The sequence below is a fragment of the Hemicordylus capensis genome, chromosome 3 (genome assembly GCF_027244095.1).
Source record: "Hemicordylus capensis ecotype Gifberg chromosome 3, rHemCap1.1.pri, whole genome shotgun sequence".
NCBI classification, from domain to species: domain Eukaryota; kingdom Metazoa; phylum Chordata; class Lepidosauria; order Squamata; family Cordylidae; genus Hemicordylus; species Hemicordylus capensis.
The window spans coordinates 4,514,117-4,657,255 of record NC_069659.1 but is presented as its reverse complement, the minus strand read 5'-3'; the positions used below and the strand labels follow the sequence as shown (position 1 = coordinate 4,657,255).

General features: G+C 47.4%; 2 protein-coding genes across 2 annotated transcripts; one reads left to right on the top strand and one right to left on the bottom strand.

Annotated features, from left to right (window-relative positions):
• Positions 1–7,884: 7,884 nt before the first annotated feature.
• On the bottom strand, positions 7,885–33,041 carry LOC128350428 (ubiquitin thioesterase otulin-like). The gene is made up of 9 exons (XM_053308743.1): positions 32,904–33,041; positions 31,890–32,100; positions 29,572–29,898; positions 20,055–20,131; positions 18,954–19,048; positions 14,634–14,777; positions 14,099–14,224; positions 11,504–11,773; positions 7,885–8,125 (listed from the first exon to the last, which is right to left on the bottom strand). The coding sequence occupies exons 2-9, from the start codon at positions 32,096–32,098 to the stop codon at positions 7,931–7,933; spliced, it is 1,443 nt and encodes a 480-aa protein (XP_053164718.1). The 5' UTR covers positions 32,099–32,100; positions 32,904–33,041; the 3' UTR covers positions 7,885–7,930.
• A 17,490-nt stretch (positions 33,042–50,531) lies between these two features.
• Positions 50,532–111,479, top strand: PGM2L1 (phosphoglucomutase 2 like 1). Its single transcript, XM_053307632.1, has 14 exons — positions 50,532–51,525; positions 75,699–75,866; positions 82,861–82,967; positions 84,630–84,714; positions 89,641–89,724; positions 94,769–94,962; positions 95,557–95,746; positions 95,904–96,001; positions 97,138–97,318; positions 99,593–99,686; positions 102,314–102,443; positions 104,001–104,190; positions 104,766–104,899; positions 105,960–111,479. Exons 1-14 carry the CDS (start codon positions 51,415–51,417, stop codon positions 106,060–106,062), a joined length of 1,869 nt encoding a protein of 622 aa, XP_053163607.1. The 5' UTR covers positions 50,532–51,414; the 3' UTR covers positions 106,063–111,479.
• Positions 111,480–143,139: the final 31,660 nt, after the last annotated feature.

Genomic DNA, 143,139 nt, shown 5'->3' with positions numbered 1-143,139 from the left:
TCCTTTCTGTTCAACTGGAAGCTGTTTGTTAGTTAATAAGTGTTGCATCACTTCATCTGCTATTATTCCAGTTAATTATTTGAACATGGTTGGCAGACAGGTTATCGGTCTATAATTTCTTGGAACTGCACCTTTTGCTGGGTCTTTCATGATGAGATGAGTTTCCCCAGTTGTTAGCCATTGTTCAATATCACCTCCTTGCAAAATGTGATTGAACTGTTTTGATAGTTGTTTATGAAGGCTTGTTAAGTGTTTAAGCCAAAAGCCATGCAGTTCATCATCGCCTGGAGCAGTCCAATTTTTAATTTTCTTTGCTCTTTCACTTATTAATTCTGGTGTTATTATTAGATCTTGCATTTGTTGGTTACATTTTTTGACTTCTTTCATCCAGCCTGCTTTTTTATTATAATCTATTGGATTGTCCCATAATTTCCCCCAGAACTGCACTGTTTCTTCTTTATTTGGTGTTCCTATGTTTCTTGCAGTTTCTCCTTCTATGCTTTGGTAGAAACGTCTCTGATTCGACTGGAATTGGAGATTCTGCCTGTGTTGTGTAGTTCTGGCTTCATATCTGCTAATCTTCTTTTGACACTGCTGTTATTTGCTGCTTTATTATTTCCAGGACTTCTCTCATTTTCCTTGAATCTAAGTGGTATTTTTGGATCAGATACTGTTTAGTGTTTTCATTCTTCAGCTTCTTGTCTTTCATATCTTTCAATTTACTAGCATCTGATCTAAGCCTGGCGATTTTATTTTCTAATCTAATCTTCCATTTAGGTGATATACTACTTTCTTTTTTTACAGGTCCATTGATCTTATATCCGAGCTCTTGTGTTGTTATTATTGCTGCACTGTACATTAGTTGGTTTGTTTCTTGCAAATTATTGGTTGTTATTTCTGCAAGTGCAGCATTGACATCTTTTAATACCTGAGCAAGTTGTTTTTTGGCAACTGTTTTTAGAGCTGGAAGTTGAACCTTGGTGGTTGTTTCGTTCATGTGCTCAGTTATTTTTTGCTTTAGTTCTTGTTGCTTTTCTGTTAAATGGCATTTGGGTTTTTGAAGTGAAGGCAAAGGGGAGGTTGCCTGGTTTTGATTTTGAAACAGTTCAGCAACAGTGGCATCCTCTATTTCCAACACCTCCTCCACCTGCACCTGAGCAACTTTTTCAGTTGGTGGTAATTCTTCTTCCATATCTTGAGCCTGTGTTGCTCTTTGCAGTTCTTCCAGCTCAACTTCTGTGAAGACTTTATTTCTTATTATGAATCTTCTCTGGTCGGCTAGCCTTTGTTCTGTTATTTCTGTGTCTGGATGCTTCTCTTTCCAAATGTGGTACATTCTTTTTAAATAACCTCTCCTAGTTGGACTAGACTTGTAATAGCAGATCATTATTTCCTTGTTGGCATTTTTCGTATATTTTTTTCGGTTAAGCGATGTTTCTTCCAGTAGCTTTGCTGTCTCCAGCCCTGGTTGCTCAACTGAAGATCCTGAGTCCTGTTGCCCACTTGCCACCAGATGTCCAGGTACTCCAGCACCTGGCGCGGTCCTTGTTGACCCAGGCGACGACTGATCCGGTATAGATTTATTAAAGTTAGGTCTCACCATATTGTTGATGGGAGAGGCACTCTTTGTCTGGCTCCTCTGGTGAGACCTGTCCAGTATGGTTGGACCTCTGGCATAGCTCTCACCTTCCTCAGAGCATGCAAGCCCAACAACCACGCCAAGGTAGTGCCTCACTGGGGGTTGTTGTTGTTATTATTATTATTATTTCTTGTTTACACAGTCAGACAGGTGTTATTGACTGGTTTGTTTTATCCAGACATCGAGTCCTTCCCAAGGACCTGGGATGGCTGAATTTTATTGTCAATTGTTATAGATATCGTTGCAAAATATAGGCTGTTCCCAGTAAAGCTGCTTTCTGTAATTGGCTGATGGTGATTTCTGTGGCCCCTATGGTGTTGAGGTGCTCTTCAAGGGCTTTGGGAACTGCACCCAGGGCGCCAATTACCACTGGGATTATTTGGGTCTTTTTCTGCCACAGCCTTTCAATTTCAATTTGTAGATCTTTGTATTTGGTGATTTTTTCTTTTTCTTTTTCTTCTATTCTGCTATCCCCTGGTATTGCTATGTTGATTATTTTGACTTGTTTTTCTTTCTTCTCGACTACAGTTATATCCGGTGTATTGTGTGGCAGATGTTTGTCTGTAGTCGCAAGTCCCATAATATTTTTACATCTTCATTTTCTTCAACTTTTTCAATTTTATGGTCCCACCAATGTTTGGCTACAGGTAGCTTGTATTTTTTGCAGATGTTCCAGTGTATCATCCTTGCTACCTTGTCATGCCTTTGTTTGTAGTCAGTCTGTGCGATCTTTTTACAACAGCTGATTAGGTGGTCCACGGTTTCATCTGCTTCTTTACAAAGGCGGCACTTGCTGTTTCTGGTGGATTTTTCAACTTTTGCTCTTATTGCATTTGTTCTTAGTGCCTGTTCTTGTGCAGCCAGTATTAAACCCTCTGTTTCTTTCTTCAAGTTGCCATTCTTAAGCCATTGCCAGGTCTTGGTGATGTCTGATTTTCCACTTATATTGTGCAAATATTGACCATGCAGGGGCTTATTTTTCCATTTTTCTGCTCTCACCTTCCTCAGAGCACGCAAGCCCCACAACCACGCCAAGGTAGTGCCTCACTGGGGGTTGTTGTTGTTATTATTAATTATTATTAATCATTATTATTATTATTATTATTACCATCTGATAAATGAAGTTGCAATGCTGTAGTAGCTTTTCGTGGTCGGTTCCAGCAAGTTTATTTATTTATATTTTAGAACTGGAAAAGGTGCAGAAGAGGGCAACCCAGATGATCAGGGGCCTAGAGCAGCTTTCTTATGAAGCTAGGCTACAACACCTGGGGCTTTTTAGTTTAGAAAAAAGACGACTTCGGGGAGACATGATGGAGGTCTATAAAATCAGGCATGGTGTGGAGAAAGTGGATAGAGAGAAATTCTTCTCCCTCTCACACAACACTAGAACCAGGGGTCACTCCATGAAATTGATTGCCAGGAAATCTAGGACCATCAAACGGAGGTACTTTTTCACACAACACATAATCCACTTGTGGAATTCTCGGCCATAAGATGTGGTGACAGCCAACAAGCTGGATGGCTTTAAGAGGGGTCTGGATAAGTTTATGGAGGAGAGGTCTATCAACGGCTACTAGCCGGAGGGCTATAGGCCACCTCCAACCTCAAAGGTGTGATGCCTCTGAGTACCAGTTGCAGGGGAGTAACAGCAGGAGAGAGGGCATGCCCCTTTCAACGCCTGCCTGTGGCTTCCAGTGGCATCTGGTGGGCCACTGTGTGGAACAGGATGCTGGACCTAATGGGTCTTGAGTCTGATCCAGCAGGGCTGTTCTTATGTTCTTATATATCTGGAGCATCATCCTTCTTGCCCCGGAGCAGGTGGCTTTCACTTGCTTGATTTCTGTCTAGGGTTGGAATTCATTTATGGAGGAAGGGGAGGAATGAATGAGAAATAAAACAAGATGGGAGGGGAACCCCAACAAAGGGGGTTGTAGTTGCCTTCCCAACTCTATTGGCCAAGGCTGTTGCTGCGTCTCCTGAGACTCATGGGGCGGAGCCTGGGAGCTAAAGGGAGGGGCTTCACAGGGGAGGAGGTGGGGCCTGGATGGTAGAAGATGGGGACATATTTTTGGGTGGCACAGAGCCCTTCTGGGGGAATGGGAGGTCCTCAGAATTACACCCCTACTATCACTAATGCTGCATTTATTGAACTCCTCTGCAACATTGGTGCTTCTCACATAGCACCCGTGTTTGATTAGTTAGCATGTTAGCCATGGGGTAGGGGTTCATTTCATCCTTTCACCACCCCCACCCCCCACTTTTTGGCACCATGTAATATTTACTCCTGAAGCTTGATGAAAAAATTCCACAAGACTCAAATGTAAAACAAATTTTACTTAACACCATTCACTTGTGCACAAATTATATTACAATGGATCCCAAAATGGTCACTGTCCTAGGTTCTAGTTCTGCTGGTGTTCCCTTGAATTGCATCCATAGAACATTTTGCTTCCTGCTTTCATCACAAGGAGGCCATGGAGGAGGTGGCAGTGCTCTTGAGGAGATTCCACACACTGTCCAGGGCCAGGAAGTGTCTGCTATTTCCCGGAGGTACCATCGAGCTGTGAGGAGGGCCAGAATTTTGAAACTTTGGCTGCCTCCACCCTCAGCAAGCACAGAGTGGCCTTCGGTCACTGTGGCTCCATTTCATATTGACATGTAATTATGTATCTGGGGGACTTCATACCACATCTCTGTTTGCTTGGTGACCGAAAGGCGACAGCTAAGTACTGGCAGCAGACTTGCAATTAACCAGCTTCTAATCAAATGAGGGTGGAAGGATGGTCCATGTGGGGGCTTCAGTTCCAGTGGTTTTTGTAATTTTCTGCCATAAAAAAAGCCACTTATAGGACTTCTTTATTTTAAAATAATTCAGCAATGTATTAAAGAACATCACCTTGACCAATCCACTTCAAATTAGACATACAGAGCCCTCCCACCCTTCCCTGCATCTGTGCCCGATATGAAGGCCCTGTGACAAGCCATTCCATAAATATACAAAGCGAAGAGGGATAACCACAACAAGGAAATGACATCCCTTCCACTACCAAGAGAGTCAGAGGAGGAGGCAGGCACTGCTCAGTAGACAGGGCAGTCAGCAAGGCAGGGTGTGCACAGTGCTGGCCCCTCTGCCTCCAGACTGGATGCCTGTATCTCCTCTGGCATTGCGTGGCTTGGGTGCATTGCTTGAAAAGGTCCATGGCCCAATGCCACGTGCGTGTGCAGTTCGGAGAACTTCTTGCCCTCCCTGCCCCAGTAGTCCCCCATTCAAACACAAACCCGGGCGAGACCAGCTCTCCTTCACAGATGGGACTTGGTAACCCCCGGCTCCCTTGCTGGGGGAGCAAGCCTCAGTTTCCCTCCCTGTTTCACTTGGTCTCCCCCATTTTCTTCTTCATCCAACAGAGGGAAAGCCTGAGGAGCAATTTGTCACTTTAATTTGGTGCGGGGAGAGGAAGAAGACTTTGGGGCATGCAAGGGGAGGAAAGATATGGGTTGAGAATTGGAGACATGGGTTAGCTTTGGCAAAAGGGAGCTCAGTATCATGGGAGGGGGGCCTCTCAAATGCTGAGGAGGGAATGGGCAACTGTGTCCGAGTGCAAACTCCAGGCAGGCAGCACTACATGCATAGTATCAAAGCAAGCCGCAGGCTGCATTTCTGTTTACAGCTATTTGGGAGTAAGTCCCATTGAATTCAGCTGGACTTACAAAGAATATTTATGTACCATTTTTTTTTAAAAAAAAAACTGGAAGCGGTTGTAAGAGTGCATCGGAACCAGCTGTCAGATGATTCCAGGCAATAGCTGCTTGGGGAGGCCACCAATAAGAACCGAGCTCCATTCCTATTCTTGGGTGCTTTGCTGCCTTTTAAACATCCTCTTTTGCTTATTGGAGTAAAACAGTCTTTAGGGGCTTCTGCATCACTTTTTGTGAATGATGCAAACACGACTCAGTTTGAAGAGGATTAATAGTAAGTCAGCCAGTTAAGCTTCCAGAGATGATATTCTTAGATCTTTTTGGAGTAATCATCAGCCACCCAAAATAAAGTGGTGCATGGATTCATGGATTCATTCATTGATTGATTCATTCATTCGATTTCTATACTGCCTTTCTAAAAATGGCTCAGGCAGGAGAAATAACAAACACGGAGGAATAACAAACAAATAAGGTGGAACCCTGTCCCCGAAGGGCTCACAATCTAAAATTAAAAGGTACTGTAAACATTTCAGCCATCTTCTAAGTTGCACATAGTGGCCTCAGTGCCAAAGACAGGCTCATGCAGTAATGCATACATAGCCTCAGACAGTGGTTGTGATGTGCATTACTAGGGATATGCATGGAACCGGTTCAAACGACCGGTGGTTCCATCAGTTTGCGGGCCGGGGGAAAGTGGAGGGAGGGGAAAGTGCACCCTCCCCCACCCTTAAAGTCAACCCTCCCTGCCTTCAAACTTCCCCCGCCAGATCTGTGCACATCCCTATCTATTCCTATTTGCATTGCAGTGCAGATGGCAAGACACCTCCTCACCCCACCTGTAGTGCCAATTGGGAGGCCGCCTTGGACACAGGGACTGGCATGATGCACAGTGGTACGGAGTTGTTGTGCAACACATTGGGGCTGCTATAGAGAATGGACAGTTGCACAAGCACTGCTACCAGAGTTTCTCCCACTCATCATCCCCACCCTCCATCTTCTCCAGCATCGGGGCTGCCTGACAAGTCTGCAGCAGCCCTGAGGCAATGCAGAGCAGCTGTCTGCCAGAGTGTATCTGGATTACAGCAAAGCATTCGACAAGTGCCTGAGTCTCAAGATATCCTTGCCGGCAAGATGATACTAGAGTCAGGCAGATTCCCTGCTGGTTGAACCACCTTGGCCTGCGAATGCTCATGAATTGCTTCATGTCATCTTGAATGGAGGTATCAAGTGGAGAGCTGCTGAGCATTGCCCGTAGGTCTTGTGCTGTTCAACATTTTTATACAGGCCTTGGATGAAGGAGTCTAGAATGTGCTTTTCAGATTTGTAGATTTGTGGCAGGGGGAGAGAGAGGTAGCCCAACACCTTAGAGTGACCGTGACAGGCTTGAACATGAGGCCAAAGCCAACAAGGTAAGGTTCAGGGTTAAATGCAGGTAAGAAAAAAACGAATAGACAAGTATAGGATAGGATGGGCAGCAGTACATGTGAAGAGGATCTGGGTGTCTTCTTGGACCCCAAGTTGTACATGAGCCCACAGCTGCTAAAAAGGCCAATGCAGTCGTGGGTCACATGAACAGAGGCAGAGAGTCCACGTCAGGAGGAATAATAGTTCCACTCCATTCTGCACTGGTCCGACCGCACTTGGAATATTGTGTCCAGGCACATTTTGAGGAGGAAACAAACTCGAAGAGGTTCCGAGGACGGCAAACAAACTAACATGAGAAGTTGGAAAACTAAGATCTAGGAGGAACAGCTAAAGCAGTCAAGTGTGTCTAGCCTGGGGAAGAGAAGATGAAGGGAAGACATGATAGTCGTTTTCAAATATCTGAAGTACTGTCACATGGAAGAAGGGGCAGACCTGTTCTCTATTGCTCTTGAAAACAGGCTTAGAACCTGTGGGTTGAAGTTACAGAGGAAATTCAGGTTAGACAGTAGGAGTCGTTTCCTAACTGTACAAGCTGTTTACCAGTGAAACAGTCTGTGTCATGTAGTGGTGGGTCACACACAGGAACTAGTTGGACATTTGACAGGGATACTATAGCAGATTCCTGTACTTAGCAAGGTGTTGGACTAGACGACCTTCAAAGTCCCTTCCAGACCTAAAATTCGGTGATCTCTCATCAACAGCTGTGTCTCACAATGCTCTGTGTCTCCAGATCTGGCAAAACCATTGCTGCGTCTGCCCATGGCTCTTCCCTGCTTGATCCAGAAGACCTGCTGCAGGTTCGGAGAGCCTGGCCTTGGGATTTTAAGGGCTAAGTAGGTTTCCTTTTCAGGAATTGGTTCCGTGTTCGTTTAGAAGCAGGCATCTGCCTCTTGGAAGGTAAACAGGCAACCATTTGGTTTTCATAAAACCTTCTTTCAAAAATGTGTCTCTCAAGGAGAACACTGATAGGACAAACTATGCATTATCCTTGACTGTTTATTAAACTGGCCGTATTGGAAAACAATGTTTGGTTTTTTATTCTAGCTGTTTGCAACTTGAATTCCAAAATGTTATGAATGTGTGTAATTTCCATAATAGCAAATAATATAGGAAACTTGGGAAACTGCTGCTAAATGATTTATTCAATTTATAATCTTTTAAAAAAGGGTTTTACACACTGGTTTCTTCACACATTCTAAAGGGAATATTATAATGCCTGTCGTCTTCCGTTATAAGGGTCACCACCGGCCAGGCCTCTTCTGGGTCATTCGGATAAAGGGTGATGAATTCATCTGTGCTGTACTTGTAGAGTCGATAGACTTGGATGGTGTGCTGCAAAGCATAGGCCAAGAGAAACATCTCCACCTAGGCAGGGGAGGAAAGGACTGATTAGAATGGATGCATCACAGGCAAAACTCATATGTAAGAACGCTATCCATGGTTCTGTGTATTTGCAGGTTTCTAATTGACACCCAATTTCATTATCCGTGGATACGAAAGGGTGAAAACCCATATATCCACAGTTCCTAGAGGGGCTGGAGCGACTGCAGAGGTCCCTTCCAGCTGCCATTTTCTTAGGAGTCGTCATTGTGTGGCTCATTTCTTAAACAAAACATTTTCTCCATGATTTTCCCGTGGTTTCGGGGGGCATTCCTGGGCACATGTAGAACCTGTGGAGCATGGTACAGTAAACGCTTTCAATTATTTTTGCCTTTTTTAGCTGGGTTTCCCCCCCACCTTTTTTGTCCATTCTGGAACCTGTCCCCCATAGGCATAATGCCTCATTACTTGCAGTAGTAGGCGAGGAACGGAACCCCCACGAGTAACTCGGTTTGCTTGTAGTTTAAAAAGACATATTTAAAGGCCCTGATTCAGCTAGAGGTTTATGCGTAAGGAAGTCTCCTTTCACATATGCATCCTCATCTAGATAATGAACAATACAACTTCTGCCCCAGGGCTTCTCAACTTCAGCCCTCCTGCAGATGTTGCCCTACAGCTCCCATAATTCCTGGCTAATAGCCACTATGGTTGGGGATTATGGGAGTTGTAGTCCAAAAACAGCTGGAGGGCTGAAGATGAGCAGCCCTGTCTTACCCTGATTCAGGTGCTGCATATGTGTAGCTGATTTTTAAAAAAAAAAATTTTTTTTTAAGAATTCTGCCAATTGGCTGTGCAGGACAGAAAACTCTGTGTGTGTGTGTGTGTGTGTGTGTGTGTGTGTGTGTGTGTGTGTTTAGTTCTTAAGTTTGCCGATTAAGACCAAGTCACAATTAGAGGCTCTCTTGCAGTGACGTTTTCACTAGCAAATCCTCCTGCCAGTGCTGGGGCCAAATGAACTTCTGGGTTTAGAGCAGCTATAGGTACTTGTAACTCATGCTGAGATCTCCAGGGGTTTTACCAAAATCGGTCACTGCCTCACAAAGCCCTCAATGGGATTAAACAAAGAAATCGTTCTTAAACAAACACTAAATTCTAAGAGCAGACTCCAACAACCACTTTACTAAATACTTGTGATGCTCTTGTTTCGCTTCATCCAGGTCATGCTTTTCAGAGCAATAGCACTACTTTGCTTCAAGTTCTCAGTGTGGAAAAACTGAAATTTTAGTCTTCAAATCCACAGACAATTGCATTGTCTACCCGCTACAACCGTAGTAAAATGCTTCAGCTTGGCAGGATCGAATTAAAAACAACTAGACGCTACTAGGGGTGTGCACGGAACCGGCTGCTTCGTTTCAGTTCAAGTCCGAACCGGACCAGGCCAGTTCAGTCTGGCACCCCCTAAAACCTCCCTGGTCTGGTTCGGGGTGGGGTTCGTGGACCAAAAGGTCACACCCCCAACTTACCCCCTCGGGGGGGGCCTTCTCCCAGGTGCTGTGTGTGTGTGTGTGGGCAGGGGGGGTCCTGCAGAAGTCCCCCTCCTCCTGCTGGCCTCTGTTATTGCAGGCATCGCCCAGTTCAGTTGGTCTTTGGCCCTTTCTGGGCCTTCCCCCTGGCACAGTGGCCATTTGGAGGCTGCCGTGCATGCACAAATGGCCCCTGCTTGGCCTGGGACGACCCAAGACCAGTGTTGGGGATCCACTGCTGACCCGCTGAGCACAGCGAAACTGCAACAACCTCGCCCTACCTGATTGGGAGTCACCGGCCCCCAGGCTCGGTGGACAACGATGCCTCCCTTACCGGGGTCGAGGGAAACTGCGTGTGGACTCCCAGTAGCAGTGAGACTTCGCCTTCTAGGGATAGCGAATTCTCATAAGATCAACGACAGCTCTCGTGAGACTTTGGGCCGGGATTCTTGCGAGAGTTGGCGATCTTGCAAGAGCTGTCCCACGTGTCAGGGCTATATAAGGCTGGTCGGGCTAGTGATGAGGGGCCAGTCTAGGAAGAGGGCTGCCTGAGCACGGACCCCAGTGCCTCTCAAAAGACCCCCTGGGGCAGCTAACAGGAGGCCCGTCAGTGAGGTTAACAGAAGGGTCAAGTCCGGTGAAGCTGTTGCCCAGAGCCTGGATCTCTGAGGCCTCAAAAAGGGGCCCACTGCCGCTGCAGCCCCCACATCACCGCTCCACAACCAGCAATTTACCAGTCATTCTAAAACAGAACGAACAACTGCCCTAATCCTAACCAGAAAGACTGAATATCTCCGAGCATCCTTTCTTACATTTCAGAGTTTTCAGGAAAGCTGTGGCCTGATCTTATAAGCAGTTGTGCTGACAAAAGCAATTAGAATCAAGCAGACCAGCTACTCTGCCAGTGCACTGTCATGGCCTGAGGCATTGCACTTCTGTTGTGCCAGACTGGTGTAGCACCATGGCTCAGCGCTGTTCCGGGGACCACAGCCAGTTTTGGCCGGGGATACAATTTGGTGGAGGGAGATTATAGCAGATTGTTCCGCCTGAGTGGGACAAATCCCATAAGTAGCCAAGAGGCCACATTGCCAATAGAGCCTGTGGCATCAACACTCCCCTGGGTATGTCCTCAGCAGGAACGTTTTAGAGCGAAACTTCAGTTGAGTGGAGGCCCGACTTGGGCCAGGCAAGGAGCCCACATGGGACAGCCGGATCTGGTGGGGACTGACCTTCAGCTGTTAAATCATGGCTTCACCAGTTTAAGTCTGTGGGGCAGGTACGTTCTGTGTGACCCCGTGTTTCCCAATGGACTGGAATGAAGTGAGCATCTGCTTTCCAAAAAAGGACCGAGCAGCGGTTTAGGCACTGCACTTACTTTTCTGATAAGAGAAGATTTGACCTTCCGTTCTCTCCAACTCAAGGCTCAGCTTTGTTGCCCTATGTGAAGATTGCTGGTTGTGGAGCGGCCAGTCTGTGGCTGAGGGGCTGATCTAGGAGGAGAGGTGCCTCCCAAAAGACTCCCTGGGACAGCTAGCAGAAAAGCTGGTGGAGACTGAAGCCTTACTGCGTTGCATATAAATCACGAGTCAGAGCAACAAAAGTATTAAGGTAGACAGATGAAGTACAAGAACAATATAAATACAAAACATCTGAACATACTAAACAGATACAAGGAATAGGTATAAGCCAAACTGCAACCATTATTAGAACATGGTTGAAAACTGACATCTGCAGTTTGGCCAGTTTGGGAGAATTCTTTGGTCAACCCTACTCTTGCCTTTCTTGCTTCTGGGTGGCACACTTGTTACCACCTTAGATATCTGTCATCTGTACAGATTCTAGCGCACTGTAGACACTAAATATTTTGGTTTCACAAATATATTTGGAAAGTTAGGCTTACTTGTTCAAGGCCGCCGGTGTGACCAAGCTGATTCAAGTGGTTTTCCATTAGCTGGGAAGGATTGCTGGATGTATCCCGAGCAAACAGAAGCCAGGAGAAGACAGGGACCTCCTCTCCCCTCTCGTTGTCTTCATATAATCTGATCGCAGTGTTTAGCATGAGAAATTTCACAGCTTCATACAGACTGTATTCATCCTCGTCGCCTTTAAAAAGCTCATCACAAGCTGCTTGTCTCTCTGCAAAGGTCTTTATTTCACTCACAAGTTGCCACTGTAAACGCAAACACACAATGCTTAGATAAATGGGGTACAAAAAAACTATTAGGGCATGTGTTTAGTCTGATTAACTGATTAGTCTGTTGTTTTTTTTAAAAATGATAATCAAATTCTTTAATCAACTGACAGCCCTAACTACATTTGCCTATGGTACAAGTAAGCTTATTGTTGAATTGGTGGCTAAGTCATGAATGGGGGAGAGGGGAGATGCCTATGGAAATATAATGTGGGCTGATTTCCTACCAAAAGGCTATATAATCCAGTCCAGACCTTTTCTGTGAGCCATCTAGGTACCAGTCTGGACTTCAGCTCAAACCAGATGACTCGCAGATCCAGGAAGATGGCCACAGAACAAATATGTTGCTCAAGCAAACAAGCCCAGCCATACTTGACAGAAAAAGGCCAAAATACAAAGTCCTTAGCCAATCCAGTGTGCAGGAAAATTCCTTCCCAATCTCAAACATCACATGTCCTGGGCAAGAGTAAAAGTATCCTCAGATTCATCCCAAGAGAGATTTTATCTGAGCACGATGTATCATTTAGATTGCTTCTTCCCAATTTAGCATCCTCCCATGGCAAAGTATATTGAGTGCATGTGCCACAGGTCCCAGAAACCAGAGTCTGCTTACACAGCAGTAGGGTTTGCATGCTGTTATCTGTGCGGAACTTCCTTTCCAAAGAGATTATTAGTGCTGTCAGCTTTGGTCCCCCTGACTGGAGAAGGGGAAAGAGCATCCATGGAATCAGTTCCCCCATCCACAGTCAAACATGTGATCCGTCCAATCAGAGCTGACAGGCTGGGCATTTCTTTATCAACTGCCATAGGATCAACAGCCAACCTAACAGCCACAGGTTGGAAACCTGGCCACTCCAAAATAGGCAAGTAGCTGTACCTACTATTACTACTACTACTACTGCGATGGATATTTATATACCGCTACCACCTCTCTCTCTAGTCCTTGTATCAGTTGATACTTTGCTATTGGTTGGTGACAATGCAGTGAAACTAGTGCAAAATGCGGCAGCTAGGGTTTTATCCGGAGCTGCCCGATGGGAGCTCATCACACCCATTTTGAAAGAGCTGCACTGGCTGCCAGTTTGTTTCCGGGTCCAATTCAAGGTGCCTGCTTTGACCTTTAAAGCCCTAAACAGTTTGGGCCCGGGGTATCTGAGGGACCGCCTGCTCCCAAGGGTTGCTGCCCGCTTGACAAGGTCATCTGAGGGGGCCCTGCTCCGGGTGCCGACAATGAGGGAGGCTCGGTTGTCATGCACGCGGGACAGGGCCTTCTCTGTTGCTGCCCCCAGACTCTGGAATGCTCTCCCGGTGGCCATTCGTTCCTCGGACTCCATCACAGCTTTTAGAAAAAGTGTAAAATCTTGGCTTTTTGCCCAGGCATTCATTTGATTCTCTGCTGCTGCTCTTTATTGTCTGTATTGCTTTTATTTTAAATTTTTAATCGGATTTGTTTAATTTTTTCCCCCCACTTAATATTTTAATTGTGTCTTTTTTACCATCTTGTGTTTAAATTTTTTGCTGTAAACCACCTTGGGATTGCTTTAATGAACGACGGTATATAAATTTAACAATAAATAAATAAATAAAGACACCAGAAAAACCAGACAGATAAAGGGTTCAATGTGTGGGTAGCCAAAAAATGGCCCAAGGTAGTAAAAAGTACAGAAAAACCAGTTGAAACATAGTCTAAATAACAGCCTGAGGTCAAAAGCCAAGAAAAAACACTAAAAAGTATAAACCAATCTCTCCACAGGAATGAGGAGCGAGAGTGAACCTTCCTGAGGCACCTAACACGGGGGTCACAAAGGAACTGAGGAAACCAGGTGCTCTACCGCCTAAAATAATGGCACACCCAGGCACAAGATGGCGGGACCTGGAACACCTCAGAGGAGCTTGCAACTCTTCCGTGAGTGTTTCTGTGCATGTGCACGACCCAGTTGTGAGGGACCATGGATCCCCTAAAAGATACAACTTTACAGACTGGAGAAAACCATGGGCTGGTGAGTGCCCTTCCACTGGTTTTCAACGCAGGGTTGGATCTGCCTACTCTTCGCCCTGCCTATGGTTATCCCTAGCCCCTCCCTCTTCTCCCCAGCCCCAACAGGTACTAGCCACTACTGCCTAGGAGTAGGATCTGAAGCTTTAACAATGGACTGGCCTTGCTGAATTAGTGTGGTTAAGAGTGTCATCCAGTGAATAGCCGTCTTTGCTTGCTAGTTCTATATATTTTAAAAAAATTATATTGGGTTGTCAATGCAGCAAACCGACAACTATTTAATAAAATAAATACATAATCTCTCAAACCTTTCTCCTCAGCAGCACCAGACATTCTTTTATTTCATCTATCAAGTTTTCCACTTTTCTGGTCCACCTTTGTCTGAGTTGCCACTGTGTAATCCAGTCATATTTGACGATCAGCTTCTCTGGCAGCTAAAATGTTCCAAAGATAAAAGTTAACATTTACTAGTATCAAAAATCCAAGAAGATAATAAAGCATTGAATGAGATAGTTTTTAAAGAGTCAAATTATGCAGTTCCTGCTTTTTAACAGCATATGTTCTTTCATATATTTCATTTCAATTGTTTGCATACTGCATTTCAGTCCAAGGCCTCTCATAACTAAGACTTGAAGACTATCAAGTCTTCTGACTGCTGAAGGTTCATAAAGAGCTCCGATGGAAACGACAGTATCCTTTAAGATGGGGAAAACCCATCCAAATACTTCTGCCATTTTCCAAGTGCATAGGTACTTGAAATAGCCATAGGCTCTCATCTCTGCTAAGCTAAAGATACCATCATTTGGTTCTATCAAGACATGTGCTGAGAATCTTGAGGCTTACCGACATGATGTCCTCATCCCGGAGGCAGTCAGGAAGCTGATTAGCTTGACTAAGTGCTTGAAACAATGTTGCCCTGACAGCACAATAATTATCTCCTCGCACTCTTCTTATTGAAATAAATTTGTGTGAAACTGCTTCATAGCCCTATATTAAGATAAAAGATATTACTGTTGGACAGATATCAAGTATGCACTTTTAAGGCAACTTTCAGATTTTAATTGCAGGACATTGATTTTAAACATCATTCCATAAAAACATAAGAACATCTCTGCTAGATCAGACACAAGGCCCATCTAGTCCAGCATCCTGTCTCACGCAGTGGCCCACCAGATGCCTCTGGGGAGCCCACAGGCAAGAGGTATTTGCATGCCTTCCCTCCTGCAAGATCTCTCTCCTGGTCAGTCACTGACAGCTCCCATCAGCGTGTTTGAAGTTGGTGTTTTTTGCCCCAATGTGCATTACTTTACACTTGCTTACATTGAACTGCATTTGCTATTTTGTCGCCCAGTCCCCCAGTTTGGAGAGATCTTTTTGGAGTTCCTTGCAATCTGTTGTGGATTTCACTACCCGAAAGGGTTTGGTATCATCTGCAAATCTGGCCACTTCGCTGGTCACCCCAACTTCTACATGGTTTATGAACAAGTGAAAGAGCACTGGTCCCAGGACTGATCCCTGGGGTTCTCCTTCAACAAGGCCTGTTCTTTTATATGCTTAAGAATTTTGTCCTCAAGTATGCTAAAGGTAAGTATGCTTTTCCATCAATTTACCCGGCACTGAAGTTAAGCTGACCAGCCTGTAATTTCCTGGATCCACCCCGGATCCCTTCTTGAAAATTGGAGTCACACTGGCTGCTTTCCAGTCCTCTGGTACAGCGTATGTGCAATATGATCCACATACCTATAACCCAGTAACTTATAACTTCCTGCTGGATATAGGAACTGCTGATAATGAGATGAGCTTTCCATTTATTAGGAAAGTTCCATCTGTACTGTTTGACCCAAGACAGCTTATGCACACAAGCAAGTTATCTGATGTTACAGGAGCCATCTAGTGTTGAACACACACGTGTGAACATGCCTTATGTCATTTAATTGTCTTTCACATCTTTACCCTACATTCATGTATATCTCTTGCAATCATAAAGAAATTAAGATCCTTAAGATTTTTAAAGATAAAATTAAGAACCCTTGACGTTGTTAGCGACTCTATTGTTTTAAGTATTTTAATTGGTTTTGAATGATTCTGAACTTTTAAAATTGTTTTTATATTGTTTTAAGCAGTATATTTTAAATGGTGTTTTTTGGTTTTGTTTTTTAAACTTGTTGTGCACCACCCAGAGCCTTTGGATGGGGCAGTCTAGAAATGTAATAAATAAATAAATAAAATATTGGAGAAAGCTATTTGAGGTCATTCAACAATGCCACAGCAGACCGTTTCAAGCCAGAGCACGACCCCTTTGAATTCCCAGCAACTTTGCCTAGAGACATGAGATTCTAGCAGTCATTTCTGGCAACATAAGCAATTAGTTCAGCTTTCAATTCTGTTAGATGAATATCTGCCTTCCCTGGGAATTCAATACAGTTCAATTTAAGCAAGTGTAACGTGATGCATATTGGGGCAAAAAAACTCAACTTCACATATATGCTGATGGGCTCTGAGCTGTTGGTGACTGACCGGGAGAGAGATCTTGAGGTCGTGGTGGACAACCCATTGGAAGTGTCAACTCAGTGTGCAGCAGCTGTGAAAAAGGCCAATTCCATTGCTAGGACCACATCTGGAGTACAGCTTTGGTCACTGTATCTTAAGAAGGGTACTGTAGAACTGGAAAAGGTGCAGAAGAAGAGGGCAACCAAGATGACCAGGGGCCTGGAACACCCTCCTTATGAGGCTAGGCTACAGCATCTGGGACTTTTTAGTTTGAAAAAGAGGCAACTACGGGGCAACATGATCAAAGTGTATAAAATTATGCATGGAGTGGAGAGAGAAAATTTTTTCTCCCTCTCTCAGAACACTTGAATTAGGGCTCATTCCATGAAACCGAAGGTCAGGAAACTTAGAACCAACAAGAGAAAGTACTTTTTCATACAGCACATAATGAATCTGGAATTCTTTGCCATGGGATATGGTGATGGCCACTAGCTTGGATGGCTTTAAAAAGGGGCTTAGACAAATTCATAGAGGACAGGTATATCAATGGCTACTAGTCTGGTGGCTGTGGGCCACCTCCAGCCTCAGAGGCACAATGCCTCTCAATCCCAGTTGCAGGGGAGCAACAGCGGGAGAGAGGGCATGCACATACCTCTTGCCTGTGGGCTTCCCAGAGACATCTGGTGGGCCACTGTGGGAAACAGGATGCTGGACTAGATAGGCCTTGGGCCTGATCCAGCTGGGCTGTTCTTATGGGAGTTGTCTCAACTCCTGCAGATACTGACGTTGTTTACTGCTGCTAATGACTCCCAGTTGAGGTCTGTCCTTGGTAGACCCCTTGCTTAGCGCCCTGCATCTCACAGCCTGGCCAGAGCAGGACAACAGACAATACCGCATTTGTGCTAAGTGTGTCAATATCAATATGAGCACCTGTAATGCAGATCTAGTCTATGTTGCCTCCATGTGGCAAACCATGTTGGCGAGGTCTTGTTAATGATGAGGATCAATTCCCAGGGCTCTAGCTTATGTGCATTTTTGCTAGGATGGGGATCCAATTTAGGTCTTAGAGGATTAACTGCATATATTTGCATGACAGTTCTGGAGAAAGGAATGTTTTTCATAGTTTACACATGCACAGCCCACACCAGTTTATTTCTCTTTTGCATAAAAGATACCCAAGCTGGCTTTACAGGAAAGAGCTTACCTAATACTAATTCTCAAACGGTGTCTTTAATTTTTGACATCCTGCAATTAGAGGGTTTTTTTAAAAAAAATCCTGACCTGTGTGCTGGGGCCTACTGGTGTGCTATGGTGTGCTATGATCAATAATTAAAGGCTCCTGTGAGTGTCAAGTATTAGCCCAAAGAGGAGGCTGCCTGCTGCATCTCTGCATGGTTTATTGCTCTGAACTAGTTTTCTCCAGCCTCCAGGGGGTTATGTAATTTTGCACAGTATTTACACAGCGTAGGACTGAATAATCCAATCACTTCCTCAGCAGACTCAGGACTGCACCTGCTGCATCTTTACACGAGCAGTAAAGTCACTGCTCTGAGCTCGTTTCCCTCCAGTCAGGAGGCACCTTCAGGACATTGCCTGTCCTACTGGAAAGGGGACGCTGGACTAGACATACCCTTGCTCAGTAAGGTGGGCAACGTTTCACTGCCGGAATAAGGGACTCCGGTTTGGGAGGGGGAGAGGGGACAGGATAGCCGCACCCAGTCACAGGACCACACATCCCAAAATGCAGTGCACCAGATTTTAGTACTTGCTTGCATTCCAAGATAGGCTACACCTATGTTAAAGCGGCCGGGCGGGGGGGGGGGGGGGGAGATAGTTTTTAAATGCAAGCAGTAGGGAGGAAGGGAATTTAGCTTTCAGCTTGATTCGGGGCTCCATAGGAGGCACAGGAAGATCCTGTCTGCTGTCTTTGGCCAGCAGAGAGTCCAAAATAAGAAGGGGAGATGGGGAGAGGGTGGGGGGAAGCAGGGAGAAGCCAAAAGAGCAGTGGGGGAGGAGAGTTCCGAAAGGCATTCGGACTAATTTGGCACGGATAGGATAGTATTTAGAGAGACTTGGAGCCAACTCTAACGGGTCTTCCCCGCCTCTGCCTCCGTCCCCCGTTCAGGCTGCAGCACGAAGAGCTCTGCCCTATGATGGGCCCAGAGGAGCGCTGCTCTTAGGAGCCAAGAGGAGCCACACTCCGGCTTCAGTGCAAGCCCCACCCAACAGCTGGTTGTCGGGTGGGCAGGGACTGGAGCAGCTCAGCAGCTGCTGCCGCCACCTGCAAACGAGGCCAAGCAGGGAAAGAGCCACGGTGGAGAGGTGCTTGCAGTGGCTGCTGCCATCCAAATCCGGGGGAAGGAGCGTCCCAGAGGGACAAGCACTTTCCCCTGCAATTACGGGACGTCCCAGCCAATCTGGGGCTGTTGGCAACCCTACTCATACAGAATCACTGGTCAGGGAGCTCCTCTCCGACACACTCTAAGAAACTTTGGGTGAAAGAGTAAATCTTAATTTGGGGGGGAAAAGTGTGCCTCAGTTTCCAGAAGTATAGGGAACACCATACTGATACACCATATGGATGCTACTGCAAGCATCAATGCCTAGGTACTGCACTTAACTTCCAATAGCATTTATGACTCTGACATTTCAGCAAAGAAAGGGAGATCAGACCTTTCTGATACATTTGGCGTGGGAAGTGTTTCCTCTCCATTCCTTTTGGCAGTAATCCATGATGTATACTTCTGGTGCAACGCTTAACTTATTTTCTGGAAAAAACAAATTGCAATTAAGACAAGAAAATTACATTTAGGGAAAAGGTCAAAAAGCAAGGCTCCTCTGCATCACAAAGAAGTCAGCTGGCACGCACACACACAGGCACACACACAAATTCCAAGCCTTTTTCTTCTGCCGGGAACTAGCCTACAGGTGCCAGCCCTCGACCCGCTGGGCCTGGGAGACCGAAGGGAAGCCAGTACTGCCATTGGCTTCCCTTCAGCCTCAGGCTTTTAAGGGAGATAGTTGGATTCAGAAAATGTATACCCAAGATGTCTTCTCTGAAGCCAATTCCTCTTCCCCCCTTAGGATCCTTTAAGCTGCCTGAAGAATTCACCCCACCCCAAAGCCTAAAGAAGAAGAGGTAATTGACGGAGGGTCAGCACACAGGAAGTGTGGGGAATTGTCTTAGCATTCCACACATTGTAGGTCTTCTGCTTCTAACTGTAATTGTCATATAAAAAACACAGGGGGTCAAGAAGTGTTGGGTCTGTTCACCAGCCAAACAAAATCGTTACTCGTCAAAGCATGTCGGTCCATTAATCATCAGCATTTCCCCCCCACTCATCAGGCACCATTTTTCACTCCTCACAGACAAGCAAGCTAATGGATTTCCTGAGCCCTGAAATAACACAGTGCATTAACTCTCTCTAGGCAGTGTTCAGATGTGAGGTGTTTCTTCTTGTGCCCATATACACATGCCCACCATCTTCCAGACGACACATGAAACATACGAAGCTGCCTTACACTGAGTCAGACCTTTGGTCCATCTAGCTCAGTATTGTCTACACTGACTGGCAGCGGCTCATTAGTGCTTCAGAAAGGGGTCTGAAGTGGCAGTCTGTGTGCCCCCAAGAAAGCCCGCTGCTAGACGTTTACAGTTGCAAGACTGCACCCCACAAAGGACCAGATTCACTCTAAGGCTGGCCGCTGCTGACCTCTACGTTACATATCATTCTGCTAATGCATCTCTCATTCACAAGGAGGACTGAAATGTACCTGAGAAGCCTGTCCCACACTCAAGTAATACTTTCTCTCTCTCTATTTCTTCTGCATCACGGTACATGTCCTCTTCACTGCAACAACATCAATATACACTTCACATAACAGCCCAGGCATTCGTTTTGAATAAAAGGTTCCTGTTAAGACACTGAACAATTTACAAAGATCATAGATAAACACAGTGTGTTCCTTTAAGAAGCAGTCGAGAAGAAGAGGGGGAAGATACTTCGGCTGCAATTGTGCACATTGACTTCAGAGTAAGTCTCACTGAAGACAATGGGGCTTCTGAGTAAACAAGCATAGCACTAGGCTGCAAACGATGTTGCAGATATTGCAAATACTAAGTCACCACTTGGACATACCTTTTCCCCCCTCAAGACTGTAACGGCTAACAGTAGCAGATTGTTGCCTCTCAGCTTAGGATGCATTCTGTTGGTGATGGCAAGACCTCTGGAATCGTAGGGAAAGGGAAATAAAAGGTTATGCTACATTCAAGAAGCTTGTGCTAAAAAAGAAAAAAGAAGTAGCAAGACTGAAATCCTGTGTTCACTTACTTGAGGTAAACTATCCACCTTTACACCCCAGATTTGCACCCCACCCTTTGGCCTGAACAAGAGCCTTCCAGGTGGATTACACTCATTCAAGTAACACATCAAGAAATAAAACATTGGCTTCCGTCAACAGTAACGACAGACTTGCAGCTAGACCAAAAACCAGCACAACTCCTAGAAGGGGGAAAGCACGACCCCCAATTAAACCCCTAGAGAAACAAAAGTTTCCATCTGGTGGTGAAAAATGAGCGGCGAGAGGGCCAAGCAGGCCTCCTGGGGCAGGTGTTTCGTGACATGGTGGTCAGAACTGAAAAGGCTCCGCCATGCATCGCTGCCAAGTGGGCCACCAATGGCCACGAGACACAGAACAGGGGCTGTAGGAGGGAACTTCTGAGGAACTGTGCCTAGAATTGTACTGTAAACATGTTAATGCAAAATATACATGCTTTGTCTATAAAAGCAAGTTTCTAGGCCTTATGGCTGCAGAGAGACACTTGGAAATGGGCAAGCAGTGCCTGATGAAACCTCACAAGTCCAGGAAGGCTGAACTACACTTCCAGTGGATGGGGAATGGGAATTCAGGGCCCTGCACAGCTGCTGGCTCCTCTCGCTGACTAGCAGAAACAGAGCAAGGTCTATAGAGCAAGCATGTATCTGCAAGTTTACACAATGGTTACAAAATCCAGCTTTTCTTAACACAGAATCTGGGTTACTTTGACCCAGCCATGTATATCCATGCAGAGGGTGGGTGGGAGGTGACAGGTTTTGACTCCAGTTGTCTGCCTTGCATTTTGAAGGCAATTAGTATAAGACTGCATGAGGAACACACCATGGCCAACACCCAGAGAGACCCCCAAGGATGCCCAAAGAGCTTCCATGTGCATGTTTATTTTATTTAGCATATTTTAATATCACCCAAAAAATACATCTTGTGGAGGTTTACACACTTAAAACCAATTTAAAACAACCAGCATTAGAATCAAAACAATTTAAAATCTCAATATAAGCTTTAAAGACGAGAGATGTGATCTGCAAAATGCTCATTAAAGATGTCACAGAGGGTTGCAAGTGGGGATTTTACTGAGGTTAGCTCCCAGTTGTAGCCCCTTGCACAGTATTGGGTGCTGCCCCAGAGGACCCCTTTCCCCTCATGAATGGCTTTCGGAGGGCTGATGTGGAAGAGAGGACTCCCAAAGGTCCCAGTGCTCACAAAAGCAACCATGCACTGTGTTGGATGCCAACAAGTCAATTTGGCCAACTCAGGGATTGGTCTTTTCAGACAGGGCTGCTCAACTTCGGCCCTCCAGCTGTTTTTAATTCTCTCCAGGAATGATCTGTCTTCCGCTTGGCCTTTCAGGTCTCTCAGTGGTGCATTCATGGCTGTCATCATCAAGTCCACCTACCTTGCTGCTCGCCGTCCTCTTCTTTTCTTTCCTTCCACTTTCCCCAGCATTATGGACTTCTCAAGTTTTCGCATAATGTGTCCGAAGTATGAAAGTTTAGCCTGGTCATTTGTGCCTCGAGTGAAAGTGCTGGATTGATTTGTTCTATGCTCCATTTGTTTATTTTTCTGGCTGTCCATGGTCTCCTCAAAAGTCTTCTCCAACGCCAAAATTCAAAAGCGTCAATACTTTTTCTATCTTGCTTCTTCAAAGTCCAGCTTTCACATCCATAGAGTGTCACAGGGAAAACCATTGTCCAAACAATTCTATTCTTTGTAGGTGTAGACACGGCACAGCATCGAAATATCCTTTCCGAGGCCTTCATTGCAATGCTATCAAGTGCTGGTCTGCGGCGTATTTCTTGACTGCTGGATCCTTTACTGTTGATGGTCGATCCTAAAAGGCAGAAACTATCCACCACTTCAGTGTCTTCACTGTCAATTCTGAGGCTGGTTGCTGTACCTGTTGTCATTAGTTTAGTCTTCTTTACATTTAGTTGTAATCCCATTTTTTCCACTGTGCTCCTTGACTTTCATTACTAGAGTTTGCAGATCATCTGCATTCTCAGCTATCAGAGTGGTGTCATCAGCGTAGTGCAGGTTATTGATGTTTCTTCCTCCAGCTTTAAAACCACGTTCATCTTCTTCCAATCCAGCTTCTCTCAGTATATGTTCAGCATATACATTGAATAAAGAAGGAGAAAGTAGACAGCCTTGTCTTACTCCTTTGCCGATCTGGAAACAGTCTGTTTCGCCATGTTCCGTCTGGACTGTGGCCTCCTGTCCTGTGTAGAGGTTTCTCATGAGAACCATGAGATGTTCTGGGACACCCATTTTCCTAAGGATATTCCACAACTTGACATGGTCAATGCAACTGAAGGCTTTTCTGTAGTCAATAAAGCACACATTGACTTCTTTCTGGTATTCTTTGGCTTTCTCAGTTATCCAGAATGCATCAACAATGGTGTTTCTTGTTCCTCGGCCTTTTCTGAAACCAGCCTGAACATCCAGCATTTCCCTTTCCACGTAGGGCTCTAATCTGCGTTGGATGATACTGAGCATTATTTTGCTAGCATGTGAAATTAAGGATATTGTGCGATGGTTTGCACAATCTGTTATATCTCCTTTCTTTGGTATGGGTATGTAGACTGACCTTGTCCAATCCGTTAGCCACTGTGGTGTTCTCCAAATTTGCTGGCATAGTTTGGTTAGAGCCTTGACTGATTCTTCTTCTGTTGCCTGCCATATTTCTGTAGCTATTCCATCAATTCCTGAAGCCTTTTGACTTGGTATTGACTGGAGTGCTGATCTAACTTCATCTTCCCATTCTTGAGGTTCTTGCAAGTAGGGAATATCTTCTAGAGCAGGGATTCTCAACGTTGGGTCCCCAGATGTTACTGGACTTCAACTCCCATAATCCCCAGCTCCAGAGGCCTCTGGAGCTGGGGATTATGGGAGTTGAAGTCCAATAACACTTGGGGACCCAACGTTGAGAATCCCTGCTCTAGAGTATCTTGGATGTTGCTGTCCCTGCTGTACAGATTCTCAGTATACTCCTCCCATCTCTGTTTCATCTTCTCCGAATCAGTTACTATCTGTCCTTTGGCATCCCTTAACATACCAATTCAAGGTTGGAACCTCCCTCTGAGTTCAGAGATCTTTTGGAAAACTTTCCTTGTTGTTCCATTTCTATCTCCATTCTCAAGGTCTTTACAGATGTCATTGTAGTACTGCTCCTTGTCTCTTCTAACAGCTTTCTGAAATTCCCTATTAAGTTCCTTCATGAGGTCTTTATTGACTTTGGCTTCTCTCCTCTTCTGGGCAATTTCCACTGTCTGTTCTGACATCCATTTTGCATTCTTCTGTTTCTTGGTCTTTGGCAGTCTCTTTTCACATTTGTCCTTAACTTCTTTGATTTCATTCCACAGTTCCTCTAGTTCCCTATCAATGAGGTTCAGAACTTCAAAACGGTTCCTGATGTCCTCCTTGAAAATGGTGGGAACATTCTCAAGATCATGTCTTGGAAGCTGGATAGCTTTGTTTTCCCACTAACTTGACGTGGAACTTGCATAAGAGCAGTTCATGATCTGTTCCACAATCGGCCCCTGGCCACATCTTTGCTGTTATAACTGAGCTCTTTCACCTCCTTGCACCAATAATGCAATCAATTTGATTTCTATGTACTCCATCTGGTGATGTCCATGTGTATAGGCGCCACTTTGGTTGTTTGAAGAATTATTATTATTATTATTAAAACTTTTATACCAACCTTCCAAAAGGCTCAGGGTGGTTTACATTAAAACACCACTTTACAATAAAACGCTGCGTGTGACGTATGCGGCGTGCGCTCACACGGCGGCGACGGGCGCGCGCCACAACGGGTGCATGCGTGCTGCTATTTACACTATTTCCTGGCAACGATGGGGGCAGGGGCGGCAGGGAGGAATGCTGCCACCCCCAAAACTTCACTTCTAAATACAGTGCCGGAGGGGAAAGAGCGGCGGGAGGGGTAAGTACTACCCCCCGCCCTTAAAGTTCGACCCCCCTCAGTGCCGGACCGCACCTCCGTGGTTCCGTGCACAGCACTATTTGTTACTGTTTCCTAGGCCATATAGACCGACTGTGTTTTCCTCCTGACCTTTTCCAACTTTTGCATTATAATCTCCAACCACCAGCATCACATCTTGCTTGCATGTTCTGTCAATTTCAGACTGAACTTGAGCATAAAACCCATCAACTTCCTCTTCTGCATCAGTTGTTGGGGCATAGACTTGAAGAACTGTCATGTTAAAGGGTTGTCCATGCAATCTAACTGATATTAGTCAGTCACTGACCGCATTGTACCCAAGTACTGTCATTGCTATATCCTTCCTGACTATGAACGCAACACCGTTCCTTCTTTGGTTTTCGTGTCCTGAGTAGCAAACAGTATGGTTTTCTGACTGAAAGTGTCCTCTTCCAGTCCATTTTAATTCACTGAATCCCAAGATGTCAATCTGCAGTCGATTCATTTCATCTTCCACTGTGTTGCGCTTTCCCATATTCATGCTACAACTCCCATAATCCCCAGCCACAGCAGTCAATAGCCAGGGATTATGGGAATTGTAGGCCAACACCTGCAGGAGGGTCAAAGTTGAGCAGCTCTGCTTCAGGGCAAACATTCCAACAGAAAATATAGTGTCAAATCAAGCTGCTATCAACTAACATTAAACACAGAAATACTTACTGTAGCCCGGTGAGCAAACCGCAAGTTGGCTGTAGGGGCTGGCACATCACCACCATCAAAATGCATGCTAAGGCATCCGATTGGGCAGCAATCCATGATAGACAGGGACTTGAAAAACAAAAGTCGCTTTTAGGTACTGATACATGGCTTCCTCATTTAACAGTCCGAGCCTCTTAACTCTTCCTCCAAAACAAGGCCAGATTCACCCAATGAAGGCTTTTGCTGCTAAGGTACTTGGAGGACTGATCTGTCTGCCTGCTTTTGACTCAGCCTTCCATCCTTCCGAGGTCGGTAAAATGAGTACCCAGAATGTTGGGGGCAATATGCTAAATCATTGTAAACCGCTTAGAGAGCTCCGGCTATAAAAAGCGGTATATAAATGTAAGTGCTATTGCTATTGCTATTTTGCCAGTAGTTTACTACTCCTGGTAAAATACAAAGACTAGCTGTGTTGCTGCTAAGTATGGCTCACAATATTAGCCCAGAACACCAGAGGAGGTAAGCAGTGGCTACAGAGAGGAGCCAGTTCTTGAAATGGTTCTGCCAGGCTGGCAAAATGTTAGACCTGGGTTGCATTTTTATATCCTGCATAAGCAAACTTTTTAAGGAGCAAGGAGGCAATTTGCCGTAGGAAATGTAAGCCCCTCTCCATCTTGGGCTTCCAAACCCACTTGCTATACAGAATGATGGTAAACTGTTAGCCATTATGTTCAGGAAGCCAATGTATTTGTAGATACAGGCTTTGTTCACATTTCCATCTCAGGACTGTATCTAGGAAGAGACTAGATGCTCACTCCTTGCCCCTTCTCCACTTGCCTCACTGTAAAGAGAAGGGGTCAACCAGATTAAGATATTCCCTATTTATCTGAATTAGAGATCTCTTTGACTGCAGAAGACAGAGCCTTCTTTCTGAATCAGAACTGCTTCTGATCCATCCCTAGGCATAATCCCTAAGGGGAAGTATTATTTGAACATCATCATCATCATCATTATTATTATTACATTTATATCCCGCTCTTCCTCCAAGGAGCCCAGAGTGGTGTACTACATACTTGAGTTTCTCTTTCACAACAACCCTGTGAAGTAGGAATCTAGATCCATCAGGCAAATATACTTAGAACTTATTTTTACCAGGCTGCCCACCTCACTTCCATGAGTAATTTGTTACCAAAGAAGAAAACAACTTTGGCAAACCTTCCCTGCCTGAAGGAGATCCCTTCTTTCCACAAGCAACCAGGCAAGTGGCTATTTGCAAACCAGACCCAGATAACCTTTGGTTATCTATTATGTAACCTGGAAGGCATTTTGAGTTGAGTAGAAAATAGGGTTTTTTAGGTAAAATAGCAGCCGTTTATTACATACCAGACAGAATAAAGCCTGGAAGAGAGAGCCTCCCCGTACAGCCTTACTTCTGACCATGTTAATTCGGCTTTCAAAGATAACGTTTTGATACTTGCATTTGCTAAAGGAGACTCCTGCTAAAAGAAGGAATGTTTTGAGTTCTCCCCTTCCCCTTCCTAAAGGAGACTTAAGATGAGAACTGGTTTAGTACAGGTTGATAAGCCTACAAGTACTGGTGGGAGCAACAGGGCTCTAGAAATACTTTTCTGACAGCAGCATTTACAGTTGCTACAAGAAAAAAGCTCCCTAGTCATATTGTGGGCCAGTTCAGACAAATGCTGACAAGATGCAAGCAGCACAGGGTCCTGCCAATTTCGACTCCTGGTGCCCACAGAGCCCTGTGGTTTTCTTTGGCAGAATATAGGAGGGGTTGATCGTTGCCTCCTCCTGTGCAGTACGAGATGATGCCTTTCAGCATCTGCCTCTATCGCTGCTGCCCGATCGAGGTGTTTCCCAGAGTCTGGGGAACAGACCAGCGGGGATTTGAACCAGCAACCTTCTGCTTGTCAGTCAAGCATTTCCCCGCTGCGCCCCTTAAGGCGGCGACTTCCTCATCTGAGAGCTATTCCTTTCTACCAGTGATTAGGACACTTACCTCTGTCATCAGGTGAGCAAGTGTCAGACCCCTGAACAGGCAGGCTGATGAAGAAGACATGCTCTGCTGTGCTGCCAGTTTGCCTCCCCCTCCCCTCAAAGAAAGCAGCTCCGCATAAGGGCAAAAGGGCAGAGAGGAATAAATCTAAACCAGGGTTTGAGGCAACTCTGTCAGCCTTCACCACAATTCGTGTCAGTGGAGATGGAAGATTAAAACATGGTTCAGCGGACTACAAGTACACAAACCTGTTCGGAGGCCCTTTTACGGGTCTCCGAATAGGTTTGAACACGGGGCTGGTTCGAAGTTCAAAGGCGGGGTGGGTGCCTCTTTAAGGGCGGGGGAGGGTGCATTTACCCTTCCTGCTGCTTTCCCCCACCACCAGCACCTGTTACTGTTAAAAGCCTTCAGAGCGGCAGCGTACCTCCCTGCCGCCCCGTTGCCCTCCTCGGCCGGAAGTGGCCGGAAGTACCAGGCACGCAGACGGGTGCACGCACACATGCGACAGTTGCATGTGTGCCCGGTACTTCAAGGCAAGGAGGGCAATGGGGCAGCAGGGAGGTATGCTGCCACCCCAAAGGCTTTTAACAGCAACAAGCGCCAGTGGGGGGGGGGGAGCGCCAGTGGGGGGGGAAGCGCCGGTGGGGGGGGAAGCGCCGGTGGGGGGGGAAGCGCCGGTGGGGGGGAAGCGCCGGTGGGGGGGGAAGCGCATCCTCCCCTGCCTTTAAAGAAGCACCCACCACCACCTTCGAACCGCCCAGCTGCAGTTCCGTGCACATCCCTAACTACGAGGCTGTTCGCATGCGCAGCAAGGATCAGACTTGGCTGCCTTAGCCGGATCTTTGCTGCACGTGTCAACCGTCGGTGGCATGGTGGCAAACCTGCCTCCAAAGGGTAAGGGAGTGCGTGCTCTCTTAGATCCATTTTGTTGATTCTCTACCAGTCCTGGCTGCTTGCAGCCAGGGCTGGGAGGCTATGGGGCTGCAGGCCTCCCGGCCGGCAGTTCCTGGTGTGGTGCATTATGGGATTTCTGGCGGGGGAGGGGAACGGGACTGCTGAGAGCTGGAGTCCATGTGGGCATACGATGTGCGCACCCAGCATGGACGTGGAAATCTTTTGCAAGGGAGGTAAGGTTTTACAGCCTTCCTCCCCACGTACCCAAACACCCTTTCTCACACATCATGAGAAAGGACTCAGTGAGAAAAATGGGGAATTGTACTGGAGGAACCTGCTCCCTAAGCTATTTATTTGCCAACCATGGTTTGCAGGCAGTCAGCATTACACTTGCACTAGTGATGTGCACGGACCGGTCCGGAGGCCATTCTACAGGCCTCCGGACCAGTCTGACATGGGGCAGTTTGGCGGTTCAACGCCACCACCAGCGGGGGTGTTCCTTTAAGGACAGGGGGAGGGTATACTTACCCCTCCCACCGCTTTCCCCCCGCCGGCGTGCCTATTTTAGGAATTATTTGGGGCGGCAGGGTACCTCCCTGCTGCCCCTTCCCCCTCTCAGCAGCAAAAGGCTTCAGAAAGCCTTTTGCACGTGTGCACGTTGCGTGCACGCATCACATCTCCGCAAACCGCGACATGTGCATGTGACACAGAGGCGCGACGTGCGCAAGCGCAAAAGGCTTTCTGAAGCCTTTTGCAGCCGTGAAGGGGAAGGGGCGGCAGGGAGGTACCCTGCCGCCCCAAATGCTTCCTAAAATACAAGCACCGGTGGGGGGAAAAGTGGCAAGAGGGGTAAGTACACCCTCCCCTCCTGTCCTTAAAGGAACCCCCACCCCAGTGCCGGACCGCAGCTCCGTGGTTCCGTGCACATCCCTAACCTGCACCAGGGTGCTTTCCAGATCGGACCCTGCAATGGCGTCACGGCGTATCTCTGAAGTGTGCTTCCACACTTCCTGTGTTGTGACACCGCAGTCCATGCACTGACAGCAGGATGCCGTTCGCATTTCCGATACCTTGTTTCGGATTTAAAACGTCGTACGTCCAGCATAAAAAGGCTGCTGTTTTTTTCAGGTTGTGAGTTTTCGCGAGACTGCTCCCCCTGCTGGGCACTTTGCTATTTATGTTCTGAATGCGATTTGCCTGAACGGGAAGCATTTTGCTGCTGTTGAGCGGTTAATCTGGAAAACTCCCAGGCCATAATATTGTACTTTGCTTTTGCCTGAAAATTGATTCTGTGGCACATGGAAGCCTACTCATTCTTCCAGTAAATTGCATCATGGTGTCTAATGATATAATTAATCAAGCCATAGCGTTTGAAATTATTTCACCAAGGAAATGCGATACAGACTCACTAGTCTACAGAGGACTCCATAGAGACAATGACGACGGGCGCAGGTTGCTTTTCTTCACCCTTGTCCCCGTGATCTTGCTGGGGCTGACATTCTTTTGAGGCTGTCTGAGCCCTCTTTGCACAAGATGAGGAGCCTTCCTTGACCGTGAGGGCAGGTTTCCCTTTGTGGCCACTGCTTGCACTCGCCGGAGGTGTTTTGTCATTGGTAGAGTATTTTTCCTTTTTGCTTTTAGAAAACGTCAAAAGAAAAGTACTTTTTTTCCGTTTCTCTTCTGTGGCAGCAGAAGAACCAGTTGCTTTCCTTGCCTTTTGCTGCGACATCCCAGGACTATGAGAAAAATAAAGACAAAAATCAAATGAAGTTTTAAAGCCATTTAGCTTGCAAAAGTGAAATGAACCAATAAGGATATGAGGCAACTGGGGATGAGGTGTGTACATGGAGGCAGGAAGCCCATTTAAGCGATTGTTGGGCTCTGGGAAAAGTTTACGAGTGCGCTTCTTTGGCCAGGCTGGATAACTTGTATTGGTTAATAAGCCAGGCCTGAGTCCGTGTTCTTTCTAACAGGGAGTCCCAGATATTGTTGACTACAACTCCCATAATCCCCAGCCAAAGGCCATTGCAGCTGGGGATGCTGGGAATTGTGGACAACATCTGGGAATCTACGTTACTGGCCTGAGTAATCCACCAAGCTGAACGCAACCTGTCATTCTAGCGTTACTGTATAGCCTGCCAGATGTTGGCCTTCCCTGTGCCTTTTTGCAGATCCAGGAAGGGAGCAAAATCAGGAAGTTGACTGAACCCAAGTGACCTGCCTGGCGTGATTCGTTAACTGTGCTCAGTTGACAGACCACAAGTTGAGCAGGCCTGCCTCAAGCCCTTAGTATGTCTCACGGCACACGAAGAGCCCATCCTCACGATGGGAAAATGGGCTCAGACCGGGGGAGGGGAGGAAGCCGCAAAAAGCTGACCTCCCCTGCAGAGGATCCCGTCCCTGTTGCTGGGTGGCCGGACTGGCCACCCAGGCCATTGTCTGCTTCTGCGGGTAGCAGGGAGGGAGCAGCAAGACTCCCCAGAGCTTCCAGAATGAGGGCGGGGTGCATTATGAGGAGCTTCCCGATACTGGCCGGAAGGCGACTTGTGTGGAGATGCTGCGCTAAGCCGTGCGGCATCCACACACAAGCATTTAGCCCATTCTTGGGGTGCACTCACACCCCAAACCCGGGCTAAGCAGCGGGCTTATCGCTGGGAACCGTGCAGCTCCTGCTGCTACACATGCATGCTGGGCTTCCTTAACCCGGTTTTCGGTGCACGTGTGAATAGTTTCTAAGTGCGCCAGGGATGGGTAACCCATTGAGAAAGCAGCCAGATGGGAACTCTCTTGTGGCTAATCTGTATACCATAGGTCCATGTAATTTGGAAGTGACCCTCATGGACATCTGAGAGGCCAGACCAAGCTTAGATGTGGTAAGATTTGAATATTATTCTAAAGTTATGATGTCGGTTCTCTACCATTCTTAACATGCAGGTTTAAACTTCATGAGCCAGAAAAACATTATTAGTTTGGCTTGTTTTTCACTTGGGGCAAAGAGGCATATTTTAAAGTGAGAGTTCTCTTGCTCTGCCCCTAAAAACAGAACTGCTCCTATTCAACCACAGAACAGCGTAACTCTAGTGGCTGTTGCTGGTCTGCCTGTCTTTTTGACTGGTGAGTAGGGATGCATGAATTGATTTGGGGGTACAAATCAATTTGTACCCAAATCTCGCTGATCCGGGCAATTTGGAGACAATAAATTGCCCCTGTGTTCCACTGGCTAGTTTCAGATTCAAGTCAAATCACGCCAGATTCTCTTCTAATTGCTTCAAGATTCAGATTCCTCCTGTCATTTTCCCCAGATCCCCAGCTTTCATTTAAAAAACAAAGCTAAGCTCTAGCCCTTGTAGAAGTGGAGTTATGGAGCAAAATGTGTGGTCACTATTTTTCAAGTGTTTGGATTCTTTGGTGTATAATAACTTTTCCTCAATGAATCTCTATAAGGATTCATTACACACCTTCATTTCTTCTATTCATTTTGACTGTCTTTGGACAGTGCCAACTGTCAACTACACCCACTCCCACCCACAAGCCAGTGGGGTACTTACTCAGTTTATGTTCTAGGATTTTTTTCAAGCATTTAGACTCTTCTGTGTCTAATAACTTTTCCTCATAATGAATATGACCCAATTCAACCCATCAGAGAGAAATGCAGGTAAAACCTTGGCTTTAGTTTTAAAATAGATAAATACACATCTTATTACTGTTGGTCACGAAAAGGGGTTACCTCTCCTGGGTGGCCTTTTCCTGGCTCCCACTTAGTCTAAACCGCTTCGTGTTGTCAGTCAGGGCTGTGATGCCAGGACTTGTGCAAACATCTCCTTCTGGGCCGGATCTTTGCTCAGCTACTTTGTTCTCGTCTCCAGCAGCAGCAGAAATGGCAGCTTCTTCAACACTAATTTGTGTGCGAAAGCGTGCATCCTTTTTTGAACTCATCTCTACAGAAGAGACAATTTACTTTGTAGTCTCAAGGCAAAGGCTTCTGGAAGGAGGGGGGGGGGAAACACAACCCTCCATGGTTCCTTACTTGTGAGCTTTCCTGGGGCTTCTGGCTAGTTATTAATGTTGACAGAGTGCTGGATTGGGGGCTGTCATGCCTGAACCCTGAGAGGGTTGCAGTTCCTTTAAGGCTGCAACCCTAAACACTTTCTAACTTCAAAGTAAGACCCAGTGAGATCAATTTAATTTCATCCTGAGTAAACAGGGTTTGTCACCTTAAGTGGCACAGCGGGGAAATGCTTGACTAACAAGCAGAAGGTTGCTGGTTCGAATCCCCGCTGCTATACTTCCCAGACTAGGGGAAACACCTCTGTCCGGCAGCAGTGAAATAGCAAGATGCTGAAAGGCATCATCATCTCATCCTGCGTGGGAGGAGGCAAGGGCAAACCCCTCCTGTATTCTACCAAAGACCACCACAGGGCTCTGTGGGCGCCAGGAGTCGGAACCGAGTTGACGGCACACTTTACCTTTAAACGGGGTTTGGACTGGAGTATAAGAGCCAGACCCACAGGGAGCCCCCAGGTAAGGTGACTCTCCGACACCGAGGACCCGAACCCCCGAGGATGGGTGCAGGCAGTGCTCGCTGCTCTCCCGAGGCTACAACGCTGAGCTTGGCTAAGCCCTCCGCATTTAGCTCCCCGCCCCCAGGTCTCCCTGGAAATGCCTGGGATCCAGAAATGCCTCCCCCTGAAGCCCAGCCCGCTGCAAAGAAGGCACCCGCTCGCTCAGCCCGAAAGAGGACCTGGATCACCGCAGCAGCAGGCCTTGCATCACCGAAGGCGGGCAGCGCCCCGACCCCGCGAGCCGGCTGCTCCTGCTGCTGGCGGCGGCGGCGGCGGCTCCCTTGGCTGCTCGGCGGCTTCCGCGTTTGCGTCCCTCCCTCCTCCTCCTCCTCCTCCTCCCCGCGGCCAGCCAGCCAGCCGCTGCCGCCTCCGCCGCGCTCCCACAATCCCTTGCGTGCCGGGGGGAGGCTGCCTTTCCTGCTGCTCCGGAGGACGGCCATTGCCTGCCTCGGACGCTTTGGGCTGGCCCGGCTGGCCGAGCTCTCCGTGGGCTTTGGTAGCCTGCCAGCGCCGTTGGGCCCGGCTGGTCCCGGCGGTGGGCAGGAGGAGGAGGAGGAGGAGGAGGAAGCAGCGCTTGGCGGTGCCCTGACTCGCTGCGGGTGAGAGGCAGCCGCCCCCGCCCCCCCCCCGGGGTGCTCAGTCCCCCTGCCTGGAACCGGGGCTCCTGCTCCCGCCCTCGCCCAGTCCCGGCACCGGGCGGCAGCAGCTGCAGGCGGGGATCGAACCCGGGGGCTCCTCCGTCCGCCTCTCTTGTAGTGGGCGGGGGCGGACGAGGGCCGGCCGGCCGGGCGGTCTTGCTAGCTCCGCTCCGCCTCGCTCTGCCGTGACGGTTGCTGCTTGCTGGGCGCTCCCCTCTTGCAAACCGCCCTGAGAAGGAGGTCGGTCGCCTTCTCCTCCTTAATCCCGCTTCAATCAGCAGGCGAGGGGGTGCGGTGGCCATTCTCTCTCCCGTCGCTTGTCGGCTCTGCAGCCCTCTTGCGTTGGGAGGCGTGGCGGGGAGGATTGGGTAGGCTGTGTCCCCACTGCTTGCCTGCCGGAGGGAGAACAGAGATCGGCAAGCAGCAGCTGCTTGCCCCCCCCACCCCCCAAAAAATTTCAACTTTGATTTTCAAAAACAGATGTTTTGTAGGAAAAAATGAAAAGCACAAAACTTGAAACTGCCAAATGCATTTTAAATTGCAAGAAGAGGTAATTATCTTTCTCCAACACAAAAGAAAATATTTTGACACACAAATCCTTTTGAACCAGAAGGGCACTCGGTAGGGTGCATCCCTCCGCCAAGGGCAACACAACCCTCCACACCACATCGACATCTCCCTTTGCCTGCCTTTTCCTTTGCAAATTTTGTCACCAGTTCCGTCAGATCAAGTGCCGATGCCTGTTCACGTTCCATTGATATAGCTGCCAAGCCAACTCGTCTCTTTGGCGACACTGTTGAGCGTATGTAAGTTTTTATAAGTTTGAGCTTTGAGAAACTACGTTCACCACTTGCCACTGACACTGGAAGTGTAACAAGGATCTTTCAAGCAACAGAAACATTAGGCACACTATCCAGGAGTTTTTGTTGTAGGAAGTACTCCTTGTGGAAGCATAGACTTTGGAAGTTTTCGAGCTATTGTTTTAGGTTCACAACACAGATCTTCAGCATCAATATCTTTGTTTCCATTATACATCAATGATTTTTCCAAATTTTTGCAGGCCTTAAGTACATCTTCAGTAGATTTTTTTCTTTATAATTTACAAATTAAGTTTAATGGTATTGTTAGCGTTGAAAACAATGAACTGGTTTCCCCCCCTCATACTTCTACTCATTATTCTGGTTTCTCACACACTTAACACATTGACACTCTACACTCTGTGCCCCCTCTGAGGTCTGCGCCCTAGGCAGCTGCCTAGTTGGCCTAATGTGCCACACCGGCCCTGCCCCTCTGCTCACCCTCCTGAGAGGTTCAGTGGGGAGGATGGTGCTAACTGGCACTGCCCAGATCCCCCTGCCTGCTTGCCCTCTCTGGGTGCACCAGAAGATGGAACACACACTGGGTATGATGCCCACACATGGCTGCAGCACACGGAGGGAGATGCTGTTAAGTGTGCCTCCTGGTGCATGAGCATCTTCTTCTACCTCTTGTCCACTAACCTGCACTCTCTGTGGCTACAGCAGTGATCACAGGCTTAGGCCCGGGAAGCACAATCATCTGCATTGCACTCCGCAGGGGAGAGGCGATGGCTTCTCTTGCTTGTTCGCCTTGGGCAGCCCTGCTGGGCCCAGCCCTCCCCTCGCTGCTGTCCAAAGAGCTTGAGAGAGAGAGAGAGAGAGAGAGAGAGAGACTGACTGGGCAAGGCAGTGGCCACTTCTTTGCAGCCACTCCCTCTCCCAATCATTACTACTTAAAATGTTTATAAGCCACGTAATGGCGCAGCAGGGAAATGCTTGACTAACAAGCAGAAGGTTGCCGGTTTGAGTCCCCGCTGGTACTATTATCGGGCAGCAGCAATCTAGGAAGAGGCTGAAAGGCATCATCTCAGACTGCACAAGAGGAGGCAATGGTCAACCCTCTTGTAGTCTACCAAAGACAACCACAGAGCTCTGTGGGTGCCAGGACTTGACGGCACACTACCTTTTCCCAGTACACCACTGCTCAGGGCAGCTCACAAAATCAGTAAAACAATAGATATGCTATAAAAGCAACATAAACTTATTAAAGTTAATCGAAGTTAACTAAAAACAAACCTCGGTTAAAACCAGTTGCCAGGCTGCAAGTTAAAAAGTCAAAACCCATCAGATATAAGCTGCTGCAGCTAAGATATTAAAACACTGTTTCAAAGAGCTGGATCTTCAGCAGCTTCTTAAAACCCCCGAGGGGAGGGAGTATGATGGTGTAGCTCTTCTGGGAAGGCATTCCAAAGCGGAGGAGCCACAACAGAAAAGGCCCTGAGGCTATTCTCACGATGGAGGGGAGGACCCGGGCTAAGGGAGCCCAGCCTGCTTGTCCCCTATTGTAAGAGCCACTGGGCTCTTGGGCACATAAAAAACCCTCCCCTTAAATGAGGTTAACGGAGTGAGAGCGCCATTAACCTTGTAATTTTGATCGTCTGTCAGCTGTAGCTGTTGGGGGAGGAGAGGGGAGGGGGACCCCGGGAAGCTGCGTGGTGGCACTCCCCTTCCCCCATTCCCCGGAGGTCTCTGGCTAGCCACGGCTGGGCGTGGGAGCACCCGGCCGAAGCCTCTGCTCGTCTGGCCCATTGGCCGTGTGTCGAGCCTCCCTGTCTCTAGTGCCCTCCAGCCAGACCTCCACTAGTGGCATGGCCACGAGTCATCCTCCCTGCCACGTGGCAGAGAGAGAAGTGGTGGCTGCTGATTGTGCCTGCCTGCCACTCTTCCTCCTGTTGTGGCACTGCAGTGGGGAAGGGACAAGCAATAGTTTCCAGGCGTGGGAGCTGCCGCTGCCACCTCTGATCTTGCCCGCCCGGCCCTCCTCCTCCTCTGGCAGGCGCTGCCTGCTCCCTCACCCTTCATTTGGGGTTGGTTGAGCTCATGGGCCTGGATGAATGTACAAGAGGAAGCTGTGGCTGGTCTGCCTATGAGATCGGCTGAGGCCATTCCTTCAGGTGATGGGTGGGTAGCTGTTGTAAATCTGTTGGCACGGCTGACCCGACAGGTTTTACGATCCCTTCAGCTCTATTTGTGTGAGTCAAAATTAAGTTCTGTAGCTAACAGAAGCAGCTTAGCTGCACGAATGAAAGCGAAGAATGACTCTCAAGATAAAGTATTATAAACAAAAGAAAGCCCCTTGAAACTAAACTAGGTACCCCCCTCAACAATAACTGAGTAATAACTGAAATAACAGAGCAAGGAAGAACAGAACAAAGACAGGCTGGAACAGGGAAGATAGAGAAAATACCAATACGAGGAACTGTCTGCGGAAAAAGGCGAAGTTGCTGACAGTAATCTGTGCCAAGAGCAGTCTGCTTAATGTCGGGCTCAAGAGAACCGGCAGCCAGTCCGGCTTTCCTGACTCAGCATTTCTGTTTCCTCTCCTGTGAGATCTTGCGCCTGCGTGTCTCCCACTGAGCCTTTCTCTTGAGACGTCTTCTTAGCACAGGTGAAATTCCAGCTTCCTCCTGATCAGCCTCCTCAGCCCGCATGTCTGGCAGCTGTTCTGATTCCTCAGCTCCAGAGTCTGGTGGTCTCCCAGCCAAATCCTGCGGCTGTGCCTCTGAGCCTGCACTCCCAACCGAGTCCTCCCGCTCCTCCACTGACTCTTCTGACTCGGAGGTCTGGGCCATGACAGTAGCAGGAGTCTTACACTCACCTCTGCCAGTCTTTCGTCGGGAGGGCTGCTCTTGGACCGGACCTCTGGTGGCCCTCTGCTGGGGGGGAGGGCTCCATATGTCCTGTCCTCCCCCCGTGGGGGCAGTGGCAGCCCATGCTCTGCTGCCACCACCAGCCATGTGCGTGCCAAGAAGGCTGCCTCCAGATGTCCCCCGGGGTGGCAGTGGGCAGCCATGTGCGTGGCGAGAGCTGTGAATCTGGGCTGAGGGCAGCTGCAGCCCGCATGGTCTCCCCTCTCTAGTGCGTGGTGGGGCTCTGTGGAGACAGTGAGTGGGCCCCTCTCCCTTGGGGGGCTCTAAAAGTCTTGCCAGTGGCTCTGTGTGTGTGTGTGTGTGACCGCACCACTGCTGGGTGTGGAGCACACGGGTCTGTGCTGAGGGTGGCTGCTGCCTATTCACATCCCTCCTTCTCCTCCTCCTCTTCCTCCTCCTCCTCCTCCTCCTCCTCCTCCTCCTCCTCCTCTCTCTGGAACTGGGACATCTCCTGGCCCCAGATCCCATCTCAGGCAGCACTGGAGGGGGGGGGTGCAACAGCAATCATGCAGATCCCCTTTGCAGCAGGGAGCAGGTGAGTGGGGGGGCTGCTGGACAGGAGAGGAAAGTGAAGAAGAAGCCCACCCAGTGAGTAGCCGGCCATGAGCTGCCTACATTGCCCCTTGGCAAGTGCCCACTGCTGCCTTTGGCAGCCCCCTCCCTCTGCTGGCTGTGCCTCCCACAATGCTTGTTCCTCCTGCTTCATTGCTTGCCCTCTCTTTCCAGGTTGATTCCCATTCCCAAGGCTGCGGCTGCAGCCAGCCAGCCCCTTCCTTCCGGAGGCACTTTCCTTCTCCAGCGCACCTTTGAGGCAGAAGGCACAGCAGGCTTCCTTCTCTCCAGGGAGCAAAGCCCCCCCCCCCACCCCTGGAGTCTCAATGTGTGAGTTTGGAACGGGGTGGATGTCAGGCACCGGCCCAGTTTCTCTCTTTGTGGCTTCTGCTGTGCATGGGGTCCAGTGGGAGAGCAAGCGGAAGCACCTGCGAGAAACTCGGCCCGAGTCTGACTTGCCAGCTTTTCAGACCAATGTTCTGCTGCTGGCTGACTCCCATAGCCCTTGGAGAGAAGTAAGCCTTGTGTGCGTTCCCTCCCTCATCCTGCATAAAAACAGGGGGCACAGAGATGGCCTTCCCAGGAGACAAACTGCTCTAGAGTAGGGATGTGCATGAATAGATTTTTTTTTATTTGTACCTGAATCGAAACACCCCTGATTTGTTTTGGGTCCGAATCTGACACACACACCCCCGATTCACCCCAGATTCGATTTGTACCCAAATTTTCTGAATCCGAATCCAGATTGATTCGGATCAAAAAAAGGGCCCCGGGGCCAGAAGAGTGGGGTGGTGGTAATTCCCAATGGGTGGACGCTACCACCCAGATTTCAAAGAAACTGGGCAAAGGGGTGATTTTTAAAGAATGTTTGAAGTTTACACGTCTTTAAGATTTTTCCCATAGGGAATAATGGGGATTTCAACAAATTTACAGCTCAAAAGTTACAATTAAAAAAGAACAGGCAACCAAAGGGGGGAAAAAACCTATGAGCTTGCATGTCTGCTGACATAGATGCAAAGATAATAGCTATAGATATATTGAATAACCTACAAATCAAACCCGGAAATAGATGTTGACCTTGTCAGATATTAAAATTAATAAAAGGTTTCCAGACCAACATAAATAATTCTGTTGAAATATTATTCATATAAGTAGTGACTTTTGAAATAGAAGCATAATCCCCTATCTTAAGAAACCAGTCTAACGTTGGAATCGTTCAAATACGCCAGTTAGTAGTGTAAAGAATCCTAGCAGCTGCAATCATATAAAAAAGATAGTTCATTGAGCTTGGAATATAAGGCCTGGTCATATTTAAGAGAAAGAGTTCTGGCAAAATGGGAAATTTGATTTGCTGCTTGATAGCTCTCAGGGACTTCAGGGTAAATCTGGCCAATATGTGATTGCACACCCTCCATTCCGGAGGAGAAGTGAGCTAAAAAGAAAACCCCATCTGGGCATTTTCCAGCTTACAGGCTGCAACATATTCGCAGCATATCCTCAAAGTGCCCCTCCATATTGCCTGGGTTTCTACATTGGTATCGCTGCGTTGTAAGCAGGGTGTGTTCACATTTCCCATGCCTTGATTCAAATTTTAATATGTTTTTGCCCTACAACGTTGTAAATGCACTGCAGGAAAGTAGCTGTATTTTTCCATTGTAGGGAGCCTTTCCCTGCATTTTATGCATTGTAGCGTTTTGCAGTATGGGCAGTTCTTGCTTCCTCTGCTGTGGGGAGAGAAACAGGCAGGGAGAAATCTCAGCTTTCCCCTCCTTCCTCCCCCAAAGTCCAAAACCACACACCTCCCTCCTCCTCCTCCGCTTGCTTCCAGTATAACTTGAGCTTGTCAACACAGAAGGAGAGGATTTCTGAATCCAACCCTTTCTTGTGCACATTTTACTGAAGAGGAAGCCCACTGAACTAAATCATTTACTTCTGTGCAATCCCACCTGCTTAAGAGCCTCCCCATCTCTTACAACTTTTAAAAAGGCTGTCAAGACACATTTGTTCACTCAGGCTTTTAATGAGATACTGTTTTAATTGTCTGACGACTTTTAATAGTTTTAATGTTGCTTTTAATTTTAAATAGTTGTAATGTTTTAACCTTTTAATTTGTTGTTTTTAATTGTTTTGTGGTAAACCGCCCAGAGACTTGCATTTTGGGTGGTATGCAAATATGTTAAATAAATAAATAATAAATACTTACAAGGCAAAGGGCAGGGAGAGATAACAGCCACTGACTTAAAAGGAAGCCCATTGCACTGAATCATGATTCATTGACTTCTGTGCAATCCTACAGCCTTCACTGGAGGAACCCTCGCCTCCCCTCCCCCTCTTCCCTCCTATTATTTATTTAGTTATTTAGTTATTTCTCTGGAGGGGTGGCAGGAGAAGGTACTGCAGGAGGAAAATACATTTCAGCGGATGCAAACTATGAATGGCCACCAGCTCACAATGAAGCATTAAACAACACTTGACTCTCATTTTGAAACCGCTGCACGATTCCGTCACAGTTTGCAACGCATTCACCGTTGCAAATCTTGTCGTCTGGAAAAAGCCCTGGAAATGCTCCAGGTGGTGGTTGGGCTTTAACTGAACTGTATCTAACCCTGAGAAACTGTGAACACTGCACTGGTTAGTACAGTCCTAACTATAACAGTGAAATAGTTTTGATGTGAAACCACTTGAGATTTTACTACAAAATTTTAATCTGGCCAAGATAAAGCTTGGAAGAAAAACCTATGAAGCATTGGTTATAAATAAGGAGTCCTCTTTGTGGCGGATATGGCCTCATACATTGGAAGGCAAGTTGCACCAGTTTAACAAGAAGATAATTGGCCTTGTTTAAGCAGGGCAAGGATCTGCTAATTCCTGTGTCAGGTTTCTCGACTACAGCCGTTTCATGCCAAGGGGACTTTCCCGATTGCATGCTACCACAGTGTCACGACGTGTCCCTTAAGTGTGCTTCCGTACTGCCTGTGTTGTGACACCACAATCCCTGCACTGCAAGCAAGGTGCCGTTCACATTTCTGATGCCTTCTTTTCGGATTTTATTGCTGTGTTACAGCCCGTCACGGGCTTGCAGTGATCTATTTCAATTGTGCAGGAGCACTGGAGCGCCCCAGGGGTCACTCTGTCCGCTGCTAGGGCCCGGGGGCGGGGGAGGCCTACTTGGTTCACACACACACACCAGCCACCACGCCTCAGCCGTGCACATGGCGGCTGAAATTTTGAAAAAAAACCTGGAGGTTTGGCTGGGCGGGGTGGGCATGGGGTGGCTACAGGAGGCCCCCCCTGGCCATTTGCTGGATCTTGGAGGCCATGGACTGAGGCCCCAAGGTCCGGGGAGAAGAGCGACCCTGCCCGTAATGCCTTACAATGTACTTTACAATTGATTTCAACTGCGGTTTGAATTCAGCACACAAAACACCACAGTTTACACCACTTTTTGTGTTGTAAGTCTTGCTATCTGGAAACCACCAAGGGCGCTGTCCAGATTATCCACTCAACAACGGCAAAAACAGCGGAGAGGAGAGCTGGTCTTGTGGTAGCAAGCATGACTTGTCCCCTTAGCTAAGCAGGGTCTGCCCTGGTTGCATCTGAATGGGAGACCAGAAGTGTGAGCACTGCAAGATATTCCCCTCAGGGGATGGAGCCACTCTGGGAAGAGCAGAAGGTTTCAAGTTCCCTCCCTGGCTTCCCCAAGATAGGGCCAAGAGAGATTCCTGCCTGCAACCTTGGATAAGCCTCTGCCAGTCTGTGAAGACAATACTGAGCTAGGTAGACCAGTGGTCTAACTCAGTATATGGCAGTTTCCTATGTTCCTAAAATGCTTTGGTTCAGGTAAATCATGTTCAAAATGTAAGTAGCAAAGCCACCAGCAGGGGGAGCAGTCTCACAAAAACTTACAACCAGAAAATATAGCAAACTTTTTATGCCTGACATACAACGTTATAGCAATACATTGCAATGATTAAATGTGAAACAAGGCATCCAAAACGCAAATGGCACCCTGCTGACAGCCTAGGGACTGTGGTGCCACAACACAGGAAGTGCAGAAGCACACTTCACAGATACGTCATCACCCCGTAAGGTGAATTAATTAGCTCCATGAAAATATTTTGGGACAGGTTATTTATTTATTTTTATTAAATAAAAATAAAATGCTGCCTGTGGTGCCGCGATGTTATTCCAGAGCCTGGACCTCGTTTCTTATGGGCCCCTGATACAGATGTTATTTTGAAGATGACATAAGTAGGGTTGCCATATGGGTGGCCTAATTTGCATATTATGCAAATTATGCTGAAACTAATTTGCATTTTTATTTATTTATTTATTTACTTGACAGATTTGTATACTTTCCCCATCTTCTCTGCCCTCCCATCTGATTGGATCCAGAGTGAATTTGGGCAGTCCAGGAAGAGCATTTGAAATCTGTGTAAATCCGGGTGGAATTTAGCAGCCGGGTGGAGGAGGAGCCAAAATCCAGGGGCTACCCTAAATTCCGGGGGACATGGAAACCCTAGACGAAGGCAACTGTGTTATTTGCAGACCTTCTAAATTATCTAGGGCAACTTCCCAAGGGAGGGAGGGAGGGGAGCATGGACAGGTGAAAGAAAGGTGGGAGAGAAAATAAAGAGGAGAGAGCAAGGGAGGGAGGGAGAGAGTGAGTGAAGGAGGAGGGAGGGAAGAAGGAAAGAGAAAAAGACAAGTGGAAGAAAGGGAGGGAAAGAGAAAGAAAGAGAAAAGGGAGAGAGAGGAGGAGGGAGGCTGCTTCTCCTTCAACCCCTTCTCCTTCAACCCCTTAAGGAGAGGAGAGCTGGTCTGGTGGTAGCAAGCATGACTGGTCCCCTTAGCTAAGCAGGGTCTGCCCTGGTTGCATATGAATGGGAGACTTGATGTGTGAGCACTGCAAGATATTCCCCTCAGGGGATGAAGCCGCTGTGGGAAGAGCAGAAGGTTCCAAGTTCCCTCCCTGACAGCATCTCCAAGATCGGGCTGAGAGAGATTCCTGCCTGCAACCTTGGAGAAGCTGCTGCCAGTCTGTGCAGACAATACTGAGCTAGATAGACCAATGGTCTGACTCAGTATATGGCAGTTTCCTATGTTCTTCTTACACTTATTTAAAGGTGGGGAGCAGTTGGGCCTCTTTTCTCTTTGTACAACTTGCGAGCTGAAAACAGAGCAAGCATTAAAAAAAGCACACACACAGAGCAAAGAGTCCTGTGCCACCTCGAAATCATTTTCAGTCCCGGCATCAAATGCACAGGTGCTTCAGTCTAGGAAATGTAGGGCTCAAATCCATGAGCTGGCCAGTCAGCTGAAGATACCGCAAGCTGCCTGCTTGTCCTTTGCAGCAACGACCTATTTGAACGCGGCTCCTCTCTCTGCCCCTCAGAGAGCATTGTATGATTCTTCCTGGGGAGGGGAGGTCTACTGGACTCCGGACACTGCTGCAGGAGAGGGCTTTTAAAAAAGAAAAGAAAAGAAAATGCTGTTCACGGGCTGCTTCTCCAACCCATCTCTTCTGAAGGGCCAGGAAGAAAAAGAAGCTCCGCCGGTCCCTATTTTGGCTTCCTAGTGGGATTTCATCAGGGTTAAAACCAGCAAGTGCTTTTCCTAGAGAGACTGACACTTGTGCCCTGCTCCCGGCTTCTGCGTCCAGTAAATCAGCACCGGCTTTTCCAGCATTATTATTTAGAACATATTCAAGCTATACCACTTTTCAACCAAAAACCTCTCAAAATAGTTTACATAGCAAAAGGAATAAAATGCTCCCCTGCAAATATTTTGCATTTCATGGCGGATGTTTATTTGTCCTGGTTGCTATGGCAGAAGCACAGGGGTGTGGGCCAGAGTGGAGTGGAAGGCCATCAAACTCTTAAAACAAAATAAATAATGTTAAGAAGAAAGGTGGGAGTCAAAACCATGCAGCACCCAGAAACCTACAAGCAGGTAGCCAACCTGAGACTCTGCAGCTGCCAATGGACTATCATTCCCATCATCCTGAACCATAACAGCTGGGGATGATGGGAGCAATAGTCCACCAGCAATGGCAAAAGAGTCCCAAGGTGGCCACACCACAGTCAATGACTTACAGAAGCTCTTTTAAGTATTAATTGCACCCACAGGAAGCTCCAGGTGAGTTAGCAGCAGAGGCACTCTCCAGGCTGAGTTTGGCTGGACTCTGGAGACAAAGCAACAAGACCTTGCCAGCAGCAGCATCTCTTTCTTGGGCACAAAAGAACCGGGGGGGGGGACTTTAAAAGTCACCCAGTCCACCCCCCCGCCCCATTCAGGCTGTTGCAGGGAGAAGAACTCTGGCAAAATAAATTCAATACAGGAGCCAGAGAGAGTGAGAGCTCAGCCATTCAGAGGCTACAAACAATAAATGTGCTCATTTCTCATTCTTCTAAGGCACTTTAAGAGTCTTAGCAAAGCAGTTTTAGTTTCTTCCGCATTGAAAAGACAGGTGTGTGTGTGGCGGGGAGGGACAGGCAGTGGAAAAAAATCCACATGGATAACACTTGCCAGCAGCAGCCTTAGGGGCGGATTAATCTTTTTGCTGCCCCAGGGACAAGAGTAAGGGGGTTTAGGAGGGAGGGAAGCTTAATTCTTGACAAGGACCTTAAAAAAAAAATTCTAAAAATTTATTCTAAAAGCGAGCCTGACTACAGGACCCTTCAAATTCAGGGCACAGATAGGAAGAATATTGATGTATGTGTATGTCAGTAACTATGGGCCAAATCGGACAAGACGGCTGCTGGCTCATTGGAAAGGGATGCACTGAGTGCCCTCATCAGATCGATGGGCTGAATCACCCCTCTCTAGATGCAGACCACATATCTCTTTAAGCAGCTTTTTGGAGTGTGTATAGGGACAATGGCTTGCCCTTCAAGCCTCCCCTGTGTAAAGTCCCCTTTCTGGGCTGCAGGCGACGAAAGAGAAGCACTCAGCCTCACTGGCTATTCGAAAGAGTGAGGCTCTTCGCATGAGCAGTGTGGAGAGCCGAGCCGAGGAGGGTTTGGTGGGAAGAGCGAACTTGGACTGCTTTCCCCACACATGAGCACTCTGCCTTTCCTGGGCAGCTGGATCGGCCGCCCACACAATTACCGGCTCCGTCACAGAGCTGGTAGAGGCGGTGGGGATCAGGGAATGCCTGGCCCCCGGAAGTTCTGGGGAGAACCCCAATGCAGGGAGGCTTGTTGTTGCCTCCTAGTCAGGGGTGGGGTGTCTCCTATGAGTCGCCATGCTGTGGAGACTCACGATCAGGAAAACAGGGCTAGTGGACCGCTCGCTCCACTAACCTCGATTTAGAGGAGGGGGGATTAAGCGGGCTAGCCACTGGGCTTGTCTGTGAGCCCGGTGATTCTCACGACTGCTAGAAAGCGGGCTGGGCTCCCTTCGCCTGCTTTCCAGCGGCCATGAGAATAGCCTCCGTGACTGGCTCTCAAGCCCATTCAAAATGGGCTCTTGAGATGTATTTTCAGCTAGGTAAAGCTACAGGGCAGTCCACACAGTCAAAGACAGAGTAGCAGAAGCCTCCTACGACCCTAATTCAGGAGCAGCCCCCTCAGATCAACATTCCCCCTCCCACACTTGATAAAGGGAACCGTCGAGAGCGGATCAGAATGTTTGATGACATTAGAGGCACACTCAGCTCAACCCCTTCTTTATCATATGTGCTGGGCTGCGTATTGTCTATAGCAGCCATAGGCATGGATATAGTTGTGTAAGTGTGCACACTGTATCCCAATTGTGTGTTGAACATAACATGTGGACAGCGCTCACATGTGTTTAAGATTGCAGCTGTCTGCATGTGCTCCAGATGCACACATTTCTTTATGACAATTTGGTTCTAATTTGATTCTTAATTCTGTTGCTGATTTGTGTTTCCTGCAGTGATTGTGCTGCTATTTATTTATATATTTATATATATATATTTAATTGATTTCTATACCACCCTTCCAAAAATGGCTCAGGGCAGTTTACACAGAGAAATAATGAATAAATAAGATGGCTCCCTGTCCCCAAAGGGCTCACAGGCTAAAAAGAAACATAAGACAGACACCAGCAACAGTCACTGGAGGTACTGTGCTGCTGGGAGTGGAGAGGGCCAGTTAGTCTCCCCTGGCTAAATAAAGAGAATCACCACATTAAAAGATGCCTCTTTGCCAAGTTAGCAGGGGTAACTTTTTGTTGTTTCAATAAATAGATGCACCTCAGATTCTTGGGCTACTCTTGTGGGCTGTATCCATCCGATTTTATTTGTGTTTTTACCTTGCCTTTCTGGCTGGCGGGCCTCCAAGGTCACTCACGTTCCGTTGCTAAACAATAAAACTAGGACACCTAAGAACAATCGTGACAGCGTGGCACCAATCTAAAAGCCGCTCAGATGTCTTTAAAACTATACATGACCCAGCAAGGAAAGGAACAGGAATCACGCCGAGCCCTGTAATTAAGCCAGCTTTAATCTCTTCCTTCTCCTCCTCCGTTAACTCTTCCACAAGCAAGGATTTCCAGTAGCCCAGATTTACTCCTTACGTTCCCCGTCCACCGGAGAATGGCATGAATGGCCTCAGGCCCTGGCTTCAGCTCCCAATAGAGGCCCGCAACCTCCCACTCCACCTGCACCAGACTTCCTGCTCCCAACACACTGCAGTGCCTGCTGTCACCATGGCAACAGAAGACTTGATCAGGGATTGCGAGATGCTTTCTTTCTTCTCTAGTGGCCCCAAAGGCAGGCAGATTGGGGGCTGTGTACCAGGCCAATGCCTTCATCTGGGGGTTTAATTTCTGAGTGATGCCTCATCTATTTTGTATATCAGTATTGAGGAGGGGGCGGGATTTCTGTGCATGTGAAGAGGGCCTTTCCAGGGGCGTAACTCTAATAGGGCAAGGGGAGACAGTTGTTTGGGGGCCCACTGCCTTGGGGCCCCCCCCAGAGGCAAGTCACATGACTGACTCCCCCAGCTGTGCACCCACCCGGGCTTCCTTCAGTTGTATTCATCCTCCAAAATAGATGGGAGTGTTAAGCCCTGGAGCTACCAGAGCAGCATGTCTTTCTCTAGTACCATTAAATGACTTGCATCGTCCACAATTTACAAAACCGTTTAAAAAAGAATTTAAGATGATGTTCTATTGTGGCATATATATAAATCTTGTCTCTGGGCATTTTAAAATCTTGTCTCTGGGCCCACTCCAACCTTGCTGCACCCCTGGGCCTTTCCCTCCTCACTAAATGACTGCAGGCATCTCATCTGGGGTTACAGCAGGGCTTCTCACCCACATGCTGTTGGACTACCTATTTTCATATTATGGTAACCGCCAGGGTTGGGGATCCCTGGGACAGAGGGGAGGCATTTAAGCCCCAGCTTCTCTTTATATGGCTGCAGTTCAGTGGCAGACCACCTGCTTTGTATGCAGAACACACTCCCGCCGTAGATATTTATATTCTGCCTTTGTGTATAAAATACATTCAAAGCAACCTAAAGTATTGGAGCCCTTTTGGGACAGGGAGCCATCATTTATTTTTCTGTGTAAACTGTTTTGTGAACATTGGTTGAAAAACAATAAATACATATACATAAGTAGAAGAATAAGTTTAAAAACACACAAAACAATAACAAGATGGTATCCAATTACAAAATGCAGGAGAACAGAACAGGTGCAGTGACCTTGGTGGTGTGAGAATAGAAGTATGTTGCAAGAGTACCCCTGTTGTCATTAATAAATATGCTGGAGGGTAACCACCTTAAGTGGCGCAGCGGGGAAATGCTTGACTATCAAGCAGAAGGTTGCCGGTTCAAATCCCTGCTGGTATTATATCGGGCAGCAGCAATATAGAAAGATGCTGAAAGGCATCATCTCACACTGTGTGGGAGGAGGCAAGAGGGATGTGCACAGAAACGCAGCGGGGTGGTTCGAAGGCGACGGGTGTGTCCGCAACTTCCGGTCATATCCGGAAGAGGAGGGCAACGGGGCAGCAGGGAGGTACACTGTTAAAAATACCGATGCCGGTGGGAGGAAAGCGGCAGGAGGGGTAAGTGCACCCTCCCCCTACTTTTATAGGGAGACCCCCGCCGCCTTCGAACTGGCAGAACCGCCGGTTCCATGCACATCACTAGGAGGCAATGATAAACCCCTCCTGTAAGACAACCACGGAGCTCTGTGGGTGCCAGGAGTCGAAATCAACTTGACAGTGTATCCTGAAATATCCCTGTGTACATGAGAAATAATAGACATTTGCATATTCACCCTAAGGCAGGTCCATTTTGGATGCAAGGTATTTAATTAAAAATGGGCACGAAGCTGCAGACCTGGGCTGTATCCATCCTCTAGCTTTCCTTATTACAACTGAGCCAGCTTCTCCAAGATATATGAAGAAGGAAACTGATTCTCTTTCTCCTCCCAAACCAGTTGTCTCTGTGTTTTAATGGTGATTAAAAGAAAAGCTACAACAGCAGTAATATTAATCACCACTGTTTCAAGCTGTTTTATTTTATTTAGTTTATGTGTTCAGCTTTTATAATGTTCACTCTCATACACACCTTGTAAAAAAATCAGGATTTGGTTAGCGTCTAGGTCAGAGTGGCCTATGTGGATGCAGCTACCTTCTTTCATTTTCACAACTACCCTGTGAGGTAGTTAGGTTAAAAGAGGGTGACAGGGCGAAGATAATCCAAATCAGGATTTGCACCCAGGTCTCCCAAGCCAAGCCCAAGTTCAACACCCTAAACCAGCATGGCCAACCTGAGGGTCTCCAGCTGTGGGTGGGGTACACCCCCCATCCTACCCATCCACAATAAACAGTGGGGATGATGTTGTTGTACTCCCACAACAAATAGGGATGCAGTGCTGGGAGCCAACAGCTGGAGAAACTTCACTTCACTACCTACTCTGAACCACAACAGCCAGGCGTTCTCAAAGTTGGGTCCCCAGCTGTTGTTGGACTACAACTCCCATCTTCCCACTGGGGATCCAAGTTTGGAAACTTCTACACCACATCACACTGGCTCTTCTAAATCTGTCACTAATAATGTTTATTTAAATTAATGGTTCCCAGCTTTGCATCCCTATATGTTGTGAGAGTACATCGCCATTGTGGCTGAGGATGGGAGCTGTATCCCAACAACATTTGTGACTGAATTTATAACCAGTTGTATGAATGTTGAGGTTGTTGGGCAGAGTATTTGTAAAAAGTGTAAGTTTAATGGGAGAGCAAGAGTTGCTGGATAATAATCATCCACACCACAGTGACTGGTGATGTATTTATTGGTTAAAATGCATAACACTGAGAGTAATAGTTTGTTAGATCAGGAGCAGAGGGAGGTTGGTGGTGGCCTGTGGTCAACCACTGCCGCTTCCCCCTGGCCCCAACCCCCTGGCCCCGACCCTGACATCAGATGCAGGGGCCTGGCTAGCCATGCCCTGGCATCTGACATCAGGCACGGGGCTTGGTGTCCCTCCAAAATGGGGCCATGTGGCCCTGTTTGGGAGGTCGGCTCGCGCTGCATTGGGCAGTGTGGGCCAGAGTGACTTTCCCTGCCTTTAAAGGCAGAGAGAGCTGCTCTCGGCCTTGCTGCCAATGCAGCAGGGCCGATCTCCCTCCCAAACAGTGGCAGGGAGATTCCCTCCAGCCGTGCTGCCAACACAGTACGGGCTGATTTCAGACCCCAAATCACCATTTTAAAATCACCATTTTGCAAGCACTTTGCCCAAACCATGTCTCCTAAGGCCTTTTCCAGCCAGGCTGCCAACTTAATTGGGCTATTATCTCCTATTTTAACATTTTATTGATCACCCTAAAGTGTTCTGTTGAGTCGTTGTTGACTCCTGGTGACCACAGAGCCCTGTGGTTGCCCTTGGTAGAAGATGGGAGGGGGTCACCATTGCCAATCTCCCCTGCAGTGTGAGATGATGCCTTTCAGCATCTTCCTATATCGCTGCTGCCCAATATAGACGTTTCCCATGGTCTGGGAAACATATCAGCGGCGATTTGAACCGGCAAGCCCTGGGTTGCTGGGCAAGTCATTTCCCCACTGCGCTGTGATTCTAGCAATAGCCAAAAAGGCTGGATCACTCCCACCCTGTACTCCCAAAACACCAGCTTGCATTCCCACAGAATTAGCATGCTTCTTTGGGGACCGCCCTTTGTCTGGAGGGAGATCTAGTTTGGACACCATCCTTCCTCCCACCCCTCCAGTTCCTAGAACTGTCCCCCTCAACTAGTGTTCCCTCTAAAAAGGGATTCCCAGATGTTGTTGACTACAACTCCCAGCATCCCCAGCTACAATGGGGATGCCGGGAGTTGTAGTCAACAACATCTGGGAGTCCCTCTTAGAGGGACCATGACCCTCCAGCTCCCTCCCTCCCTCCCGCTGCCTGGGCAGAGCTAACTCAGCCGCTGCCCTCCACTCCCCTTTCCCTCCGTTCACGGCAACCCCAGAGAAGCGCCCGCTGGAAAACTCCCCTCCAGCCACAGCCGAGCGCCAGACCCCAGCTCCTCCGCCTGGGGCTTCCGGGCTCTGGCAAAGCGGGAGAGCGGCCAGTCTTTTTGACACAGGAGTGGGGAGAGCCTCTGGCGGCCACGCGCCTGATCAGTGACTCCCTTGTGACAACTGTGGTGTGGAGCCCATTTGTGAACGGGACGGGGGGGGGGTGGAAGGAAGAAAACTACGTTTCCCAGCAGCCTTCGCGCACCAGAAAAACCTTCCCCCGAGGGGAAACTGTGTTGCGCGCGCACCCCAAGGGCGTGAGGCGGGGAGTTTATGTGCTGAGGCGGGTGGGCGGGGCCTGCCGGCCGTTGGGCGAAAGGAAAAAGGCGGGGCCCTCCGCTCCGCGAATGGGGGGAGGGCAGGAAGGGAAGAGGGCGGGGCATTCTAGGTCGTGGGCGGGCTCAGGGGCTGTTGATTGTTTTCTCCCGGCGGCGCGTGCCCGTCAGTCAGAGTGCGCAGATTGCTGTGGGGGGCTGCGCGCCTGGGTGGAGAGGAGAAGGCGGGGTCAGGTTGGCGGCGTGTGAGGGGGAAATTGCCTTCATCCTGAGAGGCTGGGAGGATGGGGTGAGCTGCTGCGGCTGTTGCTGCTGACCCCGAGGGAGGGGGCTGCGCTTTCCTGTCAGCGGCCGCCGAGGTTCGGGCTGCCTGTCGGCCCGCTGCGTCCGGCGGGGGCCTCGAATCGACGCCGCGGGCCTCTTTGATGGGGCCGGGGAGGGGGAGAAGGAGAGTGAGGGTGATGATGGTGGGGGCCCGCTTGGGTCCGTTCCTCTAGGTCCCGACCTGGAAGCCGCCTTGGAGCAAGGCGGGGTACAACCTGTGTAAAGAACCTCAACAACAGCCCGTCCAACTTGCAGCCAGTCCGGTGTCCCGCCCCCCCCGCTTTGTTTTGTTTCCAGGGCCCCGCCCCCTTCTGGCTCCCTGGGCCCCTCCCCCGCCGCTGGGCACTGCCCCTCGGGAGGGGCTCCTGCGGAGAGAGGCGCCGGCGAGGCCCCGCCCACCCTCCTAGGCTCGGCCCCCCCCCCCCCGCCTGTGGCATAGCATCTCCCTGCCCTTGGCTCGCGCCGTGACAGCAACAGCAACAGCCGCCGCCCCGCCCACCCGGCAGGTGCGCGGAGTCCTGGCAGCCCGGCCCGCACGTGAGGAGAGCCCTCCGCACTCCTCCCTCCTCCTCCTCCTCCCCCCTGGCACGCCTGCTGTGCTGGTGCCCCGGCCCGGCTGCGACCCTGCCCAGAGCTCTTGCCAGCAGCAGCAGCAGCAGCAGCAGCCCCCGGGGACAGCCATGGGCGACCAGGGAGATGGCGGCGACGTGAACTCCAACCTGCTCATCACCTACAGCACCGGCGACTCGCAGCTGGACAAGGCCATCTGGCAGTGGCTCACCTGGGACAAGGTGGGTATGGGGGGCATGGCACAGCTGTGGGTGGGGTCCTGAGCGCTCCCCCTGCCCCCCACGCCTGCTCGCGCTTGAAGCACCTCCTCTGGGTTCGGTCTCCCGAAGTGGCGCCTCTAGGCACCCACCTGCGCTGCTGCCTCTGCCGGGGGAGTCGCTCTCGGTGTCTTGCTAGCTGGGCGCGCTGCGCAGCCCGAATGTTTGCCAGGACCAGAAACAAGAGCCATCGCCTGTCCCCTTGAAGGCTTGCCATGCGGGGTGTGCGGTTGAACTTGGCATTGGCAGGTGTTTTGGAGAGAGTGTGACTCTTCCATGGAAAAGCCAGGTCTGAAGCCCCTTTGAAACGAGGAAGAGGTTTGGTAGGACGCCAGAGTGATGTCAAAAAATGACATTATGGAGTTTGCTTGTGAAGAAGAGCTTTATTACTGAATGAGTGATCAGCTTGTGTGTGTGCGTGCCCTTTCAGCTTTCATTTTGCCCTCCTCTGTTATGAGGTATTTCCTTTTGTGTTCTTTGAACTCTTACATCTGCATTTTTCTTAAATAAAAGGCTTCTGGGAACCCTGATTAGGAGGAAGACCATAGTTTGCAACCAGAAGGAGGACACTCTTTTCTGTGCCTCTGAAGGAAAACAAATGCAAGCAGGCTCACACAACCGCACTCTGGGTGCCTCTTCCTTTATTTCAATACAATGTTCCGCTATCTTGAGTCTTTAATAAGCAATTTAGATGCTACATGCTGAGCACCATAGTGACTCATCTCATCTCTGTGTTAGTGATTAGTAGATGAGAGAAAGTCTTTCAAGGAGTGGATGCTTTTGCAGTTCTCTGCCTTCAAATGAATAGCTTTAGCCAGGGGCAGCTCTGCAGTTTTGATTTTATTCTGCTTTTGCAATACCATGAAATGCTCAGAATCATCTGAAATAACTTCCTTGGGAGGGCTGTTTTGCTTCAAGCTTTTCATAAGTTTCTTTAACAGCTCCCATTCTTTTTAAAAAACACCACATTATTTGCAAGTCACAATTTGTGATATGTTGTCTTAAGACACTCCCCCCCTTTTTGTCAGCAGTGCTGCTTTGTTTGAGGTTTTGTGTGTGTGCATCATTTGCTTTCTAGGAAGCCCCCCCCACACCCCTCCGCCCAGTCCGTCCTCAATTTATTTTCATATTTGAATATCATATCAGTAGTGTGTGTGTTCTGGCCAGTAATATAAGATCTGATTCCCTGTAGTCTTATTCCAGGTTTTTTTACCCCCTTGCTCGGTGATGTCATAGGGTTTGACTAGCACTGAAGAGGAACCTTGCGAAGTGAAAGACAGCAGTCTCTACTTTGGGAGTTGACAGCGGTTGGGAGGAGAGGATGTGGATAGGAAGGATGGTGTATTTTATTTTTAGCATAAAAAGAAGCTAAAAGGCAAATATAAGACAACATTCTACCCAAAAAGTGAACACACTGATTTTTTTTTTCCTTCCCAAGGAAGGAGGACATTTTGGTGTATTCCCTTTTCAAATAACCCTGGGGATAGCAATAAAAGAGCTGGTTAACACTTTGGTTGATGGGCCTGATAAAATTATTATCAGGGAGTTGATGGGCCCTGTATTAAAATTACTTTTTGAAATGAATTTCAAAGGGCACATTTTAATGCAATGTGTAAAGAAACATGAAGTATCCGCTGCCTCCAGAGATTGTGTGTTTAGACGTTTAGAAGGCTAGGTTCTGGATGCTCTTGCAATAAGAAAAGTACCTTTCCTGTGCACCAGGTGCTGTCAAAGAAATTTTCGTGCATGCTATTTGGCAGGATTACATAATTTAAATTCATTATGTTGTTTGCAGGCCTTCATCTCCAGTAGTGAGCATGGACTGGTAATGCAAGCAGTAGACTGCATAGGGACTGCCTCTTAGTTTGGGTCTAATGGCTCCTTTGCAAGGTTGGATCTTGCAAAGAGACGGCAGCATTGTGTCTCCATATGTAAAATCAGAATTAATTGTACCCAAGTACTGCAGCTCTTTATCCTGACAGTGACCATGCATCAATATTGCATTATCTGTTTAGCCTGCTGATTCTGCAGATTGGCTGATGGACTATTTTAGGCAGCAGTTGCCTCTGAGGCAGACTATAGCAGATGATGAATAATGTATGTCACTGATTGTATAGGAGAGGAGAAGCAATGGAAAAACCTCACCTGCATTTCAAATGCAAAGGGTGACGCTCCACAGAATGTCATTGCCCCTGTTCTGAATGTACCTTGAGTTCTATGAGGCAGCAGCCACCTGCTAGAGTCACAGTCCTCTTGTGCTGATTTTGTAACAGGGCGACTGACTCTAGTGTAATACGGGGGCTTCATTTCTGCAGCTGACACTTCTCAAGCTCAGACTGGGGCATTGCAGGATAAGTAATAATACATGCGGACAAATGGAATAAATTTTTTTTGCTTTTTTATCATTTTAGGATCAAATGAGATTACTGTAAGTCCATTAGGCAAGGTACACATACTGTATCTAGATGTCTTCCAATTCTAAAAAGAAAAACTGGGTTTTCTTAGACAGGATTTCAATTTTATTTTGGCAAAAGTGTGTATGTAGACCTGGCAGGTCACTATTGCATTATCTTTTGTTCACTGCCAAACTGTCAAATAAAATCTGCCATTTCATGATCTTTGTTTTTTAAAAAAAAATTCCCAGTGGGTTTCATTTTCTGTTCTAATGTGCTGGCCAAATTGTGTTGAAGGCATGTTCTTTATGTAATGTTTCTCCTCAAGGGGATAGACTCAGATCAGGAATGAAGGGCCCCTTGACTTCTGTGATTCCAATGGAAGGCCCTGGGAATTGAGGAGCCTCCTGGGAGTTCTCCACACAACAAGCTTTTCTTCAAGTTTTCTGTGAGACTTTATTGTGAACTCAACACTATCCAAAAACTCGATGCAAAAAGTTGATTTTTTAACCTCTGATATAAATCGGCTTCACTCTTAACGAGCAGTGAGAAGCCCAAATCGTATGTGAAGTGCTTCCTGATAGCTTGCAGGGACTTCGGGGTAAATCTGCCCAATATGTGAAGGTGCCCGTGCCCATTCCATTCCAGAGGAGATGCGGGCTAAAAGCTGGTTGTGGAAAACTTCCTGGATACTGCTGGGCCTGAGACTCACTTTGGGAGTAGACCATGTTGCTTAGCTTCATCTTTTACTTTTGGGCTTGAGTGAGCCCTGTTACTTGGTAGATATGAATATAAGAGTCAGAGTAGTCAGTCTTAAAATTAATTCAGCAGGGAAAGAGGTTTGAATGATTTCCTATCCAGACCATATTGAGAGCTCATGTATTGGACAAAAGGAATCCACAGTTGAACAAAGAGTTTCTGCTGAGGTTTGCCTTTACATATATATGTGTGTGCTGTTTTCTTAGTCATTTGTGCCATGTGTATCATTTATTTATTAATTAAGAGATTTAATATACTGCCCAATCCACAGACTCAGGACAGTGTACAAACAAGAACATCATCATTCATATATATATATATATATATATATATATATATATATATATATATATATATATGGCAAACCGCCCTGAGTGATTTTTGGAAGTGTGGTATAGAGATCAAATAAATAAATAACAATAAACACCTGCGGAAAAGGAATGTCTTCAATAAGGTTTTAAAGGCTGAAAGGGAGGAGGTAGACTGAACTGGCGGTGGGAAGAGAATCCCAAAGTGAAGGGGTAGCAACCGAGAAAGCCCTTCCACGGGCCCTAGTACTACGGACCTCTCTGAGACCAGGGACTGAAAGAAGGGCAACTTGAGAAGATCTCACAGGATGGGACAGGACTGGCCGGGAGAGGCAGTCCTGCAGGTAAGCAGGTGCTAAGCCCTGAAGGGTTTTAAAGGTGAGAACCAGCACTTTGAATTGGACCCGGAAGCAAATAGGTAACCAGTGCAGCGACCGCAAGAGAGGTGTCACACTGTCATATCTCCTAGCACCCATAAGTAGGCAGGCTGCCGCATTCTGGACCAACTGAAGCTTCTGGGTTGTCTTCAAAGGCAACCCCAGGTATTGTGCATTGCAGTAATCCAGACGAGAGATGACGAGGGCATGAGTGACCGTTGCCAGAGCCTGCCAGTTGAGATAGGGCCACAACTGGCGAACCAGCCAAAGCTGGGCAAAGGCACCTCTGGCCACAGCCTCCACCTACTGCTCGAGCAGGAGCCGTGAGTCCAAGAGGACCCCCAAGTCGCGGACCACTTCCTTCCGGGGCAGCGCAACCCTGTCCAGGGAGAGACCCAGACTCGGCAATTGAGGTATAAGCAAAAGCAACTCAGTCTTGGAGGGATTAAGTCTGAGCTTGTTTTGGCCCATCCAGACCCTGACAGCCTCCAGACACTGGGCAAGCACAGAAACGGCATCTCTGGAGTGGCCTCAGGTGGCAGTATACAACTGAGTCATATACCTTGACTTATACAAAGAAGTCCTATACCATGACGTCTGAATTCATTCTTCTAATGATGGATGCCAGGAACTTGGCCATTTAAACTGTCAACAACTTTGCAGCATCTAAAAGATTCTATATCAGACCTGCATAAATATAAGCTCTTGGACATCCCAGCAATATATACAATGTGTTTTTAAGTTGCGTTGTGTGTGCTATCATTTGACCTATTACTCTAGGAGGTATTTATTTCCAAAGAGTCTCAATGTGGTTACAACTCCACCAACAATGCAGAAAGTCTAATCTGGGTTGAAAACATTTCCAACATCTGGGTATTTATTGTATATTTTTGCAAGAAGATTTTTGAGGATACCATGGACAGCCAGGAAAACAAACAAATGGATCCTAGAACAAATCAATCCAGAATTTTCACTCAAGGCACAAATGACCAGGCTCAAACTATCATACTTCAGACACATTATGCAAAGATCCAGCTCCTTTGAGAAGCCCATCATGCTGGGGAAAGTTGAAGGCAAGAGAAGAATAGGACGACTAGCAGCAAGGTGGATAGACTTGATTACGACAGCCATGAATGCACCACTGAGAGACCTTAAAGGCCAGGTTGAAGACATATCCTGGAGATAATCTATGTGGTTGCTAAGAGTCGACACTGACTTGATGGCACTCAATCAATCAATCAATCAATCAATCAATTGGGATTCTACTGAATGCAGTATACAAGCCTGCTTTCCATATTTTCAGAGCAGCGCTGTCATAATGATGGGCGTTCTAACTGAATGGCTATTCTAAAAAAACTGTCATGAAGCTGCCTAGTTCTATTCCACTTAGCTCAGGATTGGCTGCACTGACTTGCAGTGACTCTCCAGGCTTCAGGCAGGGGGTCTTTCACAGCACTGCTTGGAGATGCTGCCAGGAATTGAACCTGGGACCTTCTGCATTCTACAACCTCACCCCCTATGGGATGGCTCCCATAAATCTCCTATTGTGTAATAAGCATAGCAAATAGGAGTATGAAGTTTAAGCACATGAGATCTGCACAACATGAAGGTGTCTGTTAACAGATATAATGGAAGAAAAACTCTGATGGAGGAAACTGCCTTTCCTCCATTAGTGCATAGCATCCCTCAAAGCGAGGTGGGACTGAAATATATAGGAACACTTATTCTATTACAGCATCTTATAAAACTGAACTGAATTGTGACCTTTGAGGCCTTTTCTTTCTTGTGACAAACTTGCTTAACTGGGAAGATTTCCCATTGGCTAGTTTAGTGTAAGATCTTGCATTGTATATATGTGGCTGTATTTACAATTGGAAAACTCCTGTTCTTCAGTACTGGGGGTATGTAAAGGAAAGGAAACCCCAACTTCAAGTATACGCTGATGGGATCTGAGCTGTCGGTGACGGACCAGGAGAGGGATTTTGGGGTTGTGGTTGACAGCTCGTTGAAAGTGTCGACTCAATGTGCGGCAGCTGTGAAAAAGGCAAATTCCATGCTAGGGATCATTAGGAAGGGGATTGAAAATAAAACAGCTAACATTATAATGCCCTTATACAAAACTATGGTGCAACCACACTTGGAGTACTGCGTACAATTCTGGTCACCACATCTTTAAAAGGACATTGTTGAACTGGAGAAGGTACAGAAGAGGGCAACCAAGATGATCAGGGGCCTGGAGCACCTTTCTTATGAGGCAAGACTACAACACCTGGGGCTTTTTAGTTTAGAAAAAAGACGTCTGCGGGGAGACATGATAGAGGTCTATAAAATCATGCACGGCATGGAGAAAGTGGAGAAAGAGAGATTCTTTTCCCTCTCACACAACACTAGAACCAGGGGTCACTCCATGAAATTGATTGCCAGGAGGTCTAGGACCAACAAACGGAAGTACTTTTTCACACAACGCGTGATCCACTTGTGGACCTCTCTGCCACAGGATGTGGTGAGAGGTCTATCAATGGCTACTAGTCAGAGGGCTGTGGGCCACCTCCAGCCTCAAGGGCAGGGTGCCTCTGAGTACCAGTTGCAGGGGAGTAATGGCAGGAGAGAGAGCACGCCCTCAACTCCTGTCTGTGGCTTCCAGCGGCATCTGGTGGGCCACTGTGTGAAACAAGGTGCTGGTTTTGACCTTTAAAGCCCTTAACGGTTTGGGCCCGGGGTATTTGAGGGACCTCCTGCTCCCAAGGGTTGCTGCCCGCTTGACAAGGACATCTGAGGGGGCCCTGTTCCGGGTGCCGACAATGAGGGAGGCCCGGCTTTCGTGCACTCGGGACAGGGCCTTCTCTGTTGCTGCCCCTAGACTCTGGAATGCTCTCCCAGTGGCCATTCGTTCCTCAGACTCCATCACGGCTTTTAGAAAGCTTTTAAAGACTTTGCTTTTTACCCTGGCTTTTGCATAATCGTTTTTACTGCGGCTTCTCTGTGTTTTTATCTGTTATCTGTTGTCTTGTTTTTATGCTTGTTTTATATGTTTTTAGCTTGATGTTTTTATTGCTTTTATTGTATGTTTTAATTTTTGTAAACCGCCTTGGAGTTTTCTTTTAACGAAAGGCAGTATAGAAATGTAAAAATAAATAAATAAATAAACAAACAGGATGCTGGACTAGATGGGCCGTGGGCCTGATCCTGCAGGGCTGTTCTTATGTTCTTATAGTTACTTGCTTTTTCCAGTTGTAGACCTTGGGGCCCTAGCTCCAGCAAAACATGAGTCTACTCATGGATTCAGAGGCATTCAGCAAATCAGCTGATAATAGTTGTAAGAATTGGGTAAGCCAATAAATGGAGCAATTTTGCTCACTTTTTCTTTACTACTCTGATTCCTGAGAACCAAGTTTTCTGTTTGGAAGCCTAGAACCAGGGTAGGAAATCGCTTCAACAGGGCTGAATGTATTTGCAGAGTTCAGTCTGTATCCTAGGCAGCTGACTGAGTTGCCCAGATACTTGGAGCCAGTGACTATCTGTGGATGGGTACTGATCTGCAAGCAACTTCCTGTTTGCAGGTAGCATTCCTGTCAAATGACAGCCAGATCCACTGCAAAGATCTGTACTTTCCATTGTCTAATATTGAAGCTGATATGGTTAATTAAAGTTGTAATGCAAATACCTGCAACAATATTAAAAGATTTTTAGGGCAGGACAATAATAAACAGACCCTGTTTATTTCCTGGAAAACTGCATCTCTAGTATAAGTCGATTCTTATGAACTGTTGAAATAGGGTGGTTTGGGCATAAGAAATGCACCTGGTTATCTATCACTATGTTAGAACTTTAAAAAAAAAATTCTTCTCCCTCTCACATAACACTAGAACTAGTGGTCATCCCATAAAATTGATTGCCAGGAAATCTAGGACCAACAAATGGAAGTACTTTTTCACACAATGCATAATCAACTTGTGGAATTCTCTTCCCCAAGATGTGGTGACAACCAACAACCTGGATGGCTTTAAGAGAGGTTTGGATAACTTTATGGAGGAGAGGTCTATCATCGGCTACTAGTTGGAGGGCTGTGGGCCACCTCCAGCCTCAAAGGCAGGATGCCTCTGAGTACCATTTGCAGGGGAGTAAGAGCATGAAAGAGGGCATGCTCTCAACTCCTGCCTGTGGCTTCCAGCGGCATAGGAACATAGGAAACTGCCATATACTGAGTCAGACCATTGGTCTATCTAGCTCAGTATTGTCTTCACAGACTGGCAGTGGCTTCTCCAAGGTTGCAGGCAGGAATCTCTCTCAGTCCTACAGCGGACAACCGCCAGCATGCTACCACTGTGGGGCCTATGATTACATTTGCAGGGAATGCAACACATCACTCTGCTCCAAATGTGGAGGAAGAGGTCACAGTACTGTGAGCTGCTATAAAAGCATTCACTGCAACCTATGCATGGAAGTAGGTCACACGTACTTCTGGTGCCCCAAAGCACATTATAATAAAAGTAATAGAGAAAGGGCAACGAAAGCGGTGAAAGTTGATGAATCAGGGAAATGGGGAGCACAAAAACAAACAGAAGGACCACCTGAAAGACAACCACAACAACAGGATCACCCTGGGGCGGGAGAGGAGATGGACACGCATCTTTTCCCACTGGCTAATCACACAAGCTTGCAGGGTGCATCTAGGGAGACGCAAGACCAATTTTCGTCCCCATGGATGCAGACATCCTCTAAGAAAACCAAACAAAAAAAGCAATGGGAGGATGAAAGAAATGGATTGACCAATCTGAATAGACACCCCAAAGACACGGGGATGGGTCTAACCTAACAGAATAGATTCAAGGTTCTAGCAATCATGGCAGAGGTTCCAGATGCCAGTGATGAATTGATCCCTCCTTCAGACTCGGAAGCTGCCCAACAGGTAGATGAGTTGATCAAAGAACAGAGACAACTCAGAAAGCCCGCAAAAAACAAACGGATATCTTTGAAGCACTCAAGGGCCCCAAAGAAAACTGGACTAAATACACCCAAAACTGTAACCGACCTGGAGGAAGAGTTGAGGGTGGAACAAGACAAAGCAGCAGAAATATGGAACCTAAAGAAAGAATACAAGAGCATTCTAAAACAACACGAAGAGGAAAAGTCAGCCCTATGCCAAGCCATACAAACAAAAGACCCATCAATCCAAACTTCAGGGGGGAAAGACCCCGATGTGGAAAAATTGAACCTAGTCCTAGCCCAGATTAGTGAAGATACCGCAGGACTTAAGTCAATAGACTCGAGTTACAGCTATCAGCTTGCAAGGATAAGAAACATACAGGAGGAAATGGAAGAAATTAAAAGCATCCTAGAGGACCCCCGACAGGGACACGAAGTAACTACCGTGGCCAAAAATGGTGTTACTGATGATTGTATCATGACAGAAGAGAATATGTTAGTGGAAGAAGGGACAGATCCTAAAAACAGCTTGGACGAAAATGTAGAAAAAGAACATCCCTTAGAGGCCTCCCATGAACCTGGGAGCAAAAATGGGTCTATTCTCATCCCAAACCACCCTGCCTTGCCTCCCGTCTCTGAACCCCAAACCCTCTACCCCTTACCAACCCTCCCCGGGGCCCATCTGCCTCAAAGTAGGTCTACACTTTCACGTGAAGTAAATGTGGAAGGGGTAGGAGGTAATACTGTTATAATGGAAGACATGGAGGTAAGGGTTGAATTAACCCAATAAGCCCCTTTGAACAATACTTGACACGATCTGAGATCTAAGGAACAAATGCCTACTATTCTATTTCCTCGCTTCTACGCGAACAGCGACTCTTTGTCTGAATGGGTCCATGCCTTACACATAACACCCTCCTATCATGGGTTGTCGGGCCAATTCCTATAATATACTTACATGGAATGTTAATGGATTAAGGTCACCAAATTGTAGGCAAGAGATCCTACACTTCTTAACAAAATGGAACTATCACATCTATGTTCTGCAAGAGACCCATTTCGAAAATGAGAGCCACTGCTTTTCGGCACAACAGCAATTGACTGTGGGCCCATCCTTCTGGTCCTACGATGGGAGCGGCAATGCAGGGGTAGCGATATTGTTTAAAGACAGACCTCATCTCAAAATCGAGAGGGTATTGGAAATTGATCAGGGCAGACTAATGTATGTAGATTTTACTGTCAGGGGTGACCCAAGCTCGGCAACCACTCTAAGGCTCGACCGAGCCTTTAGACCAGGGATTCTCAAACTTGGGTCCTCAGGTGTTATTGGACTTCAACTCCCATAATCCCCAGTCTCAGTGGCCTTTGGTTGGGGATTATGGGAGTTGAAGTCCAATAACACCTGAGGACCCAAGTTTGAGAATCACTGCTTTAGACTCTGCGCCATATATACCCTGGTACAATCACACCTTAGGAAGGCTCTTTGGGCTAAACTAAAAGATATATGTGACACCAAGCACCACCTCCTGATCACGGGGGATTTTAATAACAGAGCCCAACTGAGCGACAGGAAAGCCTTTTCGGGAGGCCTCCCAGTCTCCCCCTCAAGTCCCTCTCTAACGAATGAGGAAAAAGCTCTCCAACGTTTTCTGAGTGAGACTCTGGGTTTAGATGATAAGGCCTTGGGGGTATATAATGATTTGGATTTCCCCCCAATATGTCATGAAGAGAACTTTAAATCGCAGTATAGACATAAATTTAAAACCAGAGTCAAATTTACATATTACCACCCGAGATCAGCTAGCCGGCTAAATAGACTTTGGGCTCCCCCTTCTTTTGAAGTCTACAGGTGTAAACTAGTACTTACCCCATGGTCAGATCATGCGGTTGTGGGATTTGTTTGTAATCTCTCTCTCAGGTAATTCCACATGGTAAGCCCTTGTGGCGATTACACCCCAAAATGTTAAGTGATGAATATCTCAAAGGTGTCCTTTTATCAGAACTGAGGCGACAGATCCCTCGGCTATTAGAGGCAGAAGATAATCTTTTGGGAGCCTGGGAGACACTTAAAAAGAGGGTGGGCTGCCGTACTAGGGCAGTGACCAGCCGGACATATAAGATAGGGGTCAAAAATTATCAGAAAGTGATCACCCAACATCTGAGGATTGTTGATAAGATGAACAGGGGAGAAGCCTTTGACGTGGAATCATGCCGCCGCTACAAAGAGACAATCGGGACATTTCAAAATGAGCTGCGGCACAGGCGTTTAGAAAATAAGCAGTATCGCTTCAAAGGGTCTGTAGTTGAAAAAGGGGAGTGGGCAAGGGACAAGATGCATGCATCTAGTTTGACATTCCAAGGCCTGTGATCGGATGGAAGTAGCCCACTAATGGCCGACCCCCACGATATGTTAAAGATCATGGCCCAGTTTTATACAAACTTGTATGCATTGAAGGATATTTCTGTAAGGGACATTCAATCTTATCTAGATAGGTTCTGCAGTCTGAATGAATATGGTCTTGGCTATTCCCTCACTGAGGGGGGGGGAAGCTCTTTGACCCATCCTGTAACGATAGAAGAGGTCAGAGCAGTTATCTCAGCGGGAAAGAACACATCGGCCCTGGGGCCTGATGGTCTGATATGGCCTTTCTAGAAGATTTACGCAGACCAGCTACTACCAGTTTTAGTAAAATTATTTAATTTTGTCCTAGACAATGAAATAGGTCCTTTGGGGACGGCCTCTTAATTTCACCCCCCAAGAAAGGTGACACCACTTTACCACAAAACTGGAGACCGATAACCCTCACAAATATCGATTACAGAATCTTTGCCAAAATCCTAAATAATAGATTGGCGAAAGTGGCTCCTAAATTGGTCCACACCTTGCAGACAAGCGCTATCTCGGGAAGAAAGATGACAGACTCATTGTGTCTGCTGAGAGAACTTTTTTCTCTATACAGAATGAAAGTTGGAAAGGTCACCTCCTCTTATTGGATCAAGTTAAGGCCTTTGACAAAGTGAACCACAGTTATCTGTGGACATTGTTGAAAGCTAAAGGTATACCACCCCTATTCGTTACTTGGATACAGCTGCTGTATACGAATGCAAAGGTGACACCACAGATTAATGGATGGCGGGGCGACGCGATCACGTTGCATTCGGGTGTCCGCCAAGGATGCGCACTGAGCCCATTACTTTATGTTTTTGCACTGGATCCGATCCTGATTAGGATTCAGAGAGAACCCCATCTGCAAGGACTCTCGGTCTCTATCCCTCCGCCCTGCGAGATCTTCCCAGGAGGGAGAGTGAGGGGATAGCCAAACCACCTGTCCACTCAGAACCGCATTCTGAGTTTAGGGTAAAATTTGTAGCTCATGCCGATGATGTTACATTACTGTTATCTACTACTTGAGAGATTTGTTATTCACACTTTAAAAATGGAAGGTTAAACCGGATCTATTTAAAGGATCCTCTCAGTTAAGCAGCTAAGGAAAACAATTTATGGAGAGATTCTAGAAGTGGGTTTCTTAAAACCTGATTTAGAACGTAAACGCTACAAACACTGCACTTCACAGTACTTGTTGCAACCCCATCACCCTATCGCTCTCTTTAAGGAGAAAAAAGTCCCTTTCCATTTATGGGAAACAAGGTGGCGCTTATACCATCAAGTACTACCACTTCATGCGGCTAAGCCATGGTTCCCAGAGGACCAGCAAGAGTGCCCTAAAATCACCTGCAAACAGAAAGCTAGCGAGCTAGGTAAAACATTCAGGGAAACCCACTCACATTTCTTAAAAGAGTGTGTGGTAGCCAAAAGAGTGTGGCAGGGAGTAAGCAAGCTGTTAGAGTGGCCTGATTTGGAAAAACAGACTTGGGAAGAACTAACCTCGGGTTTGAGCGATAGAACCTCCTTTCGAGGTCCCAGAAAGAAATCTTCAAGGAAACGGGACGGAACGGGTGCCCTCATACTAGGGAATTGGAACGTTCCCCTTCTCGTAATCAGGTTAGTAAACCTGTATGTCATTTCTGCAATGCTCCTGTGTAGGAATAGGGAGGGAAGACGCGACCAAGAGGTTCATGCAGATGAGACAGTAAATCTCTTCTGGAAAAGTTTGTATGGTTATGTGCAAAAAGACAAGAGTATCTCTTCTAAACAGCAATGGGACATATTGTGGAAATGGACGTCGGATGTAAACCCCCCCCCCATTACCTGATGTGCCTTGAAATCCCCCACCCCCGAGTTACAGTACTACCTGCATATACTTCATAACCTTGTGGGTTTCCAAATCTTTGTGTGTCAATCTTTGTAGATATATCATGTACAAACAACCACTTTGTATATAATTGTGCTTTGGCAACGTACTGTATGCTTTGGTAGTTCGTTAGTTCAATTAAAAAAAAATAATCTCATCCTATTTTGGGGAAGCCAGAGAGGGAACTTGAAACCTTTTGCTCTTCCCAGAGCAGCTCCATTCCCTGAGGGGAATATCTTGCAGTGCTCACACATCAAGTCTCCCATTCATATGCAACCAGGGCAGACCCTGCTTAGCTATGGGGACAAGTCATGCTTGCTACCACAAGACCATCTCTTCTCTCTTGGTGGGCCACTGTGTGAAACAGGATGCATGACTAGATGGGCCTTGGGCCTGATCCAGCAGGGCTGTTCTTATGTTCTTATGAATGGGCGAAACAGCTATTCGAGGGACACTTGTATATGTCATAGAATTTTTTTAGTAATGTGCTTGCTAAAGGGAATTAAAAACAGTTTAAAATTAGTACAATTTCAACTTCAAATGTTATTCATTGTATTGAATGATTACCATATGGTAAATCTGAATCTGAGAAAAAGCTATTTCTCTTGGGCATGCTGTCATTTAAAAATTATTGATTTGATTATTAAGTGTTACAAATCTGTTGAGAACAATAACTATTAAAATGATTACATTCAGAATTTCTTCTAAAAATATACATGTTTTTTTACAAATTCTGATGTAAAAAATAGTGCATCCAGCTAATTTAAGTGGCAGAATTGTTCATGCAAAATTTGGTATCTGTTGGTAGTCACGAAGTATATTCAGAGTTTATTCTAAAAAATACAAAAATAAATAATTTTTCACCCAGCACATTGCAGTTTTTTAAAAAATAGCGCATTCAGCTAATTTCAGTGGCAGGATTGCATATGCAAAATTTGGTATCTGTAGATCATGGCGAAGTATTACTTCATTACACCAACCAACCAATTCTTCAAAATATATAATGGACTGATACTACATTATTTTAGTTGTAATGTATTGATGCTTTTTGTTCTTGAGGATGTGAGAAGATATTAGAACATCAAAGTGAACCAGCTATTCAATATTATTGAAACTGTGTGTACGTATCGGGGAATAAGCCCCACTGAGTACAGTGGGATTTGTATAGTGCCATCAGTGGTATATGACATTATACCAAGTAACATTAGCAAAAGCAAGTGTAGTAAACTTGCATGAAATCAGGCTGTAAGTCTTGGAGACAGGCCCTAGGATAAGTGGTCATAAATGGTTTATTGTTATGTAAATAATGTGTGATTTTCAGGAGCTTATTGGAAGAGTTTTTTATTTCCAAAGTAAAACTCACATAATGTTTGGTTCCTGATGTAAATAATGTAGTTCATGTAACTGCTGATTTCAGGTGGCCAAAGTTCATAAGTCTGTAAGTGCAGAAGTGATCCTGGGCTGCATCCTTAGCACCTTGATTTCTGTGCCAGTGTCTGTCATGCTTAGCAGTCTACTCCTGAGAAAGTCACACAAGAGAATGCACTTCAGCATATGCAGCTGTCTCCTAAAGTGCTGCTTCTGCTGCCATAATGCACTGGGAAGGGGCAAAGACATGACGATGATGGAGGGATGTATTCCAGGAGTCGTCCTCATGCTAGAACACACTGTAGCCATAAAGACAGGAAAATTGGTCTTATGTAAGTTCATACTGGCTAAGTCTGTCATCATATTTAATGAGCCGTGGTTGGGAGGGAGGCTAATCTGGTTTACAGTATATCAAATTCTTAGGTTTATAAGCTTATGGATAATTAGATAAACATGGCTGAGCCATGATGACTGAGGCAAAGAAATTCTAGTCATACCACCAACTTGAGATTTGACCAGAGAGTTTAGACTACACAGCAATGTGAATCTCATCTGGATTGTTCACTGGGTTTATGTGATGATAGCATAATCTCTCCCCGCCACCCCTTCTCTTTTTATTTGCTATTCTCCAACAGAGCCCTAATTGGCTCTTGTCTTAGATCTATTTTTCTGTGCCCACTATGGAAATTTTTCAGTTCATGGAAAAACACTGGTCCCACACCCTGTCTTCATCAGCCCTCACTTATCAGTGATTCTTGGAACTTTGAGTGAAATAGATTGCTTAGCAATTTAAATGTTTATTAAGAATGAACAATTAGTGTGAATTTGAAATGATCAGTTACAGAATTGATCAAATACTATAGAGATTGAAACAGATGTTTCAAAATGTCTCTGAAGGATACTCCCCCCACGTATATGGGAAGAAGCATGCATAAGTTGCACAGAATTTTCAGCAATAGGTCCTGTGAAAACCCAAAGTTCAGTTTTGTGAAGTGTAGATTTCAGTCCCATTGTGAGATCTGGAAGGGAGCAGTGAAGTTAAGCCCAGTTATGTCAGATTAGAGATGGTGATGTGTGGGAGAGGAGAAAGCAGGACCTGGGGAAGAAGCAATGTGAATGCTTAGGAGCTGTGTGGTTGGGGAAGAAGCTGTGCAGAAGGTGTGGCCCACTGAAGCTTTCAGCAGTGTGTGTGTGGGTCTGTGTGTGCGCGCGCAGAAGGACCAGTAATAGAATGGAGAAACAGTTACTTGCAGCATGAGAATCGCTGTTTTAAATCTCTTCCAGGTGTGTTCCTTAGTTGTAAATTAATGAATTTATGGTAGGAATGCATGCTGCTATAGAAGATGAAAGTGCATAAAGGAATGATAGCTAAAATGGACAAAAATCACTGAAAACCTTTTGCTTGGCTTTTCAAAGTCACAATTAACATTGTCTTCATTTTAAGCAATCCATCCTGTTTTACTGTTTTGAAATACTGACGGTTTATCTGCCCACAGTTTGGCTTGTTCTAAAAACAGTCCCATTGTTCTCTAGATGTGAGGCGCAGTCCAGACCACGTGCAAATGGTCTTCGGTGATTCTTCAGCTAGCTGTCCTTTTCTCCTTGCTGTGCTTCCAGGGCTGGTTTTCAGGAAAGAGTTCCAACTCCTGCAATATGCTTTATGTGGAGGTGCCCTTTAAGACAGTTGGGATACTTCAGCTGCTGTCGAATGCTGTAGTTTGCCTCCTGCTCACTGTGGGGTGAGGGGTCCCATTCAGGGTGCTGGTATTGAACTAGAGCCCATTGTGACCTGTATATTTTGTGTGTGTGTGTGTAGTTGGATGATTGTAGACTGCCTCAGCAATTACTTCAAATCTGGGAAGGTGGACTATCAATAGGTTAAATAAATTGTGTTTTGTACATTGTGTGTATATATATATATATTTAAAAGCAGGTACAGGTGCCAGGAAGGACTGTGATAAGACAGAAATTGGCCTGCTTCTGCTAGTTGAGAGAGATGACTTCTCCCTAAGATAGGCTTTGGGCCCTTTTGTGTGTGAAGGAGTACTTGTATGCATATACAGGCAGCATGCAGGCTCTTAAAAATAGCAATGTAGGAAAACTCCAAATCTAATATAGTGTGCCTGAAAATGAAGCATTTAATGTAAAACACGTACAATTCCATGATACAACTGTACGGTCTGATCCCATCCGATGGGAATCTTTCAGTGTCTCCATCATTTTGTTTTCACTCTCCATCCAGTCTTCTTGCTGCTGATGCTTGCGCCTTTTCAAGTGTTCTTTTTAATGGGTTTGTTGCCACCTAGAGTCTTGCTGAATTTGGTAGAATTTAAATGGCTGGTTCCTTTTTAAGGTACAACCTGTCAAAAGTAGAAAATTAGTGAAAAAGCCAAGCTGGCAAAAATCTGCTAAGTGAAGAATTGTGCCTTACAAGATGGCATGTTTCAAGTAATGCTTAGTGGCTCCTCTTAAATGCTATCCCTCTTTTCTGCTGTAGTATCCATTTTACAAATGAATTTATTCCTGTGTTCCAGATAGCCTGAAATTTTGCTTTTGGTTTTGCTTACAGAAAAGTAAAGATCTCTAAATTGAGTTATGTTGCCAAGTTGTGGAGTTGCAAACTTGGTGGGAATGATGCAAGACTGTTTTGTCAGGCTGTGGTGATGAAAGCACTACGGATTCCTAGATAATAGCAGAGTTCAGCCAAAGTTAATTTATTGAGGCCCATGAATCATATCTTTGCTGTACAATTCATAGTTTACACTTGCCCACACTTAGCTGGGGAAAGTGTGTGTGTGCGCTCCATCCCTGCTAGCCAGTTCCTGAGTTGTTCTGTATCTGCAAATAAGAAAGGAGGGTGTCCTGATGAGGTAGTGTTGTGACACCGGGGAACAGCTCCCATCAGCAGGTGCATAAAGCATTAACTGCACAGAAGTAGATAGAAGGGGGCCATAAGAACAACCCTGCAGGATCAGGCCGAAGGCCCATCTAGTCCAGCATCCTGTTTCACACTGTGGCAAATCAGATGCCTCTGAGAAGCCCACAGGCAAGATCTGAAGGCATGCCCTCTCTCCTGCTGTTGATCCCATGCAACTGGTATTGAGAGGCTTCTTGCCTCTGAGCCTGGAGGTGGCCTATAGCCACCAGACTAGTAGCCATTGATAGACCTGGCTTCCATGAATTTGTCTAAGTCCCTCTTAAAGCCATCCAGGCTGTTGGCTGTCACCACATCCTGTGGCAGAGAATTCCTTAGGTTAATTGTGTGAAAATGGACTTCCTTCTGTCAGTCCTAAATTTCTTCAGGGCTTCTTGACCATAGAAGCCCTGGAGAGGCACTGTTATTGGTCTCCAAGTCAAGAGTTCTCAACCTCGGCTCCCCAGATGCTGCTGGACTTCCGCTCCCATAGCAGAAGGTTTGCAAGAGAAAGGGACCCTTGGTGGCGAGCGGGCGGTGGGGTGGCGGGGTTGAGAATCCCCTGCCTGAAGGTATTTGTTTGCTAAGCTAAGGGAAACGTTGAAGAGAGTTTTGAAAACACTTACAGCTTCATAGTAGGGATGGGAAGCTTGGCTGTGTGCAGCACCATCGCACAGCTGCCCAGAGCAAGCTGAATGAGGGCTGCCACCTTGCCACCCACACAGTTGCCTGACTATGCACCCAACTCTTCTCTTGTTCTCTCAGCATACACTTTGGTTGTGTGAACTGGACTATGACAGGCTCTTGATGTAGATGTTCTCATTCTGTGGTGAACCATGTTTTATTGCAATCTACCCAAGGGAGATAATGTGTTGACAGGCTTGTTTTTCAACAGTTGCAGAATTGCAAGTCATATAGCTCCATGACTGGCTTCTGCTAGTACAGGGGTTCCAAACCTTTGGGTCCCTTGATGATGTTGGCCTATAAATCCCATCATCCTCAGTTGCAGTGGCAGACGGATGATGGGAGTTGCAGTCCATCACCTGGGGACTCAAGGTTAAGAACCCCTGTGCTAGCTGTTGCTTCCAATTTGTGGTGGGATGGATCTTTGCATTTGACCTCCATAACGGAGCTGCTGAGTTGATGAGAGCAGTACCTGGAGGCTCTACACACAGGGCTTCTACCCCAAATCTACTTCAGATTAGAGTGTGTGCATTCACACACTAGCCAAATTTACCCCGAAGCCCCTTTGAGATTCTTGGACCCACTCCACACACAAATCGAGCTTTGTGATGCAAATTCTAGCTTATCTCAACATATTTCCAGATGTTTTAAATGCTGGTTTTAAGCTACTTTTTCTTAAAATGCTGGAGCAAATAGGGAGAGGCACTGACATAGAATCATTAGCATGATAAGAGGGATGTTCTCTTTAGAAATGCAGATATAGCTCACTCCCCCCCACTGGCTAGAGGAAAACACGGAGACATGCCATGTGAACTTGTTTCAAAACAAAATCCGAGAGCAGTTGGGAAGGGCTGCTTCCCCCAATGCCATGAATGTAGTTTGAAGTGGCTTTGCTCAACATTTACCCCGAAGCATGAAGCCATGTGCGATTGCGAATTACTCCCTGGAAATGCTCACTCAGTTAGTCCACCAGCCTGATAACCATGAAAACAAACCAGCTAAAACCTTTGCACCATTTGTTGCAAATCGTGACCTTGGAAGTTTCCAGCCTTAGAAATCTTGATCGTGGTCTAGGAGGTCAATGTGATACCTGTTCCCTGCATTAGGTCCCTAAGATTGCAATCTGAAGCACATCTACTTGAAATTGTTCTGCTGAATTCACGAGGCTTAATTCCATATATTCCATATAAATATGTGTAGAATGAGAGTACAGATGTCATTAGGACATATAGTCAGTGCAAAGAACACCTGCCAGAACATATGCACCCAAGCTCTCAGAGCGTCAGGGAGCCCTTGCTTCTGGTTGCCTGCAGTCTTTTTAAAAAAACTCATCCAGCCTCTCAAAAACCAAATTATTTCCCCTAAAATTGAAACGTGATTTATTTTTATTAATTTATACAGTTTATATACTACCCTTCCTAAAATGGCCTCAGGGCAGTTTACTTTAAAATCAAAAACACACAATACAACAATTTAAAAAAACATTTAAACCAGATTAAAATTAAGATTAGATTGTTTCAGTTATTAAAAGTAAAGGTTTAACTGGAGCCAAGGCCTGCTGGAGCTTAGTATCAGAATCCGTTTTCAGTGCCATGTCTTAGTCCTGGGAATACAAGGCAAGAACCACTGATCCTGTGCAGAATACTTCTCACTGAATAAAGCACTCTCTGTATGAGGACTGGGGTTAGGGACTGTTTTGGCCCAGGAGGCTGCTCTTGTGGGTGCCTTTGCCTCGCAGCACCGGGGAATCGGGGTGGTAGAGGTGGACAGAGGATCCAATAGGAAGCCAGGGTCCTAGCTATGAGGCTTGGGCAGTGCCCTCGAATGGGAACACTTTCTGGAAAATTGTCCAATTCATAATTTCCCTGCGTCACTGAAGAGGAAATGCTACTTTGGAAGAGTTGTCTCCACCTTGTCGACGTTAGCATTTTTTCTTCCACTGGAGGGTCCTTCTGGGATTACAGGCTTCCCCACACATGAGGATTGCTGCTCTGACTTGGAAATAAACACATGAATCTTCCTTTTTGGTTGTTGCTTACAACCAGTACAGCGTGCTGATCTCCACAGCTTCAACTGGACTAAATCGCCTACCTAAAATCAAGTACTCTGTTTTAAGTGGAATGTGGCTTTGTTTGTTAGCACGTAATTGCGAAGTGGCTTTTACTGTGAGATGCCGCATAGAAGTCAGAATTGTGGGTCGATATTCAGTCCCATGTGCTGCATAGCTACCTTCCTAGCCAGCAGGAAATCCTTTTGGTCTGTCAGGACTTCCCGCACATCCGTTCTAATACCAGCCAGCCCTGGAGCCCAAATAGCTGGAAAACTGTGCAGTGACTATAGGAAACTGCCAAATACTGAGTCAGGCCATTGGTCTATCTAGCTCAGTATTGTCTTCAGAGACTGGCAGCGGCTTCTCCAAGGTTGCAGGCAGGAATCTCTCTCAGCCCGATCTTGGAGATGCTGCCAGGGAGGGAACTTGGGACCTTCTTCTGCTCTTCCCAGAGCGGCTCCATCCCCTGAGGGGAATCTCTTCCAGTGCTCACACTTCTAGTCTCCCTTTCATATGCAACCAGGGCAGACCCTGCTTAGCTAAGGGGACAAGTCATGCTTGCTACCACCAGACCAGCTCTCCTCTCCACTATCCTTTCCCTTTTGGAATATGTAATATTGGAAGTCGGCAGGCTGAGTGGTGCCTGGTAGTTGCTGGCCCTAGGAGCTGGCTGACCTCTTGGAGGTAAATGTCAGGGCTGCTCACACACCCTGGAGACCTTGGATGCCATTGCCTTTTTTAAACCTCTGCTATGGAGTATGATTTTACTCAGCGTGCTGCCAAAGACCGCACGAGAGCCAGGCTGTACTCCACTGTACAGGCAGGTTTGCTGAGCAATTGCTCATAAGCAACATTAATTGTTTTATTATGTAGTACAAATTGCTTTCCAGATCATTTTGTGCTGTCAGCCAGCCAGTTCTGAGTTCTGGCTGAAACTTGAAAGCAACAATCTGCAAAGGCGGTTGTGATTACACTCCCACTTCAGAGAGTCCTGCAGCACAAATGTTCTCAGAAGTCACCTCGGTATTTTTCCCTCCATCTGAGAATATGTTTTGTTGCTTTTAAAAACTTAGTAAATAAGATTGGAATGAATTGCTGGTGTTTGATACATTTGTCCATGGGATATTGTATACATTAGGACAGCTGTCAGCCAACAATTACACTACTTATGAGTAGTCCCATTGAAACTGATGTAATAAGTTAGTCATGGTTTGTAGTTTTGGTATCTCTGAATAGATGGCATATGAACAGGCCACTTCTACAAATTAAATTATAAAAATATGAAAAGAGGTATGAGTTATGTTTTCAGACTCATACTTTAAGAGTTGGGCCATAGATATAGTTGGGGGTGATGGGAACCTAGAGTTGAATTGTGCTTGACATGACTAAGACTGCAGAACTTTTGAAACTGCACATATATAGACATTTAGGACCAATAAAAGGAAATACTTTTTCAAACAGCACATAATTAATCTATGGAATTCCCTGCCGTGGTATGTGGAGATGGCCACTAGCTTAGATGGCTTTAAAAGGGAGGCTTAGACAAATTCATGGAGCACAGGTCTATCAGTGGCTACTAGTCGGGAGACTATAGGCTACCTCCAGCCTCAGAGGCAAGATGCCTCCCAATACTACTTTCAGGGGAGCAGGAGAGAGGGCATGCCTTCATTTCATGCCTATGGGCGTCTCAGAGGTATCTGGTGGGCCGTTGTGTGAAACAGGATGCTGGGCTAGATGAGCCTTGGGCCTGATCCAGCAGGACTGTTTTTATGTTCTTAACTTGTTTTCAAGACAAAATCACCTTTGAAAAAGAAGGATTTTTAAAAAATATAATTCTGGTTGTGGGTGTAAACTCATATTTCTGTTCTGTGCTTGGTATGTTTGCCTGTGTCTTCATGTTCTGCCGTCAGGCCCTGGCCTTAGTGGTGTGCATCCTGTACGGTTGCGCAAGGCACTGTGCTTGGGAGGGCGCTGCAGTGATGAGGAGCTTCCCTCCCAGTGGGGCCTCTTGCCTGCCTCCTGCTGGTCTCTTTCCTTGTGTGTGCTGCAAGGGGGCGGCCCAAGTTACTCAGTGTGGAGGGCAAACGGTCTTGCAGGTGGAGGCAGCAGGTGTATGTCTCTATTCTGTTCAGATGGAGCTCCATCAGGTTTGGTGTCCTCTTGGCTCTCAGTTGTAGGGCTGGGGCTAGCTAAGGGAGCTGCTAGCTTTGATGGCAGGCAGTGAAACCAAGAGCCAACTGCTGCTCTGAGCTGTGTATGTGGTTTGCCTTCCCTCCTTCTCGGTGCCCAGGTGAAGAGCTAGAGCTGGAAGGTGCGGGGACCTCATCTCCTTCCAGCTAGGCTTTTCTGCAGAGCTTGGGCTAGGCTGTCTGTGGGAGGCAGCAGGCCGTTGTAGGTGTCCCACTTGCGCAACAATGCAGCTGAGATAATTTGAGGGAATCTCAAGTTACTTCAGGCTTGATGGCAAAGCCATAAGCCCAGAGAGAAGAGTGACTGCCAGGCTGGCACCCATTAGAGGCATCTGGGCCTTGTTTGTGCAGCAGTGCCTGACCTAAGAGTTGATGAGCAGTTGTTAGGTTTCCGAGGGTACTGTTTCTTCTGGTGACACGTGTGTGTGTGTGTGTGTGTGAGAGAGAGAGAGAGAGAGAGAGAGAGAGAGAGAGAGAGAGAGAGATGCAGAAGCATCCTACCCACTGAAAGGAGGTATTGACCTTGGGAATCAAGCTGGAAGGGTGCAGCAAAGAAAGGTTGTACAGCCATGTACATCATCTGGGACCTATTCAAGTGGACACAGCCCTGCACTTGGGATAACATTGGGGCTGCAGCAAGAACCCGAGAGGAGCTTTTCCAGATGGAGACTTTACTATGTCTTTCATTTGGGGAGGGTGTGTGTGTGTTCACATATCAGCCATATTGGGGAAGGCGTGTTCTTGCCATGGCTCTGATGTTACCATGTGTCAAGGGTCCTAAGTGTCCATTGGAAGATTGTGGTGGGGGATAATCTCCCCCCTCCCCTCCAGTATAGAGCTGTCAGAAACTCTCTTGGCATGTGATGATCAGTCACCGTGTGCCATTTCAGCTGAAATGCTGAGATGTTGACATTTGGATCCTCATTAGTGTGGGCTTTGCAGTGTTCATTTTTCTTAGCCAGCATCTCGCATTCTCAGTAAGTTGTACAGTTGCACAGCTGCTAGGCTTGGGGTGGGGTGAGATCACCGCTGCACTCTAGAGGTTCTGTGGTCTGGAAATCTTGAGGGGCATTTAGTGTAACCAATGGGACTCCTCGGGATTAGGACGTCCTACTCATAAGTAAAAATTAATGAATTGGCATGCGGGTGAAAATATTGCCTTCAGTACCTTTTTTTGAAGGTATTGAGCAGACAACTTCATCCACTCTTCTGTTTGGTACCCTTGTACCCCCAGATCCTGGTGTATCTGCTTTGTATCTTGATAAAGCTCAGGAATATGCCACCACTTGCTGGCTCCTTATTTACTACCTGAGTTTGCCTTGGTATGGCAGTAGGAGACCAGACAGACTGGAACATCCCCAGTTGGATTATTGGAACCCCCTGGGTGGATTAAGCTGACCATGCTGGTTGACTAGTTATTTGTGGAGTATATTGAGAAGGCTGCTAGTGGCCAGACAACTTAGGATTTATGCATCTTGTCAGCTGGGGTACTTTCAGACAAGAGTGTTTTTCAAGTTAGGATAGTAAACCAGTATCTGATCCCAGTTTGATATCCTGACTTGCTCATAAACTATGCTTATAACAAACTGGGATTTGTTGGTCTTGTACGTAATGATGAATCCCAGTTTGTTTTAGACCAAGAACAGAAGCAGCAAGCATCCTCTCCTTGCATGTGCTTAGCCCTGGTGTGTGTGCTTTTTTTCATTCCTTAAATAGCAGGTGGGGGAGCTAGCTGGATTTCACTGGCACTTGATAAGTGGTGGGAATTGGCTCTTGGGTTCAAACCCTACATTAGATCTTGGGTATTTGCAAAATTATTGTCTTTGTACTCTGGCATACGCATATGACAAGATAATTTTGTAGCTTTTGTTGTCTGTGGTTGTGAAACTCAGGAGTATTCCTTGGTTCATTTGCAGAATCCTAAAACAAAAGAGCAAATTGAAAACCTGTTACGAAATGGAAAGAATAAGGAGCTACGGGACCGTCTGTGCCGCAGGCTTACTTTTGGGACTGCTGGACTCCGTTCTGCCATGGGGGCTGGCTTTTGCTACATCAATGACCTTACTGTGATCCAGTCAACGCAGGTGAGTTCCAGGGAGCACCGTGAAGGCAGAAAAGCCTCCTAGTAACTCGTGCTGGTGGTCTCTTCAAGGTATTTGCCTTGAAGTTCTCTTCGTTATTCTTTTTCTAAACCTCTCTAGTTCAGCATCCTGTTTCCTCTGGTAGCCAAACAGATGCTTCTGGGGAGCCCATAAGCAGGAGATGAGGATAGATTCCCTCTCCTAGTGTTGCCCCTCCACAGCCAAGGCATACACCCAGCAAGATACATATTTAGGTCTCTCATGTACATGATTTCTGTGGTTAAACATCTGGCTAAGATGTTTAGCATACTGACTAAACATTGTGAGTGAAGAGTGCTTGTCCTATTAATTTACTCCTCCAGAAGCATGTGTGGGAGAGGGAGAGAGGGGCGAGGAGGAGAGAGAAATGTGGGAAGAGGGAAGAGGGAGTGAGAAAATTACCCAAGGGGGTCTTCTATATGCAGGACTGGGTGAGTGCAGCTTTAAAAAAAGTGAGGTTTACAGCCCCTCCCTTATCTTCAGCAGCATAGACTTGAAGGAACAACCGAGCATGTTGGTGTGGCCTACCCAAAACTGCCAAGGAAGCAAACTTGGCTTTTCACTTTCTGACCCATGTGTGGTGTTGACTTTGGAGCTGTTCATGCTCTGACTGCATGGCTAGCACGTGCTGCCTTTGTGTTTTGGTCTGCGGAAAGCATGAGGAGCTCTGGATTGGCTGATAAGGAATAGCAAGCATTTTTGGCCAAAAAGCTTCAGGCCAGACTCAGAGAGTCTCTGAGAGAGTGCTGTTTGATTTGCTTTGTGGGTTACATTCCACACTGGTTGTCTGTTTACTTCAGTAAGCAGTTTGGGTTGCAGAAGATTAAGCAAGCATTCTTTGCCACCTGAGTTAAATCCAGTTTGCCCTGAACTTGAGGGCTTTCTGTGTATACTTGCTTGCTTGTTTATTTACGAGTGCTTTGTTTCCATTCCGAAAGTGCTCTGGGGTAAAGGCTAAGACTGGGAAATACTTTGGAGGTAGGGGGCGGCTGTGCTGCCCGCCACACTGATAATTTCAAATGGCCTTTGAGCATTTTTGCACTGATGGGAAGAGAAAATACATGTGATCCAGTTTTGCCGCCTCAAGTGGCTACAGCACACAGTCTGAGAAATGTATCCACAAGGCCACTGTACCGTAGCAGTGGGTCCCCTGCTGGATCTGGCTCCCTCGATTGCCTCGTGGTGTTGGTGCCACCCCTGTGACCACTTGGGCATAAATGCATAGAGGTGGGCCTGCCCAGAGCATGGGAGCGCACACTCATGCTTGCTTTCTCGTGGGTGTGGCTGTGCATGCAGCCTCCGCAGTAACTCTTGCAGGATCCAACTGAAATGTACAAAGAGTAACTTGGAGTGTCTGTTTTGATCCAGCTGTGGCTCAGTGGGGCTGGGATGGGTCTACCCCCATCTCAGGCAGGGGAAGATAACCTCAGCTCTCCAGCTGGGGATGATGGGAGTTGTAGTTCTACAGCTGGAGAGTCAAGGTTGCCTACTGCTGATCGAGGGTCTTGAGTTGCATATTTATTTCCTGCTAAAGGGCAATGAGGACCACCACAACCTAGAGGCAGGGCTTATGTCCTTGTAACATTTCAGTCTTTGGCCTCTCTGGTTGCTTGACTGGAAAGGACTTTGCCTGAGATCTGAGCATGTTGCTGCTAGTCAGAGTAGATTTATCAGTGTATAAGGCAGTTTCATGTCTCTGGAAGACTCCATGGATACTTTATTGCTCATAGGCACCGTATCGACTAATGTGGGAAGAATACTGTGCCGCCGCCACCCCCCCACCCCCGGGACAGTTAATTAGTAGCTTCTCCTGCAGCATGTCTTGGCTGGCTTGTGAATGTCATGTGGAACTCTTTGCTCTGCCAGCACTTGCTGTGGTGCACCTGCTCTCTGCTTCTTGCAGACTCTTGTTTGAGTTGCATTCGGCAGGCTGGTACATGGATGGGGAGTTAGTTGGTGGCTGTCGTTCCCTCGCAACTCCGTGATTCTGGAGTTTCCTTGTTCACCCTCCTCATTGTTTCTACTTTGTGGATGGATTGGGGGCTCAGTGGGGCATCTTCCTAAGTAAATATGCACAGGTTGCAGCCCGAGAAACTGGGACAACAACTTGCACACCCAGGTTCCTTCTTGCCTGTGATCTAAAATAAAAATGAGCAGTTTCTGAACTTCTGAGTTTGTGTTGGATAACTGCTTCTTCTAGTTATTCTCCTGTGCAACATAGAAGTGGTCTGAACCGGCCCACTGTGCTCCTGACCTGGATTTATGAAACCCTGGGCTCTTTGGCATCCCAGCTAAATCCATGTTGCACTCAGCATGACAAGGGAAAGGCTTTGCATGGAGCATCAGATTAAATCATGCTAACTAGCCGGTCAGCAGTCTCGTGACTGAGGTTTGTGCTGGCTGAGGCAGCAGCAGCTTAGTCAGCATTCAGGTTTTGAGCCTGTGTCTATGCTGGCTTTGTGCTGAGTCAGAGAGGAGGCAGCCTATTCCTTGTGGTCCAGAATGCCAACCATGCTGGGATGTGGGAAATTGAAAGAGAAGACACGGAATGGGGGCATAGCTCAGTGGCAGAGCATCTGCTTTGTATGCAGAAGGTTCTAAATGTGATCCCTGTCATATCTAGGTAGGGCTGCTGGGAGAGACGTCTACCTGAAACCTTGGAGAGCCACTGCCGGTCCGTGCAGACTGAGCTAGATGGACCAAGGGCCTGACTCGGTATAAGGCCACTTCCTGTGTTCCTGTTTTCAAAATTGAGGCCATGCAGTGTTAGGGTCTTAAATCTATAAATCCAGAAGTTCATTCCCTCCCTCTCCTAATATTCTTGGACTAGATGGCTTCTCTATAGGAAATATTTTGAAGTCAAAAAGGTTGTGGCCATCCGAATTAAGTGCATGGCCAGAGGTTGTTGAGCTTCTTTTCTAAATTGGTTTCTAAATTGTGGTTTCTAAATTGGTTTCTAAGGCCTGCTTTTCCAAGGTTTCTAAATTGTGGTTTCTAAATTGTGTTCTAAGGCCTGCTTTTCCAAGGTACTGAATATTGTTTTCAAGGAACTTGCATTCTATAACATTATGTTGCTGGACTTGCAGGTGATGCTCTGTTCTGATAATAATGTGTTACTAGTTCTGATTTTGCAGGTGATCATTTCCTTAAGGATAAGGTGATGTGATGACTGAATTTGCAGTGATGTGATGCAGGATTGGTGATCAGTTGTTTTATTTCAGCTCTCACGAGTATCTACATGGATTAGGAGGCTAGAGGAAGGCAGTGCCAAGAGGCTTGCTCATGGCTTTAGCAAGGTCTGGTGAACTGGCTGCCACAAGGTGGTTTTCCCTAATAGCCAGGAAGACATTTGGAGATGCTGGTTGACCATGAAAGGGGTACAATGCTCTTTGACTTTCTTTGTGGGGGAGGAGAGACTTTCTTCTTATTGATGTTGTAGTCACTCACATGGTGAAGGCATCCCTTCTCTCTGTAAATGTTGCTCTTTAAGTTTGTTTTTTTGCCGAATCTATCACTGTTGTTGCATATATAGTTTGAGGGCCAAACTATAGATGATCATCATCAGGGTTCAGGAAATCCACTAGTCTACTTGTCTGCAGTGAGTGAAAAATGATGCCTGAGTGAAGAAAATCCTCACAAGTGAATCACCAGCATAGCTCAATAAGTAAAATTTGTGTCTGCTGAACAGGACCAACATTTTTGACCCCTGATGATTATTCTCTTTTAGTGCCCTGGGTGGCAGGAACTCAAGTCCCAAGTAATCAAGAGCATCAGTTGGTTTGCTGTATAAATCTATGGCAGTCTTGCTGTGCTCAATAGTTGGGAAAAATTCAAGGAAAGATTATTTGTGAATTCTCAGCAGTGGTGTTACAAGTAAATTTGATCACCAGATGGACAGTGTCGAGTTGCTTCTTAAATTGTTCCAAACATTCTTTGTCACTGGTCCTGATTACAGAGATAACAATAAAACACGGCCATATAAGTGATTTGTATTTAGGTTCTTGTATTTGGCAATTAAGGAGAGCCAAGTTTGTCCTTAAAATAGAGTGGCTTAAGACCAAGCCAGTTGTTCTACTGTAGTTGTGCTTTGCCCACTGGTAATGGTTTTTGTTAAAAGTAAAATTATTTCAAGTAAGAAGCAGTGTAAGGTGGTAACGGTAACTTCTGTAGGGAGTTCATTGAACATTTGGTTTAAAAACTCACTTAGAATATAATCGCATGAAGTGGTAAATTAGTGTAAAGTGGTGACAGCAAATGTTATACGGTGGTGTTATCAAATCATCACTTCCATTTTCAGTAGGAAACCATTAGTGTCCTTGTACGATGGGCAGGGACTCAGCAATTTAAGATTAGCTGACTAGCCAGCCATTATTTGTGCTTGTCACTACCACCACCCCACTTTCCCCCCCAAATCCTTTCTGGCACACAGGCAGATGGCTCAGAAGATAAATAGGTCTTCTGGCACTTGTACTGGGATGAATAGATGGCAGGGAAAAGTGGGAGCCCTCTCCTATTGCTCAGAAAGTACAGTCAACCCTCACCAACCGCTAGGGTTCCGTTCTGGCAAAACCTCGCCATTGGCAAATTTGCGATTGGCAAGGCATTAAAGTCTATGGGAAATGGGGTTAGGGGAACCAGGACTGCAAAACGGCCTAAAAATAAAGGAAAAAATACCAAAAAATGCTAAAAGATCACAAAAATTCCTGTAATACTGCCAAGAGTGACCAAGAAGAATGAGCAGATCGAACCTCTGTACATTTTTTGAACCTCCCCAAATCACTCAAAGGCATTTTAAATTGGCAAGCAGCAGCAAGGGTCACCAGGAGGAATGAACAGATTGGGAAACACACACACACCCCGTGTGGTGCTAGGCAGGCTGTGCGAAGTATTTGGTTTGACTGAAGTGTTGCACAGGCCTAATAGTCAGGAAGCTGCCACTGGCAACGAGGAGCACTGCCTTGTAATCACTGATGGCGGATCTATTGGTGGGAACAGGAAGAGGGCCCCCTTGATTGTGGTGCACAGGCCTTGGAATGGCATCTCCAGAGAGGTGCATTTGACACTCCCCTGCTTTTTCGTAGGCACCCCAAACAGCTCTTTTGTTCAGAGGGCATGTTTTATAGTTAAGCCATTTTTGACTGGGTCTGTTCTTACTGGGTCTGCCCACCCCCATTTTTATTGCTTGAGGATTTGTGTGTGAGATTTCTCTCCCCACTCCCCCCACGTCAACCAGGAGGCTCACTAAGAGGCCTTGAGTAAATCATTCTGCTTGCAAGCCCGATGTAAGGTTAAAATATTATATTGTAATTGCCCAGAGATCACTAGAGATGTGAAAAGAATTTGAATCCATTCGTTCGAATTTTTTGCACATCCTTAGAGATCGCGGGATGGCATATGAAAGCAATCTAAATTAATGTAAGAAAAATGCCTTGTTTACTGTATAGTGTGGTCCTTGGGACAGAATGTTCTCTCTCCATAGGTACAGTGTTGTTGATTTGCCTTGTGCTGATGGGCTAGAGAGAGTCTAAAGCCCCAGATAATTGTACTTATTACTAGGGATGTGCACAAATTGATTTTGTCAATTTGATTTGTGCCCGAATTGAATCACCCTGATTTGTTTTTTGTCCCAATCTGTCCCCCCAAATCACCCCAGATTCGATTTGGATTTAATTCAATTCCATTTGGATTTGGCTTGATTCGGACCACTTCTCAAGGTCCTAGGGGCACCAAATGTGGGTGGTGCGTAGGTCTCCATTGGTGCCACCTACCAGCCAAATTTCAAGGCAGTGGAGGACTTGGTTGATTTTTAATGATTTTTCTTTTAGTTTTTACTGATTTTGTATATTTCCACCATAGGAAATAATGGGGATTGTCACCCTATCATAACCCTAACATGGATCCCCAGCTTTCATTTTTTTAAAAAAAGTTAAATTCTAGCCCTTGTAGAAGTGGAGTTATGGAGCAAAATGAGTGGTCACTATTCTTCAAGTGTTTAGATTCTTTGGGCTATAATAACTTCTTCTCATAACAAATCCCTATGAGGATTCATTGCACATCTTCATTTCTTCGGTTCATTTTGACTGTCATTGGACAGTGCCAACTGCTGTCAACTGCCATGTGTCAACTACACACACACACACACACACACACACACACACACACACACAGGTACTCAGTTTATTTTTAAGGACTTTTTGAAGGGTTTCACTTTGGTGTCTTCATTACACACCTTCATTTCTTCGGTTCATTTTGACACCATTGCCTTGCAGGTGGGGAATTAGTGGCATCCCATGTGTTAATTACCCCCCAACCTGCAAGCCACTGGGTACTCAGTTTATATTTTAGGAATTTTTGAGGTGTTTAGACTCTTTGGTGTGTAATGAACTCATAGAGATTCATTATGAGGAAATGTTATTAAGACACCAGCGAGCCTAAACACTTAGAAAATATCCTAGAACATAAACTGAGTAGTACCCCACTGCTTTTGAGGGTGGGAGGGGGGTGTAGTTGGCACATGGCAGTTGACAGTTGGCGCTGTCCAAAGACACTCAAAATGAATAGATGAAATGAAAGTGTGTAATGAATCATCACAGGGATTCAATGAGGAAAATTTATTATACATCAAAGAATCCAAACACTTGAAGAATAGTGACCACACATGTTGCTGCATAACTCCACTTCTACAAGGGCTAGAGCTTAGTTTTTTTGTTTTGTTGTTTTTTTGTTTAAATGAAAGCTGGGAATCTGGGAGAATTAATAGGAGGAATCCTAATCTTGAACCGATTAGAATAGAATCTGGCGTGATTCGATTTGGACCCGAATCTAGCCAATGGACCACAGGAGCAATTTGTTCTGTCTCCAGATCACCTAAATCAGCTAGATTTGGGTACAATTTGATTTGTACCCTAATGGATTTGCTCATCCTTACTTGTTGCTTTTGCTTTTGACTTTACTGCAGGGGATGTACAAATACCTTGAGAAGTGTTTTTCAGACCTGAAGCAACGAGGTTTTGTTGTTGGATATGACACACGAGGCCAGGTGACCAGCAGCTGCAGCAGTTTAAGGTATGGATTTAGTTCAAGTACAATAAAATAAAATGGACTTGGAACAAAACAAAACAAAAAGGGCCTGGAAATAAAATGGGCTTGGATCAGCTAAATTCCCTTTGCAAAGAAAACTCTTAAGCAGCTGTCAGCTTGACGATGTAGAGTTCTAGCTGCATGTGGATGACCAAATGTTATTCAGAGGCTTAGCCCTAATTTTGCAACATTACAGATCTCATTTCAGTCTTCAGGGGCAGGGGGAAAGTGGTGTGGTGCACGAGGTCAGACTACACAGTAATCTAAGCCCGAGATCTAATACTTCTCGTTGTACCATACCTGTTACACCAAGCTGGATCAAGGAACTTGCATCTTGTGGTAGAATTACATCAATTTTAAATTTACTCCTGGTCCTATAGATGTGGTTTGGGATCAAAATGTCGTGCGAAAAACAAACAACCCACCCCTGAGGAATGAAATGAGATCTGTAATGTTGCAAACTTGGGGCTAAGCCTCTGAATAATATTCGGTCATCCACATGCAGCTAGAACTCTACATCTTCAGCCTGACATCTCCACACTGCTCTGTAAACTGCCCCCTGCTTCGCATCCAGTTCAAAAAGGAGTTTGGGTATTTGGTGTGAGACCTGTTTAAAGGGAAGCTGCTGCCAGGGTGTGCCTGTTGGTTCACCCACCCACCTGCCCCCCCAGCCCAACATTTCATTACTTCAAAATTCCAGGGCAGGTTTCCCCCCCCTGTTTGTTTATTTGACATAATTATATACCACTCCTGTCTCTGGCCGGTTTACAATAACATACAAATTAAAACGAAATCTAAACATTAAAACATTAAAATGATTTAAAATTTAACACAATGTTAAAAACTGTAAGGCTAATTAAAAGCCTGGATGAGCAAATGTGTCTTAACTGCCTTTTCAAATGTTGTCAGAAATGGGGAGGCTCTTATTTCAGCAGGGAGCGCATTCCAAAGCCCCCGGGCAGCAACAGAGAAGGCAGGTCCCTCGAGTAGCCACCAGAGGAACTGGTGGCAACTGCAGATTCACCTCTCCAGATGATCTCAATGGGCAGTGGAGTTAGTGCTTTGGAGTAAGAAAATTGTGGTCTTGGAAGGGAAATAAGCAAGCAGAGGCAGGTTTAAAGAGAAGACAAGTTGTAACGTAAAAACTGAGTTCGCCATGAATTCTTTAGCTATGGTGCAAGCCTTGCTTGGCCATTGGACTGGCAGGAGAGTCGAACACTGGCTGAGCTGCTTTGCCCCCTGCTTCAGGCAAGATGCCTGCCTCTTCCTGTTCACTTCTAAAAGTGACTTACCTATTTGTTGCTGCTCTCCTTCATGAAAGAAAGCTTTCTCGGAAGAATGCAAAACCGCTCCCAAGATCTGAGGGGAAGAGATTGCTTAATGCAGTGGGGTGAAGAGGGCCTGCCTGTCAGTCCCATGCCCTGCTAGCTTTTGCTTCAGACTTGCAGAACCCTTTCCTGCCCCGTCAAAGTTCATCCCTGGAGAACAGTGCTTTTGGACTGAACACTGTGGAGGCGCTTTCAGAGCTTCCCCCTGTTTTCAAATGTTACTCCTGGCTTCACCCTGAAAATGTGTCCTTGCCATAACGCTTTGGGGAGAGTGGTGTGGGCAATAGAGTTAACGACTCGTTCATTTTGTGTTCTGCAGGCTTGCAAAGCTCACAGCAGCAGTCCTGCTTGCTAAGGGTGTACCTGTCTACTTGTTCTCAACGTATGTCCCCACACCTTTTGTGGTAAGTCTTCCTGTTCATTATATTTGCCCTCTATAGTCATCAGGTTGTCAACTACTCGAGACCCACAGCCCTCCTGAGAAACTTTGAGTTCAGTGGCACGACAGCAGCTTCAGTAAAGATTGCCATGTCACTGGTTTCGTGTAGTTCCCTTCCATTCCTTTTCTGTAGGCCAGTAGCCAAATGTAGTCGTAGTGCATTTGATGGTTCAGAAAGAAGTTAGATATTGGAGCAAACTTGAACCCTCTGTCAGTTTGATCAAATGAAATGTTCTGCAGTGGTCTTATGCAAGGTAGGAGTATGCAGGATAAACTCCAACCCAGAAATGTTTCTAAAGTTCTGCCAGTAGTAGCATCATTTGCAAGTCAAATATATTTCGTGGAGGAATATGTGACTGTGGAGTTCTTGGTTTGCTTCTGAACTCCAATACTCCAAAATATTCTAGGAGCAGTAATTTCTGTTCACATTAGATATTGCATGTACAGCTTTTTCCTTTTAATCACAGAGATAGTCATGTGCACGGACCGGTTCGGAGGCCATTCTAAAGGCCTCCAGACCGGTCCGGACACGGGGTGGTTTTGGTTCGGGTGGGGGGTTCCACAGGAGTACGGGGGGGGCTTTACTCACCCTCCCAAGAACGACGCCGTATTTATGTGAGTAAGCGGGCGGCATGCCTCCCTGCCACCCGCTTCATTCCCCCTCTCGGCGTTCCCTCCGTTCAAATTCTGAATCGGGCGGCAGGGTATCTCCCAGTCCCTGCCGCCCTCTTTAATGCCCCCGCTCGGCTGGCGGCCGCCCCATTCAAGCCTTCAAGACCCCTGCCAGGCCGGCCCGGCCCTTCCCTTCCCTTCCCTTCCCTTCCCTTCGCAAGGGGGACGAGCGGCAGAACTCCCTGCCTTCCCCCTTGCCGGCTGCGCTGCAAATGGCTTCTAAGAAGCCTTTTGCGCGCATGCGCGAAAAAGGCTTCTTAGAAGCCATTTGCAGCGCAGCCGGCAAGGGGGAAGGCAGGGAGTTCTGCCGCTCGTCCCCCTTGCGAAGGGAAGGGAAGGGAAGGGAAGGGAAGGGAAGGGCCGGGCCGGGCCGGCCTGGCAGGGGTCTTGAAGGCTTGAATGGGGCGGCCGCCAGCCGAGCGGGGGCATTAAAGAGGGCGGCAGGGACTGGGAGATACCCTGCCGCCCGATTCAGAATTTGAACGGAGGGAACGCCGAGAGGGGGAATGAAGCGGGCGGCAGGGAGGCATGCCACCCGCTTACTCACATAAATACGGCGCCGTTCTTGGGAGGGTGAGTAAAGCCCCCCCCCCGCCGTTATTTGGAACCCCCCACCCCAGTGCCGGACTGCAGCTCCGCGGTTCCGTGCACATCCCTACACAGAGATCTTCTAAATGGCAGTTTGAGTCAGCTCCAGAGAATGATTTCTACAGAGGCTGTTGCTATACACCACACATGTCTAAACCTGGGCTTTTCTGCCATGGATGGCCCCCAGATCTGTGCTATAAGTGGAGCAAAAACCACCACATTTCCCCTGTGTTGGATGCGGGAGGACTGTTTTCTGAGAATTTCAGTGTATACACGTCCTCCCCTTTCCTTGTCTCCTGCCCTGCCCTGGCATTCCCTGGGCTCCCCACATGTGTGCGCTCTCCCTCTCCCCACCCCTTCCTCCCATTTCTCCTGGTGAGACTGCTGCCGCTGGTGGCTCCTGTGCCCCACCTCCTGCCCCCACCAAGAGAGAGAGCAAGCCAGGGACCAGGCCAGCAGTCAGAGCTAGTGCTGGCTAGGATTGCAAAACAGCGGGGGTGCACATTATTAATTATTAATTAATTATTAATTATTTACATTCCATATCCTGCTCTTCCTCTAGGGAGTCCAGAGCAGTGTACTACATACTTAAGTTTCTCCTCACAACAACCCTGTGAAGAAGGTTAGGCTGAGAGAGAAGTGACTGGCCCAGAGTCACCCAGCAAGTCTCATGGCTGAATGGGGATTTGAACTCGGGTCTCCCCGGTCCTAGTCCAGCACTCTAACCACATGGAATATGTATACAGCCCACCCTCCTTCTGGCTTAAATAAAGTGTGCAAACCCTGCCAAAACCAACCCTCTTATTTCAAAAGGCTCCAAGCGAACCCCATCCCTCCTCTTGCCTCTGCGAAGAGTGAGGGCAAGAGATGCAAGCCCGGGGCTGGGCCCGCAATGAGGGGGATGCTTCTCCTACTGCACATTGAGTATAGGCCATTTCTGATGGGCACAGCCCTTTTGTGCCTGTGTTTTGACTCTGCACTAGCTTCCTTGACCTTTGCTGCAGACATAGACTCCAGTGGAGAAAGGACTGAGCAGCAGTTTTCCATTCTAAAGGCAGAGTTGGTATTCACAGCCATCTCTCTCAGGAGTACACACTGTCAGAGGAAAATAGCCCAAACCCAATCATTTACACCAACACTTAGGCACAAGAGGAGGAGCGGTCAAGAGGAAGAACTAACTGTCAATTAATAACTCAGGCCATATCCAGTATTGCGTGACAAGAAGTCTAGTCTTTGTTTGGACACTTGCCATGTTCTTCTCAAATTATGCTGTGCAATTACTACCATTTGAGAAATTGATTTCCTTAGTCATTAGGAGGGCAAACGATGGGCTGTAACCCGGAGAATCGTGCGGCCAGTTCAGCCTGCGAACTAGGTCTTTTGGCTCTTCTCTTGTTCTGGATCATGGAAGTGCCGTGTGGCAAGCTGTTTTCACAAGCTGTTGCTGTACAGGAGGAGGGATGGGGTTCTCTTTGAGCCTTTCGAAATAAGAGGGTTTGTTTTGGCAGGATTTGCACACTTTATTTAATCCAAGATGGCGGGGGGGACAAAACCGAAACAAAAGCCCCACTTTCCACGTGTCTGGGGAGCTTTTTGGATTGCAGCTGTTTGATTCAGTACAGAGGTAGTTGAGCACATTTTAAGTCCACTTGGAATCAATCTGGCAAATATTAGAAATGTTTCTCTGAGGGAGGGCAGGGTGCCTCCTTGTCTTAAGGAGGCTATCATTAGACCAGTCTCCAATCTTCCAAGGTTGGGCAAGATGACTGAGTGGGTGGTGGCCTCTTAGCTTCAGGCTGTTTTGGAGGAAAGAGATTATCTAGACCTATTGCAAACCAGCTTTCAAGCAGGCTGTGGGGCTGAGACTGCCTTGGTTGCCCGATCCATGAACCTGAGGGAGATGGGATTGGGTGGGACTGCTTTATAGTAGTTCTGTTCCTACCTTTCTGGTAGATTCCAGATGGTGTCACTTGGAGACTGTTGCTCTGCAAAGTGAGAGTTAATGTGTATGGAGTTCCACAGTGCTCCATACTCCAGTGCTTTTTAACATCTACATAAAACCACTAGGAGAAATCATCAGGAGATTTGGTGCATGGTGTTATCAATATCCTGCTGACAGACCAAAATTATGTAGAACTACAAAATGTGGACCTGGGCCCAGAAAGGCAGCTAATAACAGTGTGATCCAGAAGAAAGTTACTGGTGCACTTATTTTTTGCTGGTCAGTGACCTGCCTGATATGTGTGTCCCTAGGCATAATTCAAAATGCAACAAATCTGTTTATAACTTGAAAGTCCTCGTATAATAAAGCCTTATATTTATTATCAGCTGCTTGACACTTGTCATAAATTGGGAATGATGACGTTGGTGATGATGATGACGGTGCCTGTTTACAGGATGTGGCTTCATCTGGAATTGTTGGTCTAACATAATAGCATAATAACACAATAGCATTGCTAAGGGCCAAGTGAGACACATTGTTATGTTTTGTTCTTAAATAAGGATGGTGGGCAGATCAGAATTGGGACTGTGGTAGTCAGGAAGAGGTTTTAACCCCCCCCCCCAACCTGCTGTTCTGTATTGCGAGAGAAGCTACACCAACTAGGGATGTTCACAAACTGAGGTTCATTCACAGGTTCAGTGCCCCCAGGCTGGGGGGTGGGTAGACAGCAAGCGGGATGGGTGGTGGGTGAACAGCAAGTGGGATCTTTAAAAGGAGGAAAGCAGGGCGCTTTCCAGATTACATCCTACAATGGTGTTACTACGTGTCTGTTAAGTGTGCTTCTGTACTGCCTGTGTTTTGACATTGTAGCTCCTGCACTGTCAGCAAGGTGCTTTTCACATTTCCGATGCCGCCTTTCGGGTTTATCTTTGTGTTACAGTGCTACAATGCTGTTAAAAAAATAGCTGTATATTCCTATATTAGGAGGTTCCCACAAGCTAGAAAAGACTTCTCCCCCTGCTGGTGGCTTTGCGCAACACACTTTATGGTTTCAAGATGATCCTGCCAATCCGAAGTAAACTACTACCATTGTTGTAGTGTGTGATCTGGAAAGTGCCCAGACCCTTCCCTGCCAGGGGCGTAACTACCATTAGGCAAGGGGAGGCGGCTGCCTGGGGGCCCCCACGCCTCGAGGGCCCCCCCAGAGGCAAGTCATGTGTGAAGTGAGTGTGTGTGTATCAGCGAGGGGCCCATTTTAAAATTTTGTCTCTGGGCCCACTCCAGCCTCGTTACGCCCCTGTTCCCTGCTCTCCTCCGCACCATGCTGCGACGATGCTGGGCTGCAACAGTGAACCTGCGTGCAGTGTTGGCACACACATGGATGGCCTCTGTGCATGCATGGATCACATTTGTGTGGTTAGCATGGTGGTTGCTAACCACACAATTGAGGTAAAGATATCAAAAACTCAAGAGCAAGTAAAGTGATCCACCTCGTGTCCAGTTTTGCCCTGGAAAGGCACACTTTGCAAACAAGAAGCAGCTTTGGAAACAGGACATCTTAAATGGTCGTTGGCAAGCAGGGATTGAAATGTTCACATTATGTTTCGTTGCAAAGATATCAGATGCTCCTTTCTGGGGCTGTGTTGGAAAATCCGGATGTGCTGGAATGACCATGGCTTTGTCTTGCAGCCCTATGCGGTCCAGCAGCTCCGAGCTGTAGCTGGTGTGATGATCACGGCTTCCCATAACCGTAAGGAAGACAATGGGTACAAGGTAGGCCAGGGGACTCTCTGGGTGCCTGTTAGAAATGGAGGGCTATAACAAGTTCTCTCCTAATCAAGAGTTTGAGAAGTCTCTGTATTGATATTCTGCAGTCGTCACTGCCACAGACCATAATATTCAGTTTGTGCCTTCTATTAATTTGTTAAATTTATTTTTAAATATTGTTTTTATTATTATTATATTGTGTTAAATTGCTGTACTCCACCTTGGGATGCATGTGTTAGGTGGTTTATAAATATGATGAATGAATGGATTAGCGGTGAAATGGTTTCAAGGAAATGCCTTTGTATATTTAACATATTTGTATAAGACCAGTATTATGTTTGATCATATGTTTGATTTGTCAACACTGGGCATTGACTTGTTCAGTCAATAAGTTATCTGCATTGGACTTGGTTTCTGCATTTTTATAAATAAAATGTATCAGCTATATCATATATCCATCCCCAGCAATAGCATCCCTCCAGTGGCTGTTGCCGGTGACTCTCTTAGGTATTGCCTTTTAGATTGTGAGTCCTTTGGAGACAAGGAGCATATAGGTATACATACACACACACACACGTGTGTGTAGACTGCTTTGGGAAATTTTAAAAAAATGGTATATAAATTTTCATCATATTCGTACAGCTGTCCTTGCTTGGCTGCTTCCTGCCACCCTGTGTGTGTATATTAAATAAAAGGAAGAGGTTGTCTCTTGTTGGAAAAGTCTCTTTCGCAGCTGCACTTTCAACATACTGAAAGTTAATAATATAGTGGAAATCTATCAAAACTAATACAGCAAGTTAGTTATGACTGACTGGTCCCATTAATTTCAATGGCACTACTCATGTGTATTTAGTCTGGATGTCAGCCATATGCTTGGGCCACTTTCCATGTTACTAAGGGCCATTGTGAGAAAAATTCGAAGTGAATCTGATTAGCACAAATGAATCATCGTGTTAAGGACCTAAGAACAGCCCTGCTGGATCAGGCCCAGGGCCCATCTAGTCCAGCATCCTGTTTCACACAGTGGCCCACCAGATGCCTCTGGGGAGCCCACAGGCAGGAGTTGAGGGCATGCCCTTTCTCCTGCTGTTATTCTCCTGCAAGTGGTATTCAAAGGCATCCTGCCTCTGAGCCTGGAGGTGGCTTATAACCCTCAGACTAGTAGCCATTGATAGGCCTCTTCTCCATGAAGTTATCCAATCCCCTCTTAAAGCCATCTAGGTTGTTGGCAGCGAATTCCACAAGTTGATTATGCATTGTGTGAAAAAGTACCTCTGTTTGTTAGTCCTAAATTTTCCAGCAATCAATTTCATGGGATGACCCCTGGTTCTAGAGTTATGTGAGAGGGAGAAACATTTCTCTCTATACACTTTCTCCATACCATTCATGATTTTATAGACCTCTATAATGTCTCCCCGCAGTCGTCTTTTTTTCTAAACTAAAAAGCCCCAGGTGTTGTTGCCTTGCCTCATAAGGAAGGTAATCCAGGCCCCTGATCATCTTAGTTGCCCTCTTCTGCACCTTTTCCAGTTCTACAGTGTCCTTCTTAATATATTATCACCAGACCTGTACACAGTACTCCAAGTGTGGCTACACCATAGTTTTGTATAAGGGCATTATAATATTAGCAGTTTTATTTTCAGTCCCCTTCCTAAGGATCCAAAGTATGGAATTGGTCTTTTTCACAGCTGCCGCACATTGAGTCGACACTTTGGAGATTTTTTGCCCCAATATGCATCACTTTACACTTGCCAACATTGAATCACATTTGCCATTTTGTCGCCTGCTTTGGAGATAGCCTTTTGGAGCTCCTCACAATCTGTTTTGGATTTCATTATCCTAAATAGTTTGGTGTCATCTGCAAATTTGGCCACCTTGCTGCTTACCCCAACTTCTAGATCATTTATGAATAAATTAAAGAGCACCTGTCCCAGTAAACATCCCTGGGGGATCCCACTTCTTACTTCCCTCTATTGTGAAAACTCAATTTAACCCTCTGTTTCCTGTCCTTGAACCAGTTACCAGTCCACACATGTACTTTTCCCCTTATCCTATGACTGCTAAGTTTTCTCAAGAGTCTTTGATGAGGAACTTTGTCAAAAGCTTTTTGGAAGTCCAGGTATACTTTATCCACACACCTGTTGACACTATCAAAGAATTCCAAAAGATTTGTGAGGCAAGGTTTACCTTTGCAGAAGCCATGCTGGTTCTCCCCCAGCAGGGCCTGTTCTTCTATGTGCTTAACAATTTTATCCTTGAGAATGCTTTCCATCAATGTGCATGGAACAGACGTTAAGCTAACCAGCCTGTAATCTCCCAGATCGCCCCAGGATCCCTTTTTGGAAATCGGTGTTATATACTGGCTACTTTCCAGTCCTCCGGTATAGAGTCCGATTGTAGGGATAAGTTATATATTTCTGCAAGGAGGTCAGCAATTTCACATTTGATTTCTTTAAGGACTCTTGGATGGATGCCATCTGGCCCTGGCAATTTACTAGTTTTTAGTTTTTCCAGACAGTTTAGAACATCATCTCTTGTCACTTCTCTGATTCAGTTCTTTAGCCTCCATCCCCGAAAAGCCTGGTTCAGGAACAAGTATATGCTCAGTATCCTCTGCCGTGAAAACGGATGCAAAAACTCATTTAACTTCTCTGCAACCTCCATATCCTCCTTAATAATCCCTTTGACTCCCTCATTCTCTAATGGTCCAACCGCCTCCCTGGCAGGTTTCCTGCTTCTGATGTATTTAAAGAAGTTTTTGTTATTTCCCTTGATACTTTTGGCTAAATGTTCCTCAAACTCTCTTTTCGCCTCCCTTATTGTCACCTTGCATTTCTCTTGCCCAGGTTTGTTTTCCTTTCTGTTCTCTTCATTTGGACAGGCCTTCCAATTTCAGAAGGAAGTTTTCTTCCCCCTTATAGCTTCCTTGACATTACTTGTTAGCCATGCTGCTGTCCTCCTGGTCTTCATGGTACCTTTCCTCCTTTTGGGTATACAATCTAACTGGGCTTCTAGTATTGTGGTTTTGAGTAAACTCCATGCACTCTGGAGCTAAGTGACTCTCCTGATTTTCCCTTTCAGCTTTCTTTTCACCAGACTCCTCATTTTGGAGAAGTTTCCTCTTCTGAAATTCAAAATGTCTGTGTTAGACTTCCTTGGTGATTCTCTCCCCGCATGTATGCTGAATGTGATGGCACTGTGGTCACTGTTCCCTAAAGGGTTGATGACACTGACATCACACACCAGGTCCTGGGTGCCACTCAGGATTAAGTCCAAGGTCGCCTTCTCTCTGGTTGGTTCCATGACCAACTGTTCTAGGGCACAGTCATTCAGCGTATCTAGAAATTTAACCTTTGTCATTACCTGACTGTGAATTTACCCAGTCTATGTGTGGGTAATTGAAGTCACCCATTATTACAGCCCTGCCTTTCCTTGACGCCTCCCTGATTTCCTGCTGCAACTCCCAGTCACTGTCAGTGTTTTGATCTGGTAGGTGATAGCACATCCTCAGCATCACATTTCCTTTCAGGCCTTGTATTGTCACCCACAGGGTTTCTGAGGAGGACTCCGGTCCTCCTAGGTTTTCTGGCTTGTTCAATTCTGTCCCTTCTTTAACATACAGTGCTACTCCACCTCCAAGGCGCCCCTCCCTGTCCTTTCTATAGAGTTTATACCCAGGGATAACAGTGTCCCACCGGTTCTCACTGTTCCACCATGTTTCTGTTATGCCCACTATGTCTATTTCTTCATTAGCAACCAAGCACTCCAGCTCACCCGTCTTGGCTTGGGGGCTTTTGGCATTGGCACATAAGCACCTATATGCTGAATCTCTTACCTGGTGTGTGCTATCTTTCTCTTGGCTCTTTGATCTCTTTGACCAGCCAGCACAGCTGGATACTACCGAACCAGATACTGACCAGCTCCTGTCGGCTATTTCCCAGGTGTCATTTTAAAAGCTGCTCTGTGACCTTTTTAAATTTTGAAATAGTTCTAAATAGTCCTGGACTTTAACAGAGATGGATGTCTTTTTCTCTTCATGATCATGATATAGTTAATTTCTGTTTTAACTACATATTTCTTAAAGTTTCTAAGACTCTAGCCACCACCTGTTTTTTATGGTTGGATAACAGAGAATCACATTGGTTCATTTTTTAGCATATATTTCCATATCTTAACTCAGCCTTGTACTTTTAATCCCACAAAAGTTACCCGTTTTGCAGAAAGGTTTTCCTAACCTGCTTATGGACAATTGTTGCAAAATTATGCGAAAAGTTCTTGGTGAGTGAGGGTTTCTCCCAAAGGGGACGAGTTCATAAGGGAGGGACAAATTGCCCTTTTCGGACTTCCAAGGAGTTTGTGTGGGCTCATAGTTGGCAGTTGAGCTTGGTGGGCCTTTTCTTTTTTCTTTTTCTGCCATGCCTCTGTGGGTAGTGGCAGCTTCAGCCAGGCCTAGAATGCTGATGAAGTTCCCAGCCAGGATCAGGCTCCTGCTACCTGCTTTGCCCACCCCTGGAATGTACCAGAACACGATGCTATGACCTCTCCAGTCCATTTTCTGGAGCATTCTAAAGCGAGGTTGGGGTGTGTGTGTGTGTCGAGCAACCAGCAGGAGTTGACTGCCAGGGACATGATTGGCACTTCCACTGCTACTGAAGCTGGCGCTGCCCACAGAGGCGCAGGGTAAAGAAGCTACAGAAGAAAAAGCCTCGCGCCTCTCCTTGGCTGGACAGCATTCCTGGTCGCCTATGGCAACAAGATATGTACTTAAAGACATGACTGGCTTCAGTCTCACTTGTAACATATTAGTGCTTATGTTCTAGCTGTGTTAACTGGAAAAAAGTACACTGAGACCACTTGTGTAGAAAATATCATAAATATGCAGCATTGCTAGATTTTGTACAGTTTACATCCCTACAGAACTTTCTTCCATGGTTATTGTTGAAGGTTTTAATATTTAGGCTTAGAAGTTCACTAGGCACTGTATTGTCATAGTCCTGGCCCAGAGGGCTTACAGTGAAGGAGAACTAACTTCCTTGAACTTCCTTTCTAGGTCTACTGGGAAAATGGTGCCCAGATCACCTCTCCTCATGATAAGGAGATCCTGAAGTGTATAGAAGAATGCACTGAGCCATGGAATGACTCCTGGAATGAGAATCTAGTGGATACCAGCCCTCTGATACGAGACCCTCTGCCAAAAATCTGTGCGAGCTACATGGAGGATTTGAGGAAGATCTGTTTCCACCGGTAGGGCAGCCAAGCAAACACGGCTTCATTGGGAAGCTTCCAGAAGCGGGCAGGGACAAAACGGGAAATGATCAGAATGCAGATGAGTAGCTTGACATGGCAGCTTGACCGGAAGTGTTGTGAACGCACAGAGCTAGAGGAGCGGATGGGTGGGGAGGGAAGGAGCAGAGTGTAGCCGTAAAGCAGTCTATTTTCCAATAGAAAATAGTGCAGAACCAAAATGTCCGTCAGTTTCACTGCCCCATTCACTGAGTAGGAATCTGGTCGAGAATGTGATCATTGGATAAAGAGTCAGGTGTCCCTTTTTAAAATTTCAGGTGGTCCTCCTGAAGTATAGGGGAGGTGTGAGTGGCTGTTTAGCTAGCGCTTGATTCTCTGGCATGCCTGCTTGTCCCGTCACTTAAGCTGGATTCTACCTGCAAGAGAAGGAAGTTCTGGGAGCTCCCCCCGTGCCCCCCCGCCACGATGTTATATCTGTCTTTGCCTGTAGACTCCCCATGCTTTGGCAGGCCCCCCCCCCCCGTCTCCTATGACATTGCACCTCCTTTGGGGACTAGCTGGCCTTATCAGTCTGATCTGCTGTCTTCCACCCAGGGAGCTGAATGCTAAGACCAACTTGAAGTTTGTCCATACGTCTTTCCACGGGGTTGGGCACGACTATGTGCAGCTGGCTTTCCAGGCGTTCGGCTTCCAGCCTCCCATCCCAGTTCCTGAACAGAAAGACCCAGATCCAGACTTCTCCACTGTGAAATGTCCAAACCCTGAAGAAGGCGAATCTGTTCTGGTACGTGTCTCTTATAACTTCACCAGCCGCTCCATACGCAGGTGCTTCTTGGCATCCATTCTGAAAACCAAACAATGCCAGCCGTCAGTGCTGCAGACCTTAGATAAATATGATCTCGACATGTCACGCTGAATAAAAAAGTAATGGCTTCTTCCAGGAATTGTCTCTGCGGCTCGCCGAGAAGGAAGGTGCCAGGGTGGTGGTGGCAACTGACCCTGATGCAGACAGGCTGGCTGTGGCAGAGCTGCAGGAGAAGTAAGTGAGAGATCCTTCCTTGCAACTCTGGGGAAGGGGAAACTCCTTTTCTTAGGGATTAGCCTTGAGGTGCAGATCTCCCTCTCCCATAATGTATGCCTATTTGAGTTCTTTCTTTCTTTTTTGATGATCAGGTGGGGTGAACTTAGGGTCCCATATAGCCCAGGCTTCCCTTGTTTCAGGTTCTTTGGCAATAGAATTAAAAGGTTGGAAGGGACCAAAAAGTCATCGAAGCAGATTCACCCATCTGCTTCCCAGAGACTCCTACAGCAGGGCAGGAGCAAATGAAACACATTACCCAAAGGGCTGGTTCTCCTGAATATGTGGAGCTGCCTTGTCCACCCATCTGCCTCCGAGGGGTTGGGGCTGGCTCTTCTCCTCCTCCCCTTCCTCCCACCCCAGCTCCACTTGTCTCCGGTCTGGTGCCAGTAAGAGATCCCTTTGGAGCAGCTCCACACTTCCTGTGCAGAGCAGGGGCCCAAGTGCGTATGTGTCTGTCTGACTGTTTAAAGATGCGCCCAGAGACACTAGTGTGCCCACAGCAAGGACCAGTGCTGTGCAGACGGTGGAGCGGTTGCTTGGGTCTGAAAGCAGAAAGCTGCCTCTGCCCCGGCCCAGCCAGCCTTCCCTTCTCTGCTGCCAGGCTCCCTTCCCCAAGGTCTCAAAGTCACATGGCCGCGCTGCCTTCTGTGGGTCTCCAGCTGCAAGCCAGCCACCAGCTGCCCCACCTGCTCCTCCTCCTGTCATCTCTCCAAGGGCTCCTCTTGCCCCTCTTCCAGCTGCTGGCACTGAATGAGTTCAGAGGCTGGCTGGCTCCAGGAGCCCTCCAAGGGGAAGGGACTTGAGGCTGCTGATGGAATTGAGTGCAGGGGAAGGGGCTGCATCGGCTGAGCGACTGTGCCGCCACCGGGGTCATTCTGAGATCTGTGGAGGGCCATCCCGGGGGTGTCAAACTGCCAGCTGAAGGGCCTTGTTTGTTCCCCGAGAGCCTATTGTTAGATCTGCTCTTCTGTGCAGGAAATACTTTTCAGCAAAGGAATGCTAATGCTTCCACGGCTATAGAAGGGGCTGTGCTGGAGTGCCGTTGTGTTTTGGGTCCTCATGAGTCTTTGGATGTCTGATGTTGTCTTCTGCAGTGGCCGTTGGAAAGTCTTCACTGGCAATGAACTGGCAGCTTTGTTTGGCTGGTGGATGTTTACTTGCTGGAAGGAGAATTGCTCCAAAGCTGCTGACGTCAAAAATGTTTACATGCTGGCGACAACCGTCTCCTCTAAGATTCTGAAAGCCATTGCGCTCAAAGAAGGATTTCACTTTGAAGTAAGGGGTGTAGAATCTTTTATTTTTCTTATCTCAGCAGACTCTGCCCACACACTGTGGATCTGTTCCTTTGTAACCTCTGCACTTGAGCTATTTTCTGTCTTGATATCAGAATTTAGATGCACTCTAAATTTATTTTTGCTACTTGAATGCATGGCATTGTTACCAACACATAAGTCTGGTTTGAAGGGAAATCTCTGCGTCTCAGTGCCTCCGTTTGGCTTGGCAAATTCCGCACCCTTCTATGTGAGATATACTCATAAGATCGATTGAATGTGGAATATGGCAGGGGGGGGGCATGTGAAGGTGCCGGGATGGGGACAGATAGTTGTTGGCTACAGAAGGGGTGGAGCTGAAGTGGAGGTCAATCCCAGGGGACTTTGTAAAGGACATATACTAGACAGGGCAGAGGCTGGAGGGACTAAGCACCTCATTCCTTTTGAGTAACATGCTTGACTTCAGGCTCAGGGACATGAGAGTAGGAGAGGGTTGACAGGTCTTGGTGATAAGGTCTTTATTTCTTCTAGTTCTCAGTTTTTAGGTTTTTATTAACTTTTAATGTACAACTTTTGTAATCTTAAATGTGGCTTTCACTTTATTAATATTTTATTTTACATTGCATCTATTATATTAATGTTGTAAGCTGCCCCAAGCAGGGGCGGGTTATAAATATTTTAAATAATTAAATAGAACAGATCTCTCTATTTTTCATCTGTACAGGTAAATTATTACCTTGCTGTTGTTTGCTTTTAAAGCTGTAGATCTTATTGCACTCTCTAAAATCAAGGCAGCTAAATCCCAAGGGATAAAGAGATTGATGTCTTAGAAAACAATTGATTGCTTTTCATTGCTGCAAGTTTTACTGCCCTCTAGTGTGTGTTCTGGAACATTGCGGTTTGTGGTTTCTTTCTAAGAAAATCTCATTTCATTAGTTTTTAGTTTCATTAGTTTTAGGAAAATCACCAAGCATTTTCCGAGAAAATCTATTCTTTTCTTATGATTTTTCAGCCTTCAGTTTCTGACTTTGTTTGCAGTTACTTGCCCATCGCGCAGTTAATAATCTCTCTTTATTATATAATAGAATGCATGTATGTATATATAAATATATATGGGCCATAGGAACATAGGAAACTGCCATATACTGAGTCAGACCCTTGCTCCATCTAGCTCAGTATTGTCTTCACAGACTGGCAGCGGCCTCTCCAAGGTTGCAGGCAGGAATCTCTCTCCGCCCTATCTTGGAGTTGCTGCCAGGGAGGGAACTTGGGACCTAGATCCTCTTCCCAGAGTGGTGGCTTCATCCCCTGAGGGGAATCTCTTGCAGTGCTCACACATCAAGACTCCGATTCATATGCAACCAGGGCAGACCCTGCTTAGCTATGGGGACAAGTTATGCTTGCTACCACAAGACCAGCTCTCCTCTCCTTCTGGCCTTCTACTGATGTCCCTCTTTGTCTTTGCCCGGCTCCTGTTTTTGACCTCTTTCAAAGGGGCAGGGCAACAGGCAGGTTTGGCATATTTTCCCTGCCTGTCCATGAGATGTGGATTTCTCCCCGCAAAGGGTTTCAGCCTTAGATGCCCCGCCTCGCATTGGGCTTCCTCTTCCTCTCCTCCCTCATTGGCCTTTACCTTGTGTGCACAGGCATGACTACGATTAGGCAAGGGGAGACAGTATGTATTTCTAGGTAGCGTACTTACTTTGAAATATCAGACTTAAATCCTTGGGGGGCCTGGGGTGTGCGGAGGCCCTGGACTTTGAGTTGGGGGGGGCATTTTAAAATCTGGTCTCTGGGCCCACTCCAGCTTTGCTACGCCCCTGCTTACATGCATCCTGGCAGCTGTGGCAAGGCTTGCAAGGGAAGGCTCTTCTGCCTTGTGTCTTTTGGGCCGAGGTCCCAGCGAACATACATACTTAATTTGCACACCATTGACAATGTGCTGGCCTGTGCGTGGCCTTTGAGAAGAAGCCTCTTTGAACCAGTTACTCCAAGAAGCAAAGGCCGCTGTGTCTGGCGTGGGGCAGCCTGAGTGGACTCTTAGGGCAGTAGCCTAGGGAGGTTATGCACACTTCGAACTCAGTGGGACTGACTTCTGAATAAACGTGCACAAGATTTGGCTGCACAGCGGCAGGCAGTCCTCTGCACATTGAAGGTCCCGCACTGTGTAGGGTTGATCCTGTGCAAGGGTTCCTCTACCAGCACGTCTCCTGGAGCGCATGCCTTGGTGTGACGTGCATGTATTCCACTTGTATTAAGAGAACGCTTCTTGTTTCAGGATACCCTCCCTGGGTTTAAGTGGATTGGAAGTCGAGTCAAAGACCTCCTAGACAACGGCAAAGAAGTGCTCTTTGCCTTTGAAGAGTCCATCGGTAAGCACAAGGCAACTGGCGGACAGGAGCGTGATCCTCATAACTTGAGCTTTTCTGCAGCAGTGCCAAGGCTGGTTGAACTTCTCCCAATTCTTTTAGTTCTAAACTATTATAAAACCTTTAGAAAACATAGCTCTTAACATCGCTGTTCTCCTTGACTGCATGGAAATAAATGTTGTCCAATTTTAATATGCTGCATTAAAAGGGGTCAAGAAATGTTTGGCTCAACCCAGACAAAATATTTTACCCATTAGATGGTTCCTTGAGCTATGTTGTTACATTCCTCATCAGGATTTTTTTCACTTGTCACAGACTAGCAGACTAGTGGATTTCCCGAGTCCTGTGCATTAATTAATATTGCTGTGGCCAGTGAGAGAAAAAAGCCCCACCTGCCTGTTACTGTCATCTCAGCTATCCTCCACGGGGGCCTTTTGCATCAGGTCTATAGTTTGTTTGTTTCCTTCTCCTTGCCACAGCCTTTCCTGCCACTTTGGACTGCTGCAGAGAGGAAGAGGTGGGAGTAATTTCCCCCCGCTCTGCAGCCCAATTTCTGCAGTCCCACACCTGCTTCCCTCTCCTCCAGGTAATTGTCACCTGCTGCTATCTTTATTGCTGGCAGCCATTTTGGAGGTGGAGCTGTTGTGGGGTGAAGGAGAATACCCTGTCAAATCCGGTAGTCCAGTCACTCATTTTATTACAATCAAAGATCAGATCCGGAGCAATAATCTGGTAGTCCAGATCAAGAGGTGCATGAGCCCCCTTGATGAAGAGCCATATGGGTGAGGAGGCCAGATAGGGATGTTTCCGATAAATGCGGACCTTAGAAAGGCATTGGCACTTAATTGAGCGCTGAGAGCCCAGTCCCTTGGGAAATGTTCTGTTTCTGGGGGCCTATGTTTTACCTGGAGCCTATGTTTTACAAGGAGCCCCTGGTGGCACAGTGGTAAAACTGCTGCCCTGTAACCAGAAGGTTGCAAGTTCGATCCTGACCAGGGGCTCAAGGTTGACTCAGCCTTCCATCCTTCCGAGGTCGGTAAAATGAGTACCCAGAATGTTGGGGGCAATATGCTAAATCATTGTAAACCGCTTAGAGAGCTTCCAGCTATAGAGTGGTATATAAATGTAAGTGCTTTTGCTATGTAAGAGCACATCTGGGTTCACGCAACACCCATTTGTTCGAAGGGCCTTGCACAGAAGACGTTCTAGCAGAAGCCTCCCAAGCTATGATGCGGATACATCCTTTTGTGGTTGGGTCTACTAAAGTTGTGTTGGGTTTTTTCTTTTTCTTTTTGGCCTTAATGTTTAATTGAGCAACTGACAGCCCTTTCAGATGCTACTAGATGCAAGAGGTAGGGTTGCCATTGTCTTGTTGGACTGGGTCCAGAAGGATGCCACTGAGAAACCCCCCTTTGCCACTCGAAGGGACTCTCAGTGAAACTCCTGGCAATACCCCCTTGTAGGGGCGGCGGGGCTCAAACCCCCATTTCCCAGAGGGGGCAATGCCCCCACCAGGCTGCCAGATGGGGGTGGTGGGGCTCAAACCCTCCTCCAGATTTCATAAGAACAGCCCTGCTGGATCAGGCCCACGGCCCATCTAGTCCAGCATCCTGTTTCACACAGTGGCCCACCTGGGAAAGGCAATCCCCCCCCCGGCTGCCAGGTAGCATCAGCAAGCTCTCATGCTCAGGTTCATCAGTCAGTTGAATACACAGTCAGTCCTGTGTTGTCTTTGTAGCAGCTCAGCAAGTTCTTAGGAGGCACAGCTGCCTCTCAGGGCCCTCCCACTCTATAATTCTCTGATTAGAAGTAGTATAACAAGGAGAAAAGCTAGTGGTGCTCTGTGCATGCAGCTGCTCTGCCCAGAGCGAGCCTATCCCCTAAGGGGAATATCGTACTGTGCTCACACATGTAGTAGTCTCCCCTTCAGATGCAAACCAGGGCGGACCCTCTTAGCAAAGGGAAGAATTCATGCTTGCTACCACAAGACCCCTCCTCCCATGTGCCCTGTGCGCCCCCCCCCGAAATCGAGAAATCTGCCCCCTTGGTTTTTCTCTTAAATTAATGACGGCCTTGGCTCAAGTGCACATATAGACCCACTTCTTTCTCTCTCTATATATTTCTTTTTGCAACGTTGTTGTTGCACGGAACTATGGCACTGGATGGATGCCTTTTAGTCTATGTTTGCGGTATCATAGGGTAGATTCACAACCATTTCCCCCCCATTTCATAGCAGTTTCATCCCAAAGATCTATATAAAGTTGAGCTGTGGGCCCACCTGAAAAGAAGGGTTCTGTGAGGAGAAAGCAGCACTCTTCCTGCTTGTCTTCTCTGGGGAAGACCTGAAGCCAAGCATAAGATGGCAGTGCAGTGTTGCTGTGCTAGACAGAGGGCAGGGCTAGCGCCAGACCCCTGCCTGGCCCAAGAAACCTCGTTGACTCTCCTGGAATCCCAGCAACTCTCCCAAGACTGCTGCTTCCCATTACTCTGTTACAGGGTGTAACTTTCTGGCTGGCGTTTGTCGGGAACATGCAGCAACCATGAGCAGAGAAGTTGGATTTTAAGTGGTGCCTGCATAAAATCTACACCACCCAAATGCTTAGGATTGCATGTGTGTTGTTGGTTCACAGGCTTCATGTGTGGCACATCTGTGTTGGACAAAGATGGCGTCAGCGCAGCCGTGGTGATGGCTGAAATGGCTGCCTATTTGGATACCAAGAGCCAGATGCTGGCACACCAGCTAACAGAAATATATAAAAGGTAAGTCTTGTGTGCTACTTCTGGGGCATGGAAGACCATGCAGTCAGTCAGATCAATACTGGTGGAGGTGTATGTCTGGGGTAGGTGTCAAGTCTGGCTGGGAGTGCCTAGGAGCAGTTTACATCCAGCACTCTCCCCCATATGAAGTTGCCCAAGCTCAACATGGGATGCCCTGCTCTCTGTCCTGTTCAGATGATGTGTGTAGGAGGCAGGGCCTTATTGGTGGTGGAGCCAAACCTTAGGAATGCTCTTGCTGGGCTCCTCCTCCTTTTGCTTTGAGGCATGCTCAGAAGGCCTCTCTGTTTCAACACGGGTTTAATGACTTGGCAATGTGCTCCTTTTAAGTTGGCTCTGTTGTCGAATTGATTAGTGCTGCCATCTATCTGTATCTTTAATTCTCCTAAATGTACCCGACGCTAATCCTGTGCTTGGCGGCTCTCGCGAGAGCAGCTGCCTGGGAGATAGTGACGGGGACGGGACACAATGGTGGCGGCAGCCAGAGGCGGCAGTGGCCCAGCCGCCGGTTGGCTGGAGGAAGCGGCGGCAGGCTGGCCTGGCCGCCAGGAGGAGGAGGTGGCTGGAGGTGGCAGTGGGCCAGCCTGGCCCTGGCTTGGTCGCCGGAGGAGATGGTGGCGTGCCAACCTGGCCCGGCCACCCACCTGGAGGAGGGGGTGGGAGGAGGTGGCAGGCCAGCTTTCTGGCCAGCCCGCAAGCCATAAAACATGGGGTGGTGGGGAGAAGAAGGGGGCCAGCCAGCCGGCCTGTCGGAAAGTGTGGGGAGCGGGGTGGAAAGCGAGCAGCCAGAAAGCCAGGCATCCCGGCGGGGTGGGGGGTGGGTGGAGCTAGTTCTGACGTTGTCTTCCTGTTTTGTTCTGTATTTTTAGTGTTGTTTTTTATAAGTTGCTGTGGACATTTTCAAAAAGGGGCTTTAAATCATAAAAATGTTTTGTTTTGAAGTTTCTTGATTGATGACCAGGAAGAACTAGCAGAGAAGTGTCCACAGATGGCCAGATTAAGGGTGTGGGTCCAATATTTATCCCGTTTTGGCTAGCAACTATTTGCAGAAGCGTGTGTGTGTTTGGGTTTGGGTTTGTGTGTGTGTGTGTGTATACACTGAAAATAGACAAAGGAACATAGGAAGCTGGCCTATACAGAGTCAGACCCTTGGTTCACCTAGCTCAGTATTGTCTACCCAGACTGGCAGCGACTCCTTCGAGGTTTCGGGCAGGAGTCTCAGCCCTATCTGGAGCTGCTGCCGGGGAGGGAACTTAGAACCTTCTGTGTGCAAGCATGCAGGTACTTTTCCCAGAGCAGCCCCATCCCCTGAGGGGAATATCTTGTAGTGCTCACATGTAGTCTCCCATTCAAATGCAAACCAGAGTGGACTCTGCTTAGCAAAGAGGACAATTTGTGCTTGCTTCCCCAAGACATGTGTTGCTACAACATTGAAATGATGAGTGATATGGACTGTGGTCTCTGCTCACCTTCGTATTGTTCTTCTAGGGACAGAATTGGTGTATGTCAAAAATCTAGATTTTTGCTCATCTGTCTTTGCAGGTATGGCTATCACATTTCAAAAACCTCCTATTTCCTGTGTTATGATCCTCCTACTATCAAAAGGATATTTGAAAGGCTCCGAAATTTTGATTCGCCTAATTCTTACCCAGCACTTTGTGGCACTTACGGTATTTTGCACGTCCGAGATGTCACCACTGGATATGACAGCAGCCAGCTTAATAAGAAGTCGGTGAGTTGCAGCGAGGTTGGCTGGAAACAGTTGCAAGGCTGCTCTGGCAGCTTCAAGTCAAAGGGTTCAAACTGGCACTCTGTGCAGAATTTTCAGGTGAGAGTCATCCAGGCTGCTTCCCAAGAGGAAATTAAAGACTCGTTGGAGACTTGGAAATGGCTAGAAAGGAGGATTGGGCACCAGGGTCCCCTCTAACAGGGATTCCCAGATGTTGTGGACTACAACTCCCAGAATCCCCAAGCAAAAAGCCATTGAAGCTGAGGATTCTTGTAGTCAACAGCTGAGAATCCCTGTTAGAGGGAACCCTGGTGGGCACATTTCTGGTCTCGATATTCTTCAGAGTGTCTGATTCCCAGCTCAGATGTTCCCTCAGTATTGATGGACACCTTTGGAGGCAAGCTTAGCATGGAGGCAGAGACGTTTGGTGTTCTACAAAAGCTTAGTCAACTTTATTCAGCATGTAAAATTATTTATTATTTATTTTAGCACACTTGTATACTTCCATAGATGTAGTTTTTCCACTAGAAATTTTCCACTGCATTCAAATTCTGTTGTTGTTGTTGTTGTTGTGGCAGGTGCTGCCTGTGAGTAAAAACAGCCAGATGATCACCTTCACTTTTCAAAATGGTTGCATTGCCACCCTACGGACAAGTGGAACTGAACCAAAGATCAAATATTATGCAGAGATGTGTGCACCGCCCAAACAGAGGTGGGAAACCATGTGTTCTGTCTCTGCACCTGCAGGTTGGGCTTTGTGCCTGCTACTTAGTCCAGTCAATTGTGGTGCTTAGCCAGGTGCTTTGAAAGCAGAGGGTATGGCTTTGCAGCTTGGCTGAGACCCAGCCTCATTGCTAGCCAGGATGCAAGGCAGCTACTCATGGCCCTGATGACTTCGTTCTTTCACTGTTGTATATGCCACTGTCCCTCCAGGTTGCTCAGGCTGGCGTCCCTGTGTCTCCTTACCCAGGCCTATTTATCCTTGCAAACCCCTGTGCGGTGCCTGAGGCTGAGGGGAAGAGTGATCACGCAGGGATCTGAGTGGCGTTTTCCTAGTCTAAGACCATCCTCCTGACCCACGACCCCACTCTGGCTCTTGTGTGTTTCCTACAAGAGTTTGGAGCTGGCTCAAGTCTCCACAGCCCCACTAAGTGCACGAATTGGAGACCTGAACTCAGGGCTCTTCTAGACACTAATATACTCCTGCACAAATTATCATGGAAATTAAAATGGGACTGGAAGAAAAATGCTCTGTACTGGAAGGCAGACGTTCTGTTTTTTCCATAGAGCCATCTGCAGCAATCCGTGCAATAGCCATCTTCCCCCTGCATACTGCTTTTATTCTAACTTTGGAATATGCTCCCCATTGAAATAAGAGGTTTTCCAGCAAATGGCGCCAAGGATCGAACCGGATATCCTCCTCCTTAGTGTGGACTTCCCATTTTATTTCTCATGGTAATTTGTTCTGAAGTTGAAATGTATTGGTGTTTGGAAGAGCCCTGACTCTGATTTTTATTTTTCTGAAACTAGTGGAAATGTCCAAGGCAGGAGGAGGGCCTTTTGGCACTGAGGGCTAGCAGGCTGAATCCGGGCTCTTCTGCCTCCTTTTCTTCCAAGCCCCAGCACTGTGGAGCATTCAGGCTTGCTTGATGGCAGGAGGGCTTTGGAACAAGAAACACGTCCTGGAAGCTGCCTCTGCCGCCTTGTGTTCAGAGTAGACCTATTGGATTGTGTGGGATCCCTTCTTGACCTCTGCCTCTTCTGCCCTTTAGTGACATCACCTTCTTGGAAGAGGACTTGCAGAAACTCATTGAGGCCCTGGTTGAGAATTTTCTGGAGCCCAGTAAGAATGGACTGATCTGGCGCTCTGTGTAGCCCTTCGGCTGCCCTGATGTTAAGAGAAGTCACTCCATGCACTGCGTCACGTGGAACAAAGGAACCAAGACGATTACTCCTCTTTGCTTTAATTTAGTGTGTGTGTGTGTGTGTGTGTGTGTGTGTGTGTGTGTGTGTGTGCGTGCGCGTGCGCATGCATGCACCTGCGTGTGTGTATCTCCGTGTTCCTTAGCCAGTGTACCTGTTTTGGAAGCAGTATCTCTTGGCCAGTTTTCTGTCCAAAGTGGTGAACCTGGCAAGCGGCTTGCCATGCAGCTTTATGGATCCCGTTGGGGATGCTCAGCCCCCCCAAGAGCCTACAGGAGGAGGCTGGGCAGCTTCGGAGAGAGTGGCGCCAAAGTCGTCCTCTTCCGCCTCCAGAACTCTCTGCAGATGCAGCCCCGGTGAGTTTCCTGGGTTCCAGCTTGTATTCGGCCCATTTCAGGTGTCCAGATTCTCTGACTTGCGCAGGCCCTTGGCAACTGTCGGACTTGGTGAGTTGCAAAAGGGCGACGGACTGGACAAAAGGTCCTGCTTCTTCGTAGCTGTTTTGAGTGTGTCTTGACTGTCCTGTTGAGTCTTAGTTTTCTGAGTGTTCAGTAGAGCCAGTACTTGGGCCTTTCTCGCTTAGTCCTGGTTGTTTAGTAGTCATGAAGTTTCCAGCTCTTTCAGCCTGCCCTTCTTATTCTGAAAGGTGCTCTTTGTGCGTTGTGTTCTTCTTGGTCTGTATATTTGCTGAAGTTTACTCAACAGTGCAACAGTAGTGGCATGCGCTTTAGCTTGCAGGTTGCCTGCATGGGGGCCAAGCAGATGGGTTGTTGGAGAACCCCCCGATTTACTTCTCCTTTTTAAAAATTCAAAGCAGCTGTGGATCTATTTGGAGATTGGCAAACCGGCATGGTGGAAAAGGATAACCCCCCTTTCCTTGATTAAAATTAGCAGCTTCCCTGCCAGGAGTGGCTCATCCTCATAAGCTCGGTGGGGGTGCCCCAAAGGAGGCACAGCTGCCTCCTCTGCTTCCTGGAGCTCCGTTGGGTCCTCTCTATCTCTCCCCTGCCCTGCCTGAGAGTTGTGCTGCCTGTAGGCTGGCCATTCATCAGGTAGAGCTGTGCAGTTAAGCTCCACCTGATGGAAGGCCAGCCTGCAGGCAGTGTAGGTCAGGAGAGAGGAGCAAATGGAGCTCTGGGAAGCAGAGGCAGCAGCTGTGCCTCCTTGGGTGCTGCCTCCTGGCTCCTTAGGGTGAGCTGCTTCCCCCGCCCTCCGGCAGCTGCTTTGGGGCGAAGAAAAACTGATGGGGAGCTCCCATTACCCACTCACATCTGTTCTGGGCCTTGCGGGGCCTGCCTTCTGACCTGGGTGCAGCTTTGGGGTTCTAAGGGATCCAAGCTATTCCAGAGTAGCTGAAGGTGTCTGTGCCAATTTTGCCTTCACCCACCCACTTCCCTTTCTCAGAAGAGAAAATGTTTCTTTGGAAGACCCCGACTAGACTAAGAACCTCTAGACAGGAAGCAAGTAGTCGTTGTGGAACTAGACCCTGACAAACAGCAGCCCCTGTCAGCTACCAGAGGGCTGTAGTGGAGGCCTGTCCCCCTCTCTGTTGGGCAGAGGGGGGCTCTTGCCACCAAGGGGGGTGTTGGGCATCTCAGAAGCCAACCAGACCCAACGGAAGTGCTCCACACACAGGGGACTCCACTTCCGTCGGGTCTCTTGGGTCTTCTGAGTGGGCCGTTGCCCCAGGCTGCCTCTTGATGCTGGAACATCTTGAACGTGACGCTGCCGTCCACCCTTGGGTGGTCAAGGCGAGAGGAGGCCTGGCTACAGCTCAGGATTGCACTTGGAGGGAGTTTGTTCCAGACAAGGGAAGTGGAGAACTAGGGCCTTGGTTTCTGTTAAAACTGACCAAGTCAACTGCTGACATCCAACCCCCCAACCCTGCCGCCCCCCGGAGCATTCCCTAGTCTGGCGCTGCCCATTATGTGAGTAGGACACTAATGCCTGCTCTGCTCACTAGGTTTTCAAAGTGCTCTTTCTCCTCTAGAGACTTCTTTCAGGTAAAGACCCTTTGAGCTGGCCGAGTGAAAGGCCAGGTTTAGGCAACCCCATTGGTCTGGCGTTGCCACTACTGTTGGAGTTGTCCTCCTTTTTCCTCTCTAAACCCTTCTTGGGTTGAATTTAGTTAGAGGGCCCAGGTGACTTCTGGGCTTGAAACCCAGCTAGGCCATCTGGGGGGTGAGACGGCATTTCTTGGCCATGATATGGTGGGGACTTGGGGCAACGGAATTCGTGCCGACTGAGCGTCTGCTCTGTGGCCTCACAAAAGGACCTTTGCTGTATCTGAATGTATGTGGAGAGCAGGCAGTTGCTGGGGTTGCACGGGCGTCCTGGGACCCCATTCGCCAGGATCTCTTTCTGGGTGCATCCCCTTGACACTTCTTATTTCATGGAGCACGTGCAAGGGATGTTCCTGATGGATCTTGTCCGCAACTTGCACACAATATGTATTTATTTTTTTGTTTTTATTTAAAGCTGAATGCCTTCCAGGTCATTTGAGTGAAATGTATTGAATGCCAAAAAGTTTTTTTTTTTTTAAACTCTTGTTTTGTTTTTTTCCTTTTTTGTTGACTGTGTGTTTTGAAACTGCTGCAGGGTAGAGAAGGAAAATGTATGGGAAAGCCATGAAATGACAGGACTGCCCCAGTGTATGTGCTGGAAGGCATCGAAAGAAGTTGGGGGCAAATCTTTGCCACTTAACTATGGAGGGAGCAGAATCTAAGGCCTCAGCACTCCTCCCCCCCTTCTTCTTTCACTTGTTTTGAAAGAGAACAATCTTTCTCTTACGCGAACAAACAAATCTGATGGAAGAACAAACATGTACGTATACTGGCAAGTGGCTTAGAATGGAAACCCACAAACTCCAAAAGCTTAACCTTCTCTGGAACGAACAAGAAGTTAAGAAGGAGAGTGACTCATAGTCCCCCCCATCCCAGACAAGGGAAGGAGGAATGTGGCCCTAGTTTTGCATATGGTGCCCCCAGAAAGTTGGCTTATTTAAGGGTTTAATACTTGCTGTTAAAACTGCTGCTACTCGTGTGTTTTCTCTATTCAGGATGCTTGAATATCCATCCAATTCCATTTGGGGAAGCTATCTTAATCCCCCCCCCCACATCATCTTTACCTCGCTGATGAGTGGCATGGGGTACTTGTGGTGTTCCCACACTCGTTTCCAGTGGAGCCTCCCTTGTTTGATGACAAAAATACTTAAAGCTTGTTATAAAGGACAACTATCAGAAACCTCTTGTGGCTTGGCTAAATGTTTACAATGCCTTTTTCTTTCCAAGTTCTTAGTGTGGAGGAATTTTACCAGGTTGATGTATGACAATTGATTTGCTCGTGCATTTTTGTTAAACCAAAACCTTGCATCTTCTATGACTACATTTCCTTTTTTGCACTGTTTAGGGGATCTTTGTCCTATGAAAGTCTGTAGCATAATCTTTAGACCTATGTGAGATTAGAATATAGGTTCTTTTCTAAAGCTCATGGAGCTTGCAAGTTGGAAATATTTATAATACACCTCGACTGCTTCCTTGACATGTGCATAATTGGAGCGAATGTCCACTTTCCCACCCAGTAAGAAAATGTCTTAACTCTGGCCACAAATGGTAGCGGTTGTGTGGGTGGGCAAGGGAGCCACCTTTCCCTACCAGTTTCCAAAAATTCGAACCCTTGTGTCATCTTCATTGTGAAGCAGCCTTCCCTTCTGGTGTACACACAAGCCTGTGGGTAAGATCCAGCCATGGAGCCCTCGCAAACCAAGAGAGGCTCGTCTGCTGTCAACCATGGCAGGAGAACGCGGCCTATGCTCTAGCCAGCCACAGAAGCATCGTGTGCCTCTGTGGCTCTGAGTCGCAAGCGGTATGTTCAGTCCCTCTTGATCCAGTGTCTTGAAAGAACCCTCTGGGACTTCAGTCCAGATCTGGAAGCAACGTGAAGGACTCCCTTTGGGCCTTGTCAGCCCTGCTCCCTGAGCTACTGGAAGGAAGTCTTCAGCCTAGAGGATTGAAGCCTCCCGGGGCAAGCTCTTTGAGGGCTGCAGTGACGACATGGCTGGGGAGGGGGGCATGGTATCTGACCCCCGCCCCCGGCAGTTTGAGGGTTCAGCTGCCCAGGCTGAAGGAGTTGGCCATCACGGAGTTGGCTTCAAACATGCAGTAACACAACTTCAAGCCGTTGCTTATGCAGAGAAGGAGCTCCCTGTCCTGTGAGTTGTTCCTTGAGAGGAGTAGAGCCTCTTAACTGGCTGCAGTGATTTAGCCATTGGGTGACAGTTCTCCCTAATTGTAGCTCACCCCATCCTGATTCAGCTGGGTGGGGGTGGGGGGGGAGAGTTGGGACACCAGTCATGGTGTGGCATTCAAGGCTTCACTCCTTCCAAACAGTGCCAAAGTCCGTAGAGATTTCAGATAACAATGAAGTATTCTGGTAATCTTCCATTCTCTCTGTGTTAAGCTTTGGCTAATGCCAAGACTTCCCAGTCTCCTTTTTACCGGGCATGTATTGACTGGTTCAGAAGGGTGTCTAGCTATTTGCTTCCTCTTTGGGTGAGATGTTCACCTCCCTGGGTGTTAGTGCAGACAGGCTGATGTTAGAGGAGTGCCGCTTGCAAGGACCACTCTGGCGTGACGTGCACAGGAGCCTCTCCTTTGCTCACGCCATGCCTCTTTGTGCCTGGTCTGAAGGAAGGGTATGTGTGGTCCTCTGTGGGAAGCCCCCCTTTTGTGCCCGTCTGTAGGCGTCCTTCAGAGCCCCGGACACTGCCCCTCTGGCACTTGGCAGCAGCATCCACGTTGGGCCACTCACAAGTTGGGACCACAGTAGGGGTGTAGAGGGTGTGGGGTTTTTTTAGGAATGGAGGGTGCTGTTGGGTGTGTGAGATAATTTAAAAGACACACACACTACCCTTCATTCATGACAGTATGTTTGTGACCTGCATACCCAAATGCAAAACAGTAGTGAAGTGAGACTTCCCTCATTGTGTTAATAACCTTGTTCTTCTCTGCATTTGTTTGGTAGCTCCCAGCTCCTGCGCTGGAAAGGTGGGTGTGCATTTGACATGTGCACCATGCAACCCATCCTTTGCTCTTCCGGGTGTCTTCCTTTTCAGAATTAGCTACTTTTCAGCCAGGAGGTTGTAATCTTGGCCTTCTCTCAGTTCAGATAGAAATTCAGCATGGTGCCAGAGAACCTCCTCCGTGCATTTCTTTACTTTCAAATGCCCTTTTCCTCCAAAGAGACAATGGGTGTATTATAAATATGAACTTAAAATTTGCACTTTGATTATCTTGGAAGTATTTTAGTGTCTGGATTTATGATGTGATTTTGGTTGAATGACGTGTTAAGTTAATAAAACATTCTCTTTATAGACGCCTGCTTTGTCTTGTTTGTTCAGCTTTCCAAAGGGACTGTGGAAGAATGCTTGGAGAGTGGATGCATGAGAGGCACCAAGGAAAAAGCAACCATCTCCCTCCACCCCATTATACTAGGGGAAAGGGGCCGTGGAAGAACTCCTTCCTGGTCCCATGCTAAGCCTTTCAAAAAGAAATCGGGGAGGGGGACACAACTCCATGACATCAAACATCGGCCCCTATTTTCAGGATCATGTGCTTTAAAAAGTCTGTGCCACGTAAAGCTTACATACATTAGGTAGATTGCCTACATATTTTTGATGCATACTTGTGCTGCTATTTTGCAGAATTTATTCTGGTCCTGGGATTCTGTAAAAGGGAGTGGCGTTAGAGTGCTGAACCCCCAACCACTGGCAATTGGAGTTGCCCACCTTATATTTATTTACGCCCCAAACTTTCATCTCTGGGTGGTTAACAATAACATAAAACCAGTTTAAAACATATACAAAGAACTTTAAAACAGTTTAAAAGTAAACCAGAGATTAAAACTCCAAATTTTTTTTAGGAAGCTGAGAAAGCTTGGGTGAGAAGTTGGGTTTTAAGGTGTTTTTCGAAAATTGCCAGAGATGGGGAGGATCGTATCTCAGCAGGGAGCGCATTCCACAATCTCGGGGCAGCGACCGAGAAGGCCCGTCTCTGTGTAGCTACCAAACGAGTTGGCGGTAACTGGAGACAGACCTCCTCAGATGACCTCAATGGGCGGTGGGGCTCATAATAAAGAAGATGCTCTCTTAGATACCCAGGGCCTAAGCTGTTTAGGGCTTTGTAAGTTATAACTAGCACTTTGTATTTTGTCCAGGAACCTATTGGCAGCCAGTGTAACTCCATCAGTAAAGGAGTAACATGGTCTCTCCGAGATGACCCAGAGACCAACCTGGCTGCTGCGTTCTGAACCAACTGAAGTTTCCGGACTACGTACAAAGGCAGGCTTACCCCTCCATGAACAGTCTCTTCCCCAATTACTTTAGGAAGCAGGTAGGAAGTGGAGATTATGAGAGAAGAAAAACTTCATTTTCTTGACTTCAGTGGGCTACAATGGGGTGAAGGAGCTAGGGATGTGGACCGGTCCGGGGCCATGGTAGGGGCCTCCGAACTGGTCCGGATTGGGGCTGGTCCAGCGGTGTGGTGGTGGGGGGTATGGAGCTTTAAGGGCGGGGGGGTAGTACTTACCCCTCCCACCGCTTTCCCTCCTCCAGCGCTCAACTTTATAGCAAAGTTTTTGGGGCGGCAGCATTCCTCCCTGCTGCCCCTGCCCCCGTCGTTGCCCGACAAAAAGGGAAGTTGAGTGCATGCATGTGCCCGTTGCGGCACGTGTCCACCACCGCCGCACACGTGCCGCATATCTTGTGTGTGCACGCAACGTGTGACGTGTGTGGTGCGCACGCACATGGCGACAGGCGCGCGCATGCCACAGCGGGCGCATGCATGCACTCAACTTCCCTTTTTGCCGGGCAACGACGGGGGCAGGGGCGGCCGGGAGGAACGCTGCCGTTCCAAACACTTTGCCATAAAGTCGAGCGCCGCAGGGGGAAAAGCAGCGGGAGGGGTAAGTACTACCCCCCGCCCTTTAAGCTCCATACCCCCCAGTGCCGGACTGCGTCTCCGTGGTTCCGTGCACATCCCTAGAAGGAGCCCTCCAGCGGTAGCTCTTCAGCTTCTTCGAATGCTTGGACCCAGACAAGGGGACAGTTTCCTAAGCTCAGGGCTGGCTCTAGGTGGCGGGATTCTTTGGCAAACTGCCCTCTGTGGGCCCAGAGAGGCCCTTTGCCACCCCTGCATGAAGGTGATGGGCACAGAGGGATCTCTGGCATCTACAGGGTTTTTTTCTGAGGACCCAACCATGCTGACTCTGGGTGATGGGTGCTTGAAACCAGTGGGCCTACAGATTCCCAGGCTGGGGTCTGCAGTGGCCAGAACCTAAGGGGTATACTTGTGAGTCAAATGGGCCGTAACCCAAAATTTGGCTTTTAAAAAGCCAAGTCTGGCAACAGAGGTCTGCAGATGATGCTGGACTGCAACACCCAGCATCCCTCTCATCTTTTGGCCACTGTGACTGAGGATGATGGAAGTTGCCATCCAGGGTGCTTTCCAGGTTCACTCAAGACTGTGAGCTCTACAGCAGTAAAATGCATTGGCTTGGCAGGATCATATTGAAAACGTAAAAAGGTGGAAGCTGTTTGTTGTGTAAAGCCACCAGCAGGGGGAGCTGCCTTTTCTAGCTTGTGCAAACTTCCTAAGCCCTTCTAGGTAGGTAGGTAAACGGGAAAATACAATTATTCTTTTGCCATGCACATGCAATGTTGTAGCACTGAAATGCAAAGATAAAACCTGAAAGAAGGCATGGGAAATGTGAACGGCCCCTTGCTGTCAGCGGAGGGACTGCAGTGTCACAACACAAGAAGTACGGAAGCACACTTAGCAGATCCATAGTGAGACTGTGGTAGTGTGTAATCTGGAATGCCCCCCTGCAATATCTGGGGGCCCAAGCTTGGGTGCCCTCTGCTAGGCTACTAACGGCTCATCGCGGCCAAGATTGTCTGGAGAAGTCAATTTCGTGTGAACCAATGTCTCCACCTGGGGTTGAAGATTAGGAAGCATCTTCTAAGGAGAAAGCCCACAGAAGCTCCAAAACCAAAAGCCAGCGTGGTGTAGTGGCTAGAGTGCTGGACTAGGACCGGGGAGACCCAAGTTCAAATCCCCATTCAGCCATGAAACTAGCTGGGTGACTCTGGGCCAGTCACTTCTCTCTCAGCCTAACCTACTTTACAAGGTTGTTGTGAGGAGAAATCCAAGTATGTAGTACACCGCTCTGGGCTCCTTGGAGGAAGAGCGGGATAAAAAATGTAAAATAAAATAAAAGCACCAACCCCACCTTGCCTGAAGATCACTATTTACACTTCTGCTAAGATGCCCTAGGTGCTGTGCAAATTTTATTTTTTTAAAAAAACAACACACACACACACACCCCAGCACAGGCCCTGCTCACAGATGTACTATCTAGCAGTCATGATACCAAAGGAAAAAGGGATTGGGAGGGAAATGAGAGACCTGCAAATCCCAATCCCAATTCTTCATAAAGGTTATAATGATCAGGGCTCTCTTCTGACATTCAGAAACTGGATGTGTATCTAGGTACAGAGCGACTGGTAGCACATTGGCCAGTTATGCCCATGGTGCAGTCTGTAATGCCTCCGATGCTTTGTGCTTGTCTGCAAGGACCTCCAGGTGACCTTCTCCCTTAAATTTGGAATGCTGGGTGGCCAAGTAAAGCCCACTGGGGATGGTTTGTATGTCCGAGCCTGTGCCATTGAGGCTGTCGCTTGTTTGGGGTTGTTAAGCCATGATCTGAACCCAAGGTTTGAAGTTGGCTTGTTTGTCTTAAACATGTTTGTCTCATGGGGCTCTCTGATCAAGAAAGGCAAGCCTGGTTCAAAGGAGGGAAGGAGAAAGGGTAGGAAAATGACAACAGAGCAAAACAAACTTAAGATTTGGGGGTTGTCTGTGGTGCCAATCTAGGCGTGTCAAACCTAAACCCACCACAAATGAGAGCATCTTTTAAAAAAAATCTTCTGACATTGCAACTACAGTATTTATTTAATATATTTGCACACCACCTCAAGTTTATGTCTCTGTGCAGTTTACAACATAAAACAAAACTAAAACATTAAAACAATTTAAAGCCACAAGTCTAGTTAAAAAGCTTGGGTGAGAAAATGTGTCTTTAAAGACTTCTTAAAAGTTGTCAGAGATGGGGAGGTTCTTATTTCAGCAGGGAGCACATCCCCAAGTCTCAGGGTGGCAACAGAGAAGGCCAGCTGGTGCAGAGGGACCTCCGGATGATCTCCATGGGTGATGGGCCTCATTGTGAAGAAGATTGTTTTTCAGCGTTCAGGTGTTCTTGGTATTTAAAAAGCAATACTAATCACAGTCTCCTAATGTAGTAGTAGTAGTAATAGTTACATTCCTCTTTTCAACAAAAGTTCTCAAAGTGATAGAGAAAAATCATAATAAGATGGCACCCTGTCCCCAAAGGGCTCACGATCTGAAAAAAAAGGGGGGAAAACAGACGGTAGACACCAGCAAAAGCCACTGGAGGGATGCTGGGCTGCAGACGAAGAGGACCAGTTGAAGAGGACCAGTTGCTCTCCCCCTGCTAAATATCAGAGAATCACCACTTTCAAAAGTGCCTCTGCTGTTTTGGCAGGGGTGATAAACACTTGAGCTGAAAAAGTTTGTAGCTGGGACAAGAGAGGAATTAACTAAAAATGTTCACTGACTTATTCATCGTTAATTTTGTTCCACAAGGTGCCCACGGCCACAAACCGTTTCAATAATCTCGTTCAGCTGAGAGCAGTTTACAGCAAAACCGACATCGACTTCCCCACTCTTTGCTTGTAACCACTTGCAATTCTCCACACTGGTCACTTGGTGGCGGTATATCCCAACAACACTAGAGGACACAGCAGCAGAGGTAGCGTTTGCTCTTGTCGAGAATTGTGAAGTTTGGAGTCGTGCCTGTGCTTTACGCGGCCTCTGCCCTTACTCCAAACAGAGCAAAAGAAGCAAAGCCATTATTGTGAGAGCTGTCCAACCCCGGAATGTTTTGCTTCTTGCTGCAGTCCAGTGGGCTCTCTCCTTTGCTGGCAGGTTTTGAAAGAGAGGCTGGATGTCCCTCTGTCCAGGATGCTGTAGCACAGGGATTCTCAGACTTGGGTTCCAGATGTAGGACTACAACTCCCATCATCTGGGAGGTGGTGATGATGGGAGTTGTAGTTCGACAACAGCTGGGGACCCAGTTTCTTCTGAAGTGGATTCTTGCTCTGAGCAGAGGGTCGCGGTAGAAAAGCTCCAAGTTTCCTTCCACTTCTAAAACTCTCTGGTTCTATGGCAGGGGTGTAGCAAGGTTGGAGTGGGCCCAGAGAAAAGGTTTTAAAATGCCGCCCCCCCCCCCCCCCGTAGCTCAGCTTATGAAGTAAAGAAATCTGAAATGAGGCTGAACAGTGGTAACAAAAAGCATAGTAAGTGTGTGTGTGTGGATATAACCTATGTGCCACAACAGAACATCATCCTAAATTATTTTTCAAAAGGTTTTGTAAATTGTGGATGATGCAAGTCCTTGAATGGTACTAGAGAAAGACCTGCTGTTCTGGTAGCTCCAGGTCTTAACACTCACATCAATTTTGGAGGATGAATACAACTGAAGGAAGCCCGGGCGGGTGCGTGGCTGGGGGAGTCAGTCATGTGACTTGCCTCTGGGGGGCCCCCCAAGGCAGTGGGCCCCCAGACAACTGTCTCTCCTTGCCTTATTATAGTTATGCCCCTGGACGCAAAGAACTCATTTAGCTTCTCTGCAACCTCCCTATCCTCCTTAATAATCTCTTTCACTCCCTCATCGTATAACGGTGTGCGGCTGGGGGAGTCAGTCAGGTGACTTGCCTCTGGGGGGCTCCCCAAGGCACTGGGCCCCCAGACAACTGTCTCCCCTGGCCCTGTTATAGTTACGCCCCTGTTCTACGGCCATGTAAAACCACCATTGGCTAGCCGGAGAACTCGGCTACACACACCAGCTGACACCATGAGGGGTCTTTTTGCTGACAAAAAGCAGACAAAAGAGAACACCTCTTGACCTGCGCAAAGCGTCCCAAAGCCTCAGGGTGATCGTTGATAGTTGCTTTGTGAGGCTGTTAAGGGGGGGATAACCTCCCCCCCCCCACACACACCCCTTTAATACATAACAGAAGCCTTGCTAGTTCTAGCCTCACAGAAAGAAGGCACACAAAGCAGGCCCCGAGAGCCTGACCTCAGCAGCTGGCAAGGAGGCTGATAGAAGGCGAGGCGGTTGCTTAGATATGCGAGTCCCGGGGTGTGAAGGGCTGTCAAGGTCAACACCAGAGTTTTGAACTGGGCCTGGAAATGCAGAGTGCCTTTGGTTCAGCACAGGTTGCAATGATCTGACTTTCTCACGCCTGTCCAAAAGCGGGCAGCTGCATTTCACACCAGCTGAAGCTCAGAGCTTTCCGTCTTCAAGGAAAGCCCCATATAAAGTGCATTACAGTAGTCAAGCCCATCAGTAGTCTAACTGAGCAAAGAGGCACCTTTTAAAAGTGGTGATTCTTTTTACTGAGTCGAGGGAGAGCAGCTGGCTCTATCCATCCCTATCACAGCATCCCTCCAATAGCTGTTGCTGGTGTCTAATGTTTGTTTTTAGACTGCAAGCCCTGTGGGGGCAGGGAACCATTTTATGTATGTATGTATTTATTTATTTCTCTATGTAAAAAACCATTTTGAGAAGTTTTGTTGAAAAGTGATATAAAAATATTCCTCATTGCTGGCTGTGTCACAAGCTCATCGATGTCCTCTAGGCACTGAGAATTCTCTGCTAGCAGCGTTGCCTCTGCCTCCATCTTGTCTTGATCCGGCTTTCATCTGTCTCTTCTCATCCGTTGAACCACACAGCCTTCAGATACTGATTCGAGATGGAGACAGCTAGCCAGTGGGGAGGGAGGGTTTCACTGCCCCCCTCCCAAATTTGAGCCAAATTTTGTTGCGGCTGAAAACTGCCCTGAGCCATTTTTGGAAGGGCGGTATAGAAATCAAATGAATTATTTATTATTTATTATTATTTATTTAAAATGTTTATACCCCGCTCCTCCAGTGCAATACTGCTCAGGGTGGCTTACAGCAATAGCATAGACACAGATACAAGTAATAAAATTATTTTTTAAAAAAAAGATTAAAAACAATTATTAGGTTCAAATTAAAGCTGAAAATTATTTAAAGCTAAAGAATTATTAATAATAATAAACTTTTGGCTCAGCCTCTTTTTTTAAAAAAAACTGGTTTCCACTGTGCTTTTTTTCTCTTCTGGCTAGAGTCATCAGGATTGTTTTATTGTGTGTGTTTAAACTGGATATTGTGCTGAAAACTGTTTTGGATACTCTTATAGCCAGAAAGGCAGGTACAAATGTGTTTTGCTAAATAAACAAAACACATACCCTGACTGGCAGTGGGTCTTCAAGGGCTCTAGGAGAGGCGGTTTGGGAGATGGCTAACCCACCCAAGAGGATTGGTCTTCTAGGCCGCAAACCTCCGCACATTTTCTGGGGAGGGAGCTCGTTCCTTCCCCTCCCATGGGGTCTTTGGTCTTTTAAGTTTGCAAACAGGACCACCCTCTCGGCATTTGAGGGGAGGGAGTGGCGTTGGGAGACCATTTTTGTCTGAAATAATGAACGTTTAATGAAATCAATTGTTTCAGTATTCAGGACAGCACAAATCCCCAGCCCAGCCAAGAGCTGGTGAGGGAGCCAAAATGCAGAGCACTGCGGCCGGTCTCCTTAGCCTTCTGTTTCCAGATTTGGTCCAGGTCTGATCTAATCCAGCTCTCAGCACCATTCAGGATCTGGCTCCTCCTCTCCTCCTGTGCTCCCTACATCCCACCAGATCCCAGCAGACTTGCAAAAAGGCAGCCTCTGGGATTCCTCTCCCCCGTCCAGTGTGGGCTTGGGAAATGCTGCAGCCCTGATTTAGTTAACGAACTAATCCTTTTGTCTGTCCTGTTTCCTGTGATTGAGGGAAATCTGCTCAAGCAGATGACGAGCGAATTAGAATGGCACAGGGATGCTGTCCAGAAAGGATCCAGGCCACTGGCGGCTGCTGCTGTGTTCTTCTGATTGGCAGTGCACCTGCTTTCGGAGTTGGGGGCCCTTCGCCTCAGGGAGAGCCTCCTTGTTAGGTCCAAGGTGGATGAGGCAAAGACATGATGAGAGAGCATCTGCTTGGCTGCCAGCGGCTCCCAGCTGCCAACATCAGAGCCATCCTTCTTGAGAGCTGCCAATCGGAGGGATGCTCGTCAGAGGGTTAAATAACAATAGCGTTGGTGAGTGAAATGTAGGCCACGGTGATGACATCATTAGGGGCAGCTTACAGGCTGCTCTGTGATCCGGAGGGCAGAGCTGGCTTATCTACGGGTGGCTCGCTTCTCTTTAACCCTTTCCTCGGACACTTAATGCCACATCTGGTTCACATGCACTTGTTGCCTTATGGAGATAGCAGCAAGAGAAAGCCTGCCTGTTTGGGTGTGTGTGTGTTTTTAACATTTTGCTAAAACAAAATAGCATTTTGTAGATTGTTTAATGGGGAGTGAGGAATCCTTTGGGAAGCTGCCGGGTTTGATTTCCAGTGTGGATATTATTGTTCCACTTATAGACATAATAATTCCCAACTTTTCTAATGGTTTGATTTTACTTTTTCAGCAGCTTGGTGAGCAAACGTTTGCACAGGCTAGCTCAGAGGTTCTCAGCCCTGGGCTGCCAGACAGGGGAGTAGTGTCTATTGTGCAAACAGGTTCAAAGAACTCGGGCCGCCAGGTCACAGGGGCCGTGCTTGGTGCCCCAGCCACACCCCTGATGTCAGAAGCAGGGGACGTGTTGATAGCAAATGGGGCCAATTTTCGAAGTAAAATTCAACGAGTGCTGGGCTCCCAGCGTGGCTGGGATAGCTTCTTCTTGCTTTCAGAGGAAGGGAAAGGCATTCCTGGCCAGGCTGGGAGCTCAGTGCTGGCTGAAACCTCTCAAAAATGGAGCCACGTGGGAGAAGCCATCCCAGCCACACTGGGAGCCCAGCGCTTGGCGGATTTTACATCAGAATGGGGTGTGTGGCCCCATTTGCTATCATGGCCATGCTCCCTCCATCTGATGTCAGACACAGGGGGTGTGGCCGGGGTGGCAGGTGCTGTCATGTGTGCATGCGTGCAACTCTGGGGTTCTGTTTTCCAAACTCCAATCTGAACCCTCCAGCTGCAGTGAGCTTCATCTCCACAACCCGAGGTTAGATGCAGCCTTCATTGCGTCCAAATTCGGAACCACTGGCTGTATTCCTTTCAACCGGAGTTGAGGGAGGAAACTCCTCCCTCAACTCTGGCTGTGACTGGCTGTGTGGGCTGTCCTTCATGCAAGAAGGAAGCCCGCAAAGCCAGTTCCCCCTCCTCTCTGCAGTCTCGTGTGATGTCCAGATTTGAGCAGGAGAGCAGGGGTGGAAGGTGGGGATTGGGGCCGTGGGTCCATTGGCTCCATGGCTCTGTGTTAAGTGCGAATGCGGCCACTGTATGTATGTTCCTTTAAAAAGTGAAACTGGGTGCAGGGCTTTCCAAAATGCAGGGTACAGCTAGGAAGTGGACTGCTGAATGTGTGTTCAGTGTAAGGTCGGAATAGCTTCATGAAGGTCTGTACACGCACACAATGTACACAGCATATATTTGCATTGAATGGCAATAGCATTCTGGGTGGGGTGAGAGGACTAAGGGGTGAGAACTGAAGGTCAGAGAGAAGATAATTGCAGGGGTCCCAGCAGGGGGAGATGCCCAGAGGGTGCCTCACTGCCAGCCAGAGGAGAAGGCTGCTGCCCAAGGGCTTCTTCCCTGCCTTTCCTCCCACTTCGTTCCTTGGGAAACTGGAGCCTTGATAGCTGTGCAGTTGCTTCTTGGCCTCCCTTCAGCAGCACAGGTGCCTCAGCAGCTGCCCTCCCAGGACAACCTCCTGCTCCTCCCTCCTGCTCCTCCTCCTCCTGCTCCTCTGGTGATTCAGCTCCCATTTGTGTCACAGAGGATGCCATTATGGGGCTGGAAGGAGCAGACATCTGGTCTCCTCCTCTGGCATCCAGCAGAGGCTTCTTCCATATATAGCCCTTCATCCCCACTGGGGTTGGGGGCCCGGCCAGCTGCCTGGGAGACATTTGCATGCTCCTGCCTTCTGCTGCCTGAATCTGCTGGGCAGTGAAGGGGTGGGGGCACGATAACAGATTTTGCTGGGATTCCCATCAAATTAGTCCTGACAATATAAGGCTGGTTGAATGATGGACGGAGTGGCTATATTTTGCCCACAACCCCCCTCATACTGCACTGCAGTTGGGTCTGTTGTTGGATTACAACCCCCGTCATCCCCGGTTCTTGCAGTGGGGGATGGTGGGAATGTAGTCCAGCACCATCTTCAAACCTAAGGTTGGAAACCCCTGGTCTAGAGGGACCAGGGGGCAGAAGGGCTCAGACCAGGCTGGTTGCTGGTAAAGATGCCAACTGCAGAAGCCACTTGCCTTTGGGCTTGGTTTTTTCCTGCCTGGGGGGAAATTTTCCAGAAGCTTTGTGCAGGACTTGAGCCATTAAAAAAAAAAAAAAGATTAATACTTGAAAAGAATCTATTAATTAAGAGGGGTTCGCAAACTTGGGTCCCCAGTTGTTGTTGGACTACAACTCCCATGGCCTTCAGCCATTGGGACTGGGGAAGATGGGAGTTGTAGTCCAGCAACATCTGGGGATCCAAGTTTGAGAGCCGTTGGTTAATATATTGCTGATTGCTAGCAGAGCACGTGGCTAGGAAGAGAGCTTCCGCAAGCTCCCATTAAAAGTGTGTGTGTGGGGGGGGAACTGGGGAGTGTTGGGGCTGCGAAGCATGGCTACAAGCGCTGGCCCAGGTCTCCCTTCGAGAGCCAAAAAAAAGAAAAAGGACCAGAGAGCACATCCACTTGGCAGCCATGGAATGCTTGGATCAGGAAGGTTCTGAAGGAAGTTTCTCCTTCTGCCAATCAACAGAGCACAGCCAATAATATTGGGAGTTTATGATGAGGTGGGTAAGAAAAAGAATTGGGGAGAGGGAGGGAGCAATGGAAACCAGATCTGACACAGCATTTTTGTCGTGGGTCCCACTTGTTAATTTTATTAATTATGAACGTTTCAAAAAAGGGGTGCATTTTATCAGTAGTGGAGCAAACAAATAATATACAGTAATTATAGAGTGGAATAAAAATTATAACATCAACCTATTTATTGAAGTATTCAAAATTCAGATTAAAGACATGAATAGGGACACATGATATGATATCTCTAAATATCTCATTCCAGAAGGATGCAAACAGTGACCATTTCCTTGTAAAATGAGGGTCATAGTTCTGATTGCCTTTAGCTCTTATATAATAAGTTAGTTCCGGCATTACAACCATAACCCATATCCTATAAGATCAACCAGATTATGGAGGATTAATATTGTCTCTCCAACACAATGGCTGCCTTTGGATGCAACGCAGAACCGCAGGTCCAATGGACTCACGGTTTTGCTCTCCCTACTCTCCCGTCTGCATTTGGATGAAACCAAGAGCTCCCTCTCTGCAGTCTTCCTGACTACAGAGAGGAGGGGAGATTGGCTGCTGGGGCTTCCTTCTTTAATGAAAGACAGCCCCAGCAGCCAATAGCAGCCAGAGCAAGGGAGGAGCTTCCTCCCTCAAGTCCATTGTAGAAGGGGGAAATTGCAGTGTCAGAGTTTGGATGTAACGCTAGCACCACCACACTGGAGGTACAGGCAATGAATTATTCTCTAATTCAAGCCTAAGGTACAAATTGGAGTCAGGGGAGGAAAACTGCTTGGTCCATTTTTTCACTAAACTCTGGTTGCCTGTATTCAGACATACAGTTTCTGAAACTGGAGATAAAGGGACCTCCAGTTTTGTGTTACGTGTGAATGTGTTATGTGTGAATTACATGTGAGTGTCAATGATTTTAATTATTTAATTGATTTAGGTTTGATTGATTTTAATTGTTTTTATCTGTTGTAAAGCTCCCTGAGCTATTTTTGGAGGGGTGGTATATAAATCAAATATATAAATAAAACGTGGCCAGTGATTTTTGCAGTGGTTAATAAGTTAATAATCATTTTACTCCTCGTCAACATCTTTCAAATAATTCAGTAAAATCCTTAACGAGTCTTCTGGTAGTTGGCAACCTGTTCTTCGTTCAATATAGCACTGTATCAAGCGCCAATATTTCTTATTTCTAGACATATTGTGAAATTATGTATATAATCTGTGTGATGCCCTACGGCACCAACATCTATATTATTAATTCTCCTGGGTGCACCTTAAAATGTGAGTCCCGGACCCCAGCTGATTGGCTGGGCAGTGGAGGCGCCTGATTGGCTGAGGCACACCCAGGAGGCTTGGTTGCTGCGGTGGTGGCGGGCCCGGCCATGGAGGTCAGAGGTGGCGGCAGGCCCAGCCACAGAGACAAGCAGCGGTGGTGGGCCCAGCCCAGCAGTGGCACACCCAGCTGTGGAGGCCAGGTGGTGGTGGTGGGCCCAGCTGCAGAGCTGAGGTGCCAGTGGGCCCAGAGGCAGAGTTGGGCGAGAGGAGGGAGGGCAAGAGAGTGGGGAGGGAGGGACGGGAGAAGAGCTGGCCCCAAAGATCGCACAGATGCTCCGTGCGGGTGGGCTAGTCTATTATGAAATAGATTAGCCTGAACTTTGGAATGTGCTCCCAAACAGAATTAGAGCTTCTGCATCCCTGGTTGCTTTTAAGAAACTTACCTATTTATTCAGGCTTTTAGTTCATCGGTTTTAACTTTTACTGATATATATTTAAATCTGTTTTAGTTGCTGTCTGCATTTTAAATTTGTAAACTGCCCGAGATCTGTATTTCAAAAAGTGCATAAATACATGAAATGAAATACTAGTTCCAGTTTATTTGCTCACCATTTTCTCCCATTCCCTTGATGAATTAAAATATTACACCCACTTCTTACTGTGTGCTGAGAAGCACAACAATAGCACATTTAAAAATGATCAGGAGTTGACAATATTCTCATTTTCTCGGCGGGGGAAACGTGGTGGTGGTGGTGGGGTAAGAACACCCTCCCGATCACCTAATGGTAACTCCCCCACCGAACCATTGGTCAGACGATTCGTGCATCCTAGTGTGGAGGCACTTGGTGCACTCACTTTGCTGAAGCTAAGCAGGGCTATGTCTGGTCAGTGCCTGGATGGGAGACTGCCTGGAAGCCCCATGTATGCTTCCTTAAGTTCTGTGTCAGAAGAAAAGTGAGATATGAATGTAATAAACTGACAGATAAACTCCCTGAGGCTATGCACCTCCTTCAAAAGTGCAGGCAGAATATTTCTTCTTAAGACATGTACATAGTTGAGGCAGGTGCCCCTGTGAGAGTTTGGGCAGAAGCCAATGAAAGGAGAGCTGGTCCCATGGTAGCAAGCATGAATTCCCCCCTTTGCTAAGCAGGGTCCACCTTGGTTTGCATTTGGATGGGAGACTACGTATGAGCACTGCAAGATAATCCCCTCAGGGGATGGGCCACTCTGGGAAGAGCACCGGCATGCAGAAGGTCCCCGATTCCCTCCTTGGGAGCATCACCAAGAGAGGGCTGAGAGAGACTCCTGCCTGTAACCTTGGAGGAGCCGCTGCCAGTCTGGGTAGACAATACTGAGCGAGATGGAGATCGCAGCTTCCTATGTGAGTTGGTCCCTGTGGTTGGTTTGTCTGTGGCGTAGGAGGGATCAAGGCCAGCATGTCACATTGGGAAGCTCCAGATCATTAAGCGTATGACAGGACTTCCATTTCCCCAGGGCCTTGCTCCATAGAGGACTGAGCATACTCGTGAATCTGGCCCTGGTTTCACTGAACCAAACGGTAGCACCTTTCTTCTTGCTGGTAGCGCGAGGCAGCCATGCCCATCTCGGTCCTGTGTGTACATTTGCAAAGGCCCAACAGGAACAGCCACTCCCCACTGGCCCAACCTTCCAGGGTCAAATGACCTGTTTTCCAAAAGCTGTACATTAATCTAACAGAATGACCCTATCAGCTGTTAGTTTTTAATCCTGCCACACACACACACACACACACACCACTGAAAACACTGACAGATGCTCTTTTGGTAGATTATGGAGATCCACCAGCCAAGTCTGAAGGCAGCAGCAAAGGGACATTTGCATGGAATAATAATAATAATAATAATAATAATAATAATAATTCAATTTCTATACCGCCCTTCCAATAATGGCTCAGGGCGGTTTACACAGAGAAATAATAAATAATAAGATGGATCCCTGTCCCCAAAGGGCTCATAATCTAGAAGAAACATAAGATAGACACCAGCATCAGCCACTGGAGGGCTGCTGTGCTGGGGCTGGATAGGGCCAGTTGCTCTCCCCTTGCTAAATATAAGAGAACTACCACTTTAAAAGGTGTCTCTTTGCTCAGTTAGCAGGGGATTATTTCTAGACATATTGCTACGTAGTGGTGGTGGTGGGGAGATGGCCTTCCCAAATCTTGCACACACATCCCTGAAACAGGCACAATAGTTCTCATTGGCAACCCAACGGCTTCATGTGGGCAAGGAAGATGTTACATCAGCTTGAGCAGAAAATTTAAAATGCAGCTCTAACTTACTTGTCATTGATGAGTAACAGAAAGCAAAACTATTCCGGACAGGACAAAATTTAACATATACAACTCAGAAAGTACAAGGGGTGAAACATATGTACAATTCTGGGTGAAGTTTGGGGTTCATGGAAAATTCATGGAGACGTAACAGCATCCTTCAGATTCCAGATGCTGCTGTCCTTGATGCTACCATATATCCCATATTTCACACGATTAAATATTAGCATTAGGATAGCTACATAGTCAATTGTAAGCTCATTTTACTCTTCTGGCTTGCTGTGGAATCTTGAGACTCACATTTGTGTCATGGAAGCAGAATTCTCAAATGGAGTCTTTTCTGCCTAAAATGACATTACCCAGGGTTCCTTGGGAGAAGGTGTAATAAATCAGATCAGTTGCTGCCCCGAGGCTTTGGAACATACTTCCTGCAGAAATAAGAGCCTCCCCATCTCTTACAACTTTTCAAAGGGCAGTCAAGACGCATTTGTTCTCCCAGGCTTTTAATTAGATACTGTTTTAATTGTGTTTTAATAGTTTTAACATTTTAAATTTTAATTGTTGAAATGTTTTGATCTTTTATTGGCTGCTTTTATCGTTTGTAAACCGCCCGAAGAACTTGCATTTTGGGCGGTATAAAAATGTATTTAAATCAATCAGTCAATCAATCAATCAAAAGTTTATGGTGCAGTTGAGTGGTCTTCACTTCGTTTGGTGGGTTGTGGCTTTATTTGAAGTGGGATTTACTTCCAGTAAATCTTGAAGTGGCTTTACTTCCAGTGGAATAACAACTTTTAGAGAGAGAAGACAAAAGATGGACTGAGAAAGAGGAAAAGGAGGAGACGACCATTCTGAATAGTTTAGCTATATATGAGGCTGGTTCTTGGGATCTTCACCTGGATAGTTGCCAGCTGCCAGGGTTGAAGGACCAGGCATGCTCCTGACTGATGGTCAAGTGAACCTAGAAATCAAGGTAGGAATAGGGGAGAACGTTGGTGTGGGGGGTGGGAGGTGGGTAGGGTGGGCATGACCAACCCACATTCCATCCCCCAATTTTTACTGACAGTGGACAAAAAACCATCCAACCCAGCTCCCACCTCCGTCTCCCCTATTCCTACCTTGTTCAGGTTTACATGACGCTGATGAGGAGCACACCAACACTCCAACCTAGCTAGCAGCTCCGTCTACCCAGCTGAGTATTGTGTGAACCAGTCTATTTTTTATCTTTTCTATAAATGAGAGAAATTAATTATGGGTCTTGATTTTGGGCTGGAGTTATTGGTGATTCCTGAAGACCACAGGAGTAGGTGCCCTGTTCAATGATAGTGCTGTCCCAGATGCTTGCTCTGGCATCCTTGGCACATTAATGAATCCACCCCATTTAGGGGAAAGTGCATTTAAGAAACCGAGAATTTCTGTCAGAGAAGCAGATGAGCTAAAATGTGGAGACGAGATTTCACAGGAGTGTCTGTGTGATGCCCTTTTGCACCTCACAGTGGAGAGATGTCACCTCCCCTGCCTTGTAGGCACGAAGCCGATTGGAGCATGGAGTTGGCTTGTCAGCATGATGTCCCAGAGATTCCCTGTGACGATTTGCTGGGCAGAAATAGTCATTCATGCCAGATGTGCATTGATTTCTCAGCCCAGAGATAGGCAGCTGTTAAGGGAGACACATGGTGGAAGGCAGAATGCCCCATTTGGATTATGGAACATTGATCATTTGTGTCCTTCTCCTGTAGCCTCCACCAGGTATTTGAGCGTGGATATTTAGAAAACCAGTCATCTGCAAGGAGACGTGTGCTGGGTTCCAATCCTCAAAGCTTTCACTCCAGAAAGATGTAAAAGATTACTTTTTACCTGACTATACTTACAGCTGTTAAAATATAAAGTCACACAAGAATATCATGTTATTTTTAGAAGTAAGCAAAACAGACAGACGGTCTACGTCTAAGGGAGGGGAGCTGGCCTTGTGGTAACAAGCATGAATTGTCCCTATTGCTAAGCAGGGTCCACTCTGGTTTGCATTTGAATGGGATACTACTACCTGTGTGAGCACTGTAAGATATTCCCCTTAGGGCAGGCCTGCTCAACTTTGGCCCCCCCAGCTGTTTTTGGACTACGACTCCCATAGTCCTCAGCCACAGTGGCCAATAGCCAGGGATTATGGGAATTGCAGGCCAACATCTGCAGGAGGGCCGAAGTTGAGCAGCCCTGCCTTAGGGGATAGGGTCGTGGCTCAGTGGAAGAGCATCTGCTAGCATGCAGAAGGTTCCAAGTTCCCTCCCTGGCAGCATCTCCAGATAGGGCAGAGAGAGATTCCTGCCTGCAACCTTGGAGGAGCCGCCCGCTGCCAGTCTGTGCAGACAATACTGAGCTAGATGGACCAAGGGTCTGACTCAGTATAAGGCAGCTTCCTATGTTCCTAAGTTCTGCACAGTGTAACATATTGAACAAAACATGAAACTGGTGCAATCTGTCTAATAATTCTTTCTCTTGTTTGTTGAGTACATAAAGCAAACTTCCCCACTAAGCATAGTATAACAGAGAAATTGCTGCTCATTGACTGGAACGCTTTCTCCTTACAAGAGGACATGCTTAATTGCTTGCCTAGCTATTTTCCTTTTCAGGACGTATAGAGAGAACATTTTCCATATGCAACATACCACATCTCCTGTTCCTTCTGTCCAGTTCACATGGACATTTCCTACTTTGAAGAGATCGACCGTTTCATCACCCCTAAATTACAGCCATTTTCACTCGAGTAAAACTCAAGCAAGGAATTGCTTCCTTAGGTTGAAAACGTAAGATAGAAGTTAAGTGATGGAAAGTACTGCAAAGTAATTTATTTTCAGCCAGGAGCACAAAGCTACCAGCTGTATCAATTTAGCAGCGTATTGATTCTCCTTGGCCGTGGTTTTTGAAAATTTCTAGCTTCAGAGGAATCTTTCCATATTGACTGACTTGCTGAGGAACTTTTGTACATCTGTCATGGTACCCTTGCATGTCGCAGAGGATTCTGGGAAGTGTTTTAGAGGGCATGCTCAGTTCATGGGAAGTGCTGGCCACTTTGGGGCCTTTGTAGTGGTCTGTGTGAACAGAAAGTGACCCCTAAAGGCAAGATGAGCAGTCGTCAGGCTTGTGAGATCTATTTTGGTTTTTACAGGAATCTTGAGGTCCTCCACCACCCAGAGGCAGATAGGAGCATAGGAAGCTGCCTTCTACAGAGTCAGACCATCAGCTCATCTAGCTCAGTATTGTCTACCCAGACTGGCAGCGGCTTCTCCAGGGTTGCAAGCAGGAGTATCTCTCAGCTCTATCTTGGAGATGCTGCCAGGGAGGGAACTTGGAACCTTCTGCATGCAAGCATGCAGACGCTCTTCCCAGAGTGGCCCCATCCCCACAGGGAAATATCTTATAGAGGGCACACGTGTAGTAGCCTCCCATTCAAATACAAACCAGGGCAGACCCTGCTTAGGGAGGAGAGCTGGTCTTGTGGTAGCAAGCATGACTTGTCCCCTTAGCTAAGTAGGGTCCACCCTGAATGCATTTGAATGGGAGACTAGAAGTGTGAGCACTGTAAGATTTTCCCCTCAGGGGACGGAGCCACTCTGGGAAGAGCAGAAGGTTTCAAATTCCCTCCCTGGCTTCTCCAAGAAAGGGCTGAGAGAGATTCCTGCCTGTAACCTTGGAGAAGCTGCTGCTAGTCTGTGAAGGCAATACTGAGCTAGATGGAGCAATGGTCTGACTCAGTATATGGTAGCTTCCTATGTCCCTATGTAAGGCCCTGTGGTTGACTTTGGTAGAATACAGGAGGGGCTGACCATTGCCATCTCAAGCGCAATATGAGATAATGCCTTTTAGCACCTTCCTATATCACTGCTGCCCGATAGAGGAGTTTCCAATAGTCTGGGAAACATACCAGCAGGGATTCAAACCCGATAGCAAGCATGAACTGTTCCCTTTGCTAAACAGGGTCCACCCCAGTTTGCATTTGAATGGGAGCACTGAGAGATATTCCCCTTGGGCGAGGGGGCCACTCTTTGAAGAGCATCTGCATGCAGAAGGTTCCAAGTTCCCTCCCTGGCAGCATCTCCAAGATAGGGCTGAGAGAGATTCCTGCCTGCAACCTTGGAGAAGCTGCCGGTCTGTGTGGACAATCCTGAGCTAGGTGGACCAAGGGTCTGCCTTGGTATAAAGCAGCTTTTGTATTCTTATGGTCATTAGAACCCATGAAGAAAATGCATCTGTTGTGTTCACCATCAATGAGCAGCCCATGGGGGTGTGTGTGTGTGTGTACGTGAAACCCTGAGACAAGGAACCCTGTTCACACATGATATTCAACACACATACAATCTGTCCACAATGGCCAACATGATGCCCAGTGTTACGGAGCTGTAATACTGTACCCTGGGGCTGCTGTGGACTCCCAAGGATGCCCCACCAGGACTGGCAAGAACAGCAGCACTTCCAGAGTTTCCCTTGGAGACAATGGAGACCATGGCAGGGTCCCTGCCTGCACTGGAGCTGCCTTAGTTGTTCACAGCAGGGTCGGGGTGCAGTGTTCTGGCGCTGTAACACTGTGCACCATATTGGCCACTGTATGCATGCACAGATCTGTCTTCAGGAACAGTTATTCACATGGTACGTTCAACGCAGGTCTAGCAGGACGCTTCCTTTCTGTACCCTGCATTTCAGGGGGCCTGCACTCAGGTTCACTTTTAACCATTTCACACAAACATGTGTACACCTGAACATGTGTACCACATCATGTCTGAATAGGGCTATGGTGAGCTGTCTTTCGGTTTGGCTCAAGTGAAGGACGTCCCATGCATCGTATTTTCCTGGACAGATTTGTGAGATTGGCTCTTTGCAGAACAAAACTAAGCCTTTATTATTCAGCAGCAGTCGGGTCTTTCCTGTTTTAAGGGGCGTTCCTGCAAATACTTTTGCTTCGGACAAATCTGCACGCTTTTACAGCTCCAGGGATGTGTGCTTTAGCACCACTCACCATGTTGTACAGGGTTGGGGTGATATTGCAAAATTAGTCAGGAAAATACCCACACAAGTGCGAAAGAAAAACAAGCCTGCTCCCCTTTTCTTGGTTCCCTTCTTGCCTCCTCCACAAATGTGCAATCTGGGAGGTCAGCAGGGCCCAGCGATACAGTCTAGTCTGCCCTCTGCTAATTGAGTTCCCTTTGGCTATTTCTGAATCAAACTCCACAAAATTGTGTTCCGCTGAAGTGCCTCTCTCAGAAGGAAAAGCCGGCCTTGATCTGAAGGCTGCAAGTAATCGAGAATCTTCCCTTCTGGCTCAGAAATCTGTTCTGATGGCGATTTATTAAGCTGTGCTGTTAAGATAACATATGCCTTGCTTTTCTAATTTAAATTTCTTTGCTTTAAACTCCAGTCCTTGGCAATCCGTTATGCTGCCTGCTTCAGGATGAAGAATTGTGGTTGTGTCTGATAATTTATCCTTGTGGAGGTTTGTGTATACCTTATCGTTGCCAGAGGAGTTGCCACTGCGAGGTAAAGGTGAGGCAGCTTCCTCAGGGTAGACCCTGCTCAAGACGGCAGTGGGGTTGGGCCTTTCTTGGGGCCCCAACACGAATAACAAGCTCACTGGCCCAACGCGGCCGCCATATTCTTTCCGTGTGGAGTACCCAAGATGGCCAGAAGAGGCAGTGTGGCAGGATTCTTGAGCTGATGCACATGGCCCCGGCTTCCCCCATGTCGAACGGGCCTAGCAGAACCAGGATTTTGAATGGTGCCCAGAAAGGCACTGAGAAACAGGGTGGTCTTTCAACACAGGTGTGCTTTGCTCCATCAGCTCATCTCCTCTGTTAAGAGGGTGGCTGTGTTTTGGGATAGTTGAAGGTCCGAGAGAGTCTTCAGAGACAGCCACAGGCAAGGTGGGGCAGCAGTCCAGGTTATCAAACCATGATGTGATATCACCGTTTTCTGGAAGTGGCCCTAGCTGACAAACAGGCCTGATAAAGGCACTTTTGGCAAAGGCACTTCCCTGGGAATCCAGGAGGAACTTTGGGTCCAGGAGACACTTGATTCTTCGAGGGGCGTGTGGCCGCCTCGCATGCAGGAGAAGTGGAGAGGAAGAGGGAGCTGTCCACGTCTACATGCTGATGGCACATCCCCACAAATCTCTGGGCCGCCTCTTCCAGCTGCTTCAGCTGCACTGGCTGGCAGTGGCAGTGGCTCTCTGACGGGCAGTTTCAGAGGGCGGTTTCCTGGCCCTACCAGGAGATGCTGCCAGGGGTGAGACAGTCTGGCCTGGGACTCTCTGCATGCAAAGCCGATGCTCTTCATTTGCATTGTGTTCTACCACCTCGCTGGCACTCCCATCATCTGACTCTGAACATGGAGGCTTGCATCGGAAGAGTCTTGCTTAAGGGTTCCTCAGCTGGTCTCCTGGTAGCAAGCATGAATTATTCCCTTTTCTAAGCAGGGTCCACTTGCTTCCACCTGTGGTTTGCATTTGAATGGGAGGCCACGTATGTGAGCACCATAAGATATTCCCCTCAGCAGGGGATGGAGCTGCTCTGGGAAGAGCAGATAGTTTCAAGTTTCCTCCCTGGCAGCATCTCCAAGATAGGGCTGAGAGAGATTCCTGCCTGCAACCTTGGAGAAGCTGCTGCCAGTCTGTGAAGACAATACTGAGCTAGAGGGACCAAAGGTCTGACTCAGTAGGAGGCAGCTGCCTGTGTTAACTGCTGGAGTTACCGTTTTTAATACCACATCTGGCTGCTTGCCCAGTTGACACACACGCTCTTCCCATCCTCTCCCCTTCTTCCTCTTCCTCTCTTTTCCCTCCTCTTCTCCTTCTCACTTACCTCCATGAAAAGTCTAAATTGTGAATACATCGAGATCAAATCATTAACAAGAAGGATATATTTGAGTTATCTGGACAGGAGCTTTATTTCTCTGGGATAATCTGCAGCACCCAGAGAGATTGTATTTCGTTTTCTGGCTTCCAGGCTAGACAGAACTGCTCTGTGTAAGGAATTCCTGATGTATTTCTCTCTCTCTTTATAAAATACCGATACGAATGGGAAGAGGGGATTCGAGTTGGGTCAGGGCCATGACATGGGCAGAGGGGTCATCTCCCCATGTTGAGTCCCTGACTGAAATCACCCACCCAATAGGACTGGCCCATGGGATTGCAAGGCCTGAGGCAAGGCACCCAGTGCTGTCTGTGGGGCTGCCCCCCTTTCAGAACGGACCCTTGTGAGCTTTGAAAGTGTTGTAGGAGGGAAGGAGGGAGGGGTGGTTGTCAGGAGCCTCTTCTACGCTTCTTGTGCTCCTTGAAAAGCTCCCAAAGGTCAGCTGAGTCCCAAAGAGTTGCTCCAGCAACAGCAGCAGCAGCAGCAGCAGCAGCAGGACATTTTGCCACCTCACTGGCGCTCCAATAATCTGCCATCTGAGGCCACCACCCCCACCTTGCCACATGAAAGGACTACCACTGCACCAGCCTGAGACTGCGATTTGTGGTGGAGGTACAGCACAATTTTGCCTTAGAGAGGCAATTTGGATCAGGGCTGTGTTGTGGAGAAAGGGGTTAAACTCTGTCTTTGAAGGAGAGCTGGTCTTGTGCTGGCAAGCATGACTTGTCCCCTTAGCTAAGCAGGGTCAGTCCTGGTTGCATATGAATGGGAGACTTGATGTGTGAGCACTGTAAGGTATTCCCCCTCAGGGGTTGGATCCGCTCTGGGAAGACCTGAAGGTTCCCAGTCCCCTCCCTGGCAGCATCTCCAACGAGATAGGGCTGGGAGAGAGACTCCTGCCTACAACCTTGGAGAAGCCGCTGCCCGTCTGTGAAGACAATACTGAGCTTGATAGACCAAGGGTCTGACTCAATATATAGCAGCTTCCTATTTCCCTGTGTAAGGTGCTTCCAGCTGAGTCTGACCCTTAGTCCATCTAGCCCAGTATTGGCTGCCCTACTGGCAGCAGCTCCGCTGTGGCTCAGGCAGATGTATTTCCCAACCAAGGCAGAAAATTAAAGGACCAGGAAGCATAAACATCACTATCAGCCAAAACAATGGAGTGGGTGGGGGAGGGTGAATGAATCCAAGGTGGCTAGAAAGAGGATCGATTTTGACTCCACTAAAAATGCCCTGCACGTTTCAAGCTCTCACTCTTCTTCAGAGGCCGTGATGTCTTCTGGTATTTCTGTCAAGACATTCGCAGCCTCATGAATCTGATTGATTCCCTTCTCTGGGTCTTTCCCAGCCCTACCTGGAGATGCTGCCAGGGACTGAAATGGGGACCTTCTGCATGCAGAGCAGGTGCTCTTCTGCTGAACTCTGGACTCCGTCCAAGGAGGCCTAGGGGGTGATTTCTAATCAGAGGCAACACATGGCAAAAATCCAGACTGCAGGAAGGGAGGCGAAACCCTTCACAGTTTCTCTGCTTGTGCCAAAGTGGGCAAGATCCATCATAAGACAAAGGCCTCTACCAAAGCCTTGTTTGCTCTTCACACGATGAGAGATGAGGTGAATGAGCCCTTTGCCTGTGTCTCTGTGAGACAAAGGGGACAAGGTGTGCAATGGACAAAGGCCTCTACCAGAGCCTCTCTCACTGCTCACACTGTAGGTGGCTGGGTGAGTGAGCACTTTGCCTTTGTCTTCATGAAAGGATGGGGAGACGGTGCATATTACGTGGAGCAAAGGGCTCTTCCAAAGGTCTGGTCTGAAGCTGCCCCCCTCCCATGTCAAAATATCCCTCCACAGTAGATAGCACCATACAACATGGCATAGCTGCACAGAGGGCTGTACCACATGTGCACCTGAACATTTGCATATGTTCTAAATGCAGGGCCTTGAGAATCACACCCAACCAAAGTTATTTTGTCATGACAAAGATGATCCATACGCATATGGCCAACTTGTTTTCCTGGCCTGGCTCCTGCTTCCGTAACAGTAGCTTGACCTACAGAACTGTCGCAGATGATGAGGCTTTTCCTGGCACGCACGGTCATCTATCGATGAATCGGTGCATCTAGCCATTGTTCAAAGCGCAGCCTCAGAGTCCAGAATAAAAGGTGACCACTTAGAAACAGAGAAGCTCAGGGGACCTGGCACATTTTGCTTGAGCTCTCCTTGCGGCAAGGCCTGGAATCTTGCTTAATGCAAAAGCAGGGGTGTGCAGAAACACCCTGATAGGAATTCATTTGCCTCCCCTTGAATAGCCTCAGATGTTTCTCCTTGGGAGAAATTCACTTTGAATTTCACTTTTAAAGGGGCGGGGGAGGTTGGTGCCAATGCTATGGTGTCATTTTGGCACCTGGTTAATTTGCAGCAGGGTTGCTATCCTGTCCTGGGCAGAAGTTAGCTGGGTTCCAGGAGTCCGAGGTCAGCTCCGACCAGCTGTGCAAAGAGAGCAGATGAGGGCAGCAGGCTGGCAGGGTGCAGGACCAAGGCTAGCTCCCAGAACAGGATCAGGACTTGGAGAGCTCCGAGTGTGGCAGCTGCCGCAGAGCCATCTGCAGGGCAGCCCCTAGAGGAAAGGAGGGTGTTGCTTCAGCAAGGGTCTGGTCTCAGCGAAGCCCTCCAGTAGCCATGCTCCCTGGCTCCTTTCTCTGGCTCTGCCCCCCTTTCCCTGAAGGAGTTGTCTGAGCTGAAAGGGGCAATGCTCTAGTCGGCAAGTGCTGGCGAGGCTGGGGAGCCTCCATTGTAGTAGGCTGGACATCAGCGGAGTCCTGTGAGTCTGAAGATGCAGGCAAGGGCAGCTCCTCTGCGTGTGGCAGAGGGGGCAAATCCAATGAGGCTGGAGCTTCCCAGCCCGCCTCATGTTTGTATCCTCTCCCAGCTGAGGGGCTTCTGGAACTGGGGCCCTGATGGTTCATTGGCCTTTGGGTTCTGGAGGACCCAGAGTCGAGGGGCAGAGCACATGCTTTCCACACAGAAGGACCCAGGTTCCATCTCCAGCAACTCCAGCTGAGAAGGACTGGGAGGGGAGGGATCCGACTTGACATATGGCTGCTTCATGTAGCAGTGAGAAGAGCCACAGCTCAGTGGAAGATCATCTGGCTGGCACACAGAAGGTCCCCCAAGTTCAGTCCTTGGCAGCATCTCCAGGTAGGGCTGGGGAAAGACTCCTGCCTGACACTGCCAGTGCAGGAGAAGGCAACATGCAGCTCTCCAGATGTTGCTGAACTACAACTCCCATCACCCCCTGCCACAATGTATGACCATCTGGAGAGCCACATGTTGCCTACTCCTGGACTAGGGGCTCCCATGCTTGTGTCTGAAGATGTTGTTGGACTACAGCTCCCAACATCTGGGGACCCAAGCTTGGGAATGCCGGTCATAGACCCTGTGGAGCTTGATTGACTAAGGCTCTGACTTAGTACAGGGCTGCTTCTTCTGCAAGGCACTTGCCGCATGAAACCCGGCACCTGCAATTCCCCTGTGCCTTCATTTTCATCTCTGAAGGGCTCCACACAGCATAGCATTGTGAGAATCAAAGGAGCCATCCCTCTTGGAGCAAAGGCACCTGGGCACTGGTCACCACTCTGAAGCCTCTGTGTTCTGTGGATGAGGAAGAAAGTCCTTCTGGATCCCAGCCTGCTTAATGAACAGGCGTGCTGCTCCTTATAGGCAGAAATATGGACCCTGCAGCCCTTGTGGCTGGGAATGATGGGAGTTGTAATCCAACAATATGTGGGAACCCAAGACTGAGGACGCCTGTACTAGGGAAGTGCAAAAAATTCAACTGGATCGATTCAATTTTGAATTGAATTTGAATGGCTTCAACTCAAATCAATTTTGCACAGAATGGGATTCATTCAAATTGTTTCAAATTTGGGCAAATTCGAATTGAATTTGAGCAAATTTGATTCGAGTTCAGGCAAATATGAATGGATTCAAATGAATCCCATTATGTTCAAGCAGTTTCGAGTCAAATCTATCTGAACCAATTCAAATTGATTCGGTTGAACGTTTGCACACATCCCTACCCTGTACTAAATGCTCAGCGTACTAGAATGTATCCTGAAGTAGGATAAGGAACAATTAGAAGGAGCAGGCAAAACATCCAGCAGAGAGTTTCCAAAGTGGAGAAGTACCAACTTCACTCTCCCATGCTGCCCAGGAAGAGGTGGGTGAGGAGAGATGTCGGGCACGCTTCTTAGCAACAGAGTGTCCAACAAGGGAGAGCTGGACCGTAGTTCCCTGGTCGAGCACCTGATTTGCCTGTGCAACATCCCAGGCTGTGCCTGAAATATTACAGATATTTCAGTGCCTGAAATACCTGGATTGTGCCTGAAATATTACAGGCACAGCTGTGGGGGTGGGGCCATAGCTCACAGGAAGAGTGTCTGCATTGCATGAAGGTGGTCCCAGGGTCGATCCCTGGCAGCATCGCCAGGTAGGGCTGGGAAATGACTCCTGCTGAAATCTTGGAGAGCTGCTGCAGCTTCCTGTGTATCTTCCTATATAGAGGGAAAGGAGGCCAGCCAGAGAGGAGGTTTCTGAGCCCTGACAGCAGTGACTGGAGAGGATGAGGAAAGCAATGCAGCAGCCAGAAATCAGGGCAGGGCCCAGTCAGGAGAAGGCACAGCTTGGGAACAAGGTCATTTTTGTCACACCAAGCCACCTTTCATCCAGACCCTGGCTGACCCAGCAGGCAAACCTGTCTGAACTTCCTGGAGCCAAGAATATTGCTTGGCAAGATCTCTCTTCCCCTCTGCAAGTTCTGCAATACCTCAGCTGTTCTGTAAAAACAGGTTTGCCGAACCAGAATGGTTAGATAAGTAACTCCAATTTGTGCTGCCTTGCAAACAGCTCCACGCAGGTTTAGTAAAGCAATGAACTCCTAATTGCCACCTTAATTGCCAGTAACAGCAATTAATTTTGACTGTTCAATTATAATTTCTCTAGATAGTGTCCATTATCACTGCTTGTTTTGTGGGAGGATTCAGGAACCAACAAGGAAATTTCAGGAAGCGCCACAATTGAGAGACGCAGGATGCTGTTGCTATTTTGGTTTCTGGGGCTGAGAACCGCAAGAACGAGAAATGGGCAGCCAATGCACCCCGTTTTATATGAATACGACAAATCTTTATTTTTTATGTGCAGAGCCAATCGCAGCTGGCAGATTTGGTTAGCAGCCCAGGAAACAGAAGTGGATGATGCGCTCAGAGAGATGATGAATTGTCACTGTCCGACTGGTGAGCAATCGCTTCCCAAATCCACTTTGTTCTAGCTTTTTAACAGCAAGATCGAGCCGACACGCACTCCGACTCAGTTTTTCATTTGGCACCACATCTGTGTGTGGCTGGTTGAATCTCATCAGTTCTGCTGGGAAAGGAAAGGAAATAAAAACATTTGCAGGATATTCAGAGCTGGGCTTTACTGGCAGCTGGAGCCAGGGTTTTATTAATACATTTGCACCATTTTCAGCATATTCGACACGGGTGTGATTCGCAACACTTCTGCAGGACTGTGAAAGCAGTGAGCATAGAAGGCCCAGTTATTGATCAGTTCCCCAGAATGACAACACCTGAACTCACTTAAGTTTCTGTTGGCTAGCTTGTACCTAACACAGCCCCCCACATGGCCAATTTGGGATTGTGCACAGGACATGTCATAGAATTTGAGAGCTTGAGGGCTTGCAGGAACATACGAAGATGCCTTGCACCAAGTCAGACCGCTGATCCATCTAGCTCAGTATTGTCTACACCAGGGATTCTCAACGTTGGGTGCCCAGCTGTTATTGGACTTCAACTCCCATAATCCGCAGCCCCAGTGGCCTTTGGTTGGGGATTATGGGAGTTGAAGTCCAATAACATCTGAGGACCCAACATTGAGAATCCTTGGTCTACACCACGCCTACTCAACTCTGGCCCTCCTGCAGATGTTGGCCTACAACTCCCATGATCCCTGGCTATTGACCACTATGGCTGGGGATTATGGGAATTGTAGTCCAAAAACAGCTGGGGGGGGCAAAGTTTATTTTATTTATTTATTTATTTGAAATATTTTAATACTGCCCAAAACCTGCTTCTCTGGGCAGTTCACAGTTAAAATCATTTAGAACATTAAATCAATTAACAATCAAAATCATTTAAAAGATTAAAAACATGTAAAACCCAGTATTAAAATTATTTAAAACTATAAATAATTTTATAGTTGAGCAGGGCTGGTCTACACTGACTGGCAGCGGCAGCTCCACGGTTCCAGGCAGGAGTCTTTCCCAGCCCTACCTGGAGATGCTGCCAGGAATTGAACCCGGGACCTTCTGCAGGCAAAGCAGAGATGCTCTGCCACTGAGATGTGGCCCATCCCCCAAAGGTGTCATCATACATGGGTCTCTCATCCAGCCACTGACCACACCAACACCTGCTTAGCTTCAGCAAGGTGGCTGTATCACATGCCCTGAGGCCCTGCTCTCTAGCTACTGTTTGAATACCTCCCTGCAAGGAGAGCCTGCCACTGCATGAGGCAGGCTGTTCCACGGCCGAACAGCTCTTACAGTTAGGAGATTCCTCCTAATACCTCACCTAACTCGGCATCCTTGTCCTTCCAACCCTTTAGTTCTAGTCCTGTCTTGAGGAGCAACGGAGAACCAGTCGGCTCATCCTCCTGTGTGGCAGCCTGTCAGATATTTGAAGGTGGGGTCCTGTTGGGGACACCCTGACCCTAACACTAAACCCAAAATTATCAGCCCAGAATTGTGTAGAATTCAGGCCTGTGTCTAATTTAAGGAATCAATTCATGCCTGAACTTGAGGTGAACTGGCACCCAGGTCTCACGACTGCCTCTGCGAACTGCTCTGTGAAGGAAGAGGCAATCTAGCATTGTCTTCTCACTGTTTGTGAAATGGGTACTCAAAAGAAACACAAAGGCCAGGCTTGGGCTATCCAAATGCTAAAATTCAACTCACTATCAGATAATGTCTGGAAGAAGTGAGGAGCTGAGCTCCCATTTCCTCCTGCAAGAAGTCTATGTTAATCCTTGTCAATGATTGCTCTGCCCTGCCCAAAGGGGATAACCAATTGCTATCTATAGAAATTCCACCCTAGGTAGATGCACATGAAGAAAACATCTTTAGATTTAATTCTTCTTTTATTAACACCTTTTAACACCTTCTGGGGCCAGGCACCAGAAATCTGGGGACAAGAGATGATACCCATTTGCAAGCTCAGAGATGCAGATTTGCTTTGGGCAAACTAGAACATCCTCCTCCCCAAAACAGCAGCTAGCAGAAGCTGGGATTCAGATCTCCCTGGATTGACCAGATATCCTCAGCTAATTTTGATAATTAACAGACAATATCCAGAGGATAATAGGAGTGGACATCAAAGGGAGAAGCAACTACAAAAATGGAGGAAGCCAAACAGAGAGCCAGCAATCTTGGCCTAACAAGCAATACTTGCTCATGAGCGATCCCAGAGTTTGCTGCTGAAGCCGCGGGGCTAAAAGCAGGAACTCTTTCCATGGACAGGAACTGTCTGTGACTTCTGCTGCACAGTGAGAAGTCCAGACTACCCAGCCATGGTGCTCCACTTCGCTCTGAGCCTCCAGCCTGCTTGACTGCTTGAAGCTTGCACCCCCGGCTCCTGTTCTCCAGCACCCACATTTCTCCTCCCATCTGAAGCCTGCATCGCTCTCAAGTTCCAGCAATGAACAAGTCCTTTGAAGCCTCCTTCGTGAACCTGGTGAGATGCCTGTCCAAGCACAGCCTAGCCTGCTTCCCACTTCCCTCCTCCCTACTAATCACTGCCACTCCCTTCCTAAGCCTTCCTTTCCTCCTCCTTTTCTCTCTGTTTCTCTCTAAATGCTTTATGAGGATTTGTTAGACAGCTGTAACTATTGATTGCACACACATATGGAATTTTATCCTGATGAACAACTTTCTATCATAAAGCCCATTGAATTATTTAGGGGTGTTTTGGTCTTCTTTCTACCTTTGTGCCCAGACTATACATGGTCACTGTATAAAAGAACTGGTCACTTTGTGGCACTGATGAAGCCAGCCTAATTTCATATGCTAGCTCTGGAGCATATCTAGTATACAAATCAGGCTTGGTTCACAACAGTCCCATATGCCTATCGTCTGCTCTTCCTCAGGCTAAATATTCCCAGCTCTTTCAAAATAGCTGGCCTTGTGGTAGCAGGCATGAATCCCCCCCCTTGGCTAAGCAGAGTCTGCCTTGGTATGCATTTGAAGGGGAGACTACATAGTCCCCTGCTAACTTGGCAAAGAGACACCTTTTAACATGGTGGTTTTCTTTATTTAGCAGGGGGAGAGTAACTGACCCTATTCACCTCCAGCACAGCATCCCTCCAGTGACTGTGACTGGTGTCTAGCTTATGTTTCTTTTTAGATTGTGAGCCCTTTGGGGACAGGGTTCCATCTTATTTATTTGTTATGTCCGCCCTGAGCCATTTTTGGAAGGGCAGTATAAATTGCATACATACATACTTATGTGAGCTCTGTAATACTCGCCTTAGGGCAGGGCTGCTCAACTTCGGCCCTCCTGCAGATGTTGGTCTACAACTCCCACAATCCCCGGCTATTGGCCTCTGTGGCTGGGGATTATGGGACTTGTAGTCCAGAACCAGCTGGGGGGGTGGCGGGGTGCTGAGCAGGCCTGCCTTAGGGGATGGAGCACCTGCCAAGTTTTTATGCAGAAGGTTCAAAGTTCCTCCCTGGCAGTATCTCCAAGAGAGGTCTGAGAGAGACTCCTGCCTGAAACCTTAGAGAAGCCGCTGTCAGTCTGTGTAGACAACAGTGAGCTAGATGGACCAATGGTCTGACTCAGTATATGGCAGCTCCCTATGTTCCTATGTTCTAATCATTCCTCATTGGACTCGGTTTCCAGACTCTCACCATCCTTGTTTCCCTCCTCTGACCCCATTCCAGTTTATCAACATCCTTCTAAAAATGTGCAGCCCAGAATTGGACAAGGGTTCTGTGTGAAGCCTGACCAGTGCAGAGAAAAAGAAATCCACATTTCGCCCCTAAACTACCCCTCCCCAGTTCTCTAGGCTTTCCTAAAGCAGGGAAAGTTCTCCAGCTCCTGGATCCTTGGGGCTGCCTTTTCTGCACCTTTGCCAGCTGTTCGGTAATCATTTTTTGAGACAAGGCAATCAGAACTGCACTCAGCATTCCAAAGAGGACACACTGTAGATTTATACGAAGGCATTTATGACCCTGGCTGTTTTATTTTTCAATCATTCCCCCAAGCATCCCTAACAGAACGAAACAGGGCTGGCAGGCGCTTATGTTTACGATGGGGAGGTTCAGCTGTGAGGCTGAGCTGCTGATTTCTCTCTCTGCTGCGTGGGTGTCCAGGAAGCATCTGCTTGCTTGGCCATTGTGAGAAGCAGATGAGATGGTCCTTTGGTCTGCTCCAGCCAGGCCCTTCTTGTGTTTTTATTTTCTTTGCAGACTGTCCCTCCTCTCATCGGTTCCAAAATTACAGGTCAGGATGGTCCAGTTCTTGAAGTTAAGTGGTCCTCTGGGCAGGGCCCCTGGCTGTGCCCCCATTTGGGGGCATAATTATCTTGGCATTGCATTGTTCAAACAGCACTGCACAAACTTACTGTGCCAGAAAATCCTTAAGCAGCATCCAAGCCTTCCACATGGCTTTCTTGTTTGATTTAGAACTAGGGTTGCTGCAGATGGAGAGGAGAGCTGGTCTGGTGGGAGCAAGCATGACTGGTCCCCTTAGCTAAGCAGGGTCTGCCTTGGTTGCACTTGAATGGGAGACTAGAAGTGTGAGCACTGTAAGAGATTCCCCTCAGGGGATGGAGCCACTCTGGGAGGAGCATCTAGGTTCCAAGATCCCTCCCTGGCAGCATCTCCAAGATAGGGCTGAGAGAGATTCCTGCCTGCAACCTTGAAGAAGCCGCCGCCAGTCTGTGAAAACAATACTGAGCTAGATGGACCAATGGTCGGACTCAGTATATGGCAACTTCCTGTGTTCTTAGATTTCTGCAAAAAAACCAGAATTCTGCTGAGTTTTCAATGAGCCAGCGAACCTGACCTATCTCGCAGAATTATGTATGTATGTATGTATGTCCTTACATTCTGGCTTTCGCTCGCCAAGATGATAAGAACAGTCCTGCTGGATCAGGCGCAAGACCCATCTAGTCCAGCATCCTGTTTCAAACAATGGCTCGCCAGATGAACATAGGAAGCTGCCATATACTGAGTCAGACCATAGGTCCATCTAGCTCAGTATTGTCTACACAGATTGGCAGCGGCTTCTCCAAGGCTGCAGGCAGGAATCTCTCTCAGCCCTTATCATGGAGATGCCAGGGAAGGAACTTGGAACCTAGAGGCTCTTCCCAGAGCAACTCCATCCCCTAAGGGGAATATCTTCCAGTGCTCAAACATCATGTCTCCCATTCATATGCAACCAGAGCAGACCATGCTTAACTA

Coding starts and splice junctions, on each gene's coding strand:
- LOC128350428 (XM_053308743.1), bottom strand. CDS start 32,098: ATGAGTTCAAAAAAGGATGCACGCTTTCGCACACAAATTAGTGTTGAA. Junction 19,049..20,054: donor GTGTGGGACAGGCTTCTCAG/GTACATTTCAGT, acceptor TGTTTTTTCCAG/AAAATAAGTTAAGCGTTGCA. Junction 14,778..18,953: donor ACGCCAAATGTATCAGAAAG/GTCTGATCTCCC, acceptor ATCTTAATATAG/GGCTATGAAGCAGTTTCACA.
- PGM2L1 (XM_053307632.1), top strand. CDS start 51,415: ATGGGCGACCAGGGAGATGGCGGCGACGTGAACTCCAACCTGCTCATC. Junction 51,526..75,698: donor AGTGGCTCACCTGGGACAAG/GTGGGTATGGGG, acceptor GTTCATTTGCAG/AATCCTAAAACAAAAGAGCA. Junction 104,191..104,765: donor GCCAGCTTAATAAGAAGTCG/GTGAGTTGCAGC, acceptor TTGTTGTGGCAG/GTGCTGCCTGTGAGTAAAAA.